Source organism: Carettochelys insculpta, chromosome 32 (genome assembly GCF_033958435.1).
Source record: "Carettochelys insculpta isolate YL-2023 chromosome 32, ASM3395843v1, whole genome shotgun sequence".
In the NCBI taxonomy this organism is placed as follows: Eukaryota; Metazoa; Chordata; order Testudines; family Carettochelyidae; genus Carettochelys; species Carettochelys insculpta.
This window is the reverse complement of record NC_134168.1, coordinates 8,124,404-8,262,826: the sequence shown is the minus strand read 5'-3', so window position 1 is coordinate 8,262,826 and position 138,423 is coordinate 8,124,404. Positions and strand designations below refer to the sequence as shown.

Here is a 138,423-nt window from a genome sequence, read left to right as displayed (position 1 = left end):
ATTGTTCCTTCCCAAGTGGAACACTTTGCATTTGTCCTTATTAAACCTCATCCTGTTTACCTCAGACCATTTCTCCAATTTGTCCAGATCACTTTGAATTTTGACCCTATCCTCCAAAGCAGTTGCAACCCCTCCCAGCTTGGTGTCATCTGCAAACTTAATAAGTGTACTTTCTATGCCAATATCTAAATCGTTGATGAAGACATTGAACAGAACCGGTCCTAACACAGACCCCTGCGGAACCCCACTTGTTATTCTTTTCATCAGGCCCTGGTGACTTGCAGACATCTAACTTTCCTAAGTGATTTTCAACTTGTTCTTTTTTTATTTCAACTTCTAACCCTACCCCTTTCCCACTAGCATTCGCTATGTTGTGCATTCCTTCATGAGACTTCTCAATGAAGACAGAAACAAAGAAGTCATTAAGCATCTCTGCCATTTCCAAGTTCCCTGTTACTGTTTCTCCTTCCTTACTGAGCAACGCCCTACCCTGTCCCTGGTCTTCCTCTTGTTTGTAATCTATTTGTAAAAAGCCTTCTTGTTTCCCTTTATGCCTGTGGCTAGTCTGAGCTCATTTTGTGCCTTAGCCCTTCTAATCTTGCTCCTGCATTCTCGTGCTGTTTGCCTATATTCGTCCTTTGTAATTTCTCCTGGTTTCCATTTCTTATACGATTCCTTTTTTAGTTTGAGATCATGCAGGATCTCCTGGTTAAGCCAAGGCAGTCTTTTGCCATGTTTTCTATCTTTCCTACGCGGTGGGATAGTTTGCTTTTGGGCCCTTAATAATGTCCCTTTGAAAAACTGCCAACTCTCCTCAGCTGTTTTTCCCCTCAGTTTTGCTTCCCGTGGGACCTTACCTACCAGTTCTCTGAGTTTACCAAAATCTGTCCTCCTGAAATCCATTGTCTCTATTTTGCTGTTTTCCGTTCTACCCTTCCTTAGAATTGTGAACTCTGTGATTCCATGATCACTTTCACCCAAGCTGCCTTCCACCTTCAAGTTCTCTACCAATTCCTCCTTATTTGTTAAAATCAAAACATGGTTCAAGATTCACATTCCAAAAAGGAAGGAAGGAAGAGTCCATTATTGATGGAAGAAAATATTTTTGATAAAACTAGAACCCCTTTTGCAGCTCTATTACTGGGATCAACGCCATTGTTCAGGTCCCCTTCTATTGTAAATCAGCTGCAATTCCAGTGGGTCATATCTGCAGATGCTCTAAATTGGAATGGCTTGGTTACCATGAGAACAGCTGACAGATTTTATGTCTGTTGACAGTTGGACCCAGTTACATATTTATATACAGAATTCCAGCTGGTTTTATTCTGAAGCATAACCCTCCCCTCCTCACCGAAACATCTGTTTGATGTTGTTGTCATTCACATTACCTTGTTTTGTACGCCCTAGACTCAGCCTCTTTCTTTGTCACCCCTACAGATGACCTATTCTCAGAGCAGCTCTGTTGGGAACCAGACCATCTCTGATGTGTTCATCCTGGTAGGGTTTTCGTTCCTTCACAAGCTGCAAATCCTTCTGTTTGTGGTGCTCCTGGTCATCTACCTACTCATCCTGATTGGGAACGTCCTCATTATCCTGCTGATAAAGCTGAACCCTTCACTCCACACCCCCATGTATTTCTTCCTGCTGAATCTGTCTGTCTTGGAAATCTGCTACACCACCAGTGTGATCCCTCAGCTGCTGGTTCACCTCCTGGTGGAAGAAAAGACCATCTCCATGGTGGGGTGCGCAGTCCAGCTGTTTGTCATCACCACCATGGGCCTCACAGAATGCTGTCTCCTTGCAGCCATGGCCTATGACCGCTACATGGCCATACGCAGCCCCTTACGCTACACAATCACCATGAGCGGCCGGGTGTGTGCTCTGCTTGCGGGGGCTTCATGGTTCATCGGAATCTCACTGGAAGTCGCTCAGACCACCTGGATCTTCAGCCTGCCCTTCTGCGGCTCCAACCACATCCACCACTTCCTCTGTGACATCCCACCAGTGCTGAATCTGGCATGTGCCGACACCTCCAAAAACGAGCTCATGATCTTGATCGCATCTGTGTTGTTCATCGTAGTCCCTTTTGTGTTGATAATCCTGTCCTACATCTGCATTATCTCCACCATCCTCAAGGTGCCATCAGCAGAGGGAAGGAGTAAAGCCTTCTCCACTTGCTCCTCCCACCTCATGGTGGTGACTTTCTTCTATGGGACATCGCTTTTGGCCTACGTGGTGCCCAAATCAAGCTCCACCAAGGAGAGGGATCTGCTGATTTCCCTCATGAACACAATACTTACTCCATTGTCCAACCCCATTATATACACTCTGAGGAACAAAGAGGTGAAGGAAGCCTTAAGAAAAATAGTAGAGAAAGGCTTCTTTGCACACAACTGGTGAAACTAGAGAATGAAAAGTAGAGTTAGTGGAAGACAACACAGTGAGGAAACACTTTTCTGAATTACCCACAGTGTTGCACTTTTGTAAATGAAAATTTTGCCATTTCAAAAGCTTTGTCCTGTTATAAACCTCATGAGAAAATTGGAGATGAGAATTTTATGACCAAAAATAACCTAGCTTGACATACCTAAACTGTCATGAACATTTGATAGATGCTGTTGGCCTGATTTAAACTTCATTGAGGATTATTAGTCCTGGTGATGTCCTCATTTTATATCATCAAACACAAGAAAGATAGCTCAAAATTGGAAACTTCATAAAATGTTCAGCTGGGTTTGTGTCAATTTCACAAATTTTGCCCACATTTTAATACTTGCAAAATTCCAACCAGCTCTACAAGAAAGGTCAATTAAGGCTTCTCCATTTTCAGCTTTGACAGCCCAATGCCTTGTTGTATATTTTGAGTCAGGTCGTGTTGGCTTATTTTTGTCTGTCTTTCGATGGCAGTTCCCACAGGCTCCCTCAAGCCTAATTTTAAATTATGTTCCTATGCACTGTTGAATAAACGGGAAACTGATAGGTCATCAAATCATAGAATCCTAGGGGTGGAAGGGACCTCAGGAAGTCACCGAGTCCAGCCCCCTGCTCAAAGCAGGATCAATCCCAACTAAATCATCCCAGCCAGGACTTTGTCAAGCCAGGACTTGAAAACCTCTAGGGATGGAGATTCCACCACCTCTCTAGGTAACGCATTCCAGTGCTTCACCTCCCTCCTGGGGAAATAGTTTTTTCCCAACATCCAACCTAGACCTTCATCCTTACAACTTGAGATAGTTGCTCCTTGTTCTACTATGTGTCACTACTGAGAACAGTCTCTCCCCTTCCTCTTTAGAGCCCCCCTTCAGGAAATTAAAGGCTGATATCAAATTGCCCCTCACTCTTCTCTTCTACAAACTAAATAAGATCAAATCTCTCATCCTCTCCTCATAGGTCATGTGCCCCAGCCCCTTAATCATTTTCATTGCCCTCTACTGGACCCTCTCCAATGGATATGCCCCCATCCTTTTTGTAATGGGGCGCCCAGAATTGGTAACAATATTTCAGATGTGGCCTCACCAGAGCTAAATAAGCTTTTTCAATGTGTACCCAGATTAGTCTGCTCAACTCTGAGAGGTGATTCTTGAGTTGTGTGAGCTTTTGCATGGGAGCTGAGAGCTATGGTAGGAGATAGGATTGTAACATTGTGGTGTACAGGATAGATTCTTTGATCACAAGTCCATAAGAGATGTTATTGTGATCCAGACTGACATAGTGCTAAGTGCAGGGCAGAGAGCTACAAGAGGGTAATCTCTCTCAATAAAAATATTCCACCAAACGCCTATGAAGGTCGTACATATTTGCATAACTATATGAGAAAAATATCTTCGCGTTCGTCCAATAAGCAAAACCGCTCTGTTTGCTTCTACGCAGCCGGTGCTCTCTGTGCACTGAGCTCTTGAGGGGCCATCCAGGAGAGATCCATGTGCCCACCCCGCTGGCTGGCAGAGCGCCCGCAGCTGGCAGCGTGTCCTTCTACTGGTGGTGGGGCATCCACACAGGCTCAGGGCACATAACAACATCTCTTCTGCCCTCAGAGGGAAAATCTCATCACCGCCTGTTATAACACACACCAGCTACATCTACACGTGAAGCCTACATCGATGTAGCTTATTTCGATGTAGCGACATCGGAATAGGCTATTTCGATGAATAATGTCTACACGTCCTCCAGGGCTGGCAACGTTGACATTCAACATCGACGTTGGGCAGCACCACATAGAAATAGGCGCTGCGAGGGAACGTCTACACACCAAAGTAGCACACATCGAAATAAGGGTGCCAGGAACAGCTGCAGACAGGGTCACAGGGTGGACTAGCGCTTCTGGGGCAACAGCTAGCTGCTCCCTTAAAGGGCCCCTCCCAGACACACGCAGCCTGCACAGCACGCGGTCTGCAGAGCCACAGGCACGCACACCTCGAGCGACGCTATCATGATGGACCCCCAGAAGCAGCAGCAGCAGCAGCCAGAGGTCCACACAGCCGCCCCTGCAGGAGCAGTGCTCGCCCTGCTCAATGCCATGCGGGAGGCAGCTGAGCACCTCCTTGCCACAGAGGAGGAGCTGCCCGCGGGGGAGGAGGACTCAACCCCCAACCCTGCAGCACCCCCACCCCCCCGCCGCACATGCCGCCGGCTGTGGAGCTACCCCACCAGCACCGACTGGTGGGAGCGGCTGGTGCTCAGAGAGTGGGATGACGACCGCTGGCTCAGGGACTTTCGGATGAGCCGGCAGACATTCCTGGAGCTCTGCCAGTGGCTCACCCCCGCACTGAGGCACCAGGACACCGCCATGCGGCGTGCCCTCAGCGTCGAGAAATGGGTCGGCATCGCTGTCTGGAAGCTGGCCACTCCAGACAGCTAACGATCAGTGGGCCAGCAGTTTGGCATCGGCAAGGCCACCGTCGGGGCTGTCCTCATGGAGGTAAGAGGACCTGGCGGGGGGGAGGCAGCCCGGGCAGGGGACGGGAGGGAAGGGAAGGGGAGGGGAGGGGAGGGAAGTGAGGCCCTGGCAGGGGAGGGCCACGCACACCCTCCTCACCCCTCATTGGTGCTCTCCCATGTGCTTCCCCTGCAGGTTGTGTGCGCCATCAACGCCCTGGTCCTCCACAGGCTCGTGAGGCCTGGGGACCCGGATGCCGCCATCACGGCCTTTGCCACCCTGGGCTTCCCCAATTGCTTCGGTGCTCTGGATGGGACTCACATCCCCATCCGTGCCCCGGAGCACAGTGGAGGATGGTACATCAACCAGAAGGGCTACCACTCAGTGGTCCTCCAGGCCTTGGTGGACAGCCGAGGACGTTTCCAGGACATTTATGTGGGCTGGCCTGGCAGCACCCACGACACCCAGGTATTCCGGAACTTGGGCCTGTGCCGCCGGCTGGAGGTGGGGACCTACATCCCCCAGCGGGAGATCCCTGTGGGGGACACCACTACGCCCCTCTGCGACATCGCAGATGCGGCATACCCCCTCCAGCCCTGGCTCATGCACCCGTACACGGGCCATCTCTCTGCCAGCCAGGAGCGCTTCAACATGCGCCTGAACCATGCGCGCCAGGTGGTGGAGCGCTCATTTGGCCGCCTCAAAGGGCTCTGGAGATGTCTCCTCACCCGCCTGGATGCGGGCCCCACCAACATCCCCCAGATTGTGGGTGCCTGCAGCGCCCTACACAATCTGGTGGAGAGCAAGGGGGAGGCCTTCTTTCAGGGCTGGGCTGTGGAGGCCGGCAGGGCCGATGTGCAGCCACCTGCTGCCCCCAGTCGCCAGGTGGACCCCGAAGGGACCCGGGTCCAGGAGGCCCTGCGGGCCCACTTCGATGATGAGGCTGCGGGGTGAACGCTGCCAGGCCCCCCACATCCTCCACAACACTCCCTGCCACTACGCCCACACCACAGAGCACCCAACAGCAACCCCCCACTTTTCCTGGACAAATAAAAGCAGACACTTGTTTGTAAAATCAAACTGGTTTACTTGGAACTCTGTTCTAACTAACACTAAATATATACAGGAACTTCCAAGTAACTGAATATTAAATATGTATGTATATATTAACAAAAAACAGGGATAACAAGGAAGGGGAGAACTATTTACATCGGGGGGGGGAAGGATCAGACTGTGCAAACATGGGTCACAAATAAATACAAACTATATACAAGCCCGGAAAACAAAACAGTGGGGGGAATATATACAAAGTGGGGGGGCCACGTCCTGGGCCCCACGCCCCTATAGTCCAGCACTGGGGGTGGGCGGCCGGGATCCCCGCCTCGGCTGCAGCCCTGGCCGGGGCTGGCTGGGGGCCGGGCAGACCGGAAGATACGGCTGGCGAGTGTCAGCTGGCCCCAGGTGTCCCTTGGCGGTCCGGTCCTCGGTGGCGGGTGGCGGGGCGAAGGCGGATGGGACGGCGACGAGCAGAGCAGCAGGTGGTGCAGTGGGTGGAGCAGGCAGGGCGGGCACAGCGGCGGCCGGCGCAGCATGGGGGGCCAGGTACTCCGCTATGCGGTTGAAGGTCTCCATGTAGGCCCCCCATGCCTCTTGGCGCCAGGCCAGCGCCCGCTCCTGCAGGTGGAGCCGGCATTGCACGACCCGCAACCGCTGCTCCGCGACCTCCACCTGCTGGCGGTGGAGAGCCAGCTGGTGGGGGGTCCACTGTCTTGCCCACCATGGGGCCGGTCGGTCCTCCGCCGAGGGGCTGGCCTGGAGCGATGGCCCCGGAGGGGATTCCGGAACCACTGACACCTCACCGGCGCTCTCCAGTCCTTCCGATGGTGCAGCTGTGGAACACAGGAGGGGGGGAAGAAGAGTGGAGACAGGCGTTAGTGTGGGCCCCGAGCCGTGGCCCTTGTCCCCCCACCCCTGTGCTGCAGGTTCCCCATCCCCGTCCCCGGGAGATGCTGCTGTGATGGGGTTCAAGGATCCCCCTTCACTGCACCCCATCCGCTGGCAGGAGTGACTCTCACTTCACTCAGCAGGTCTGACAGGAGAGGTTTCTTAGGCAACAGATGCCCAGTTTCTCCCAGAAGTGACAGTACAGCAGTCAGAGACAGTCCTTCCAACCCGTCCTGGGGAGAAGACCCCGAGGGGTGCCCCTCTGGGGTGTAGCTTTCCCCCTCCTCAGGCTGGCTGCCTTCCAGCTCTCCCTTCCCCTAGCCTCTACCTGTGCCCCCCCCTCCCCTGATTCAAAGCCAGCTCGGCTCCTCCCTCCTCTTTGTTCAGGGCAGAGGTGCAACCTGCCAGTTGTAGCCCCAGGATCATCCTTAGCCACTGGGAGCTATTCAGCTTGTTGCTCATATCTAGCCTGAGTCTCACATTTGCACTCCCCCCACTCCATCACATGCTGCTGCTGCTGGGTGTCCCACCCCCTCCTCCTGGGGGACCCTCGAGGTTCTGCTCCCCCCTGCCCCAGGGATGGGCCATGGCACTGTCGTGCTGGGGGGGGGGGCGGGCAGGGGCTGATGCACTCCTGTGAGGGACATGCCACTGCTGTCCTTGGGGCCATGGTCATCTGGGCATGTGGAGGGCCCTGGCCACATATCTATTACCCCCGCCCCTCAACCCCGGGCGTGTACACCGGGGGGGGAACAAACCTGTAGGTCCACTCCCGTGGTCGGGGGACACCCGGGGGGCAGACGACGGGCTGCTGCTCCTTGATGGCAGGAGGATCTGGAGCCCGGTGTCGGTGGAGGAGGAGTCCCCCTCCTCCTCCTCCTCCTGCTCCGGTGCCCCAGGGGTGGGCTCCGGGGGGGCCCCCAGGGTGCAGGGCTTACCTCCGGGGCGGGCTCCGCCTCCGGGGCCTGCTGGGGCTCCTCAGCCAAGGTGTCAAGCGTGGCCGGAGGGGAGGAGGTGTGCCGGCGGCCCAGGATGTCCCTGAGCTCCCTGTAAAAGGGGCAAGTGACGGGGGCGGCCCCAGATCGGCCAGCCACATCCTGGGCCCAGGCGTAACCCTGCTGCAGCTCCTTCACTTTACTCCGGACATGGTCCGGAGTGTGGGCAGGGTGACCCCGGGCAGCCAGGCCCTCGGCCAGCAAAGCGAATGCATCCGCGTTCCCCCTCTTGCTCCCCATTACCTGGAGCACCTCCTCCTCGCTCCAGAGCCCCAGCAGGTCCCGAAGCTCGGCCTCCGTCCAGGAGGCGCCCCGCTGCCGCTTCCCGGCCTGGCTCCTGCCCTGGAAACCCTGGCTCCCCTTCGGGGGGGCTCCCTGAGGGGGCTGGGGGGGCTGCCGGGCGGCCATAAGGTCCTTTGGGGGTTTGGGTGGCTGAAGATGAGCGTGCAGGCGAGCCGCGTGTTACTGCTGCTGCCTGCACACTCTCTCAGCTTCCTGCACAGAAAGGGAGGGGGTGGGGACCTTTAAGGGGCCGCTCCACGCGGCCACCATTGAGCTGAGGGGCTGGAGAGAGTGTCTCTCAACCCCCCAGCTGATCGCTGCCATGGAGGACCCCGCAATTTTGAAGTTGCGGGACCCGCAATGACTACACAGTCCCTATTTTGGTGTTGAACGTCGAAGATGGCGCTATTCCCATCCCCTCATGGGGTTAGCGGCTTCGACGTCCCGCCGCCTAACGTCGATGTTGACATCCAAATAGCGCCCAACACGTGTAGCCGCGACGGGCGCTATTTCGAAGTTAGTGCCGCTACTTCGAAGTCGCGTGCACGTGTAGACGCGGCTACCAAGTCAGAATTCTCTCTTCCTCCCTCAGCGTTTGCATGGCTATAGGCCTCCTTCCCTAAATACCCCTCCAGCAAGGTGGGTCTCTAACTTTTTGGCTGAGGCCCACCGTGCTCAACACAAACCTTTCGAAGGACCACCAGCCACCCATTCATAATGACAAACTAACTTCACTTATCTCTACGGGCACTAAATATCAATTCTGCTTATCTGGCTACTAGCAAGATAACATGGGGCAGATATAACGAGCAGGAAGGGAAATATCGTTCATCAAAAGCAAAGCAAGCAACACGACATAGTGCTTTCACTTGATCATGTTGGTTTACCAAAGCTCATTTTAAATACAGGAAAATATTAAGGAAGCGAAAGGTTTCAACGTTGCCTTTATTTACGGCCGGGACGGGGAAGCTTTTCTGGGTGAGGGGCCGCTGATCGACAGAAAAAATAAGCAGTGGGGGAGGGGGGCAACTAACGTGAGCAGCAGCCTCCTGTAAACAAATCCAACCCTCACGGATGTGGCCCCCGACTGAGATACCTCATTCCCTGCGGTACTCCAGCCTCAGGGGAGGGGTAAGGGAAGGCAGGGAAGACCGAGGTTCAGTGTTTCCAATCAGCCAGAATAATTCCCCTTCCCTGCCAGGCTCTGAGGTGAGGCCAAAAATAAGAGCTTCAGTGTGTGAGAGGGGAACAGGGATGAGGTTGAGGGTCTAAATGTTGCACTTAGGAAGGAACAATCAGTTGCACGTGAACCCAGTGGGAAGCAAGTGTCTATCAAGGAGCACCACTGGTAGGAATCTAGGGGTCAGAATGGACCACAAGCTACATATGAGTCAACAGTGTGACGCTGTTGCAAAAAAAAACAAAAGTAATTCTGGGCTGTGTTAACAGGAGTGTGGTGAGCAAGACATAAGCGTCATTCTTCTGCTTCAAAACAAAAAGCAGTCAAGTAGCACTTTAAAGACTAGCAAAATAGTTTATTAGGTGAGCTTTTGCGGGACAGACCCACTTCTTCAGACCAGAGCCAGACCAGAACAGACTCAATATTTAAGGCACAGGGAACCAAAAACAGTAAGCAAGGAGGACAAATCAGAAAAAGATAATCAAGGTGAGCAAATCAGAGAGTGGACGGGTGGGGGGGAGGTCAAGAATTAGATTAAGCCAAGTATGCAGATGAGCCCCTATAGTGACTCAGAAAGTTCCCATCCCGGTTTAAACCATGTGTTAATGTGCCGAATCTGAATATAAAAGCCAGCTCGGCTGTTTCCCTTTCCAGAACGGTGCAAAAATTCTTTTTCAGTAACACACATCCCTTTAGTTCATTGACAGAACGGCCCATTCCATTAAAATGTTGACTAAGTGGTTTGTGGATCTGGAGTGTTTTGATGTCTGTTTTGTGCCCATTAACCCTTTGTCTAAGGGAGTTAGAAGTCTGTCCAATATACAAAGCACCTGGGCTTTGTTGACACATGATGGCATACATGATGTTAGTAGAGGAGCATGAGAAAGTGCCCATGATTCTGTGAGTAACCTGGTTAGGTCTAGTGATGGTATTTGCAGAGAAGATATGTGGACAAAGCTGGCAGCGGGCTACTTGACTGCTTTCTGTTTTGATAGTGTATAGACTAGCACGGCTTCCTCTCTGTCACTATTCTTCTGCTTGACTCTGTGTTGACTGGGCCTCAACTGGAGTATTGTGTCCAGTTTTGGGCACCACATTTCACAAAACATGAGGAGAAACTGGAGAAGGTGCAGAGAAGAGCAAGAAGAATGATGAGAGGTCCAGAGAACATGAGCTGTGAGGGGAGAGTGAATGAACTGGGCTGGTTTAGTTAGGAAAGAGAAAACTGAGAGGGGACATGATAGTGGTTTTCAAGTACCTAAAGGAGGATTACAAGGAGGAGAGAGAAAAATTGCTCTCCTTGGCCTCCGAGGATAGAACAAGGGGCAATGGGCTTAAACTGCAGCAAGGGAGGTTTAGTTGGAAATTAGGAAAAACTTCCCACCTGTTAAACGCTGGAATAAGTTGCCAAGGAGGCTGTGGAATCTCCACCCCTGTCCTGGCTCTCAGCATTCTGTGCTGTTTCTTCGCTGCAATTTACCCCTAAATACCTCCCAAGAGGCCCGTAAGCAGGGAAGTGTTGATAAAGTGCTAGACAATATTGACCTCCCGTGGTCAGGCAAATTATCTCATCCGGTACCAGCCAGGTCCCAAGGGTGTGGGACAAGAGAGGTTCAACCTGGAGTGAGAGTCAGTACAAGTCCTAACGGCCTGCGTGGGCGCAGTCACCCAACGAGCGACCACAAGTAACTAATGGAACCTTCCATCACAAAACGCCACCGGGCTCTGTCTGAGGTCTGAGTACAGGCACGCCACGTGATGCAGTGAGCGACCTGCTCAGTTTAAGGCACAGGGATGAATAACGGATCAGGAAAGGCCTTCACGTTATTACTATGGTGATGAACTACAAGTCAAGCAAAGCAGTGGGCACCAATGATGAATAACGCTCAGACACATGAAGTAACACATGCTAAACTTGTACGCTGGCCTATGTGCCTTGGGAGATCCCAGTGGAGTGACCACTGGTGATCATAGAATCCTAGGGTTGGAAAAGACCTCAGGAGGTCATCGAGTTCAGCCCTCCGCCCAAAGCAGGACCATCCCCAACTAAATCATCCCAACCAGGGCTTGGTCAAGCCGGGATTTAAAAACCTCTAGGGATGGGGATTCCACCGCCTCCCCACGTAACCCCATTCCAGAGCTTCACCACACTCCTGCTGATGGTGAATGGGAAGAGAGGGCATTTAATAACTGATGCTTTGGGGTGGTTGGCTAGCAGTGGTGGAAGCTTATGGCTGTGTTGAATTGTTCTGAATTGTTGCTACCGGTCGCACTTGGTTAGCGTGGGGAGGGATAGCTCACTGGTTTGAGCACTGGCCTGCTAAACCAAGAGTTGCAAGTTTAATCCTTGAGAAGGCCATTTAGGGATTGGGGCAAATAGATGTCAGGGATGGTGCTTGGTCCTGTCAAGAGGACAGGGAACTGGACTAGATGACCTCCTGAGGTCCCTTCCAGCTCTAGGAGATGTGTATCTCCATTACATATAAGGGAAAAAAAGGTAGTGTGATTGTGAATTTTCAAACTGGGTTAATAAAACTGTAGCCCCCACAATCTCCTAAGTGGGACTGTTGCAAGCTTGCCCGGGGGTTCCCAACCGAGCATGGATTCTGATCATACCGGGCCTGACCTTGGCACAAGATCCTACCAAATGTCAGAGTGATAACTGAAGAAAGTTAATCGATAACACGTTCAGGGTATGAGGTGTGGGTTATCCCCTGCTCAAGGGAATGACCCACTCTCAGCAGATGGGTGTATGTGACACTGCTACCCCAGCCCTGATCCTGGTCCTGATGCGAACTGGCTGGAGCCAAAGGGAACCGCCCCACCGACAGCGTTGGGCCTCCATGGGGGAAATAGGCCCTGTGGTCTGGGAGTGAGGGCTCCTTGGTTCTGTTCTCATCTCTGGCAGGTGTAATGGTTAGAGCACGTGGGAGTGGGACTCAGAGCTCCTGGGTTCCCCTGAGACAAGAGTGGCGCCAGGGGTCTGAACATCAGGTACTAGAGTCAGGAGGTCTGAGCGTTGTTCCTGCCTCTGTGTTGTGTTGCCATTGGACAGATTATTTCTCCTTCTAAATTAAACAAGTCTCAAAATTTACTGGCGTTAGTACGTCCCGTGGTGATTTTCATCTGGAAAACGTGATGATGATGATGATGATAGAGCATCCCTATGAAATGATTGATGCAGTAAATTCTGTTTTGTTGCCCTTTCAGGCAGTGTTGTTCTTCCACCAAGCGGTGTGATGAGAGATTCCTCCTGGGACTTGGTCCCAGAAGCCACAGAATGAAATAAAAACACCTCTGTTTCCTTCCATACATACAGACCCTGCAGCTAGGAGTGATGGACCTATTCTTCTTAAACAAGGTAGGCTACAAATGAGTGACTCAGGCCCCCTGCTGTCCTTCCACTCATGCCCATCAACTTTGTGCCCTAGTCTGCAACTGGAGCAAAATCATGTCACTAGTTTCTTCATGTGAATTTTCTGTACTTATGTGGAGAACCTTCGTGTATGTCTGAGCCAATGGATTGTGTGCGTGTTCACATCTATCTATCTATCCCCATATACCGTATCTATGTATCTATCCCCATACACCGTTATCTATCTATCTATCTATCTATCTATCTATGTATCTATCTAATGTAGGTCAAGCAACCCGACAGTCCATTAATTGACCTCTTGGTCTTTGAATCTGTCATTCTGAATTCAAATGATTTTACTGTCATGGGTCCCATCCAGAGCTTGACTTCAGGGGTGTGACGCTAATTTGCAGTAGGTGACGTTCTGCTCCCAGCATTCCATCGTGCCCAGCAGAGTGACCGGTGAACAGCACACCCGCTCATCTCCATGCCATGGTTCTGTGTATGTTTGTGGTGGTGGTGTTATTTCTTGCTTCTGTCTTCTCCCCTCATTATTTCCATCTGGTCCCCACCTCAGCATCATCCATTCAGTCTGAGGGATGATGCTGTTTTCTCGGGGGCAGGGGAGGTCTTGTATTTGGAACACAGCCAGTTTGGTTGCCTCAGTCTGATCTCTTCTAGAATCATAGAATCATAGGGACCTCAAGAGGTCATCGACTCCAGTCCTCTGCCCACGCAGCACCATCCAGACCATCCCTACTAGGTTTCTATCTAACCTGCTCTTAGATATCTCGAGCAACGGAAAATTCCAAAGTCGCCCTAGGCAATTTATTTCAGTATTTAACCACCCTGACATGTGGGAAGTTTTTCTTAATGTCCAACTTGAACTTTCCTTGCTGCCATTTAAGCCCATTCGTTCATGTCCTATCCTCAGTGGCCCAGGAGAGCAATTTTTCTCCCTCTTCTTTGTAAAATACCTTTAGGTTCTTGAAAACTGCTATCATGTCCCCTCTCAGTCTTCCCTTCTCTGAACTAAGCAAGCCCAGTTCTTTCAGTCTTCCCTCGTAGCTCATGTTCTCTAGAACTTTCATCATGTTTGTTGCCCTTCTCCAATTTCTCCACATCTTTCTTGAAATCTGGGGCCCAGAAATGGAAACAAACTCCAACTGATGCTAATCAGCACAGAGTAGAATGGAAGAATGACTTCTCGTGTCTTGCTCTAATAAGAGAATCCACTCCAAGGATCTGACTGCCCATGGCACATGGTACCCAAGAGTCGAGTGTTGGTCTCTTTTAGCTAAATTTACCTTAACCTTCTCTCCAAATAATGTATGCTTCTTTCATTACTTTTGTGTTCTCCTTTGTATAAATGGAGTGTCCAGATTCCCCCAAGAGCTTGGAAAGTATCGCTCAAGTGCAGGCACAAAGAATCTATAAAAACCTTATTCCCCTTAGTTTATAAATTAATCCATTTATTTTCATAGAATCATAGAATGCTAGGACTGGAAGGGACCTTGCAAGGTCATCATGTCCAGCCCCCTGCCCTCATGGCAGGACCAAGTACTGTCTAGACCATTCCTGATAGACACTTATCTAACCTATTTTTAAATATCTCCACAGATGGAGATTCCAAAACCTCCCTTGGCAATTTATTCCAGTGTTTGACCACCCCAATTGATTCCAGTGTTTTGAACCAGAACATTTGTCAAACAAATAAAGAAATCTGAAGAAGTTGGTCTCATCCACCAAAGTTTATTACCTAATAAATACATTTGTTAGTGTTTAAGATTCTACGGGAATGCTTTATTTATTTGTTTGTCTGTTTTTGAGAAGCTGCAGACTAAAATGGCTACCCCTCTGAGAAATAAGTTAAAATCATTTCTGAAAAAAATTGCTTGAAAAAATGGTTCAGTCAACAGCAGTTTTAAATTTCCATTCGATTGCATATGGCATCTTCTGAAGTGACTTTTTCGTTTGTTTTACTATTTCAACTTTGCGTATTAATTCACAATGAAAACTGATATTTGTACAGGTTGAACCTGCCTAATCTGGAACTTTCTTGCCCAGCAAACTCCATCATCTGGCATGATTTTAGTTAGCCAGACAATCAAGTTTCCTGTGGTCCCAGAAAGTTTGTTCCAAGCCACCAGTCCTGGCTCTCGGTGTTCTGTGCTGTTATTTAGCTGTAATTTACCCCAAAATGTCTTCTAAGAGCTCAGTAAGCAGTGGAAGTGTTTGTATTGTGCTAGATGTTATTGACCTCCCATCATCGGGCAAATTCTCTCGTCAGGCATCGGTCAGGTCCTGAGGGTGCTGGAGAAGAGAGGTTCAAAGGGTATGTGGGAATTTGCCTTTATACAGAAATTCCATTTGCCAGCCTACTCTGAATTTACTGGACTGGTTGTACTGTGGAACGTCCTCAGAAACATCAATATAAAGTCACAAATGTGGCTCTTGAGAGAAGTTGAAGAAGTTGCTCATCTCCTCCAGGTTTCTTTGCTTGGAGAATAATATCCCGTTTGGTTTTAATTTCTTGTATGCGGTGCATTTGGCCTAATGCACTATGAGAGCATGCTGTCGTTGTTTGATTTAATTTTCTCTCTTATCCCCTTTAAGTCTGAGCGTGGGAGTGTGTTGAATTTTCAGGAGAATTCTTCTGCGGTTGTGCCAGACTTTCAGGTGTCAGGAGACCTCACGACTCTTCCTTCAGGAGTATTGACGTGCTATGTAAACCCAGTCCTGTCCAACAACGTTCCCAGTTTCTTGCTCCATAATGTTTAATGCATTGCTTTGAGATCCACATGCTGAGGTTGCTTTGGGAATACACAATACATATTTATTATTGCTCATTTTTCATTTCAACTCTGTGCCCATTCTTAGGAAGTCCCTTGCTAACAAATAACTTTGAAGGAAAACATCTCTGCCACTGTGGAATCTTCCTTTCTGTAAACACATGTATAGCCATGTCATGGAACGGGGGTCAGCTCTTCTCATCAGTGATGGATGGCAGAACAAGGAGCAATGGTCTCAAATTACAGAGCAGGAGGTGCAGGTTGGATATTAGGAAAAACTATTCCCCCAGGAGGCTGGTGAAGCTCCAGAACAGGTTACCCAGAGAGGTGGTGGAATCTCCATCTCAAGAAGTTTTTTATGTCCTGGCTTGACAAAGCCCTGGCTGGGGCGATTGAGTTGGGGTTCATCCTGCTTAAGGCAGGGGGCTGGACTTGATCACCTCCGACAGTATCACCCAGCCCGAGGATTCTAGGATTCTGTGAAACGCCAGCACAGGTGCCAGGAGCAACACTTGAGCTTATTCTCCTCATTGCTCAGAGCCGTGCCACCTGTGGATTAACATAAGACCAGCTCAGGCTGCCAACCACCACCTGAATGGCAGCGCTCTGCAGCTTCATCGGTGGATTAACGAAGTTGTTGTAAGTAGGACTGTTAGCGGCTCTAAAAGGTAACACCGGCTGTTGGACCATACGCACATGTCAAAAGGTCAGATTTCGGCACTCTGCATCGGAAAGGTTGCTTGCCCCAGCACAGAGCAAAGAGTGGTGCAAATCAGCTTTTCTCCTTTTGTGCCCACAGAGGTGTTAAAATTTACTCCAGCTAAGGAACTGGCCTGATGCCTTTTTCTCTCAATTGAGAGAAGCCAGCGCATTTAGGATGCTGCTATGAGTGAGGCCGGAAGGTTTAAAATTGTTCTCTAATATTGAGGGGAAAATAACATTTTATGATGCACAACGGGCCAAAATCCACTCCTGATTTTAGCATTCACCTGGCTTCTCATTCTTCAAAGGGCTTCAGATGTCTTGGGCTCCAAAGCAGCCATTTGCTCTTACCAACAGTCCTCACTTAGGTGAGTTCCAACTTAAGGGAGCAGAGGTGCATTAGTCTAACTGGTCTGGCCATTAAGATGTGAGAGAGATGAGAACTTAAGCTCATTTGAGAAGCCATGGCTGGTGAACGTGGCTGTAGAGGAACATTCCCAAAGGGGAAGAAAGAAAGAAAGAAAGAAAGAAAGAAAGAAACTGTGTTGAAGTTTCATGTGGATAGGAAAGAAAACGTGTAATGAGGAAGACTAGAAATCCTGTTACTGGAAACTTGTTTAGCTCAATTGCTGGGATAAACTCGTGCAACTCCATTGGAGTCAACAGATCTCCATGGTTAAGTCTACACTAGTGAGTTTCCTTTTCAAAAAAAACATGGAGCATCTAGGCACAAAATGAGTTCTTTCGATATTAAATTGGAAGAACACGGCACTTTGTCGGGCAGCCCTCTTCCACTCCCAGATGAGGAAGAGCGCCTTTTTCCAAAAGAGTCTTTTGGGAAAAAAATGTGGGTCGATTCCCCTCAGGCCCTTTTTCCAACAGATCACTGCCCATTGGTGCCAGATTTTTTTATCCCTGTCCTATTCTTTCAAAAGAGCAGGGCCTGTCGGGCTGCTCTCCATCGAAAGAGCAGATCAATTTTTTTCCATCTGCTTTCTTGTGTGCGGACATGCTTTTCTGAAAGGTTTTTCAGCAGAGGTCTTCTGGAAAAACTTAGGAAGGATTGCTGTAGTGTAGACACAGCCCATGTGTTGTAACTCAGTTATAGTTGCACTGGGGTCAACGTGGTCATAGCTCCATCTGATCTACCTTTCCATAGTTTGATTGGCATCCAAACAACTATGCCAGTTTACACTGGATGATGACTGACCGCAGTTACATATTTATATACAATATTGCAGCAGATTTCTGAGTGAGTCATAGAATCATAGAACAATAGAGCTGGAAGAGACCTAAAAAAGCCATCGAGTTCAGCCCCCTGCTCAAATCGGGACCAAACCCATCAGATCAGCCCCGCCAGGGCTTTGTAGAAGTGAGACTTAAACACCTCCAGGGATGGAGACTCCACTACTCCCCTGGGTAGACCATTCCAACGCTTCACCACCCTCCTGGTGAAAAAGTTTTTCCTAATGTTCAACCTGGACCTTCCCAACCACAACTTGAGACCATTGTTCCGTGTTCTGCCATCCGTGACCACTGTGAACAGCCTCTCTCCAGCCTCTTTGCAGCCTCCCTTCAGTAAGTTGAAAGCTGTTATCAAGTCCCCCCTCAGTCTTCTCTTCTGCTGACTAAACAGTCCCAATTCCCTCAAACTTTCTTCATAAGTCATATGTTCCAGCCCCCTAATTATTTTGGTCACCCTCTGCTGGACCCTCTCCAGTGTACCCACAACCTCCGTATAATTGGGGGCCCAGAACTGGACACAGTACTCCAGATGTGGCCTCACCAAAGCCGAATAAAGAGGAGCAATCACTTCTCTGGATCTACTGGCAATGCTCCTCTTGATGCAACCTAATATGCCATTAGTTTTCTTGGCTACAACGGCACACTGTTGACTCATGTCCAGCTTCTCGTCCACTACAACTCCCAGGTCCTTTTCTGCAGAACTTCTGCTGAGCCAGTCGGACCCCAGCCTGTAACAATGCTTGGGATTCTTCCAGCCCGAGTGCAGGACTCTGCACTTGTCCTTATTGAACCTCATCAGATTTCTTGCAGCCCAGTCTTCCAATTTGTCTTAGTCAGTCTGGACCATGTCCCTACCCTCCAGCGTATCTACCTCTCCCGCTAATCCTAACAGATTAGAAAACAGTATGATTCTTTTTATTCACAGCCACATGCTTAGAATTGGTCAGCTTCAGCTCCAGTGTATTTCTCTTCGTCGCCCCCACAGGTGATCTATTCTAAAAGAGGCCCTGATGAGAACCAGACCATCTCTGATGTCCTCATCCTGGTGGGGTTCTCGTACCTCAATAAGCTTCAAGTCCTTCTCTTTCTGGTGCTTCTGCTCATCTACCTGGTCACCCTAATGGGAAACTTTCTCGTTATCCTCCTGATAAAGCTGAACCCCTCCCTCCACACCCCCATGTATTTCTTCCTGCTAAACCTGTCTGCCTTGGAAATCTGCTTCACCAGCAGTGTGGTCCCTCAGCTGTTAGTTCATCTCCTGGTGGAGGAAAAGACCATCCCCATTGCTGGCTGTGCAGCCCAGATGTACGTCATCACCATCACGGGCCTGACGGAATGCTGCCTCCTCGCAGCCATGGCCTATGACCGCTACGTGGCCATATGTCACCCCCTGCACTACACAACCATCATGAGCAGCCGGGTGTGTGTGCAGCTTGCGGCGGCTTCGTGGTTCATTGGCATCTGGGTGGAAATAGCTCAGATCACCTGGATCTTCAGCCTACCCTTCTGTGGCTCCAACCACATCCACCACTTCTTCTGCGACATCCCACCTGTACTGAAGATGGCATGTGCCGACACCTCCAAAAATGAGATTATGGTTTTCATTGTGTCAGTTGTGTTCATCATGGGCCCTTTTTTGTTGATAATCCTGTCCTACGTCCGCATTATCTCCACCATCTTCAAGATGCCATCAGCGGAGGGAAGGCGTAAAGCCTTCTCCACCTGCTCCTCCCACCTCACCGTGGTGACTTTGTTCTATGGATTGGCCCTTATCACCTACCTCGGGGTGAAATCTAGCTCCACCTCGGAGAGTGATCAAATAATTGCCCTCATGAATATTATTGTGTCACCGGCTTTGAACCCCATAATATACACTCTGAGGAACAAAGAGGTGAAGGGAGCCTTGAGAAAAACAGTTGGGAAGACCAGCTTTTCACAGAGGCAGAGAAATTAGAGGGTTCAAAATAGACTGAGTCCAAAGGATGGAGAAGAAGGGAGTCAGAACCATATTGTTGAACTTTGCCAGAAGAGCCTCAGTTTTTTTTTGTGGATATTTTGCTAGTTGATAAAAATATGACGCATTGTAAACCACACAGGAAAATTAGAAGAGAAATTTTTAAAGGAATAAATGATGGTCTGACAAACTTCCAAAACTCTGACCCTTTTGATCATAAGTTGGGTTAGTAATTGAAAGAGCATGTCTAGTCAAAGAGGAATCCTTGCTTTGTATCTGCAAACCTTGAAATGTCAAAGAAAGAAAATGGCTGAAAATGGCTGTGTCTACACTACAAAAATAACTTTGAAGTAAGCAACTTCAAAGTAGAGCATCTACACACACCCTACTTCGAAGTTACACTTCAAAGTAGAGCACTATTCTATTCCTGGGAATGGTGTAAGGACTTCAAAGTTAGGCTCCCTACTCCAATGTTAACCTCGAAGTAAGGGAAAAAGTGTGTAGACTCTGTGCTGGCTACTTCGATGTAGGGCCTAACTTCAAAATTAACTTCAAAGTCAGTGCCTAGTGTAGATGCACCCAATGAGAAATATTACATAAAATGTTCATTTCCTTTTGTGCAATCAAAATGTCAATACTAGACAGATTCCAAAGAGCTCTGCAGAGAATCTATTAAGTTCTCTCCTTCCCTGCTATGTCTGTCCCATGCAGCATTTCAGCTTCTGGGAGGGGTTCCTTTGGGGTTTTTTAGCTGTCTCTTCAAGTGCATTTCCCCAGTGCTGCCTCTGGCCTAATGTTCATTAATATTCCACATCACTTACGAGCAGCTTCCTGTGTAAGAATCTCATCGATTGCTTGATGCCTAACCTAATCAGGTCCCACAAGTCCTCTGCAAGATGACTCTTGACCTCCATGTCATTTTGCCAGCGGCAGAGGTCAACGCTAGGAGGTTGGATATGAACACCAGCATGCATATCATCAATTTAGAGGTTCAGAGGGACCATTGTCGTAGAATTCCACCTGGTGATTTCTCAGTCAGAAAAGTGCTGTACATATTCTACGTTCCCTCTGTAAAATAGTAGCTGTGTTCATCACTCCTGGAACTGCAAGAAGGTTCAACTGATACTTAACAACGGCTTTTCCATGGGGTACATATTTGCATCATGCTTTCACCAAAGGCACTTTTTATAGTTTTACATTGAGAAATACTGATCAGTTTGCCTATGCGTGTGTATATTGCCACCTGCTTATACTAAACACCAAAATCACACCTGCATTTCCATGGCTGTTTGAGGCAGGAGTGAACATAAATTAATTTTTTACAGGTATTGCCCCATTGGGGTGAGGCATAGTTTAGGGTTCTGAGCATTAGCTTGCTAAAACCCAGGGTCATGGGCTCAGTCCTTGAGGAGGCCATGGAGGGATCCGTGGTAAATAGATTAAAAAAGGGACGGAGGTTGGTCCTTCCAATAGGGCAGTGGACTGGACTCGACCTCCCAAGGTCCCTTCTAGTTCCATGAGATGTGTAAACCACTCACTTTTGGGGGGCTTGGATGGTAGGGGGGATATAGTGGGGCATTAGTGACTCACAACACTTCCCAGGCATGGTGGGTTGCCAAAGGAGACATCAGCCTCCTCCGAGTAAGAAAAAGGAATAAGGAAAGATTGTTCCTCCTGGCCACGTACAATGCTGGAAAATGCACTAGAATGCTCTGTGGGGCCATGATTCCAGAGCACTTACCAGTGGCTGGGTGTGGTAAGGTGTCTAACCGTGGAAGCAGGAACAAGTCAGGTCTCTCCAAAAGTCTGGTAAGGAGAATCCAGAAGTGCCTGTCTCAGACCTTCAGAGATGTGTCCAAACAGGATCACTGCTCCGGCCCCAGAAATACTGACAAGCTGTTCTAAATGGGCATAGACCTTCCGCCCCATGATTGCAACATGCTGCTATCGGTAGAAGAATAGCGTATGCACCAGAAGTGCCCTCTCTAGCAGCCCGGTTTACCTCTGAAACCTCCTCCTGGGTTAAGGGAACGGGCTGCAAGTTGAGAAACATCCCCTAGCTTGCAGGATCCCCTTGTACACTGGACTGCACCTGACTGTTGTCCACCTCTTCCTCATTCACCACCTCAGACCCCGGTTCATTATCCTGCCAAGCAGCACATACCGAGGAGTCCAGGAGTTTTTTGGGGGGAAAGAGATTTGGTCTGTTCCCACAAAAACATGCAGCTCATCATGATAAGGGCAAATACAAAGTGCTCCACTTGGGAAGGAACAATCAGTGTCACACATACAGAATGGGGAGAGACTGTCTAGGAATGACTACAGCAGAAAGGGATCTAGGGGTTATAGTGGACCACAAGCTAAATATGGGTTAACAGTGTGATGCTCTTGCAAAAAAAGCAAACATGATTCTGGGCTGCATTAACAGATGTGTTGTGAACAAGACACGAGAAGTCATTCTTCCGTTCTGCTCTGCGCTGGTTAGGCCTCAGCTGGAGTATTGTGTCCAGTTCTGGGCACTGCATTTCAAGAAAGATGTGGGGAAATTAGAGAGGGTCCAGAGAAGAGCGACTAGAATGATTAAAGGTCTCGAAAATGTGACCTATGAAGAAAGGCTGAAAGAATTAGGCTTGTTTAGCTTGGAAAAAAGAAGATTGAGGGGGGACGTGACAGCGGTTTTCAGGTATCTAAAAGGGTGTCATAAGGAAGAGGGAGAAAACCTGTTTTTCTTGGCCTCTGAGGAAGAACAAGAGGCAATGGGCTTAAACTGCAGCAAGGGAGGTTTAGGTTGGACATTAGGAAAAAGTTCCTAACTGTCAGGGCGGTCAAACAGTGGAATAAATTGCCTAGGGAGGTTGTGGAATCTCCATTGCTGGAGATATTTAAGAACAGGTTAGATAGATGTCTATCAGGGATGGTTTAGACAGTACTTGGTCCTGCCATGAGGGCAGGGGTTGGATTTGATGATTTCTCGAGGTCCCTTCCAGACCGAGTATTCTATGATTCTATGATCATGATAGTGGCATTTCTGGGAGGTGACTCAGACCCACCATTAGCTTCTGTGGTCATTAGCTTCTGTAATTCTTCCTGAGCTCCTGTATCTCCTGATGGTTCCATGTGAACGCAGGGCTAGTCAGTGTGCTCCTGATGTCTGCTCACCACGCTGGACAGAGAATAAAGGAAATCTAATCAAAACTCCTGAGCTGATGACCCCTCTTCCTGTCACCTACTTCCTGCTGGAGCGCAGGGGAGATGAGGTGATGACCAGAAAGGACACCTCAAGGGGCATTGTGGGATATTTTCTGAGGGTAATAACACCAATTTTAATTACACTGCCTCTGCTCTTGCATAAGTGGACACTGAAAAGTCATTGTTTGACATTACTCCCGGTGAAATCGGAAGTACAAAAGTTGACCATAAGATCCCCTTAAAATCGACACATTGAGAGCTGTGGTGAGGACAGCTGGTTTATGGAATTGACCAAAGGCCCTGCAATTCGATTTAATCCCCTAGTGTAGACCATCCCCAAGTGTGGTCCCATGTGCCCCGCTGACCCCTCCTCTTGTGAAGAACCCCACAGTCTGTTGCATGACCACTTGAAGCTCATCCTCCCCATAGACCTGCCCCCATAAGCATCTCTCCCTTCCCCAGCAACAGGTCATTGTGGGTCAGCTCCAACCCAAGGGGAGATTGAGTCTGATGGAATAAGATCCTGAGTTCACCCCCCGACCACCAATGTTCCTTCCAGCACAGGGTGGATCACGTGGTGTCCTGCTGAGGCCTAGGGGTCAGCCTGGACTGCAAGGCTACATCTACACTAGAAGCATCTGACTGTGAGATGGGATTTCCCAGCAGAACTTCTGTTGACAGATCCACACACAGATGATATAACGCATGGAGATACACAACTCATAGAGCTGGAAGGGACCTCTGAAGGTCATCAACTCCCATCCCCTGTCCTCTTGGCAGGGCCAAGCACCATCCCTGCCAGATCTCTTTTTAAATCTATTTGCCCCACACTCCTAAATGGGCTCCTTAAGGATTCAACTCACAATCCCAGGTCTAACAGGCCAATGCTCAAACCACTGAGCTATCCCTGAATCAAAAATGCCCAAGAATCCCCTCTGTTGCAGAAAGTGGCCTTACGCTCTGGCCACTTTGTGGACAGAACTGGCCCCGAAACCCCAGAAGCCAGAAAATGTACAGCAAACCCTGCTGGGACCTCCAGCCAGGCTTGCCCTAAAGCGCCCCCCACCTATGTTCCGTGCCGTGCTGAGGCTTGCCTGCCTCCTTGAGGGAAAGTAAAGCTGCTCCAGGACTCCCTAGATGTCGGTGAGAGACCCTGTTCTTTCCCAGCTGCAAGCACATCAAAGCAGCCTGTGGTCTTGCCCTGGACTGATAGCCAGCTGCTGCAGACACTGCCAGTGGTTGTGCTGGCCATCTTCCACCACATCTGGGGTGGGGAGTTTGCCAGCTGGCCCAGGGAGCACATCTGTGGTGCCCCTGTGCCCCACCTGCCCTTGACCTCTTGGGGGGTTCAGGTGGGTCAAGGGGGTACCCCATCAGCTCTGACTGGTGGGACCGGCTGGTCATGGGGCAATGGGACAGCCAGTAGTGGCTCCAGAATTTCTGGATGCACAGAGACGTTTATGGAGCTCTGCACCTGGCTTACCCCTGCCCTCCAATAACAGGACAACCAGGCATGGCCCACCCTCCCCTTGAAAAGCAGGTCACCATCACCCTCTGGAAGCTGGTCACTCCTCACAGCTACTGCTCTGTGACCCACAAATTTGATGTTAGAAGGTTGTCGTCAGAGCTATCCTCATGCAGGTAAGGAGCTCCCGGGCCCCAGGCCCTGCATGCAGTGGGGTGAGGGGGAAGGATGGTGGGGTCCTGTCCACGGGGAAGCCTCAGAAGGTGGGGTTGGGACGGGGGGGCTGAGATGTTGGAGGGAAGCTCCGTCCCTGGGGGACCATGCTGCCCCACCCTCACAGAGCCCTGCGGCTGCCTCCCAGGGTGGGCCCCTGGAGAGCTGCAGGGGGAGAGGATGGGATGGAGTAGGGAAGGCTGCTGGGCCCAGGGGTGCCCTCTCCCCCGGTCTCTCATGTGCGTATCTGGTCTCCTCCATTTGCAGGTAGTGCAGGCCATTGATTCACTCCTGCTCTGGAGTCTCTTGCATATCACCGACCTGGATACGATTGTGACCGGCTTCAGCACCCTCAGCTTCCCCAGCTGTTTTGGGGCAATAGACGGGACCTACATCCCCATCCGGGCCCTGGACCACAGCGCAGAATGGTGCACCAATCAGAAGGTCTGTTACTCCATTGTGCTCCAGGCCCTGGTGGACCACCCCAGCCAGTTCCTGGACATCTGTATCAGGTGGTCGTAGTGGGCCTAAGACACCAAGGCGTTCTGCAACTCTGGCCTGTGCTGAAGGATGGAGGGGAGCCCCTAAATCCCTCACTGGGAGCTGGCCATCAGGGATGTGGACATGCCTTTGTGCATGGTGGGGGATGCGGCCTACCCATTCACACCTTGCCACATGAAGCTCTCCACGGGGCACCTGGACCCCACCCAGGAACAGTTCGACATCCGCCTCAAGCGGGCATTCTTCCCAGCTGAGTGCACCTTGGAGCACCTGAAGGCAAGGTTCTGTTGTCTCCTGACCCAGCTGGATGTGAGACACAATGTCCATCATGTTGAGGCCACCTGCTCTGCCCTCCACAATCTTGCAGAGGGAAAGGGGGAGGCCTTCCTCCTGGGATGGGGGGCAGACAACAGAGGTGACTGTGAGCACCAGGCGCAGCTCCAGCACACAGGGATGGGGTGCACATCTGGGAGGCCCTACAAGAAAGCTTTGCCCACAGCTGCCCAGTGACCCTCTCTGAGGACCCTCCTCTGGGGACCTCAGTTCCACGGCCCTATCCCATCCCTGCCACCACCTTTCCCTTCTGCCCCACAGCCCCCCAACCCCTCCCAAGTAAAGAGGGATGGGGAGTGGGGAAAACAGAACTAAACAGTGAAATAAATGATTGTTATGCAAAGGTTTTTTCAATAATGAACCATACTATTTGCATTTTTGTACTGTAGGGGTGCTTGAAATCGGGCGTGGGGGCATCTCAGCTTGGATAGGGGGGTGTGGGACTGAGGTTGGGGACATTAGTCTGGGGGGCAGGAGGGGCATGAGCCTGCAGGGGAGTGGAACCCCAAGTGGCATCGAACATGGGATCCCCTCTCACCATGAGTTCAGGGTCCCCATCTGGGCTGGGATAGGAAGAGAGTACAGGGAGTTATGGGTGGGGTGGGGCAGGGCCAGGACAGCATGAGGTAGGGCTCAGCAGGGGGAGCAGGGACACCTGGGGAGCCAGCATGGTGCGAGGGGGTCTGGAGAGCAGGAAGGGCATGGTGGGGCTAATGGGGAGCAAGGGGGGTGGGCAGGGCAGGAGGTCTAGGGAGCAGGGGCACTAGCCATGGCCATTGCCCATTGCGGGGCCTGCAGCACATGGCCCCCTGGCTCCCCTCTGCACCCACACAAAGTTCGTTCTAATGCTTCTGGGAGCTCGTCTTTTTCCTGGCCCTGTGCAAACTGACTGGAGCCAAAGGGAACTGTCCCACTGATTGCTCTGGGCTTTGGGTCTGAGCCTTCAGGAGGTCAATGGGCCCTGTGGTCTGGGCAGTGGGTTCTGGGAGTGAGGACTCCTGGGTTCTGGTCTCATCTCTGGCTGAGGAGTGGGGTGTAATGGTTAGAGCAGGTGGGAGTGGGAGTCAGAGCTCCTGGGTTCTTCTCGTGGCTCTGAGACAAGGGTGGATCCCAGAGTCTGAGAATCAGGCAGCTGGAGTCATGAGCCCTGGGGGATGTCCTAACCTGTGGCGCTCTGATGTCTTCATCATCATCATCAATAACCATGGTCTCAGCACCCTATTTCCTTCCATCTTTCCCTGTCTACTGCAGGTGGCTTAGTTTCTGTAGACGAGCTCCACACAAATCTACTATATCTACCCATTCTCCGTGGGGTCTGCCTCTCCTATTCAAACCATCCATTATGCCGAATACCAGGGTCTTGACTTTTCGTTCGTCCTTCCTTCTGCAACTATGTCCAAATAGTTGTAGCTTCTGTTTTATAACTTCTGCAGCAGGTTCTCTCTCAGCTGCATCTTCCTATATAATTCCTCATTGGTGACCTTCTGCATCCATCCTATTCTCAGACTCTTTCTGTAACAACTCCTTTCAAATGCCAATATTCTTCTTTTCGAATCTTTCATTATCACCCTTGTCTCACATCCGTACAACATGCTGCTGAATACACACGTTTTCAAGATGCCCAGTTTTGTTCTAAAGCTATTTGCTTTGCTTTTCCAGATCTTGTCCATTGCCTTCAAACTCGCTCCTGCTTTCCCTATTCTAGTCGCTATTTCCTTCTTACTGTCTAGATCATACGTTATGTTGCTCCCCAGAAATGTGAACTTCTCTGCTTTTTCTAGCTCAGTGCCATCCACACTGACCTTCCTCCCTATTTCTTTATCTCCGAATACTATTGTTTTTGTTTTATCAATGTTCATAGTCAGTTCATATCGCTTTCCTTCTTCGTTTAACACCCGCACCGTTTTCGCTAGCTTCTCCTTGTCTTCCTCAACGATAACTATATCATCCGCGAACCTCAAGTTGTTAATTTTTTTCCCTTGCACAGATATCCCTTCTACCTCTTCCTTGGTCTTGTCCATCGCTCTCTCCAGATGTGCCATGAAGATACTTGGCGATATCGGCTCTCTTTGTCTCGTATCTCTACTTGTTTTAAACCAACTTCCCAACTCCCTGCATGTTCTCACCGCTGCCTCCGCATTATCACTGATATCTTTCAACAGCCATATCAGTCTGCTATCCACTCTGTATGACTCCAACACTGCCCTAGTCACTTTCAGATCTATACTGTCAAATGCCTTTCAAAAATCGACGAAGCAAGTGGATATGATTTTGTTCCTTCATCGAGCTTTCTCCGCTATCAGTCTTAGTGCCAATATCTGCTGTATCTGAACCCTGCTTGCTCGTCTGCTATATGTTCTTCTATCTGCTATCTCAATCTCTCAGTCAGTATCATCATCAGCACCTTACCCAGATGACTCGTTAGGACAATCGTTCTGTAGTTCTTGCACTCCAATGTACTTCTCTTCTTGGGCATTGCCACCAGCACAGATTTTGTCCATTCCTTAGGTGTCTTTCCTTCTTTCCATACTATATTACGTAGTCAGTGTATTTCCTGAATCATGCTTTCTCCTCCATATTTGATCGTCTCTCCCATGATCTTTTCATTTCCAGGGCTCTTCTTGTTCTTTAGTCATGTCACTGCTTTTTCTGCTTCCTCCTTTGAGATATCAGTCTCGCTCTCGATCCACGGGGGAGATATCTCTTTCAGTTCTTCAATCTGTCTCTCCGAGATGTCTTGCCTGGGACAAATCTCTCCTCCTTCTCGACAAAAAAGTCACATAATTTACCGTTGATAGTAAATCCCAGGATGATTTTAATTTAGAGAATACACGTGATGATGATGATGATGATAGTTTCCGATACAATGATCACCTTAATGACTTTGTTTGTTGGAGGCTGAGGCAGCTGTGCTGTTCGTCCTTTGAGGAATATGACAAGAAATCTCCTTTGGGGACTCAGTCCCAGACGCCAGAGAATGAAATAAAAACTCTTCTGATTCCTTCAACTTGTACAGCCCCTGTAGCGAGCAGGTGGATCGACTCACTTTAAACAAGGTAAGCTACCAAGGAATGTGGTGCCCCATTCTGCAGCTGAAGCAAAATCATGTGCTTGTCTTCTTCTTCCCTGGATATGTGGAGAATCCTAGTATTTATCTATCTGTCTATCTCTCCATCTATCCCCATACCCTGTATCTATCTCTCTATCTCTCCATCTGTCCCCATACACCGTATCTATATACCTATCTCTCCATCTATCCCCATACACCATATCTATCTATCTATCTATCCCCATACCCCGTATCTATCTATCTATCTATCCAAACACACTGTATCCATCTATCTATCCATCTATCTATCCACATACCCTGTATCTATCTATCTATCTATCCCCATACACCATTGTAGCCAGACAAAATCTCCCCAATACAGACCACCTTTTGCTTCCCCTCTAAGGTACCTCAGAGCACACAGGGCACTGAACAGCAGTTAAACAGAACAGTCTTTGATGCCTTCCTAAAGGGGCCCAGATGTGCTGGCTCATCGTGACCCTGAGAAACAGAAAACACAGATAGAGGGCTAGCAGGCTAACCATTAACAAAGGGCCTCAGAGAACTGCCCTTGGCTGGCATTAATGGAGTGATGCACCCACACAGTTATCCCAGAAGAGAAATCTCTGCCCTTGTAAAAGAATGTCCCGTACTCCCAAATTCTTTATCTCCTGTCTTACAAGTGCAACTTAAGTAAGAATTGCCCTTGTAAAAACTGGTGTCACAAAAGTCAGACCAGTATGATCTGGCACCATAGATAAGAAAGAGGATACGTGACCCAAGGGGTATAAAGATGGGCCCAGCAGCACTCTGACTCTGAGTGCATTCCCACCAACTACCTGCTGGTTGGGTCAGGTGATTGCCTCCCGAGGTCCGCAACTGGGGACGCCCAACCTCGTATTCGTCTTTCCGTGGAATTGAGTGACCGATCCTGGCTTGGCTACGCTGGTATCGAGAGACGCAAGGAGGGTAAGACATACCCATATTAAGGAGAGTAAGATGTACCCACATTAAGGTCTCCTTTTTGTGCGCACAGTTAAAGAATTAGAGCTCTATAGATAGATGCTGTTGCATAAAGACGTCGTGGTATTGAATTGTAATGTAACCTGTTAACACCTGTACTCTGCAAGCATATAAGAAGTAGACAATAGCCTTTTGTAACTGCACGCTTATAACTGTAGCTTAATAAACGTGTAACTAGTTCAGATCTTAGCCTGAGTGCTGTAACTCTTTGTTACTGCAACACAGCTGGCACAATCAAAAGAACTTTAACCGTTTCGTTACCACAGCCTGGCCATAGGTGAGAGTGCTAAGAGCCTAGCGTAGAGTCGTGCCGCCTCCACAGGGCAGACTCTTGGGGTGCCCGTCAGCCAACCCTGGCTGCCTGCTGCGATGGGACAGTGCATCCTAGCAGTTGAAGTCTTGGGTGTGGAATTGGGGCACCCGTCAGCCAATCTTGGCTGCCCACTGCGCCAGAGCTCCCTGCTCTCGCAGTAAAAGGCTCGGGTGTTTAGGACCCTGGGGCATCCGTCTGTCTGGCCCAGACTGCCCGCTGCGAAGGAGCCCTGCGCTCTAGCAGTTAAAGACTCGGATGGTAACAAGGGCATAGCTGGTACCTCACTGCACATTACTCGGCCACCGGCTAACAACCATATCTATCTATCTATATATCCCCATACCCCGTACCTCTCTCTCTCTCTCTCTCTATCTATCCCCATATCCCGTACCTCTCTCTCTCTCTCTCTCTCTCTCTCTCTCTCTATCTGTCCCCATACACCGTATCTATCTATCTATCTCTTGATCTATCTATCCCCATACCCCATAACTGTCTGTCTATCTCTCTATCTATCTATCCCCATACCCCATATCTATCTATCTATCTATCTATGTATCTATCTATCGCCTACTCCACCTGTCAGTCTATCTATTAATATGTCAATGGATGTATTAGTCTCTGAATCCGTCATTCTGCATTTTGAAAAAATTATCAGTCCTGGGTGAGGCCAAGCACTGGCTTTCAGGGGCGTAGTGGTCATTTGCTTTAGGAGAATTTTGCTCCTGTGATTCCATTGTGCCCACCATAGTAACAGGTCAACACCACACAGAGGGGGAGGTCTAGGTTGGATATTAGAAGAAATTGTTTCCCCAGGAGAGTGGTAAAGTGTTATTGAGAGAAGTGGTGGAATCTCCATCCCTAGAGGTTGTTCAGTCCTGGCTTGACAAGTCCTGACTAACAACATAACAACAAAAAATGGCCAGAGCGGGTCAGACCAAAGGTCCATCCAGCCCAGGGCCCTGTCTGCTGCCAGTGGCCAGTGCCTGGTGCCTCAGAGGGAGTGAATAGAACAGGTAATGATCTCCCTCCTGCCATCCGTCTCCAGCCTCTGACAAACAGGCCAGAGGAACCATTTCTTACGCATCCTAACCAATAGCCATTGCTGGACCTAACCTCCTTGAGTGGATCGAGCTTTTTTAAATCGTGTTACAGTCCCAGCCTTCAGAGCCTCCTCTGGCGAGGAGTTCCACAGGTTGACTCTGCCCTGTGTGAAGAAGAACTTTTTCTTATTTGTGTTAAACCTGCTGCCCATTCATTTCATTTGGTGTCCCCTAGTTCCTATACTATGGGAATAAGTAAATAACTTTTCCTTGTTCACTTTCTCCACACTGCTCAGAATTTTATAGACGTCTCCTCTTTTCTAAGCTGAAAAATCCTGGTCTCCTTAATCTCTCTTCATAGGAGACTCGTTTCAAATCCCTTATCACTTTAGTTGCCCCTTTGTGAACTTTTTCTCGTGCCAATGTATCTTTTTTGAGATGAGGTGACCACATCTGCACACAGTACTCAAGATGTGGGCGTACCGTGGTTTTGTACAAGGCCAGAAAGATATTCTCCTTCTTATTCTCTATCCTTTGTTAATGATTCCTAACATCCTGTTTGCTTCTTTGACTGCCGCTGCGCACTGCGTGGAAGTTTTCAGAGAACGAGCCACGATGATTCCAGGATCTCTTTCCTGATGCGTTGTAGCTGAATTAGCCCCCCTCATACTGTATGTGTAGCTGGGGTTATTTTTCCAATGTGCATTACCTTACATTTATCCCCATTACATTTCCTTTGCCGTTTTGTTGCCCAGTCGCTCAGTTTTGTGAGATCCTTTTGAAGTTCTTCACAGTCTGCTTTGGTCTTAACTGTCTCGAGCAGTTTAGAGTCACCTGCAAACTCGGCCACCCACACAGTTCATCCCTTTCTCCAGATCATTTCTGAATAAGTTGAATAGGTTTGGTCCTAGGACTGACCCCTGGGGAACACCTGTAGTTACCCTCCTCCATTCTGGAAATTTATCATTTATTCCTAACTGGTTTCCTGTCATTTAACCAGTTCTCACTCCATGAAAGGATCTTTCCTCTCATCCCATGACAACTTAATTTACAGAAGAGCCTTTGGTGAGGGATCTTGGGATGATTTAGTTGGGATTGATCCTGTTTTGGGCAGGGGGCTGGACTTGATGACCTCCTGAGGTCTCTTCCAGACCGAGCATTCTACAATTCTGTGATTCACACGTCATCCTCTCCAGGCCTGATTCTTTTTGTTGTTGTACTGGAGTGTTTTTTCCTTCTACCATCGCTCATCTTTACTCCCCCCTTTTCCCCAGCCCCCCTCCTCCTACTCATCATCATCATCCACTGAATCCAAGGGGAAATGTCATTTCGTAAGGTGTGTGTTGTCTATGAATCTGACCATAGTCGACTGGGTGGGCTCCGTCTGATCTCTTCTCATGAGAATAGCCGCTCTGCTGTCTGACCTCGGCACAGTCTCTGCAGCTGAAGCCCACTAATTTAGAGACGGTTTCTCTCAGCTGAACCCTCTCTTTATTTCATGTTCTCTTGTTAATAAAGGGGCTGTATGGATGACATCAAGAGAACTGAAATCACTGAGCTTTCAATGACAAGAATCTTCACAGACTTTACTCTCAACTGTGAGTAAATCACAGAATCACAGACTCCTCGAGCTGGGCAGGACCTCAGGAGGTCATCAAGTCCAGCCCTCTGCCCAAAACAGGATCAACCTCAACTAAATCATCCCAGCCAGGACTTTGTCAAGTGGGGACTTAGAAACCTCTCAGGATGGAGATTCCACCACTTCTCTAGGCAACGCATTCCAGTGCTTCACCTCCCTCTTGGTGATGTAGTTTTTCCAACTATCCAACTGACACGTCCAACTCTGCAACTTGAGAGCATTGCTCTTTGTTGTGCCATCCATCACCACTGAGACCAGCCTCTCTCCAGCCTCTTTAGAGCCCCCCTTCAGGACATTGATGGCTGCTATCAAATCACCCCCCCACACACACGTTCTTCTTGTTGCAAACTAAATAAGCCCCAAAAATGAAATAATTCTCTTCATTTAGAGCCTGTCCACATGTCAGTCAAGAAATGAAGACATAAATCAAAATCCATTCTGGAAAAAAATAAATCTATTCTGATGTTTTCCCTGAGTAAACATGGCTCTTGTTGTCTGTTTTCTGATGTACAGTTGAGCTCATACAGACTCTTCTGAACTGAAATTTGGGTTTTTGCCATTTCAACTTTTCCTGTTGGTACAGGGTAAAAACACACACTGGCAGTTCGCATGAGATGGAATTCCATTGCCTGGCCAGCTCAGCAGTTACTGCCATGGTCGTACTGGGGAAAGTCCTTAGCAGTGCCATTGTAGGTTCCCCACAGGAGCTCACAAGAATTCTCACCACTTCTGTATATTTAGAAAGTATCATTCACAACTGATTTAAATGGTTCTGTGAAGTGCTCTGGGTTTAGCTCAGCACCTCTCTTTGCGTTGGTGGTTTGATTTCATTTTCTCCGTCTGATTCTCTTAGAGATTGAGCGTAACTTAGAATCAGGAGAACACAATTACGAGTCCATGTGTACAGCCAGTCTCTTTTCTCATTCCATTTCCCGCTTACTAGCTCGCTGTTATTTGCTGCGTTTCTGCGTTAGCCCCATAGTAGGGAATTTAAGGGAAGGAACAACATATTTGTTATGGCTCATTTTTAATTCCACTCCGTCACTCCACTGCCACGCCTGTTGTTATGGAGTTCCTTGCCAACAAATAGGCCTGAAGTAAAATATCGGTGGGAAACATCTCCTACATGAAAGGAGCTTTCTTCTTGTAAAATGCCTTATGTTACGCTCATAGGACAAATACCCACAACTGGTGCAAGTCATAGACTCATAGAATCATAAAACACAAGAACAGGAAGGGACCTTGAGAGGTCACCAAGTCCAGTCCCCTGCCCTCACAGAAGGACCAAGCACCATCTAGACCATCCCTGACAGTGTCTATCTAAGCTGCTCTTAAATATCTCCAGGGATGGAGATTCCACAACCTCCCTCGGCAATGACTGGAAGAGAGCTCATGTAACATCGATATTTAAAAAGGGCTCTCGAGGTGACCCTGGCAATTATAGACTGGTAAGTTTAGTCTCAGCTCTGGAGAAATTAGTTGAAACAATAGTAAATAATGGAGAACAACAAGAAGTCCTGTGGCACCTAACAGACTAACAGATATTTTGGAGCATAAGCTTTCATGGGCAAAGGCCCTTTTCATCCGATGCATGAGTGGGGGGGGGCAGTTTCAGAGGGGTATTTAAAGAGTGGGGTCCCAGTAAGAGGGAGGGCCAGAGCTGACAAGGTCTATTCAGCAAGGTGGAAATGGCCCAGTATCAACAGCACTTACCAAAAGTGGAAAAAACAAGTTAGATCAGACAGGGTGATGTGAGCCTTTGTCAGAGTCTAATGGGGAGAGCTTAACACCCAGGGCAGAGAAGCTGCTTTTGTAAAGTGCGAGCCACTGCCAGTCTCTGTTTCATCCTTGGTTAAAGGAGTCAAATTTGCAAATAAATTGCAGCTCAGAGATTTCTCTCTCCATTTGACTTTTGAAATTTCGTTGTTTCAGAACTGCCAGCCTTAAACCTGCCACTGAGTGTCCAGGGATATGGAAGTGTTCCCCCGCAGGCTTCTGTCCATTACCCTTCCTGATGTCTGAGCTGTATCCATTTATTCTTTTACGGAGAGACTGTCCAGTCTGGCCAGTGAAAATGGCAGTGGGGCATTGCTGGCACATGTTGGCATGTATTATATTAGATGTGCAGGTCAAGGAGCCCCTGATGGTACAGTTGGTGTTAGGTCCTGTGATGATGTCGCTGGTGTAGATATGTGAGCAGAGTTGGCAGCGAGGACCATTGCAAGGGCTGGTTCTAGGCCTAGAGTCACTGGTTTGTGATTTGTGGTGTCTGGTGAGGATTTGTTTAAGGTTGGCGGCTGTCTGTAGGTGAGGACAGACCTGCCTCCCAAGGGCTGTGAGAGTGAAAGATCATTGCTCAGGATGGGTTGCAGATCACTGATGATGCTCTGGAGAGGCCTTAGGTGGGGGCTGTATGTGATGGTCAGTGGTGTTCTCTTGTTTTCCTTGTGAGGCCTGTCTTGCAGCAGGTGGATTCTGGGTACCCGTCTGGCTCTGTCAGAGACTGAGGGGTGACATGATAGAGGTCTATAAAATTACGACTGGTGTGGAGAGGGCAAAAAAGGAGAAGTTATTTACTTGAGCCCGTAATACTAGAGGACACCAAATGAAATTAATGGGTAGCAGGTTTAAAACTAATAAAAGAAAGTTCTACTTCACTGAGCGTGCAGTTCACCTGTGGAACTCCTCGCCAGAGCAGACTGTGAAGGCTGGGACAGTAACAGAATGTCAGAAAGAGCGAGATAAATTCCTGGAGGTCAGGTCCATAAAAGGCTGTTAGCCAAGGGTGGGAATGGTGTCCCTGGCCTCTGATTGTCAGAGGCTGGAGATGGATGGCAGCAGACAAATCGCTTGATCGATGTCTTCGGTCCACCCGCTCTGGGACACCTGGCACTGGCCACTGTTGGCAGACAGGCTACTGGGATGGATGGACCCTTGGTCTGGCCCACTATGGCCGTTCTTATGTTCCTTATTTACTCCAGTGTTTAACCAACCTGACAGGTAGGAAGATTTTCCTAATGTCCAACGTAAACCTCCCTTGATGCAGTTTAAGCCCATTGCTCTTTGTCCTCAGTACAGCTCCTTTTACACCCCGGCGTTGTTATGATTTACACCACGTGAGGAGCTGGCCCTGGGTCTCGTCTCTGATGTGGACACAAACCAACGTATTGCAGAACTGGCTGTGAGGGAGGCAGGAATGATTTGGATCGTTCACTGACCCTGAAGGAAGAATAACGCTGTGCAGAGCAAAAAGGACAAAACCCCCCACTGCTTTCAGATTCCAGGGGGCTTCTCCATCTTAAAAAGGTTTCAGTCGTGTTTAGGCTGCACAGCAGCCAGTGACTCGTGTGGGGTTTAGCTGCGGTGGGAATCCGGACACTGGTGTAACTATTCTTGTGATTAACACGAGTGAGAGGAGAACGTGCCCTCACTTGCACAAACGTGTTCAGGGAACTGGCCTGCTGTGCCATCGGCACCCCCAGACTCTGCACCGACCTGCACCCCGTGCCTGCAGCCCGGTACCCTTCACCCCCTATCCTGAGCTACCCCAAAGCCCTGCTCTGACTTCTGCACCCCCATTCCCTGCCTGAGTCACCTCATACAACGAGCCCTCCCTCTGACTCCTTCCCTCACTGCATCACCCTCTGCCCCCGTCCTGATCCCCCGACCCTCCCAGCTCCCTGCTCTCCCTCCTCCTCCACCCACCTCTTCCCCTCCGCCCTCCCACACCCCAACGCTCCCTCCCCCCCAGCCTTCAGACACCCGCCTCCACCCCCACTGACATATCTTACGCAGCCCATAGGGAGCCCCCCAAGGGCCAGGGGTGCCCATACAAGAGTACTTGGAACACACAGCTGTTACCTTCACGCCTCGGCTGCGCCAGGCTGATCCACAACAACGGGCTCAACCCACCACACCGTTCCTTCTCACCACGCCTTTCAGACCAGCGAGACAGCAGAGACGCAGAGCAGGAAATGCACTTTCCCACTGGAAGTGACACAACTTACACAGCGCCACATTCACTGAGGGAATTAGACCCCCGTCAGGTCCAGCTCTGTCCCATTCACACAGAATGGCCCCATCGAGAGCTGTTGGAAATGCAACGAACAGACAACATGGACTGGAAACGCAGAGAAAAGCGGCTTTTCCATCAGATGAGAAAGGAGAACACAGAGGACGTCGTCCTCATACGGACAGAAGAAGACAATCAACAGCTCAACCCAGTGAAAATGAGGAGCCTGGAGAAACAACTTCAAAGAGACAGAAGAAGAACGTCAGCCCCTCGAGTACATGAACCAAATATCAATGACTCTGCTCCAAGCCCCAAGCAATGCTGGGTCCATCCTCTCTTATTTGTATCTCACACTGCAGCAGGTTTTGGGCAGAAGGGTCCCAACAGACAGGAAACCAGGATGAATGTTTTAATTCACAGGCATGTGTTCGATACGCCTTGTAGCGAGACGCCGTCGCAGCGTGGTGTCCAGGCACCTCTTCTGTGCTGATAACCTCTGGCTGCGGGTGCTCTCTGGAAAGCAGTGTCGGCTTTGCATTAGCCCGCACCGCAGTCTTCCAGAGCCCCCAGAACCCCAAATCAAGTGAGGTACCAAGGATCTGGAACCAGGTTTACTGTCAATAGCGCATGTGCTCTAAGGCCCTGGAGGCCTCATTTAGACCTGCCATTGGTACATGCACACATCATGACAATGACCTCGGCTTTATCCAGGGGGCAGGAGCGCCCCAGTCTGTCTGCTGAGCTGGCCAAGGCAGTCCTAATAACAGAGACTCTCATACCCAGGTCCAAACAAGTTATGCGTCTCTGATGCACTCCAGGGGCCTCCCCTAGTTGTAGTCAGGGGACGCCCCTTGACATAACTAGATACCGCCCAGTGCCTTGTACACCAGGGTTCACTCAAACACTCTCCCTGCTGCTGCCACCCTGACCCGGGGTGGGATGTGCCTGTCAATCCGAGGGCAGTGTGTGGTACCAGCTCGGACGTCCTGTTCCCCGAGTGAAATGTTGTTGTGCGTCACTGAGTGCTCGGCACCGAGAATCTCGTCCTTGTCGTCTCTGGCACCTTCCTCTGAGCACCACCTGCCGAGCTCACAGTTGGCGTTTCGTTCAGCGGAGTTAACCCTCTGCTGTCCAGGCTTGAGGTGCTCTCGCTGGGCGTTGGCCATTGTTTAGGCACTAGGCCCCTCATTACTGCATGTCCCAAATCAAGTCTCTGTCTCATCCCTACAGATGACCTCTTCCGAGAGCGACCCTGGAGGGAACCAGACCATCACCCATGTGTTCATCCTGGTGGGGTTCTCGTACCTTAACGAGCTGCAGATCCTTCTGTTTGTGGTGCTTCTGGTCATCTACCTGCTCACCCTGATGGGGAACCTGCTCGTTATTCTGCTGATAAAGCTGAGCCCCTCCCTCCACACCCCCATGTATTTCTTCCTGGTGAACCTGTCTGCCTCGGAAATCTGCTTCACCAGCAGTGTGGTCCCTCAGCTCCTGGCTCACCTCCTGGTGGAGGAAAAGACCATCTCCATTGCAGCTTGTGCAGCGGGGATGTATGTCAACGCCATCATGGGCCTGACGGAATGCTGCCTCCTCGCAGCCATGGCCTACGACCGCTACGTGGCCATATGTCACCCCCTGCACTACACAACCATCATGAGCGGCCGGGTGTGTGCTCTGCTCGCGGGGGTTTCCTGGTTCATTGGCATTTCGGTGGAAGCCGCTCAGGCCAGATGGCTCTTCAGCCTGCCCTTCTGCGGCTCCAACCGCATCCCCCACTTCTTCTGCGACATCCCACCCGTGATGCAGAAGGCCTGTGCTGACACCTCCAAAAACGAGTTGATGCTCCTTATTGTGTCATCTCTGTTCATCCTGGGCCCTTTCCTGTTGATACTCCTGTCCTATGTCCACATCATCTCCACCATCCTCAAGCTGCCATCGGCACAGGGAAGGCGTAAAGCCTTCTCCACCTGCTCCTCCCACCTCACGGTGGTGACTGTGTTCTATGGAACGGCCATTATCACCTACCTTGGGCCCAAGTCTGGCTCTAGCGCAGAGGGTAGCCTTATGATTTCTCTCTTGAACTCAATCATCTCACCAGCGTTGAACCCCATAATTTACACTCTGAGGAACAAAGAGGTCAAGGGAGCCTTCAAAAAAACAGTACAGAAAGTCGTCTTTTCCCACCATTGGAGAAATTAGAGAATAAAACTTCAAGTTAGTCCAGATTAGGTGGTGGTGCAGGGCAGGTGAAGGGAAATTCATAAACATTTTCTTGAACAGTTCTCTGGAAATACCATCACTGGACCTAACCAGGTTACTCACAGAATCACGGGCACTTTCTCATGCTCCTCTACTAACATCATATATGCCATCATGTGCCAGCAATGCCCAGATGCTTTGTATATTGGACAGACCTCCACCTCCACCTCCACCCCCTGCACCCACCTGTGCCCTCCACCTCCTCCTACATCCCAACCCCTCCCCAGGCACAGCCCAACCCCACCCCCACCCCCTGCACCCACCTGTGCCCTCCACCTCCTCCTACATCCCAACCCCTCCCCAGGCACAGCCCAACCCCACCCCCACCCCCTGCACCCACCTCTGTCCTCCACCTCCTCCTACATCCCCACCCCCTCCCCAGGCACAGCCCAACCCCACCCCCCACCCCTGCACCCACCTGTGCCCTCCACCTCCTCCTACATCCCCACCCCCTCCCCAGGCACAGCCCAACCCCACCCCCACCCCCACCCCCTGCACCCATCTGTGCCCTCCACCTCCTTCTATATCCCCACCCCCTCCCCAGGTACAGCCCAACCCCACCCCCACCCCCTGCACTCACCTGTGCCCTCCACCTCCTTCTACATCCCCACCTGTGATGGAGTGGGGGATACCTGTGTGTATGTGAGTGACTCACAGAGGGTGTGGGGTCCTGCTGAGGGTAACCTTGATGACCAGGTAACACCTTTGTACTGCAGACAAAGGAGGAGGTGGAGCCTGAGGGGTTTGAATTGGAACTGGGAGTTGGAAGCAGTTGGTCTGGGCTGAGGGAGAGAGAGACAAAGGAGGGGGCCAGGCCCCGGCTCTGGGGGCCCCTCGGGGCCTCCTCTCCCCAACATGGATGGGACTGGCTGTCTCTGCCGGCTGCACTGACTCCTCTGAACGACGCTGTGTCCTGTCGGCTAATAAACCTGCTGTTTTCCTGCTGAGTGAGAGACTCTCCTGCCTGCGGACGGGGTGCAGAGCTTGGGGGACCCCAGAACCCCATCACAGCCCCCCCTTCCCCAGGCACAGCCCAACCCCACCCCCCACCCCCTGCACCCACCTGCACCCTGCACCTCCTATATCCCAACCCCCTCTCTGGACACAGCCCAGAGCCCAAACGCCACCCACCCTCCAAGACCCCACCTGCACTTCCTCCTACCTCCCACCCCCCTGCCCAATGCAGCCTAGAGACACTCCCACACCCAACCCCCCCGGCTCAGGCTGCACTCTGCACCTCCTCCCACACCCAAACTCCCTCCCCGTCCTGGTGCTTTCCGACCGGGTGCTCGCGAACAGGGTGCCTGCTAACAGGAGGGAGTTTTGAGAGGGGAGTTTCGAGGGGGAGCTTGAGGAGTTATTAACAGTGGTTTGTAACCTATCCTTTAAATCCACTTTGGTACCAAATGACTGGAAGACGGCCAATATAACACCAATATTTAAAACAGGCTCTAGAGGAGACCCTGGCAATTATAGACCGATAAGTTTAACATCAGTACCAGGCAAATTAGTAGAAACGCTAGTAAAGAATAAAATTGCAAGGTACGTAGAAGAGCACGAATTGTTGGGCAAAAGTCAGCATGGCTTCTGCAGAGGGAAGTCGTGTCTAACTAATCTATTAGAATTCTTTGAAGGGGTTACTAAAGATGCGGACAACGGGCACCCAGTGGACATAATATACCTAGATTTCCAGAAAGCCTGTGACACGGTCCCACACCAAAGGCTTTTATGTAAATTAGGTGGTCATGGGATAGGAGGAAAGATCCTTTCATGGATCGGGAATTGGTTAAAAGACAGAAAACAAAGGGTGGGAATAAATGGTAAATTTTCACAATGGAGGAGGGTAACTAGTGGTGTTCCCCAGGGGTCAGTCCTGGGACCGATCCTGTTCAACTTGTTCATCAATGATCTAGAAAATGAGGTAAGCAGTGAGGTGGCAAAGTTTGCAGATGACACCAAAGCTGTGTCTACACGTGCACGCTACTTCGAAGTAGCGGCACCAACTTCGAAATAGCGCCCGTCACGGCTACACATGTTGGGCGCTATTTCGATGTTAACATCGACGTTAGGCGGCGAGACGTCGAAGCCGCTAACCCCATGAGGGGATGGGAATAGCGCCCTACTTCGACGTTCAACTTCGAAGTAGGGACCATGTAGTCGTTGCGCGTCCCGCAACATCGAAATTGTGGGGTCCTCCATGGCGGCCATCAGCTGGGGGGTTGAGAGACGCTGTCTCTCCAGCGCATGCAGGGCTCTATGGTCACCGTGTGCAGCAGCCCTTAGCCCAGGACTTCTGGCTGCTGCTGCTGCAGCGGGGGATTCATGCTGCATGCACAGGGTCTGCAACTCGTTGTCGGCTCTGTGTATCTTGTGCTGTTTCGTGCAAGTGTGTCTGGGAGGGTCCCTTTAAGGGAGCGGCTTGCTATTGAGTCCGCCCTGTGACCCTGTCTGCAGCTGTGCCTGGCACCCTTATTTCGATGTGTGCTACTGTGGCGTGTAGACGTTCCCTCGCTGCGCCTATTTCGATGTGGTGCTGTGCAACGTCGATGTTGAACATCGACGTTGCCAGCCCTGGAGGATGTGTAGACGTTATTCATCGAAATAGCCTATTTCGATGTCTCCACATCGAAATAGGCTACTTCGAAGTAGGCGTCACGTGTAGACGTAGCCCAAGTTGTTCAGGACAGTCAAAACCAAAAGGGATTGTGAAGAACTACAAAAAGATCTCAGCAAACTGAATGATTGGGCAGCAAAATGGCAAATGAAATTTAATGTGGGTAAGTGTAAGGTAATGCATGTTGGAAAAAATAACCCAAATTACACGTAGTACATGATGGGGTCAAATTTAGCTACGACAGATCAGGAAAGGGATCTTGGAGTTATAGTGGATAGTTCTCTGAAAACATCCACGCAGTGTGCAGCGGCAGTTAGTAAGGCAAATAGGATGTTAGGAATTATTAAAAAAGGGATCGATAATAAGACAAAAGATATCATACTTCCCCTATATAAAACTATGGTACGCCCACATCTTGAGTACTGCGTGCAGATGTGGTCTCCTCACCTCAAAAGAGATATATTGGCATTAGAAAAGGTTCAGAACAGGGCGACTAAGATGATTAGGGGCTTGGAATGGGTCCCATATGGGGAGAGGCTAGAGAGACTGGGACTTTTCAGTTTGGAAAAGAGGCAATTGAGGGGCGATATGATAGAAGTATATAAAATCATGAATGGTGTGGAGAAAGTAAATATAGAAAAATTATTTACCTTTTCCCATAATACAAGAACTAGGGGACACCAAATGAAATTGATGGGTAGTAGGTTCAAAACTAATAAAAGGAAATTTTTCTTCACACAGCGCACAGTCAACCTGTGGAACTCCTTGCCCGAGGAGGCTGTGAAGGCCAGGACTCTATTAGGGTTTAAAAAAGAGCTTGATAAATTTTTGCAGGTTAGGTCCATAAATGGCTATTAGCCAGGGATAAAGTATGGTGCCCTAGCCTTCAGAACAAGGGCAGGAGCTGGATGGCAGGAGATAAATCACTTGATCATTGTCTTCTGTTCTCCTCCTCGGGGGCACCTGGCATTGGCCACCGTCGGCAGATGGGATGCTGGGCTGGATGGACCTTTGGTCTGACCCAGTATGGCCATTCTTATGTTCTTATGTTCTTATGGTGCATGTGAGTGAGGAGGGAGGGGGATGGAGTGAGTGGGGGGGGGCATAGAAGGGTCGTGGCCTTGTGGAAGTGGGGGTGAGATGAGGCTATTTGGCTTTTCCGGGATAAGGCCCTTGGTGACTCCCCTGGGGGAGCAAGCGGAGGCCCTGGCAGTGCCAGGAACGCGCTCCCAGCACCGCAGCCGGCCACTCACTGGGCACCAGGGCAGCCCCTCCAGGCTGTCATGGCAATGGGCTGTGCAGGCCTGGGCCCCCAGCGCTTCTACCTAGCAGCCTGGAATTGCTCTCCTGCCCTCCGGCCCTGGGCATCTTCTCTGAGGCAGCCTTGGCTTGTGGGGAGGCCGCAAGGTTCCATCCGTCCGGCTGAATGCGCCCCCCGGCTCCCCACACGCTGTACACGCCACAGCCTGACTTCAGCCTGGCCCTAAGGGACCCCCGCCCCAGCCCCGGCGACCGCGGCCCCCGGGAGGGGTGGGGACACCGGGAGGATCGCCCACGTGCGTGGCCGTAGCTGCGTAGGGCAGGGCACCCAACCGCGGCACTGTGTTCCACAGGCAGCAGTGACGGTGAGATTTCACTGGTGGCCGGACAGACACGCGTGTGCCACCAGGGCCCAGAGGCCGCCGCCCATGGTGCCTGCTGAAGAGATCGCCGAGCGGCAAGGGAAGATGTCATACCATGGAGCAAGCCCTCAGGCAGCCCTCCCTTGGAGCCTCCAGCCACCAGCTGCAGACCACTTCCTGGACAATCCCACCCAGCTCTCCGCAGAGGCTTCAGGGGACAGCCTGGTGCACATACACCCACTGCTCAGGGTGACTCCCCCAGCTAACGCTGGTGGGGAATGAAAAGCAAGGGCAAGTCCTGCCCGACCAGCCTCGTTAGCTTCTATGACGCGGTAACAGGCTCTGTGGACATGGGGACGTCAAGGGATGTGATATTCCTTGATTTCAGCAAAGCTTTTGTTACAGTCTCCATTCAAATACTTGTCTGCCAGTTAAGGGCGTATGGGTTGGACACATGGACTGGAAGAGGGACAGAAAACTGGCTAGAAAGTTGGGCCCAACGAGTCATGGTCAATGGTTCAATGTCTAGTTAGTGACTGGTTTGAAGTGGGGGGCCCATGTATTGGTTCTAGGGACAATATTGTTCAACATCTTTATTAATGACCTGGATGAGGGGATGTGTGGCACCCTCAACAAATTTGCAGAGAGCAGGGAGGTAGGGGGACAGGTGGATATGTTGCAAGGCAGGGACAGGGTCCAGGGTAAGCTGGATAAATTGGAGGATTGGGCCAAAGAAATCTGATGAGGTTCAACAAGGAGAAGTGCAGAGTCCTGCAGGTGGGGTGGAAGAATCCCAACCATTGCTGGAGGCTGGGGACCGACTGGCTGAGTAGCAGTGAAGGAGAAAAGGACCTCGGGAATTCAGAGGACGAGAGGCTGGATAAGAGCCAACAGTGTGTCCTTGAAGCCACGAAGGCTAAAGTCACATTGGGGTGCAGGAGGAGGAGCATTTCCAGCAGATCAGGAGCAGTTACTATCCCCCCTGTTCGGCATTGCTCAGGCCACATCTGGAGTATAGCGCCCACTTCTGGGTCCCCCGGTACAGAAAGGATGTGGATGCGCTGGAGAGGACCCAGTGGAGGGCAACAAAAATGATGAAGGGGCTGGAGCAGGCGACCTGTGAGGAGAGGCTGAGGCGTTTGGGCTCATTTAGTTGCAGAATAAAAGAGGGAGGGTCGATTTCATAGCATTCTTCACCTTCCTGAAGGGGGCTCTAAAGAGGCTGGAGAGAGGCTGGTCTCGGTGTTTACGGATGGCAGAACAAGGAGCAATGGTCTGAAGATACAGAGGGGGAGGTGTATTATTGGGTATTAGGAAAAACTCTTTTCCCAGGAGGATGGTGAAGCACTGGGATGTGTTACCTAAAGAGATGGGGGAATCTCCACCCCTAGAGGTTTTTAAGTCCCGGCTCAAAAAAGCCCTGGCTGGGATGATTTAGTTGGGGTTGATCCTGCGTTGGGCAGGGGCTGGACTCCATGACCTCCTGAGGTCCCCTCCAGCCCTGGGATTGTATGACTTGTCTGTCCCATCTTAGACTTAGCTCTGCGTCTACTCAGGTAGGTTTCCAGAACCGTGACTCACTTTTACTGAATTGTGTTAACCCTGAAGTAGTTGTACTTTTCCTGCTGGAACTCCTGGGTAGTTTCCCCACCTCCGTAAGGGGGCAAGTCATCCCTCGCGTGCTCAGTGTGTGGGGTGCTGGCCTATTGTCCCCACTGGAGTGATCACAGCCTGCGCCCATGTGCCCCGGCTGCCCCCTCCTCTTGTGAAGAGCCCCAGAGTCTTCCTCACGACCACTTAAAGCTCGTCCACCCCATAGACCTGCCCCCACAAGCAGCGCCCCCTTAACCCGCAATGGGCCTTGGCTCAGCACCAGCGCAAGGGTACAGCGCCCCCAGCTGAGCCGCCCTGCGCGGAGCCGTGCTGGGCCCTGGGCGAAGCAGTGATTCTCGTGGGAGCAGGTCCACAGCCAAGCCCCCCACCCTGCTCCATGCAGCACACGGGGCCTGTGGTGCCCTGCTGAGCCCCAGGGGTCAGCCTGGACCAGAGAGTGCAGGAACCCCAAGGGAGACCCCACCCAGCTCAGTGCAGCCTGTCACCCCGTGGGGCTGGGCTGCAGCACTGGGGGTAGCGGTGACCCACCGAGGAGAACGTCTCTGAAGGAGCCTCCCCTGTTCCCGCACTGCAGTGACCCCACAGCTGCGCCAGGCGCTGGGATCCATCCACCTGAGACCACCCACAGAGCCCCCCAGGCCCGTCCCTGTAGCTCAGCACCCTAGTGCCACGCGGGGCATTGCCACAACACTGACTGAGGGGGAAGGTGCCCCACACGGAGCGCCCCACCCCACTGCCTGGAGCACAGGCCCCCATGGCCCTGCTGGAGTGATGGGGTCAGTGCCCCCTCCCTGCAGCACACGGCCCCCTGGCTCCCCTCTGCTCTGCTACAGATTTCATTGTGATGCTGCTGGGAGCTCGTCCTGATCCTGGTCCTGTAGAAACTGACTGGAGCCAAAGGGAACCGTCCCACCGACTGCTCTGGGCTTTGGGTCTGGGCCTCCAGGTGGGAAATGGGCCCTATGGTCTGGGCAGTGGGGTCTGGGGGTGAGAACTGCTGGGGTCTGTCCCCATCTCTGGCAGAGGAGTGGGGTGTAATGGTTAGAGCAAGTGGGACTCAGAGCTCCTGGGCTCTCATCGTGGCTCTGAGCCAAGGGTGGGGCCCAGACTCTGAACATCAGGCAGCTGGAGTCATGAGCCCTGGGGTTGGCCCTGCATCCACTCTGTGGTGTCAGCGAGGCAAAAAATGGCAACGAACGGACCCCGAGAGTGAACCTCAGACCGGGTTTAATTTAGCAAATGAACCATGACCACAATGACGATGATGATGATGCAACTTCCTACAAACCGATTCTCTCAGTGACTTTTGTTTGTTGCAGCCTGAGGCAGTGTTGTTTTCCTCTGGGGAATACGGCAAGAAATTTGGCCTGAGGGACTTGGTCCCAGAAGCCAGTGAATGTAATAAACACACCTGTTTCCTTCAGCACGTCCAGCACCAGCAGCAGCTGGGAGATGGAACCGCCCATCCTGAACAAGGTACGAAAAAGGAGCCTTCAGCCCCCTACCATCGTCCCACTGCAATCCTCAGCGTTGTGCCCCACTCTGCAATGGGAGCCAAATCACCTCACTTTTTTCTTTATTTGAAATTACCTCAAATGTGGAGAACCTTGATATTGATCTATCTATCCCCATACACCGTATCTACCTATCTATCTATCTATCCCCATACACCGTATCTACCTATCTATCTATCTACCCCCATACACGGTATCTACCTATCTATCTATCTATCCCCACACACTGCATCTCTCTATCCCCATACACCGTATCTATCTACCTATCTATCCCCATACACTGCATCTATCTATCCCCATACACCGTATCTACCTATCTATCTATCCCCATACACTGCATCTATCTATCCCCATACACTGCATCTATCTATCCCCATACACCGTATCTACCTATCTGTCTATCCCCACACACTGCATCTATCTATCCCCATACACTGCATCTATCTATCCCCATACACCATATCTATCTATCTAATTATCCCCATACACTGCATCTATCTATCCCCACACACTGCATCTATCTATCCCCATACACTGCATCTATCTATCTATCTATCCCCATACACTGCATCTATCTATCCCCACACACTGCATCTATCTATCCCCATACACTGCATCTATCTATCCCCACACACTGTATCTATCTATCTATCCCCATACACCATATCTATCTATCTATCCCCACACACTGCATCTATCTATCCCCATACACTGCATCTATCTATCCCCATACACCGTATCTATCTATCTATTTATCCCCATACACTGCATCTATCTATCCCCACACACTGCATCTATCTATCCCCATACACTGCATCTATCTATCTATCTATCCCCATACACTGCATCTATCTATCCCCACACACTGCATCTATCTATCCCCATACACTGCATCTATCTATCCCCACACACTGTATCTATCTATCTATCCCCATACACCATATCTATCTATCTATCCCCACACACTGCATCTATCTATCCCCATACACTGCATCTATCTATCCCCATACACCGTATCTATCTATCTATTTATCCCCATACACTGCATCTATCTATCCCCACACACTGCATCTATCTATCCCCATACACTGCATCTATCTATCTATCTATCCCCATACACTGCATCTATCTATCCCCACACACTGCATCTATCTATCCCCATACACTGCATCTATCTATCCCCACACACTGTATCTATCTATCTATCCCCATACACCATATCTATCTATCTATCCCCACACACTGCATCTATCTATCCCCATACACTGTATCTATCTATCTATCCCCATACACCGTATCCATCTATCAAGCTTTCTATCTATCCCCATACACCGTATCTACCTATCTATCTCTCCCCACACACTGCATCTATCTATCTATCTACCCCACACACCATCCCTATCTATCTATCCCCACATACTGCATCTATCTATCCCCATACACCGTATCCATCTATCTAGCTTTCTATTTATCCCTATTCACCGTATCTATCTGTCTATCCCCATACACCGTATCTATCTATCTATCTATCCTAATCCACCCAGCAGCAGTCTGTCTATCAGTATTTCAATTGATGTGTTTGTCACTGTTATCTGTCATTCTGGATTTAACTAATTTAACAAACTTGGGTGGGGCCAAGCGCTGGATTTCAGGCCGTGGTGCTCATTGGCACTAGGGGAAGGTCTGGCCCCCTCATTCCATAGTGCCCAGCAGAGTGACAGGTCAGCCCCACACCTGCTCCTCTCCAGGTCTTTTTGTTGTGGTGGTGTTGGTGATTTTTCTTCTCCTGTCTCTTGTCTTCACTCCCCTTTGTTCCCAGCCTTTCTCCTCCTCCTTCTCCTCCTCCTCCTCCTCATCTATTGAATTGAGTGGAAACGTCATTTCATAAGCTATGTGCTGTCTGCGACTCTGAGGGCAGTCGGCTGGGTGGGCTACGTCTGATCTCTTCTCATGAGAACATCCACTCTCAAAAATGACCCTGGCACTTGCATTGTGGCTGAAGCCCACTAATTTAGAGATGGGCTCCCTTAGCTGAGCCCTCTTGTGACGTAATGTGTGCCTCGTTCATTTATTCCACCGTCTCCCATTTCTAGAGGGACTGTCTGGGTGACTGGAAGAACACTGAAATTATCACCAAACTTTCAATGACAAGATTCTCCCTGGAATTTATTGTCAGCGGTGAGTAAATCACAGGATCATAGAATCCCGGGGCTGGAAGGGACCTCAGGAGGTCATTGAATCCAACCCCCGGCTTCCAGCATGAGCAACCCCAACTAAATCATCCCAGGCAAGACCTTGTTAAGCCAGGACTTAAAAACCTATAGGGATGGAGATTCCACCACCTCTCTAGGTAACACATCCCAGTACTTCAACACCCTTCTGATGAAATAGTTTTTCCTAATATCCAGCTTACATCTCTCCTGTAAATTCAGACCATTGCTCCTTGTTCTGCCATCTGTAACCACTGAGAACAGCCTCTCCCCAGCCTTTTTGAACCCTCCTTCAGGAAGTTGAAGGCTGCTATTAAGTAACCCCTCACTCTCCTCTTCTGCAAACTAAATAAGCCCAAATAACTAAATAATTCCATTCATTTAGAGCCTGTGCAAATGTCAGCCAAGTAATAAAGACATATAGCAAAATTCATTCTGGAAAAATAATAAATAGACACAGATGCTTCCTATGAGTAAACATTGATGTTGATGGTCCATTTCTGATGCACATTTGAGTTCACACTGACTCTGCTGCACTGAAACCTGAGAGTTCCCTGTTTCACCTTTTCATGTTGATTCTGGGTGAAAACAAATATTGGACTTTCCCAAGAGATGGAACTTCCATTTTCCAGCCAGCTCTGCATTTACCACCATGATCGTGCTGGGGAAAGTCAGTGGAGGTTCCCAAAGGAGCTCTTATGAGAGACACAGGAATTCTCACCATCTCGGGATATTTATCATTCACACCTGACTTAAATGGGTCTGTGGAGTTCACTGAGCCTGGCATTTCCCCACGCTTTCCTGTGGTTGTTTGATATAATTTTCTGTCTCTGAATGGTTTCCTAGGTTTTAAGGAAGAATGATATTTTATAGGACATAAAGGGCCAAAATCCACCCACTGCTTTCAACTTCCACAGGGCTTTTCAGTCTTAGAAAGATTTCAAATGTGCTTAGAGGCCACAGCAGTCTTGACTCATGTAAGATGTGACTGCAGTGGGAATCTGTGCGTTGGTCGGAGGCCAGGTCAGTGGGATGATATGTACAAATAAAACTGCATCAGGGTTTAGTTGGAAGGGTCCCAACAGGAAGCAAAGCCATATGAAAGTTTTAATTCACAGTCACATGTTTAATTTGCCTCAGACCCAGTCTCCTTCTAACCCCTACAGATGACCTCTTCTGACAGCGACCTTGGAGGGAACCAGACCATCTCCCACGTGTTCATCCTGGTGGGGTTCTCATACCTTAATGAGATGCAAATCGCTCTTTTTTTGGTACTTCTGATTATCTACCTGGTTGCTCTGGTGGGGAACCTGCTCGTTATCCTCCTGATAAAGCTGAACTCCTCCCTCCACACCCCCATGTATTTCTTCCTGGTGAACTTGTCTACCTTGGATATCTGCTTCACCAGCAGTGTGGTCCCTCAGCTACTGGTTCATCTCCTGGTGGAGGAAAAGACCATCTCCATTGAAGGCTGTGCAGCCCAGTTGTATGTTTTCGCCATCATGGGCCTCACGCAATGCTGCCTCCTTGCGGCCATGGCCTACGACCGCTACGTGGCCATATGTCACCCCCTGCGCTACACAACCATCATGACTGGCCGGGTGTGTGCTCTGCTTGTGGGGGCTTCATGGGCCATCGGCATCTCCATGGAAGCAACTGAAGTCACCTTGATCTTCAGCCTGCCCTTCTGCGGCTCCAACCGCATCCACCACTTCTTCTGCGACATCATACCACTGATGAACATGGCATGTGCCGACACATCGAAGAATAGGGTTATAGGCCTCACAGTGACAGTTTTATTCACCCTGGGCCCTTTCTTGTTGATAGTCCTATCCTACGTTCTCATTGTCTCCACCATCCTTAGGCTGCCGTCAGCGGCGGGAAGGCGTAAAGCCTTCTCCACCTGCTCCTCCCACCTCACGGTGGTGACTGTGTTCTATGGAACGGCCCTTATCACCTATCTTGGGGTACAGTCCAGCTCCAACTCAGAGAGTGATCAAATAGTTGCCCTTGTGAGCAATATTGTATCACCAGCACTGAACCCCATAATTTATACTCTGAGGAACAACGAGGTGAACACAGCCTTCAGAAAAACTGTCCAGAAGAGCAGCGTTCCTCGCCACTGGAGAAATTAGAGATTGGAAAGTTGAGTTCGTCAAAATGGGGTGGTGGTGCAGGGAGGGTGAAGGGAAATCCATAAACGTTTTCTTCGATTTCTCACAACTCTTGATTTTGTTGTTCATTTGAAAGACTTTCTCCTCTTCTCAACCTGTCGGGAAAATGGAAAGAGAAATGCTTGTTGGCAAATTGGTCCCCTAAAAATTAAATTTCCAAATTTTGAGGGGAAATAGGAAAGGCAGAACCGTTTGCCCAGGTTTAATTCACTTAAAAAAAACGTCAGAGGAATAGGTTTAGTCCATGTATTGCCCTGATTCGTGACCTTCCCAGTTGGAATGTCAAAGAACAATAAAAGTTCCAGGAGGAAATGTTTCCTTCCAGGTTCACCTACACTTGCCTTGTGCTTCCCAGGTCACAGTACCTGCAGCTGTTTTCCTTACCACCCCGCTTGCTCCTGATGCTCTGTGGGATGCTGACAGGGAGAGGTGTGGGGCCTGTATGGAACTAATCATGCCAGACCAATCTGACAGATTTCTTCCACACGTAACAAGCCTCGTGGAGAAGGGAGAGGTGGTGGATGTGGTATATCCAGACTTCAGTCAGGCATTTGACACGGCCTCGCAGGATCTTCTAATCAATAAATTAAGCCAATACAACTCAGATGTTGCTACTACAAGGCTGGCTGGATAAGTGGCTGGATAACAGTTCCCAGGGGGTGTGATAGGACAGGGTTGTAGTCGGGCATCTCCACTGGAACAGTGCTCGGACGTCCATTCTGCTCCCTTTGATGTTAGTCACTTTGGCTGGGTCTACGGGATCTCTTTGGGTAAGAGCGCAGACCCTGCAGTTAGCCGACACTGCAGACCTCCGAGAGCCCCCAAGAACTACAAACCAAGCGAGGTACGAAGGCCCTGGAGCCAGGTTTATTGTCGTTGACGTCTGGTCTCCAACACCCTTATGAGTCTCCAATATGACTCAACAGTTTACATTGGTACATGCACACGCCGTGACAATGGGCGCGACTCAGTTGACAGCAAGGGGGCTCCGTCCGTCATCCCCTAGGTCACGCGACACAGCCTCTGTTACACACACTGTTACACACAGGTATAAACAAGGCACGTATCCAGGTACAGCTCCTTCATTGTAACACAGCGACACCCCTTAATGTAACTAGATCTAACCGTTACCTTGGGGGATAATGGTGGTATCAGCAAAACACGCTCCATCCTGCTGCCATTACGACCTGGTCCTGAGCGTGGGTGGGACCGAACCTGGTGCTGAGCTGTGATCTACGGGGAGGGGATGGGGAGTGCAGGGTCCCAGGCAGGATGTGTTTATGTGTATCACTCAGTGCCTGGCTCTGGGCGCTTTTAGGCCCTGTGACTGATCAGCTCGGACTCTTGCTCGTTCCCGTGGGCAGAATCTTCCCAGCACAGTTTTTGCTTTAACCCACTGGAGTTTGGGCTTGAGGCCTTTAGCTTTGCTGGATGTTAACACAGCACTGACTGTGGTTCTCGGCCTTTTGCCTTACACCGAGCCTCTCGCAACTGCAGGGGCTTCTGGGCACAGCCAGAGAAATCAACCCAGGGTACCTTGGCTTAAAAGCTGGGTGACTCACAGCTCCGGGCTGGGATTTCCTTCTCCCTACGGCAAATCCAACCAGCCTCCACAGCACCTCTGCCAGCCCCTCTGGCCACCAGCAGCCACATGAGCAAACCACAGACTGCTCAGCAGCTCTACCAGCTGAGAGCAACAACCCCAAACCCCGATGAGAGGCTCATCATCCTGGTTCACCGGACACCACACAGGTTCTTCCAGACCCCAAAGGGCCCAGCCCTGGACCCTGGTTCCCATACACATGGATCTTACCCAAACAACCACGCAAACCCCAGAGCCTGACGTCTGCTATCGAAGGGTTTAGTAATAGAAAAGGAAAGAACAGGGCTAGAGAGAAGAATGGCTAAAGCAAAACTTCACACGCCTCCGTCGTAACTCCTGACACAGCCAGCGACGTTATCCGCTGATTCTTGAGAGTCTCCGAACCTTCATTCCAGGTCACCTAGATTCAGTCATTGGAGCCTTGTAGATCCAGCCCCCTGGGGTCCCCACGCTGGGACATGGACCCTTGGAGACCGCAAGAAGAAAGATCCAAGATGGACGCTGTTAAATCCACCTCATCCCTCTGAGGGCTGGACCCCCAGTCCAGACAGGCTGAACTCCTGAGGACGGAAGAACCAAGAAACTCCCTGCCAGGGCCCATCTTACAGCTGTTCATACGTGGTGGGAAAATTCCAGCCTTCTCCACAGGTCCTGGCCCACCACCTGACCAGGCGGGTCTCTGTGCGGAGTTTCCATCCCTTGCAGTCCCAGGAGGAAAACCTCCCACCACAAGATGGGTGTTGGCCCTCTGGGACTTTACTCACTCCATTGTCCTGGCTGGGGTGGAGCCCCACTTCCCCTTGCGACCTCAGCACCGAATCATTTCTCACACCGCCGCAGAGCTGAACCTCTCTAACTTTGCCTACGTCCATGATACAGACACTCAGGAAGCAAACATAGATTCAGGGCATCCCCAGCTTTCATTTGACACCTCACACAATATTTGGGGGCCAATAGCCGCACCGGGCATATAAACGGTTACCAGACCCAATCCACAAGTCCAGCCACGTGACAGGGGCCATTATAAACGCTTCCCAGCCAGGCTGGAAGGGAATAAGAAATGGGGTTTCACAGGAGCCAGCCAGGGGCAGCAATTCCTTCCCCCAGCTCTGCGCTGAGCAGCCTCCGTGGGGCTGGTGCCCAGGGCTGGCCCCACACTTTAGGGAAGATGGGGAGAAGCTGAAGGGGGGCTGGAGAAGAGCCCAAGGCTGAGGAAAGGTGCAGAGAACATGAGCTGTGAGGGAAGGGGGAAGAACTGGGCTGGTTGAGGCTGGGAAGGAGAAGACAGAGGGACGTGACAGCCGTTTTCAAGTATTTAAGGGTGTTTTAAGGAGGAGGGAAAAACGTTGCTCTCCTGGGCCTCTGAGGACCAGGACAAGGAGCAATGGGCTGAACCTGCCCCAAGGGAGGTTTAGGTTGGAGATGAGGAAAACTCCCCACCTGGCCGGGTGGTTGAACACTGGAATAAATTGCCCAGGGGCCGTGGAGTCTCCATCCCTGGAGATGTCTCAGAGCAGGTCACACAGATGTCTGGCGGGGGAGGCTCTGGACGGCGCTGGGCTCTGCCGTGAGGACCAGGGACTGGACTTGGTGACCCCTCGAGGTCCCTTCCAGCTCTCGAGGTCTGTGGCTCTGTGATTTCGCCCTAGAAGCCGAGCTGGGCCCCGTGGCAGAGGGCTCTGCTGCTGCCTGGCTCAGGACGCAGGAGAGAGCTGAAGAAGGACCACACGGGGCGCGTGGGTGACCCCGGGGGCTGGAAGGGGCTGAAGATGGGAGGGGGGCTTGGTGCAGACAGGAGCTGGCGTGTGGGGGTTCCCCTGGGCATTGCGGGTGGCAGACAGGCCCTGGGGGAGCAGGGATGGGCCGGGGTGAAGTCAGAGGGAGCTGGGGCAGGACACGGTGTGAGGGGTTGGGGCAGGGGGCGGTTTGAGGAGCCGGGTTACTGGGGAGCAGGGCTGGGAGCAGTGGTGGGAGGTTGGCAGGCGGCTGGAGGCAGAAGAAGGTGCTGGGACGTGACTCCCCGAGGCTGGGAGCTGCAGTCTGGGTGGCGGAAAGGCCATGGTAGGTGCTGAGTGAATCTGGGGGTCACAGGAGGGGTGTTTACTTGGGGCTGTGCTGACGGGGGGGGAGCCAAAGTGAGAGCTGGGGGGGGGTTTATGTGTGCACTGGGGGGTAGGGGGGAGGTGTGGGGCTGGGGTGGGGCTGGGGCTGGGGGGAGGCATAATGGGGTTGCACTCCTGGGGTTGAAGGGGTGGAGTGGGGCAGTAGGGCACTGGGTGGTGCTGGGGGAGGGATAATGGGGTGCACTCCTGGGGGTGAAGGGGCAGAGGGGGCAGTGGGGCACTGGGTGGGGCTGGGGGAGGCGTAATGGGGTGCACTGCCGGTGGCTGGAGGGGGCAGTGGGGCATTGGGTGGGGTTGGGGGAGGGGAGCGAACAATAAACGGGTTATCAGAGAAGGTGCAGGGCCATTACTGGATGAGGGAGGTAACCTAGTGACAGATGATGGAGGAAAAGCTGAAGCACTCAATGCTTTCTCTGCCTCAGTCTTCGTGGACAAAGTCAACTTCCCCATGACGGTCCTAGACGATGCAGTATGGGAAGGTGGAGGGCAGCCATCTGTGGGGAAGGAACATGTTCTGAGCTATCTAGAAAAAACGAGATGTGCACAAGTCCATGGGTCTGGATTTAATGCACCCCAGGGGACTGAGGGAATTGGCAGAGGTCATTGCTGAACCTTTGGCCATTATCCTTGAAGACTCTTGGAGATCGGGGGAGACACTGGATGGCTGGAAGAAGGCAAACATATTGCTCATCTTTAAAAAAGGAAAGAAGGACAATGCAGGGAATTATAGACCTGTCAGCCTTACCTCAATCCCTGGGAAAATAATGGAGGGAATCCTTAAGACCTCCATTCTGGAGCACTTGGAAGAGGGGAAAGTGATCAAAAGTAGCCAACAGCGATTCACCAGGGGCAAGTCCTGCCTCACCAATCTGATTAGCTTCTATGACGAAGGAACAAGCTCTGTGGACATGGGGAAGTCAGTGAATGTGATATACTTTAACTTCAGCAAGGCTTTTGAAACGGTCTCCCACAACATTCTTGTCCATAAGTTAAGGAAATATGGATTGGATCCTTGGACTATAAGATGGATAGAAAGCTGGCTTGATGGTCAGGCCCAACAGGTAGTGGTCAATGGCTCAATGTCTGGATGGTAGTCTGTTTCAAGCGGAGTGCCGCAAGGCTCGGTTCTGGGGCCAGTGTTATTCAACATCTTTATTAATGACCCAGATGAGGGGCTGGGTTGCACCCTCAGCAAGTTTGCGGATGACACAAAACTAGGGGGAGAGGTAGATACGTTGGAGGGTGGAGAGAAAATTCAGAGGGACCTGGATAAATTGGAGGACTGGGACAAAAGAAACCTGATGCGGTTCAATATGGAGAAGTGTAGAGTCCTGCACCTGGGGCGGAAGAATCTCAAACCTTGTTCCAGGCTGGGGACCGACTGGCTCAGCAGCAGCACGATGGAAAGGGACCTAGGGATGATGGTGGATGAAAGGCTGGATATAAGTAAACAGTGAGCCCTTGTAGCCAAGAAAACTAACGGCAGACTGGGGTGCATTAGGAGGAGCATTTGGAGCAGATCTAGAGAAGTGGTTGTTCCCCTCTATTGGGCACTAGTGAGGTCACATCTGGAATATTGTGTCCAGTTTTGGGCCCCCCAGTATAAAAAGGATGTGGATTTGCTGGAGAAGGTTCAGCGAAGGGTAACAAAAATGATTAAGGGTCTGGAGCACAAGACCTATGAGGAGAGGCTGAGGGATCTGGGCTTGTTTAGCTTACAGAAGAGGAGACTTAGAGGTGATTTAATAGCAGCCTTCAACTTCCTGAAGGGGAGCTCTAAAAAGGAGGGTGAGAAACTGTTTTCAGTGGTGTCAGGTGGCAGAACAAGGAGCAATGGTCAGATGTTGAAGAGGGAGAGGTGTAGGTTGGATATTAGGAAAAACTACTTCCCCAGGCGGGTGGTGAAGCACTGGAATGTGTTGCCTAGAGAGGTGGTGGATTCTCCATCCCTTGAGGTTTTTAAGTCCCGGCTGGACAAGGTGCTGGCTGGGATGACTTGGGGTGTTGATCCTGCTTGAAGCAGGGGGCTGGACTAGATGACCTCCTGAGGTCCCTTCCAGCCCTGGGATTCTGTGAAGGGTAATTGGGTGCACTGCTGGGGGCTGGAGGGGGTAGTGGGGCACTGGGTGTGGCTGGCAGACGGGTAATGGGGTGCACTGCTGGGGGCAGAGGGGTGCCATGTGGGGCTGGGTGAGGGGTAATGGGGTGCACTGCCAGGGGCAGAGGGGGCAGTGGGGTACTGTGTGGGTCTGGGGGAGGGGTAATGGGGTGCACTGCTGGGGGCTGGAGGGGAGGAGGGGGTAGTGGGGCACTGGGTGGGGCTAGGGGAGGGGTAATGGGGTGCACTGCTGGGGGCTGGAGGGGCGGAGGGGGTAGTGGGGCACTGGGTGGGGCTGGGGGAGGGGTAATGGGGTGCACTGCCAGGGGCAGAGGGGGCAGTGGGGTGATGGGGTGCACTGCTAGGGGCAGAGGGGGCAGTGGGGTGCCATGTGTGGCTGGCGGAGGGGTAATGGGGTGCACTGCTGGGGGCTGGAGGGGTGGAGGGGGTAGTGGGGCACTGGGTGGGGCTGGGGGAGGGGTAATGGGGTGCACTGCCAGGGGCAGAGGGGGCAGAGGGGTAATGGGGTGCACTGCTAGGGGTGGAGGGGGTAGTGGGGTGCCATATGGGGCTGGGGGAGGGGTAATGGGGTGCACTGCCAGGGGCTGGAGGGCGGAGGGGGGTAGTGGGGGGCCTGGGACAACACCAGCAGTCACAGCTGTGTCCAGCTCCCTCCGGAGCCCCGTTCCCCTTCCTCCCCCGCTGGCCCCACCCCGCCCCTGGCAGGAGGGGTCCCAGCCCCACACGCCGCTCCCCTGCCCCACTGCTGGCCAGCCGGGGGGCAGCGCGTGCCGGACAATGACTTCCATGCCTTGGCCAGGGAGTGGTGTGAGCCCGAGCGGCCTGGAGCTCCCTGGCTCCCCCTTCTCCAACGCCGGGCGCCCCATGACCCGGGAGCAGCGCACGTGCTGACGGCCGTCTCGGCCGCCGCAGGGGCTCCGGGCACCCGCAGGGGCAGCTCGCCGCGGCCTTTGGCAAAGCAGCAGAACAGTCAGGGGTCGGTCCCGCTCCCGGGGACGTGGCTCAGCCGGGAGCCAGACAGGCGAGCGGGTGATGAGCAGGGCAGGGCGCACCCCGGCCCGAGCAATGGGCGGAGCCCGGCTGTGCCGACACAGCGCCAGCCCGGGGAGAACAACGGCAGTGCCCCGCCCAGCCTTGGCTGCTGCGCACCGGCCCTGGCCTCCTGCATGTCACTCCCCCGCGTGCCTGGGTTCTCCTGGAGAGGGGCCGGGGCAGGGCCGGGAGGAGCCGGACGCCTGGGTTCTCCGGGGGCAGGGGCGGGGCTGGACGCCTGGGTTCTCCCTGGAACGGGGCGGGAGCGGGGCCGGGGGGAGCCGGACGCCTGGGTTTTCCAAGGGCGGGGCCGGACGCCTGGGTTCTCCCAGGGTGGGGGCAGGGGCGGGGGCGGGGGCAGCCGGACGCCTGGGTGTTCTCTCTGGCCGCGTCTACACGTGCACGCGACTTCGAAGTAGCGGCGCCAACTTCGAAATAGCGCCCGTCACGGCTACACGTGTTGGGCGCTATTTCGATGTTAACATCGACGTTAGGCGGCGAGACGTCGAAGCCGCTAACCCCATGAGGGGATCGGAATAGTGCCCTACTTCGAAGTTCAACGTTGAAGTAGGGCACATGTAGACGATCCGCGTCCCGCAACATCGAAATAGCGGGGTCCTCCATGGCGGCCATCAGCTGGGGGGTTGAGAGATGCTCTCTCTCCAGCCCCTGCGGGGCTCTATGGTCACCGTGGGCAGCAGCCCTTAGCCCAGGGCTTCTGGCTGCTGCTGCGGCAGCTGGGGATCCATGCTGCAGGCACAGGGTCTGCAACCAGTTGTCGGCTCTGTGGATCTTGTGTTGTTTAGTGCAAGTGTGTCTGGGAGGGGCCCTTTAAGGGAGCGACTTGCTGTTGAGTCCGCCCTGTGACCCTGTCTGCAGCTGTGCCTGGCACCCTGATTTCGATGTGTGCTACTGTGGCGTGTAGATGGTCCCTCGCAGCGTCGATGCTGCACATCAATGTTACCAGCCCTGGAGGACGTGGAGACGCTATTCATTGAAATAGCCTATTTCAATGTCTCTACGTCGAAATAAGCTACTTCGATGTTGGCTTCAGGTGTAGACGAGCTTCTGTGCGGCCATTGCAAGGTTGAGGCCGTCGGTCGCTCTCCCGTCGCGCTGAGTGCCCGGGAGGCGCCGGGCCCAGCCGCCCAGGCTGCTGCTGAGCTTTGCCGCCCGGGCGGGGGGAGCGCAGCGCCTTGGCCCGGTGCTCCGGCTCTGTCCCTGCGGCGCCGCGGCTCTTCCCAGCCCCCTCCCCCGCCTTCCAGCGAGGGCCGGGCTGTCCGCACGCGGGGCGGGGCGGGGGAGGAGTTTGCAGACGGTCTCTGGGGGGCGGGGCGGTCCGGGGCGGAGGTTGCAGACGGTCGCTGGGGGGGCGGGGCGGTCCGGGGCGGAGTTTGCAGACGGTCTCTGGAGGGCGGGGCGGTCCGGGGCGGAGTTTGCAGACGGTCCCTGGGGGGGCGGGGCGGGGGCGGAGTTTGCAGACGGTCCCTGGGGGGGCGGGGCGGGGGGCGGAGTTTGCAGACGGTCTCTGGGGGGCGGGGCGGTCTGGGGCGGAGTTTGCAGACGGTCTCTGGGGGGCGGGGCGGTCCGGGGCGGAGTTTGCAGACGGTCCCTGGGGGGGCGGGGCGGGGGCGGAGTTTGAAGACGGTCCCTGGGGGGGCGGGGCGGGGGGCGGAGTTAGCAGACGGTCACTGGGGGGCGGGGCGGGGGGCGGAGTTTGCAGACGGGCACTGGGGGGGCGGGGCGGGGGGCGGAGTTTGCAGACGGGCACTGGGGGGGCGGGGCGGGGCGGGGCGGAGGGCGGAGTTTGCAGACGGTCCCTATGTGGAATATCACTTTCGTTTTTTCCCAGGGCGGCTCCGGCTGGCGCAGGTAGCGGGGCCCGATTCCCCCCGCCCCCGGGAGAGGACCCAGGCGTCCGGCTCCCCCCGGGCTGTGGGTCCCGCCCCGGACACACCGGGCCCGAGTCTCCTGCAGCGGCGGCTGGTTCGAGCCCCCGGGCGGGTTCCCCGGCTCTGCCCCCGCGGGGGGCCCCGGCCGCGCCGCCCCGAGTCCCGGGCGATGGGCCCCACCCGGCGGCGCTGCCCCCCCCCCCCACCGCGGAGCCTGCGGGACTCCCTGCCGCGGGGCGGGGCGGGGCGGGGGGCTGGGGAGAGGTGGGGGAGGAGGAGCTGGGGGCACCGTGAGCCCGGGCCTGTCCACGACCCCCCGTTTCCCCCCACACAGACCCCCGACCCCAGAGCCGAGATGAGGCGCTGCGGCCTCCTGACCGCCAAGGAGCCGGGTGAGTCGGGGCGGGGGGAGGGTTCCCAGGGGTGCGTGTGCCCAGGCGGCTCTCGCCCCCTCGGCCGGCATCCCCGGGGCCTGGGGGCTCCCTTGGGCTCTCGCCCCCTCGGCCGGCGACCCTGGGGGTCTGGGGGCTCCCTAGGGCTCTCGCCCCCTCGCCCGACATCCCCGGGGGTCTGGGGGCTCCCTAGGGCTCTCGCCCCCTCGCCCGGTGCCCCTGGGGGTCTGGGGGCTCCCTAGGGCTCTCGCCCCCCCTCCCCTGGCATCCCGGGGGTCTGGTGACTCATTTCCGTTTCCTGATTCCCACGGGAGCCCCCCAGGGTGACGCTCGGTGGTTTATTCACTGCCCCTGTTGGATGAAAGGACGAAGGGGAACTTGCTGTTGCCCCCCCCCCAACACAGGCTCATCCCCCCCTCGTGCACTCACACGCCCGCAGGCTCATCCCCCCTCGTGCACTCACACGCCTGCAGGCTCATCCCCCCTCGTGCACTCACACCCGTGCACTCACACCGGGGAGGAGTTGCACCAGGACGGCGGAGGAAGCTGTGGCCCAGTCAGAAATGTGGGGCAGGGGGCTGGTCCTCCGGAGCAGTCGGCACCATCCGTCCTTGGGAGATGGGGAGAGGCCCAGGGCCGGGCTCTGATCCTACGTCCCCAGCCCCTGAGAGTCACCCCTGCCCGGTGCTGATGGCAGAACCCCCACCCCACGGCGCTGCACTGCACCCCTCTGGGGATGTTTCACTGCTCCTGGGTGACCCCGAGCCGTCCCCTCCCCCTCGCCAGCCCCAGAGCTCTGTGGGGCCCCGAGTTACCCCCCACCTCACCCCACCCCAGAGCTCTGTAAGGCCATGAGTCACTTCCACTGCCCCAGAGCTCTGTGTGACCCTGAGTCACAGCTAACAGCAGATGGGCCTTGGCTCTTTCTGCTGCCCCATTGCATTCTGGGTTTCTGAGCCAGTGTGTTATGGGAAAAACGGATGGTTCTGGTTGTGTGATGATGTCATCCCAGAGTGCGTTGCCCTCGCTTCCCTCTGCCGTGGAAAACAAACAGCCCAAGGAATTTCCCCGCCCCTTCCCACATGCCGTGACACGGGGCTCGCATGGAGACACGGCGCTTAGAGCTGTTGCGCTGCTTGTTCTGGGGACTTCGAGAAGTCTCCTGCAGCGTCGTATTACCACGGCGAGTAGCAGGAGGCTGCAGACCTGGATGGAGCACACGGAAGGGCTGGAGGCCGGGAATTCAGAGCCGCTGGCCGCCCTGGCTGCAGTGCTGAGAGTGGCGCTGGTTCTGGAGCTGTGAAACCAGCCCGCGCTGGTGGGACCGCACCGGTTTGGAGGTCTGGGACCACCAGCCGTGGCTGCAGAATTCCGCACGTGCAAGGCCACGTTCATGGGACTTTGGGACTTGCTGCCCCCCCTCCTCCAATGCCCACTGGGGTCTGTGGGGTCCCCGTGGCTAATTTCCCCACCCCCCAGGGTTCCCAGGAGCCTGTGACAGACCCCTCCCTCCCCCAGTGCTCATGGGCGCTAGGGGCTGACCCCCGCTCCTCCGGGGCCTGCGGCTGACCGCCAGAGCCCAGGGCTGACGTTGCTTTTCCCCAGTGCCCCTGCGCAGTGCGTCGGTGGTGATGCTGGTCAATGGCTTCGTGGCCGACGTGGCCTGTGAGCTGCTCTACAAGAATGAGGAGCCGCAGCCGGTGGAGGCCGTGTTCGTGTTCCCTGTGGACGCCGAGGCGGCCGTCTACGCCTTCCAGGCCAACCTGGGAGGCCGTTGCATCCAGGCCCAACTCCGCGAGAAGAGACAGGTATGGGGGGGCAGGTGGTGGGGGTGGTGCAGGGGCTGTTGGGGGACCCATCTCTCTGTGAGCTTCAGGAGCCGTACTGGGATGCACTGGCTGCGGGGGCAGGGCAGGGGACCTGGGTGGGGGCCATCGGGATGCAGGGGAGGCTCGGGGAGACCCGTGTGTGCAGGTGCTGTGCGGGGATGTGCTGAGTGGGGTCAGAGGAGTGTGGGCGTAGGGCAGGGCTGCCAGGGAGCAGGGCAGGGCACTTTGCGGGACTAGCTGGGGCCGTGGGGAGGATGGGGTAGATGGAGCTTGGGATGACTCTCTCTTGTAGGGCCCAGTAGCAGTACGGGGATGCACTGGGGGGAGGGCAGAGGGACGTGAGGGCCGGGCAGGTGGCTCTGGGGTGACCCACGTCTGCGACAGACACAGGAGCCGTATGGGGAGGCGCTGATGGGAGACAGAGGGGGTTGGGGAGCCAGGCAGGCGGCTCTGGGTGACCCACGTCTGCGACAGACACAGGAGCCGTATGGGGAGGCGCTGGTGGGAGACAGAGGGGGTTGGGGAGCCAGGCAGGTGGCTCTGGGTGACCCACGTCTGCGACAGGCACAGGAGCCGTATGGGGAGGCGCTGATGGGAGACAGAGGGGGTTGGGGAGCCAGGCAGGCGGCTCTGGGTGACCCACGTCTGCGACAGACACAGGAGCCGTATGGGGAGGCGCTGATGGGAGACAGAGGGGGTTGGGGAGCCAGGCAGGTGGCTCTGGGTGACCCACGTCTGCGACAGGCACAGGAGCCGTATGGGGAGGCGCTGATGGGAGACAGAGGGGGTTGGGGAGCCAGGCAGGCGGCTCTGGGTGACCCATGTCTCCGACAGGCGCAGGAGGAGTACGGGGACGCGCTGGCAGCCGGACACACCACCTGGCTGCTGGAGCAGGAGGCGGCCGCACCCGACGTGTTCAGCTGTTCGCTGGGGAACCTGCCCCCCGGGGCGGAGGCGGCGCTGACCCTGCGCTACGTCTGCGAGCTGCCGGCAGAGCCCGACGGGGCCGCCCGCTGTGTGCTGCCGGCCGTGCTGCGCCCCCGCTACGCCCCCCACGGTGAGCCCCACGGCGCCCTGCCCCCCAGTGACCCCCTCCCCTGCTACTCATCCCCCGGTGAGCCCCACGGCGCCCTGCCCCCCAGTGACCCCCTCCCCCGCCACGCCTTCCCGTGAGCCCCACGGCGCCCTGCCCCCCAGTGACCCCCTCCCCTGCTACTCATCCCCCGGTGAACCCCATGGCGCCCTGCCCCCCAGTGACCCCCTCCCCCGCCACGCCTTCCCGTGAGCCCCACGGCGCCCTGCCCCCCAGTGACCCCCTCCCCTGCTACTCATCCCCCGGTGAACCCCATGGCGCCCTGCCCCCCAGTGACCCCCTCCCCCGCCACGCCTTCCCGTGAGCCCCACGGCGCCCTGCCCCCCAGTGACCCCCTCCCCCGCCACGCCTTCCCGTGAGCCCCACGGCGCCCTGCCCCCCAGTGACCCCCTCCCCTGCTACTCGTCCCCCGGTGAACCCCATGGCGCCCTGCCCCCCAGTGACCCCCTCCCCCGCCACGCCTTCCCGTGAGCCCCACGGCGCCCTGCCCCCCAGTGACCCCCTCCCCTGCTACTCGTCCCCCGGTGAACCCCATGGCGCCCTGCCCCCCAGTGACCCCCTCCCCCGCCACGCCTTCCCGTGAGCCCCACGGCGCCCTGCCCCCCAGTGACCCCCTCCCCTGCTACTCGTCCCCTGGTGAGCCCCACGGCGCCCTGCCCCCCAGTGACCCCCTCCGCCGCCACGCCTTCCCGTGAGCCCCACGGCGCCCTGCCCCCCAGTGATCCCCTCCCCTGCTACTTGTCCCCTGGTGAGCCCCACGGCGCCTTACCCCCCAGTGACCCCCTCCCCCGCCACGCCTTCCCGTGAGCCCCACGGCACCCTGCCCCCCAGTGACCCCCTCCCCCGCCACGCCTTCCCGTGAGCCCCACGGCGCCCTGCCCCCCAGTGACCTCCTCCCCTGCTACTCGTCCCCCGGTGAACCCCATGGCGCCCTGCCCCCCAGTGACCCCCTCCCCCGCCACGCCTTCCCGTGAGCCCCACGGCGCCCTGCCCCCCAGTGACCCCCTCCCCTGCTACTCGTCCCCCGGTGAACCCCATGGCGCCCTGCCCCCCAGTGACCCCCTCCCCCGCCACGCCTTCCCGTGAGCCCCACGGCGCCCTGCCCCCCAGTGACCCCCTCCCCTGCTACTCGTCCCCTGGTGAGCCCCACGGCGCCCTGCCCCCCAGTGACCCCCTCCGCCGCCACGCCTTCCCGTGAGCCCCACGGCGCCCTGCCCCCCAGTGATCCCCTCCCCTGCTACTTGTCCCCTGGTGAGCCCCACGGCGCCTTACCCCCCAGTGACCCCATCCCCCGCCACGCCTTCCCGTGAGCCCCACGGCGCCCTGCCCCCCAGTGACCCCCTCCCCCGCCACGCCTTCCCGTGAGCCCCACGGCGCCCTGCCCCCCAGTGACCCCCTCCCCTGCTACTCGTCCCCCGGTGAACCCCATGGCGCCCTGCCCCCCAGTGACCCCCTCCCCCGCCACGCCTTCCCGTGAGCCCCACGGCGCCCTGCCCCCCAGTGACCCCCTCCCCTGCTACTCGTCCCCCGGTGAACCCCATGGCGCCCTGCCCCCCAGTGACCCCCTCCCCCGCCACGCCTTCCCGTGAGCCCCACGGCGCCCTGCCCCCCAGTGACCCCCTCCCCTGCTACTCGTCCCCTGGTGAGCCCCACGGCGCCCTGCCCCCCAGTGACCCCCTCCGCCGCCACGCCTTCCCGTGAGCCCCACGGCGCCCTGCCCCCCAGTGATCCCCTCCCCTGCTACTTGTCCCCTGGTGAGCCCCACGGCGCCTTACCCCCCAGTGACCCCCTCCCCCGCCACGCCTTCCCGTGAGCCCCACGGCACCCTGCCCCCCAGTGACCCCCTCCCCCGCCACGCCTTCCCGTGAGCCCCACGGCGCCCTGCCCCCCAGTGACCTCCTCCCCTGCTACTCGTCCCCCGGTGAACCCCATGGCGCCCTGCCCCCCAGTGACCCCCTCCCCCGCCACGCCTTCCCGTGAGCCCCACGGCGCCCTGCCCCCCAGTGACCCCCTCCCCTGCTACTCGTCCCCCGGTGAACCCCATGGCGCCCTGCCCCCCAGTGACCCCCTCCCCCGCCACGCCTTCCCGTGAGCCCCACGGCGCCCTGCCCCCCAGTGACCCCCTCCCCTGCTACTCGTCCCCTGGTGAGCCCCACGGCGCCCTGCCCCCCAGTGACCCCCTCCGCCGCCACGCCTTCCCGTGAGCCCCACGGCGCCCTGCCCCCCAGTGATCCCCTCCCCTGCTACTTGTCCCCTGGTGAGCCCCACGGCGCCTTACCCCCCAGTGACCCCATCCCCCGCCACGCCTTCCCGTGAGCCCCACGGCACCTTACCCCCCAGTGATCCCATCCCCCGCCATGTGCTCCGTGGCACCCAGCCCCCCAGTGACCCCCTACCCTGCTGCTCATCCCCCGGTGAGCCCCACGGCACCCTGTCCCCCAGCAACTCCTCCACTGCTACTTGTCCCCCGGTGAGCCCCACGGCACCCTGTCCCCCAGCAACTCCTCCACTGCTACTTGTCCCCTGGTGAGCCCCATGGCACCCTGCCCCCCAGTGACCTCATCCCCCGCCATGTGCCCCACGGCGCCCTGTCACCCAGCGACCCCCTCCCCCGCTATGCCCCCCTTGGTGAGCCCCCTGGAGCCCCCCCCCAGCAACTCCCTCCCCTTCTATGCCCCCCAGTGAGCCCCACAGCCCCCTGCTCCCCAAGGACCCGCAACACACCCACCAGTGAGCCCATCCCCTGCCGCAACCCCCGTGGTGAGCCCCACAGCCCTCTGCCCCCCTGTCCTGCTCTGTACCCCATGGTGAGCCACACATGCCCTCTTCCTTCTAGTTAGCTCCATGCCCCCGCCTCCCTGCTGTGTGTCCCTGGTGAGCCCCACAGCCTCCCGCATGCCCCACTCTGACCCCCAGAGATGTTAATGGCCCCACTCTGTGCCCCTGGGAAGCTCATAGCTCTTCCACAGACCCTCCCCCTGCTCCCCTGTGCCCCAGGTGTGCCCTGAAGCCTTTCTACACACCCCATAGCTCCCCACCCCCCGGTCCCTGCTGGGACTCCCTGGAGAGCCTGAGTCCCCCATAACCCGGGCTCAGTGCCCCACGGTGAGACCCACAGCTCCAGATGCACCCGAGTACAACCTGTAACTTCCCCCAGCCACACTTTGCTCTGCGTAGGGAGACCCAGATCCCTGCTCCCCACAGCCTGCCCCCCCAGTGAATCACCTCACAGCCCACAATCCCCAGAGACCCCCAGCCCTGTCACCAGATCCACAGGGACAGAGCCCCCACAATGCTCCATGGGCCTCTCCTGTGTGTGTCAAGGTAAGGGCCTCTCCCAGTCCAGCAGTCTCTGCTCCAGGGGGTGTGATCCCCCCAATCCCCCTCGAATCCCTGAGCCTGTCCCCGCACTCCCAGCCCCCCGTCCCCAGTATCTTGTCCTCTCCACAAGCCAGCGTCCCCTGAGCCCCCAGTATCGTGTCCTAGTCCCACTCCCCTGCAGCCCTGTGCCCCCCAATATTCTGCCCTCCCCCACTCTCCCAGCCCCGCCCTTCACCCCGTGTCTCTCCCCACAGGCTGGGCTGGGGAGAACGTCACGGCTGGAGTCCCCCGGGCCCCCCCCGGGGAGCTGCCCTACACCCTGAGCCTGAGCGCCACGCTGCAGTCCCCCCACGGCGTCGACCGCGTGCTCTCCAACTGCGCCCTCACCCCCCTGAGCCACCCCGCCGGGAGCCGGACCAGCGCCCAGGTGGGGGCTCCCTCGGGGCAGGGGGATCCAGGCTGGGGCGCCTGGCTGTGCGTGGGGGGTACCCCGGGCCCTGTCACTCGCCAGCCTGGGCCGTCTGTCCGGGCCCAGACCCCAGCGGCGCTGGGGCCGAGGTCAAGGGACCCTCCCAGCTGCGGGGGATTTGGGGGTGTCTGGGGCAGGTTTCGCCGGACTGGGGGAAACCCTGACCCGCCAGGGCCTCTTGGGTGTCTCGCCGTGAGCCGTGGGGAGGTGACCACCGGCCCCCTCGGAGCCGCCAGGAGGTGACTCTCCGCTGCCCCCAGGTGTCGCTGGCCCAGGCCCCCCCGTGGGACCGGGACGTGGAGCTGCTGGTGCACTACGCCGAGCCGCACACACCCAGCGCGGTGCTGGAGGCCGGGCTGCCCGGCGCGGAGCCAGGTGTGTGTGAGATGTGCACCTCCACTGGGGGGCTATGGGATGGGGGTGAGGGGGTGGGGCCATGGGGGGGCTGGGAGGGTCATGGGAGGGGCCGATCTAGGGTGCGGGGGAGGTAGGAGGGAGGGGGTCTGTGCTGCAGGTGTAAGGGAGGTGGGCGTGGGGGGCAGGGGGCGTCGGGGGCAGAGAGGTGGGCGGGGGAGGGGGGCGTCGGGGCAGAGATGTGGGCACTGGGCAGTGGTGGGAACTGGGCGATCCTGGGGAAACAGGTAGGGGGGCAGAGGAGTGGGCTTGGGGGATGCTGGGGGCATTGGGGGCTGGCAGCGGTGGGGGATACAGGACGGAGCTGGGGGAGAGCAGTGGGGTTCAGGTCCCGAGGCCTTTCCCAGGCTCACCCCCTGCCCCCTGGGCACCCCTCTCCCAGGCTCACTGATGGGCGACCCGGCCGTGATGGTGACTCTGCTCCCCAGCCTGCCGGAGGCGGCGCCAGGCCAGAGCTCAGCCGGGGAGTTCCTCTTCCTGCTGGACCGCTCCGGCAGCATGGGCTGCGCCATGAGCTCCGACGCTGGCTCCCCCTCGCGCATCGCCAGCGCCAAGGTACGGCCGGGCAGGAGGGGCCGCTGGGGCGCCCGGGGAGCAGCCCCGGCCGGGTGGGCCTGGGGGTGACTCCAGCCGTCCGTGTGTCCCTCCCTAGGAGACCCTGGTCCTGCTCCTGAAGAGTTTGCCCCTGGGCTGTTACTTCAACATCTACGGCTTCGGGTCGTCCTTTGAGTCCTTCTACCCGTGAGTCGGGGGTTGGGGGGCGGGGCTGGGATGGGAGGCGGGTCTGGAGGAGGCGGGGATATCCCTGGGCTGAGGGGCGGGGCTGGGCGAGGCAGGGGTGTCCCCAGGGAAGCGGGAGGGGCTGGGACAGGTGGGCGTGCCCTCAGGCCAGGGGCAGGGCTCTGACGGTCCCCGCCTCTACCCCCTGGGCGCCCCCTGCAGGCAGAGCGTGGAGTACACCCAGCAGACCATGGCCGAGTCCCTGCAGCGCGTCCAGCAGCTCCAGGCCAACCTGGGGGGCACTGAGATCTTGGCGCCGCTCCAGACCATTTACCGCACCCTGTGCCGGGACGGGCACCCGCGCCAGGTACTGGGGAAGCTGCGCCGTGGGCGGGGCCGTGGGGAGAGGCTGGTGCCAGTGGGGAGCTGGGGGGGATGGGGACCTGGGCAGGTGGGGGCTGGTGCCCAGGGGTAGGAGCCAGGGGAGCCGTAGGTTGGCACAGGTAGATGGGCATCTCCAGGGCTGGAAAGACGTGACAGGTGTGGCTGGGGGACCTGATCTCATCTCTGGTCTCTAATTGTGACCCCGTCTGTGCACCCCCTCCCCCCCCAGGGATCTCTGGGCCAGGAGGGGTTCGGTGACAGGGCCCCCTTGGGACTGGCCCCTGGGTGCCATGGACTCCGTCTTCCTGCTCCTGGGGGCTCCCCACACCCCCCATCCTACTGGGCCAGCTCCTCTGGGCTCCCCAGCCCAGGCACAGAGCTGGGGTTACCCGCCCCCCGGTAGAGCAACACAGACACTGAACCCCTGCAGCTCTGTGGAGGCTCAGCGGAAAGGGCTCGGTGCATGGGAGCCAGCCCCCGAAAGGCACTGAACCCTGAAGAAATCTGTCTCATCCCGGGTAAAGATGTTATACAGCAAACTTCTAAGTTGCCCTCTTTGTAGGTGACAGAGAAGGGTAGAGAGAGATTGTGTCCCTCTCTCCCTCCCCCCCCCCCATGAAACAGTCAGTGACATGGGGCCTGGGAAGGAACGAAGAGGTGTCAAGGGCTTAGGAGAAGTGGGATCGAAGTGGTTAAAAGAGAAAACAGGCAGATCAGAGTTCGCACCCAAGTTGAAATAAAAGGGTCACTTGTTCTAGTGTTGTTAAGAAACGTGTTACAGCCAAATTCTCCCTCTGACAGGTGGGTCTAAACGAGATCTTTCACGAGCTCAGCCAGCACCTAGCTGGGCCTGATCCTTCCCCGTGTGCAGCCCTTGAGATTTCTAACAGGCACCTTAGGTGGGGGGCGTCTCCTGACGTCCGGCGGCTGCCCCAGTGTTGGATTTCACTTCTTATACCCCTTTTGCCCCTGTCGGGAGTTCTTTGTGCTCCGGTCAGTCCTTGCTGTGGGCCGTTCCCAGGTCCAAAGTAGCTCTGGGCCAGGTCTGACCCAGCCACACGTCTGTCTAGGAGCAGCCGTGGTTTGGGCCGACGGGACAAACAGGTCCTTGGTGTGAATCCTGAGCCGTTATGAGCAAGGTGTCCGTAGCAGCCCCCTTTAGCGCGTTGGGAGTTACAGCCGGATCCGCCCTGCAGAGTTCTCGCTCCGCATACGAGACCGATCCGGGCCCCCTCCAATGGGCCGTTCCCCTTTGGGAGCTGGGACGGTCACATCCGTGTGTTACGGTCCCGGCGGGATGGGGTGTCTGTGGGGGGCGCAGGGCCCCCGGCTCTGACTGAATCTGTCTACCCCACCAGCTGTTCGTGTTCACCGACGGGGAGGTGTATAACACCCAGGAGGTCATCGGCGAGGTGCAGCGTCACCGGGGCTCCCACAGGTAAAGCCCCCTGTGATGGGGTTCTGGGGTCCCCCAAGCTCTGCACCCGTCCGCAGGCAGGAGAGTCTCTCACTCAGCAGGAAAACAGGGGGTTTATTAGCCGACAGGACACAGCGTCGTACAGAGGAGTCAGTGCAGCCGGCAGAGACAGCCAGTCCCATCCATGTTGAGGAGAGGAGGCCCCGAGGGGCCTCCAGAGCCGGGGCCTGGCCCCCTCCTTTGTCTCTCTCTCCCTCAGCCCAGACTAACTGCTTCCAACTCCCAGTTCCAATTCAAACCCCTCAGGCTCCACCTCCTCCTTTGTCTGCAGTACAAAGGTGTTACCTGGTGGTCAGGGTTACTCTCAGCAGGAGCCTCACACCCTCTGTGAGCCCCACACTCCATCACACCCCCCAACCCCCCGGCTCCTCAGCTGCCCCCTCCTTTGTCCGAAGGGGCTCACCACTGCCAGTGCCCGTCTCAAGGCAGATGCCCCAAGCTGCTGGCAGGGCCGGCCCCAGGGGACTGCAGGGCCTGGGCCAGACCCCCAGCCCAGCTCTGCCAGTCAGCCGGGTGGCCCCTGAATGTCTCCTGGGCGGCTGCCCCAGCACTGAGCCTACAGGGAACCCCTTTCCTCAGGCGTGACCAGGCCTGGGTCTCCTGGGGACCCTCCAGCCCCCACCCCCACTGTCCCCCCAGCCCAGGCCCCCACACTCTATCTCCCCAGTCCAGCCAGCCTAGGGACTCCCTGGCCTCCCAGCATTTGTTCCACCGCTGCTTACCAACCTGCTTGCCCCGGTCTGTCCCCGCAGCTCTGCTGGCCTGGGGGCACCTGAACCCCATCATCTGTGCACTCAGCCTTGCTGGCCTGCCTCCTGCAGTCCCCCAGTACCTTGTCCTCCCCGCAGTGCTGTCCTGGGGACCCCCGAGCCCCCCACATGCCCCCCTCACCCTGCCAGCCTGTCCCCCAGGCACCCCATACTCTGTCCTCCCAGCAGTGCTGTCCTGGGGACCCCCGAGCCCCCCACACGCCCCCCACACTGCCAGCCTGTCCCCCAGGCACCCCATACTCTGTGCTCCCCGCAGTGCTGTCCTGGGGACCCCCGAGCCCCCCACACGCCCCCCACACTGCCAGGCTGTCCCCCAGTCACCCCATACTCTGTCCTCCCAGTAGTGCTGTCCTGGGGACCCCCGAGCCCCCCCCACACCCCCCTCACCCTGCCAGGCTGTCCCCCAGTCACCCCATACTCTGTGCTCCCAGCAGTGCTGTCCTGGGGACCCCCGAGCCCCCCACAGGCCCCACCCACCCTGCCAGCCTGTCCCCCAGGCACCCCATACTCTGCGGTCCCAGCAGTGCTGTCCTGGGGACCCCCGAGCCCCCCCCATGCCCCCCAACCTGCCAGCCTGCCCCCAGGCACCCCATACACTGTCCTCCCCGCAGTGCTGTCCTGGGGACCCCCGAGCTCCCCACACATACCCCCACCCTGCCAGCCTGCCCCCAGGCACCCCATACTCTGTCCTCCGAGCAGTGCTGTCCTGGGGACCCCCGAGCTCCCCACATGCCCCCCATCCTGCCAGCCTGCCCCCAGGCACCCCATACTCTGTGCTCCCCGCAGTGCTGTCCTGGGGACCCCCGAGCCCCCCACACGCCCCCCACCCTGCCGGCCTGTCCCCCAGGCACCCCATACTCTGTCCCCCCAGCAGTGCTGTCCTGGGGACCCCCGAGCCCCCCACACGCCCCCCACCCTGCCGGCCTGTCCCCCAGCCACCCCATACTCTGTCCTCCCTGCAGTGCTGTCCTGGGGACCCCCGAGCCCCCCACACGTCCCCCCAACCTGCCAGCCTGTCCCCCAGGCACCCCATACTCTGTGCTCCCAGCAGTGCTCTCCTGGGGACCCCCGAGCCCCCCACACGTCCCCCCAACCTGCCAGCCTGTCCCCCAGGCACCCCATACTCTGTGCTCACAGTAGTGCTGTCCTGGGGACCCCCGAGCCCCCCACACGCCCCCCCACCCTGCCAGCCTGTCCCCCAGGCACCCCATACTCTGCGTTCCCAGCAGTGCTCTCCTGGGGACCCCCGAGCTCCCCACATGTCCCCCCACCCTGCCAGCCTGCCCCCAGGAACCCCATACTCTGTCCTCCTAGCAGTGCTGTCCTGGGGACCCCTGAGCGCCCCACATGTCCCCCACCCTGCCAGCCTGTCCCCCAGGCACCCCATACACTGTCCTCCCCGCAGTGCTGTCCTGGGGACCCCCGAGCTCCCCACACATCCCCCCACCCTGTCAGCCTGTCCCCCAGGCACCCCACACTCTGTGCTCCCCGCAGTGCTGTCCTGGGGACCCCCGAGCTCCCCACATGCCCCCCATCTTGCCAGCCTGCCCCCAGGCAACCCATACTCTGTCCTCCCTGCAGTGCTGTCCTGGGGACCCCCGAGCCCCCCACACGCCCCCCACCCTGCCGGCCTGTCCCCCAGGCACCCCATACTCTGTCCTCCCAGCAGTGCTGTCCTGGGGACCCCCGAGCTCCCCACACGTCCCCCCACCCTGCCAGGCTGTCCCCCAGGCACCCCATACTCTGTCCTCCCAGCAGTGCTGTCCTGGGGACCCCCGAGCCCCCCACACGCCCCCCAACCTGCCAGCCTGTCCCCCAGCCACCTCGTACTCTGTGCTCCCCGCAGTGGTGTCCTGGGGACCCCCGAGCCCCCCACACCCCCCCCACCCTGCCGGCCTGTCCCCCAGGCACCCCATACTCCGTCCTCCCTGCAGTGCTGTCCTGGGGACCCCCGAGCCCCCCACACGTCCCCCCAACCTGCCAGCCTGTCCCCCAGGCAGCCCATACTCTGTCCTCCCTGCAGTGCTATCCTGGGGACCCCCGAGCCCCCCACACGTCCCCGCAACCTGCCAGCCTGTCCCCCAGGCACCCCATACTCTGTGCTCCCAGCAGTGCTGTCCTGGGGACCCCCGAGCTCCCCACATGCCCCCCATCCTGCCAGCCTGTCCCCCAGGCACCCCATACTCTGTCCTCCCCGCAGTGGTGTCCTGGGGACCCCCGAGCCCCCCACACGCCCCCCAACCTGCCAGCCTGTCCCCCAGCCACCTCGTACTCTGTGCTCCCCGCAGTGGTGTCCTGGGGACCCCCGAGCCCCCCACACGCCCCCCCACCCTGCCAGCCTGTCCCCCAGGCACCCCATACTCTGTGCTCCCCGCAGTGCTGTCCTGCGTACCCCCGAGCCCCCCACACCCCCCCCACCCTGCCAGCCTGTCCCCCAGGCACCCCATACTCTGTCCTCCCTGCAGTGCTAACCTGGGGACCCACAAGCCCCCCACACGTCCCCCCAACCTGCCAGCCTGTCCCCCAGCCACCTCGTACTCTGTGCTCCCCGCAGTGTTGTCCTGGGGACCCCCGAGCCCCCCACACGCCCCCCAACCTGCCAGCCTGTCCCCCAGCCACCCCATACTCTGTCCTCCCAGCAGTGCTGTCCTGGGGACCCCCGAGCCCCCCACACACCCCCCAACATGCCAGCCTGTCCCCCAGGCACCCCATACTCTGTCCTCCCAGCAGTGCTGTCCTGGGGACCCCCGAGCCCCCCACACGTCCCCCCAACCTGCCAGCCTGTCCCCCAGGCACCCCATACTCTGTGCTCCCAGCAGTGCTCTCCTGGGGACCCCCGAGCCCCCCACACGTCCCCCCAACCTGCCAGCCTGTCCCCCAGGCACCCCATACTCTGTGCTCACAGTAGTGCTGTCCTGGGGACCCCCGAGCCCCCCATACGCCCCCCCACCCTGCCAGCCTGTCCCCCAGGCACCCCATACTCTGCGTTCCCAGCAGTGCTGTCCTGGGGACCCCCGAGCTCCCCACATGTCCCCCCACCCTGCCAGCCTGCCCCCAGGCACCCCATACTCTGTCCTCCGAGCAGTGCTGTCCTGGGGACCCCTGAGCGCCCCACATGTCCCCCACCCTGCCAGCCTGTCCCCCAGGCACCCCATACACTGTCCTCCCCGCAGTGCTGTCCTGGGGACCCCCGAGCTCCCCACACATCCCCCCACCCTGTCAGCCTGTCCCCCAGGCACCCCACACTCTGTGCTCCCCGCAGTGCTGTCCTGGGGACCCCCGAGCTCCCCACATGCCCCCCATCCTGCCAGCCTGCCCCCAGGCACCCCATACTCTGTCCTCCCTGCAGTGCTGTCCTGGGGACCCCCGAGCCCCCCACACGCCCCCCACCCTGCCGGCCTGTCCCCCAGGCACCCCATACTCTGTCCTCCCAGCAGTGCTGTCCTGGGGACCCCCGAGCTCCCCACACGTCCCCCCACCCTGCCGGCCTGTCCCCCAGGCACCCCATACTCTGTCCTCCCAGCAGTGCTGTCCTGGGGACCCCCGAGCTCCCCACACGTCCCCCCACCCTGCCGGCCTGTCCCCCAGGCACCCCATACTCTGTCCTCCCAGCAGTGCTGTCCTGGGGACCCCCGAGCCCCCCACACGTCCCCCCAACCTGCCAGCCTGTCCCCCAGGCACCCCATACTCTGTCCTCCCAGCAGTGCTGTCCTGGGGACCCCCGAGCCCCCCACACGCCCCCCCACCCTGCCAGCCTGTCCCCCAGGCACCCCATACTCTGTGCTCCCAGCAGTGCTGTCCTGGGGACCCCCGAGCCCCCCACACGCCCCCCCACCCTGCCAGCCTGTCCCCCAGGCACCCCGTACTCTGTGCTCCCAGCAGTGCTGTCCTGGGGACCCCCGAGCCCCCCACACGCCCCCCCACCCTGCCAGCCTGTCCCCCAGGCACCCCATACTCTGTGCTCCCAGCAGTGCTGTCCTGGGGACCCCTGAGCCCCCCACACGCCCCCCACCCTGCCAGCCTGTCCCCCAGGCACCCCATACTCTGTCCTCCCAGCAGTGCTGTCCTGGGGACCCCCGAGCCCCCCACACGCCCCCCCATCCTGCCAGCCTGTCCCCCAGGCACCCCATACTCTGTCCTCCCTGCAGTGCTGTCCTGGGGACCCCCGAGCTCCCCACACGTCCCCCCACCCTGCCAGCCTGTCCCCCAGGCACCCTGTACTCTGCCCATGCAGCTGTGTCAATCAGCCCGGGGCCCAGGGTGGGTGGTGTCGGCCGACTCCCCGAGGACACGTCTCAGCCCATCCTGACCTGCGGGTCGCCTTCTCTTTGGGCCGTCCCTTCGGCCAGCCCCGGGCCCAGGGTGGGCGGCCGCCCCCCCCACCGCACCCACCCTCTTCAGGCTGCTTGGTGCTCCGCCCCCTCCCGCCTCTGACCCAGACTCCGCCCCCGGCAGGTGCTTCTCCTTCGGCATAGGGGAAGGGGCGTCCACGGCTCTGATCAAAGGCATCGCCCGGGCCGGTGGGGGCAGCGCCGAGTTCATCACCGGCCAGGAGCGCCTGCAGCCCAAGGTGAGAACCCAGGCGTCCGGGCGCCCGCCTCAGCCCAGCCCCCTCCTCCACCCCAGATACCTCCTCCCCTCCCTGAGCCGGGATGGACCCAGGCGTCCGGGCGCCCGCTTCAGCCCAGCCCCCTCCTCCACCCCGGACACCTCCTCCCCTCCCTGAGCCGGGATGGACCCAGGCGTCCGGGCGCCCGCTTCAGCCCAGCCCCCTCCTCCACCCCAGACACCTCCTCCCCTCCCTGAGCCGGGATGGACCCAGGCGTCCGGGCGCCCGCTTCAGCCCAGCCCCCTCCTACACCCCAGACACCTCCCTCCCCTCCCTGAGCCGGGATGGACCCAGGCGTCCGGGCGCCCGCCTTGGCCCAGCAGCCCTCCCTCACCAGCACTGGATGGGAGGGACTCAAGAGACTTGGCTCCCAGTTCCCCCTGCTCCTCCCCAAGCCAGGAGGGGACCCAGGCGTCCGGGCCCCACCCCGTGTGTTGCTCTCCCCCAGGTGCTGCAGTCTCTGAAGCGGGCCCTGCAGCCAGCTGTCAGCGGCGTCTCGCTGAGCTGGGATCTGCCCCCCGGGATGGAGGCGGCGCTCCTGGGCCGGGGCCCCGAGGTGATCTTCCCTGGGCAGCGATGCCTCATCTACGCCCAGCTACGCGGGCAGCCGCAGGTGAGAGCGAGGGTCGTCCTGGTGCCCCCAGGGCTTGGGGACAGGGACTGAGCCAGAACCCCCCATCTGGGGCAGCAACTCTGGCCCCAGTGATGGACATCAGGATGGGGTGGGTTAGTCTCTGTGCTGTCCTGGCCCCACTGCTGTCAATGGGGACTGTTAACTCTGAACCCTAATGGTGGTGTTTGGTGGTAGAGCTGTGCTCTATCCTGCCCCCATTGGTGTCAAAGGGGACTGTTAACTCTTAACCCTAATGGTGGTGTTTGGTGGTAGAGCTGTGCTCTATCCTGGTCCCATTGATGTCAATGGGGACTGTTAACTCTGAACCCTAATGGTGGTGTTTGGGTGGCAGAGTTATGCTCTATCCCATTGCTGTCAGTGGGGACTGTTAACTCTGAATCCTAATGGTGGTGTTTGGGTGGCAGAGTTATGCTCTATCCCATTGCTGTCAGTGGGGATTGTTCACTCTGACCCCAAAGGTGGTGGTTGAGGGGTTGGTCTCTCTGCTGTAGGTGTGATATACCTGCACTTCAGCAAAGTTTTTCATACAGTTTTGCACGCTGTTCTCGCCCATTAGTTAAGGAAATATGGATTGGATCCATGGGCTATAGGAGGGATAGAAAGCTGGCTTGATGGTCAGGCCCAACGGGTAGTGGTCAGTGGCTCAATGTCTGGATGGTGGATCTGTTCCAAGCGGAGTGCCGCAAGGCTCGGTTCTGGGGCCGGTGTTATTCAATTTCTTTATTAATGGCCTGGACGAGGGACTAGGTTGCACCCTCAGCAAGTTTGCGGATGACACAAAACTAGGGGGAGAGGTAGATACGTTGGAGGCAAGAGAGAGAATCCAGAGGGACCTGGATAAATCAGAGGACTGGGACAAAATAAATCTCATGCAGCTCAGGAAGGAGAAGTGCAGAGTCCTGCACCTGGGGAGGAAGAATCCCAAACCTTGTTACAGGCTGGGGACCGACTGGCTCAGCAGCAGTACGATGGAAAGGGACCTAGGGATGATGGTGGATGAAAGGCTGGATATGAGTAAACAATGTGCCCTTGTAGCCAAGAAAGCTAACAGCAGACTGGGGTGCATTAGGAGGAGCATTTCGAGCAGGTCTAGAGAAGTGGTTGTTCCCCTCTCTTTGGTGCTGGTGAGGCCACATCTGGAATATTGTGTCCAGTTTTGGGCCCCCCAGTATAAAAAGGATTTGGATTTACTGGAGCAGGTTCAGTGAAAGGCAAGAAAAATTATTCGGGGTCTGGAGCACAAGACCTATGAGGAGAGGCTGAGGGATTTGGGCTTGATTAGTTTACAGAAGACAAGAGTGAGGGGGGATTTGATAGCAGCCTTCAGCTTCCTGAAGGGGAGCTCTAAAGAGGCTGGAGAGCAGCTGTGCTCGGTGGTGGCAGATGACAGAAGAAGGAGCAATAGGCTGAAGTTACAGAGGGGGAGGTGTAGGCTGGATATTACAAAAATCTCTTTCCCCAGGGGGAGGTGCAGCACTGGGGTGTGTTACCTGGAGAGGTGCTGGAATCTCCATCCCTTGAGGTGTTTATGTCCCGGCTTGACAAAGCCCTGGCTGGGATGCTTTAGTTGGGGTTGATCCTGCCTGGGGCAGGGGGCTGGACTCAGTGACCTCTTGAAGTCCCTTCCAGCCCTGGGATTCTATGATTCTGTCCCTGCCAGGTTGATGTCAATAAGGATTGTTAACTCTGACCCCTAATGGTGGGCATTGGCCAGAGGGTGGGCTCAGTTCTGTGCTATCCTGGCCCCATTGCTGTCTATGGAAACTGATAACTCTGGCCCCTAAGGCTGCGTCTACACGTGCACGCTACTTCGAAGTAGCGGCAGTAACTTCGAAATAGCGCCCGTCACGTCTACACGTGTTGGGCGCTATTTCGAAGTTGAAATCGACGTTAGGCGGCGAGACGTCGAAGTCGCTAACCCCATGAGCGGATGGGAATAGCGCCCTACTTCGACGTTCAACATCGAAGTAGGGACGTGTAGACGATCCGCGTCCCGCAACATCGAAATAGCGGGGTCCTCCATGGCGGCCATCAGCTGGGGGGTTGAGAGATACTCTCTCTCCAGCCCTTGCGGGGCTCTGTGGTCACCGTGGGCAGCAGCCCTTAGCCCAGGGCTTCTGGCTGCTGCTGCTGCAGCTGGGGGTCCGTGCTGCATATACAGGGTCTGCAACTAGTTGTTGGCTCTGTGTATCTTGCACTGTTTAATGAAAGTGTGTCTGGGAGGGGCCCTTTAAGGGAGCGGCTTGCTGTTGAGTCCGCCCCGTGACCCTGTCTGCAGCTGTGCCTGGCACCCTTATTTCGATGTGTGCTACTTTGCCGTGTAGACGTTCCCTCGCTGTGCCTATTTCGATGTTGGGCTGAGCAACGTCGAAGTTGAACATCGACGTTGCCAGCCCTGGAGGACGTGTAGACGTTATTCATCGAAATAGCCTATTTCGATGTCGCAACATCGAAATAAGCTATTTCGAAGTTGGGTGCACGTGTAGACGTAGCCTAAGAGTGACAACTGTGCGAGGGGTGGGGGGTGTTTTTGTTTCCAGCCATGGCCCTACCAGCGCAGAGCAGAGGGGTGATTTCCTTCTCGGCTCTGGCTTCCAGCTCTCCTCTGAAGGTGGCTGTTGGGCGGCAGGTCTCTGTCCCAGCCCGGTGGCCGTGATCCTAGGGCAGGGCGGCTCCACCAGCTACCGTTGTCGTGGCCGTGCCGGAGCGAAGTTCTCAGCTGGGCGGGGAAGCTCTGCTGCCGCCCTGGCGCTGTGGGGTGTGGTGACGTCTCTTTGGGGCGGGGAGTTCTCACACCCTGAGCGACGTAGTTACGCTGCAGTGCGCAGAGTGGAGGAGATGTGAGTGGGGACCGATAACTCAGACCCCTAACGATGGCCATCGGGCCGGAGGGGTCTTTGCCACATGAGCCCCATTGTCTTCAGTCTGGATGTTGACTCTGAACCCTACTGATGGGCATGGGGCTGCCTGGCTCACCCCAGCTTATTTATCCCTTTGCTCTGTGAGTTGGGTTTGGGGGGGTCCATGGGCATCTTCTCCCCTTGGCACCCAGCCTCTGACCCCCTTTCCCTGCCTGCAGCCCCCCGACACCGCCATGGGGAGCGTCACGCTGCAGTACCGCCTCCAGGGCCAGACCTACAAGGAGACGCTGCGGTTCCCTCTGCAGGCACAGGATGGAGACAGGTCACTGGGGGTCCCCTGATCTCCCCGCGTGGAACAGAGTTGGGGTGGGACCGGCCACAGGCCAGAGAGACTAGCAGGAGTCCTGGCCCCCAGCCCCCTTCTGCGACCACCGACCCCCACTCCCCTCCCAGAGTTGGGGTACGACCTAGGATCGTGGCCCCCAGCCCCCTTCTGTGACCCACTCCCCTCCCAGAGTTGGGGCACGACCCAGGGGTCCTGGCCCCCAGCCCCCTTCTGTGACCCACTCCCCTCCCAGAGTTGGGGTACGACCTGGGGTCCTGGCCCTCAGCACCTTCTCTGAGCTCTGCTCCCCACCCCCCTCCCAGCGCAGGGCCAGACCCCAGGGTCCCTGTGACCTGAGCACTGGGGCGGCTGTGCAGAAGAGGCTCAGGGTCCACCCAGCTGAGCAGCAAAGCGCCCACAGCCTGTCTCTCCTGGGGGTGCGCATCCCCGTGTGCCCCAGTGCACCCCACAAAATTTATCCTGCCCCGGATGGCGAAAGTTGGTGGGAACTCTGGAGAGACCCCAGGAGTCCTGGCTCCCAGCCGCTCCCCCCATGGGCTGGGACCTAGGCATCCGGGGCTCACCCTGGCTCTGTCCCCGGCACAGGCTGCCCGTTCACCGGCTGGCGGCCAAGGCGCTGCTGCTGGAGCTGGACGATGCCGGGGGCAGTGGGTCGGAGAAGCGGCCCCGGGCGCTGGAGGCCAGTCTGAGCTCGGGGGTCGTCTGCTCCCTCACAGCCTTCGTGGGGGTGGACCCAGAGCGGGGCGAGGCGGTGCAGGGCCCGCTGGTGAGACGGGACATCCCGCTGGCAGGTACCCCGGGCGTGGGGCTCGGGAGGCCCTGGCAGGGGGGTGGTCTCTGCTGTGAGCTAACGAGCGTTGCCAGGTTCCGTCACAGGGACCGAATGTGTCGGCTGTAGGTAAACGAGTTTCTCGGCAGGGGCGCAGGGCGGGGCTGGGGGTACGGGGCTGGGGTAAGTGGCAAGGGGGGTGAGGGGTAGGGCTGGAGGCGCGGTGGCCGTGCGGCGTCGGGTGTGGGGCAGGGTCGGGGGTTCGGGGGCCAGGCAGTGTTGGGGGTGCAGGGCAGGGCTATGGGCAGTGGGGTGGGGGCTCAGGGCCAGGAGCTGGCGTGCGAAGGTGTCTGGGCAGGAGGTTGGATTGGGGGCACAGGGCAGGGGTGTTGGTGTCTGTGGGGCAGCTCAGGGCTGGGGTTGGGGGGTGGATGAGTCGTGGCTGGTGTTGGGGGCGCAGGGCAGGGTTGGGGTGGCAGAGTGAGGGCAGTGGGTGGGGGCGCAGGGCAGTGGTTTCAGTGTGGCTGGGAGGTGGATGAGTCTGGGCCGGCGTGAGGGGGTTCAGACCAGGGGATCAGGGCAGCGGGCTGAGGGTCTCTGGGGGTATTAGCTGCTCTGGCCAGAGGTGAAGGGGGCCCTCCCCCACCCCAGCCCCAGTTGTGGGGAGGGGTGGGGCTCGCTGGTGTCCTGAGCCCAGCAGTTCCCCCCCAGGGAGTGGTGCACTGGGGCCAGGCCTGGTGGGGCTCCCCCGTTCGGCACTGGGGGGCTGCAGCAGGGCATTAACCCTCTCCCCCTTCCCAGGTTTCCGTCCTGCGCTTTCCTTCCTTGGTTTCTCTGGCCGACAAGCCCTCAGTCTGTGCTCTGCCCCCATGGGTGAGTCCCACGACTGCTGCCCCTCCCCTCCCCCGGCTGGACAACGGTGGGATTCCAGGCCCTTCCCACGTCCCTGCCGCGGTCGCCCCCCGCCGGGTCTCAGCGCGGGGGGGAGGGAGCTGTCCCGTGTGTCCCGGTCATTGCGCTCACCTGGGGGGGAGAGTTCCTGCACCCGTGGGGCACCAACAGACCCTCTGTATAGATGCCCTTTAGTCCCTCCCCTCCCCCACCCCAGCAGCAGGGGGAGAGCAGTCGGGACGGGTGGGGGTGGGGGTTGGGGAGTAGCCCCTGGCACTAGGCTGCCCACCCCAACAGACCACCCCAGATGGGGAGACGCTGCCACAGAAGGAGGGATAGACGGGAGACTCAGGCCGGGGCGGGGAGAGAAGGACAGACGGACGGACCCAAGTGGGGATGCGGCGAGACGGGGAGAGGCTGGCAGACGGGTGGACCCAAGCGGGGATGCGGCGGGAGAGGGAGAGACGGACAGACAGACGGACCCAAGTGGGGACGCGGTGGGGGAGGGAGAGACGGACAGACAGACGGACCCAAGCGGGGAGACGGCTGGAGGGGGACAGACGGACTCAAGCGGGGGACACGGACGGAGGGGGACGAACGGACGGACAGATGGACCCAAGCAGGGGACGTGGCGGGAGGGGGAGATACGGGTGGACGAACAGACCCGGGGTAGACACACAGCTGGATGGCCCCAGGCAGGGAGGTGCTGCCTGAGGAGGAGGTACAGACGGACGAGCCCAGAGAGGGAGACCCAGACAGACAGACGGCCCCCCATGGCTGCCGGGCTCAGCCGGTGGAGGCCCTGAGTCTCCCAGCCCGGCCTGGCGAACAGCAGCCTCTCCCCTGCCAGCGTCCTGTGCGTACCCGTGGGGCACCGCGCCCACCCCGGCCCCGACCCCTGGGGCTGGGAGAGGAGCCCTGGCCGGGGGAGCCGACTGAGGCTGTGGGGAGGGGCTCTGGGGTCCCCCGCGTGGGGGAGAGGAGGAGGGGGTGGGTGTGGCAGTTGGGGGGAGGCCCTGGGGCAGGAGGATGTCCCCTCCCTCCCTCATCTTGTCGTCGGCGTCTGTGTCTCTGTCTGTCCGTCTTCCCCGCAGGTTTCGGGTGTGCCGCCTCCCCGCCAGACAGGAATGCGATGCGCATGTTCAAGTTGACCAGTTACGCAGGCATCGGTGGGCTGCGGAAACGCTGTGGGGGAGTTGCCATGAATTGTGCCGTGGACAGCGGCTCTGGGGAGAGCTCTGACGGGGAAGGTGAGAGCTGCTGTGATGAAGTTGGGGGGTGCATGTGTGAGTCAGGCTGGATGTCCGAGGCAAGCAGCAGCTCCCAGTGGCTAAGGATGACCCTGGGGCTACAACTGGCAGATAACACCTCTGCCTGAACAAAGAGCAGGGAGGAGCTGAGCTGGGTTTTGAATCGGGGGTGGCAGTTAGAGGGAGGAAAAGGGAGAGCTGGAAGGCAGCCAGCCGGAGGAGGGGGAAAGCTACACCCCAGAGGGGCACCCCTCGGGGTCTTCCCCCCAGGACGGGTTGGAAGGACTGTCTCTGGCTGCTGTACTGTCGCTTCTGTGAGAAACTGGGCTTCTGTTGCCTAATAAACCTGCTGTTGTACCTGCTGAGTGAGAGTCTCTCCTGCCAGCGGACGGGGTGCAGTGCAGGGGGACCCCTGAACCCCATCACAGCTGCCTCCTGCCCCAGAGCTCCCCCCAGCACCATCTGCTGGCCCCTCTGCATCCCAGAGCCCCAACACGAGGGGAAGAGCCAGCCGTGAGCACAACCGAGGAGGGGGGCAGAGCCGGGACGGCGCAGGAGGGCAGCTGTCAGGACAGGGCTTCCTCGGGTCGGGGCGGAGATGCCCTCAAGGTCACAGAGCCAGGCACAATGTTCTCAACTGACTGGAAAAGAAAGGAAGTTTCTGGGGGTGAGAAGAGAGCTACTTTAGCTCAGATACCCTTAACTCTGCCCCATAAGCCTGACTGCCTAGAAGATTATCTGCACTGTGTAACGTGCCATCTTCCCGACTACCTTAGATACTTGGGCCTCTCCCTGGAGGGTGGGGTCCTTTGCAGGGTGCAGTGGAGGGTGGTCCCCAGCTCAGATTGTGTATGAAGTGAGCCTGAGGCCATGGGTTTGATGGCTGGGGCTAGGACATTTGTGGGCTCAAAGGACTTGGTTGCTGAACTCAAAATATCGTCACCCAGTGTGAAGAGGAAGAGCGGAGTTGAGGACCCAGGGGTGCAGAGAACCAGGGAAAGGGTGCCCATGCATGGGGCATTAAAGACTCAGACGAGCAGGTAAAGGATGCCCAGAAATGGGGCAGCGTTAAGGACGCCCATGGAGGGGCAGAGTTAAGGAGACACAGGTCACAGTTAAGGTTGTAGACTGTCCCCCATCACTGCTTTGTGACAGGGCCACGTCACTGCTGTGTGATCGTGTCCCCACCCCGATGTGTCCCCAGGTCTCTTCTCAGACCCGGCCCCGGAGCCGTCTACCCTGCTGGGCCTGGTGTCCCTGCAGAACGCCGACGGCTCGTGGGAGCTGGGCCCCCAGCTGGCCGCCGCGCTGGGGGTGAAGGAGGCCGACGCCAGGGGGCGGATGCCCAGTGAGGTGAGTGCGGGGGAGGGAGATGGGGGCAGGTGCCACGAGCTGGGCCTGTTCTCTGCCCCCAGGTGGGACTGGGGTAACCCGGCTGCGGGAGGAGGTCTCGGGCCACATGGAGCCCAGTGGGGTGGACTGGGAGTCCCCTAACAGGGGTCAAAGCATTGGCTGGGGGGAGCTGAGGGCGTCTGTCTCCCAACGGCCGGGCCTGGCTCGGTGCCACGGTGCTGGGGGAGGGGCGAGAGGAGCAGTGACTGGGGCCCCCAGGCGGGGGACGGGGACAGCGCTGGGGGGCTCAGGGGTCCCCAGGCCGGGCACAGAGCGGGGCTGTCTCTCCCCCTCCCCCCGGCAGGATGTGGCCCCCGGCGTCTGGGCCACGGTGCTGGCGGTGGTGTGGCTGCACGGCCGGGCCGCGGGGCAGCGGGACGAGTGGGAGCTGCTGGAGTCCAAGGCCGTGGGGTGGCTGCGGGGCCGAGCAGGTGAGAGCAGCTGGGGGTGGCCTGGACCGGCCAGTCCCTGGAGTCCCCCCCCTGCCGCCCCCCACAGCGCCAGCCCTGTCCAACGGGGGTGCGGAGTCCCACCCGCCCAGCTGTCCCTGCCCCACGGCCGAGGGAGCCTCTGCCCCACGGGTCCGGGACCCCCAGCCCTGAGTGCTCCAGCCCCCCGGTGCCCGCCCCAGCCCCAGCCCCAGCGCCTCCAGTGCCTCCAGTGCCAGGGCCCTGCCCCATCCCGACCCAGTTCCTGTCTGGGCACCTCCCTGTGCCCCCAGCCCTGCTGGTCCCCTCCCCCACATCAGCCCCCCCCCGCCCCGGCTGGGAGCTCTCTGCCCTGTGCCCCAACCCCCTCAGTACCCCCAGCTGTTCTGGTTTTCCCCCCGCATATCAGCTGCCCCTGCTGGGATCTCTCTGCCCTGTGTCCCAGCTCTCCCTGGTCCCTGGCTGGCGCCTACCCCCAACTCTCTTCTCTTCTTGCAGAGCCCCGGCTGAGCAAGTGCCTGGAAGCCGCGAACAACCTGTTGGGCTGCGCTGTGGGGCCGGCCGTCTTTGGGCTCTGAGTTCCCCAGCACCTCCATGCCCCCCACCTCCAAAGTGAGCCTGGGCCTCCAACCAGGAGCCCCAGGGCCACTTGGGGGCACTGGGTGGAGACCTTCCTCCTTCACATGTGGGTGGCTCTCAGCTCACCCCCAGCTGGGATCCCACCGCTCACACCAATGATTGTGCTTCTGCCTCCCGCTGACTGAAGCAGCCCCAGGGCTGCTCCCCGACTCCACTGCGCTCAGGCTGTGGCCTTTCTTTTTACGGAGCGTGGGCAGTGGTGTTACTTCACACTGCCGCAGGTTTGGCTCTGGACTTTCTGCCTCTGCAGAATACCCCTCCCCTCTGCTGCTGCGTCTTCCGGCTGTGCAGCCTCTGCGGGTATTGTGGTCCCTGACTCACAGCATCACCTGGGGCCTCATGTGTCTCCTGAGCTCTTCCCATGGGGTCACTCTGGGGTCACTTATCAGTCCAGCATTTCTTACGGCTGGGGTGACTAAGCGAACCCCTCCAGGCCGTGGTCTGTGGGCCTGGCCTGTGAGCCCTGCTCCGACACTGTCTGCGTCATTGCCCTTTGTCACTGCTCATCACCTCGGCTGCAATGCTGCAATTTAACAGTATTAATTACACGTAACGAACTGGCTCAGTTAATGCCAATATCCCACGGTGTCTCACTGCCCCCCCCCGGTGCTGTAGCCCTAGTGCCGCTCCCAGCCACAGCCGCCTCCTCTCTGCATTCTGGGGTGTTCACACAAGCGATGGCACCGATCCCTCAAGTTTCTTCACCTTGTGATGGGGTTCAGGGGTTCCCAAGCTCTGCGCCCTGTCCGCATGCAGGAATCACTCAGGCTCCCCCTCCTCCTTTGTCTCCAGTACAAAGGTGTTACCTGGTCCCCCAGGTTACCCTCAGCAGGATCCCCACACCCTCTGTGAGCCACTCATGTCCACCCAGGTATCCTCCACTCCATCACATCTCTCCCCACTTCCAGACCGTACTGAGCCAATGACGCGGGGAAGTTGGGGGCCCTCCCCGAATGACAGGGTATCGGCTGCACCCCCTCCGCGTCAGCATCCTGCTGGGGGAGGCTCCAAGTCAGGAGCTTGGTCTTGGCCCCTTTCATGCGATGCAGCCAGGCAAGTCCCTTTAGTTCCCTCAGGGTGGTGGCTCTCCCTGCTTCGGTCTCCGGTCCCTGAGCCACGCTCTCAAGTCGGGCAGGCAGAGCCCCTACGGCTGCTGCAGCACCAACCGCTCAAACACTTCTTCCCTGGTCTGGGCCCGTCTGCCCACCAGTCCAAACAGCTGCTCCAGCAAATGTTTGGAATTGAGTTAGAGCCCAGTGAAGGAAAGTTAAAATGCTCCCCCCCGCCCCCCGGGCATTTAGCCAGACCACCACAATGGTTACAAAGAGGGAGCTGTGCTCGTCTATTGACTATCAACTACCTGACTGGCTGTGTGCCTCAGTTTCCCCTTGCGTGACACACAATAGGTTTGGAATGTCCCTTCTCCAGTGAGAGGTTGCCAGACAAGTTACAGGGAACAACGGTGACGTTCAGAGTTACACACTCCTTCAACGTACGATTCATGTTTGTACATCCACGTCATCCCGCTACACGGCTCTTTCCAAACATGCAGTGTGGGGGACAATTCTACAGCTCCTGCTAGCAGCACCCACTGGGTACAGCAGCCAGGAGTGACTCTCACGCAGCAGCAGAACAGCGGGTTTATGAGCCCACAGGACGCGGTGTCGTACAGAGGGGTCAGTGCAGCCGGCAGAGACAGCCCGTCCCATCCATGTTGGGAAGAGGAGGCCCCGAGGGGCCCCCGGAGCCGGGGCCCGGCCCTCTCCTTTGTCTCTTTCTCTCAGCCCAGACTCGCTGCTTCCAACTCCCAATTCAACCCCTCACGCTCCACCTCCCCCTTTGTCTGCAGCCCAGGGGTGTCACCTGCTTGCCCTGGTTACCCTCAGCAGGAGCCCCACACCCCCTGTGAGACACATATCCCCCACTCCATCACACACCTTTCCCCCCAAATGATGGCAGGATCCCTGTCTGACCCCCCTGCAAAGGCCACATCTGGCACCCGGGGGAGGGCTCCCTGTACAACCTGTCCCCATGGCCCACCCCAGAGGTAGCTGCATTTCAGTGCCAGGCGAGGGGGTCCTGTGTTGCTGGTCCCCACGCTCCACCCCAGAGGTAGATGCATTTCAGTGCTGCGGGGGGGGGGGGGGTCCCTGTGTTGCTGGTCCCCATGGCCCACCCCAGAGGTGGCTGCATTTCAGTGCCAGGCAATGTTCCTCGAATTCCTTCCATCCAGGGGCAGAATGAATTTTATTGTGTGACCAGGAGGTCTGTGTACCACCAGTAGGGACACACACAGCCCATTGTGAATGGCCATAGGTGCTCTGGGGTGGGGAGGGCAGCATCCCCACAGCTTCCATGACCTCCCCGGTGCCCTAAACTGGCTCCCCCAGTGCCCACCCCAGCTGCGGCTGCCCCCCCCCCCCCCGTGGTGGTGACCAATGGGAATGGCGCCCCGCCCCCGCACCACCCACTGAGCCAATCAGAATGTGCGGAGGCGGCGGCAGGAGGTCCTGAGCTGCGGAGAAGGGCAGCTGGTATGTTCCTACCTGCCCCCCTCGCCGGCTGTTCCATGTGTGTGGGGTGGGGGGGGGGTCCCCCAGCTCCCTGCCCCACAGCTGCACTAGTTCTGCAGCTGGGGCAATGCCTTTGGGGGCAGGGCAGATGAGTCCCCTGCCTGCCCCCCAAAATAAAAGCCCCACCCATGCCCCTCCCCTTGGGGCCCCCGTTGAGTCAATCACCTCCTGAGGGCTCTTCCAGCCTGCGATTGGTCCTGAAACGCGGCTGGGACCCCAGGTGACCCGCTCACCCTGGGGCTGGGCCAGGGCCCTTGCGCCACAAAACTAAACCAGGCGTTTCCAGCCGCTTCTGCCCACTGGCACCTTCAGCTCTGTAGGGAAACGAACCCCAACCCAAGACCGACTTTCGGGGGCCAAGCGCTGGGACCCGCTTGCCCCTGAAATGCTCCTGGCGCTGCTCCGGGGAGGGGGTGCTGGGTCTTCAAGTCGCCGTTCCCGGCTGTAGCCCCCACCTTCCTCCCAGGGCTGGGGCCCAGAATGGAAACACCTGGAGTCCAGCGGAGGGCCATGAAATGATTCAGGGCTGGAGCACATGGCCTGTGAGGAGCGGCTGAGGGATTTGGGCTTGTTGAGTTTGCAGAAGAGAAGAGGGAGGGGGGGCTCGAGAGAGGCTGTTCTCAGTGGTGATGGACGGTGGCCCAAGGAGCCATGGGCTGAAGTTTGTTCTGCCACCCGTCACCACTGAGACGAGCCTCTTCAGAGCTCCCCTTCAGGAAGTTGAAGGCCGCTATCAAATCACCTCTAGGTCTTCTCTTCTGCAAAGGAAACAAGTCCAAATCCAAGGGCTGAAGTTACGCTGGGGGAAGTCGAGGTTGGCTGTTAGGAAACGCTCTTTCCCCAGGAGGGTGGTGACGCACTGGGGTGTGTTACCTAGAGAGGTGGTGGATTCTCCATCCCTAGAGGTTGTTCAGTCCCGGCTGGACACAGCCCTGGCTGGGCTGACTTAGTTGGGTTTGGTCCTGCTTGAAGCCCAGGGCTGGACTTGGCCTCCTGAGGTCCCTTCCAGGCCTCAGACTCTATGACGAGGTGGCTCCGGAAGACAAGCGTTTGTTGGCGAAGGCGGGTGACTTTGGTGATGCGCAATACCTGGCAGTGGGCGTGGGGCGCGTGTCAGAGCCGGGAGACGTTACCCTTTGCGCTGAGCAGGAGCCCTCTGAAGCTGGGACCTGGGAAGTGTTTGATACCAGAAAGCACCATCCCAAGCAGCCCCCCAAGGCGGTGGGGCCGAAGGGAGCTCTGAGCGCGCCCCTGCAGTCCCTGGGAATCGTTCTGGGCCATCCCCCCCTCGGCGCGCTGCAGAGCCAGAAAAGCACCCACAGCACGAAGCCTCGTTAAAAGGGGACGGAGACGAAGCAGCCACGATCCAGCTGCCGCCGTAGACGGCCCCGGCCCGGCCACATCTGGAATATCGCGCACAGCTGGGGCGAGCTCAGCTCGAAAACTTACCCTGGCGTAGCAAAGAGTTCAGAAAGGGCGTGAGCTGGCCGAGGGGGGCCTGGGGCGCCGGCTGCTTTCAAAGAGCACGGGGGGTGGGATGGGGGCATGGGGGGGGGTTCCAGCCAGCCCCAGTGGTCTTGCCAATGAAGTTGCCGCCTCAGAGGATGGGGGGAGTGGGAGCAAACCGATCGGGCCCCACGTTTCACCCCTGCGTGAGCAGCTCCCCAGAGGGAGGGCCTGGGGGGCAGGGTTGCCCCGAAGGGCTGGACTCGATGGCCTCTCAAGGGCCCTGCCAGTTCTAGCCTTCTATGAAGACTGAAGAGCAATTTAATAGCCGCCTTTAAGTCCCTGAAGGGCTCTAAGAGGCTGGAGAGCGGCTGTTCTCAGTGGTGCCGGACGGCAGAACAAGGAGCGATGGGCTGAAGTTGCAGAGGGGGAGGTGTACGTTGGGTCCTAGGAAAATCTCTTTCCCCAGGCGGGAGGTGCAGCACTGGGCTGGGTTACCTGGAGAGGTGGTGGAACCTCCATCCCCAGAGGTTTGAAGTCCCAGCTTGACAAAGTCCTGCTTGGGGTGACTTAGCTGGGGTTGGTCCTGCTTGGGGCAGGGGCTGGACGCGGTGACTCCTGAGGTCCCTGCCAGCCCTGGCCGCCTGCGGTACGCTGGACAGCTGTTGCTCACCCAGGCAGTCCAACCCGCAGCTGCCAGCTCCGTCCCCAACCTCCTCCCCAGCCACATCCAATGCCCAGCGCCACAAGGCCCAGGGTCACCCTGGTGGTCCCAGGCACCACCCCAAGAATTGTCAGCCCAGGGTCCAGCCCATCACCGCGCAGAGCAGGCGGCCCTGCGTCTGAGCGAGAGCGTCCACACGGGTGCAGCGCCGTCACCCCGCCAGCGAACGCACAGCGCTCCCACGGCCAGGGCCCAGCACCAGAACGCTCCTCCGGAGCCGGAGCCGGAGCCGGAGCCGGAGCCGGAGCTGGTCACAAGGACAAGCCCCCGGGTCTCAGCCCGAGTGTGAGACGTGACTTACCCCTGCCCCGGGAGGTCGGGCTGCGGGGGGGGCGGATGAGGAGCAGCTGGTACCCGCTGGAGCTAAGTTTAAAACAGGGTCGATGGCCCCGCTCAGGAAGCCCCCAGACCCGTTTCCCCTGTCGCTCTCGGGGGTGCTTTCCGGATGGCGCCCCACACGGCCGGGCCAGGATGTTCTACGGCCGGGGAAGCCCTCGGGCGTGTCCGGGGTACCCGCGTGGGAGGTGTCTCAGGAAGGCTGAGGCCGCGTGAGAAACGGTTCCGTGCCCAGGGCCACAATGGGAGGTGCGGCCCCACCCCAGCCAGGACAAGAGGCTGCGCAAAGGCCCAGATGGGCCATACACATTCGTGCGGGCGGGACATCCCGTCCGGGGCTGCAGCGAAGGGCAGCGAGCCCGGGGACCCCCAGGCAGGCCGTCAGCCAAGGCCTAGGGGAGCACCCAACCGGCCCGCCGCATAGAAAAACCTCTAAGCTGGGCCCTGGCAGGGCTGGTCTTTGCTCCTCAGGCCTGCTGAGTTAAGCCCGTCCGGACCGGGCCCGTCCCACCAAAGGAGGGTTGCAGAGACTTTCAGCCCCCGCAGAGAGCTGGGCCGGCTGCCCCCGCTGCTGCGATTGACAGGTTAAAGTGTCACTTCCCAGTCCTGCTCTCTGGCTTTGCGCGTGAATCTGCAGCTGTTTCCAGCAAAAGGCTCTGGCCAAGCGTGTTCCGGGGAAGATCCCAGCGCCCGGTGGCCAGGGCTGGGGCTGGACCCTGGGGGGCCTGGAGGAACCTGTGCGGGGCTGGGAAAGGGGTTTACCAGCCTCTCGCCGGAGCTGGGGTTCTTGCTCTGGGCTGGTAGAGCAGCCGAGAAGGCTGCAGGGTGCTGGCGTGGCTGCCGGCGGAGGCTGGTGGGATTTGCCGTAGGGAGAAGGAAATCCCAGCCTGGGGCTGCGAGTGGCTCGGCGGTGAGCAAAGCTCCCCTGGAGCGATTTCTCCAGCGGTGCTCAGAAACCCCGGCCCACCACAGCACCTGCCCCTAATGCTGGACCGGGCCCCACTGCCGAGGGGCGCACCTGCCGGCAGCGTTTCCAAGGGGGTCGGGAACGGGCTCGAGCCTCTTCTGGGAACCCCCCCAGGAGGCTCCAGCCCGGCCCCAGCCCCAGGAGAGAGGCGCACCCAGCTGCTGTCAGTACCTCCCGCTGCCGGCAGGCGGGGCTGGGGCGGTTCAGGGTCGCTCCCCCAGGGACCCAGCCCCTCCCCACAGCCCGAGCCGGCCACCCTGGGGCACCGGGACTGCAGGGGGGACACGCTGATGCCAGAATGAAACCCCATCCCCGTGCGCCCGGCCCACAAAGCTCCATTGCTGCTCGTGTACTCGCCCGGGGTAGAGGTCGAAATGACAGAGGCTGCTCCAGCTGGCAGCGAGATGCGGCTACTTCTGGGGTGGGGCGTGTGGTGGTTATACAGGGACCCCTCACCTGGACCAGAAATGTAGCTACCTCTGGGATGAGGTGTGTTTATACAGGGGTCCAGTCACCTGGGCTGCAAATGCGGCAACCTCTGGGGTGGCGTGTGGTTATACAGAGGTCCACTCACCTGGACTGGAAACGTAGCTACCTCTGGGGTGGGATGTGGTTATACAGGGGTCCACTCACCTGGGTTGGAAATGCAGCTACCTCTGGGGTGGGATGTGGTTATACAGAGGTCCACTCACCTGGGTTGGAAATGCAGCTACCTCTGGGGTGGGATGTGGTTATACAGAGGTCCACTCACCTGGGTTGGAAATGCAGCTACCTCTGGGGTGGGATGTGGTTATACAGAGGTCCACTCACCTGGGTTGGAAATGCAGCTACCTCTGGGGTGGGATGTGGTTATACAGGGGTCCACTCACCTGGACTGGAAATGCGGCTACCTCTGGGGTGGGATGTGGTTATACAGGGTCTCCACATCTGGTAGCCAGACGCAGTCATCGCAGGGCGGGCCACACAGGGACCTTGCCGTCACTCGGGGGGAAAAAGTGAAGGAATTTGAGGCGGTGGTACCATTGTGCACATGAACACCCCAGAGAGGAGGCGGCCGTGGCTGGGAGCGGCACAAGGGCTACAGCACAGGGGGGCAGTGAGACACCGTGTGATAGCGGGATGAACGCAACTGCTCCATTACGTGTAATTAATAGCGTTAAATTGCAGGATTCCAGCCATGGTGATGAGTAATGACAAAGGACAATGATGCAGGCAGTGTCGGAGCAGGGCTCACAGGCCAGGCCCACAGACCACGGCCTGGAAGGGTTTGCTTAGTCACACCAGGCCCCAGACGTAAGAAATGCTGGACTGATAAGTGACCCCAGAGTGACCCCATGCGAAGGGTTCAGGAGAAAGATGAGCCCCCAGGTGATGCTGTGAGTCAAGGATCCTAATACCCGCAGAGGCTGCACAGCCAGAAGATGCAGCAGCAGAGGGGAGGGGTATTCTGCAGAGGCAGAAAGTCCAGAGCCAAACCTGCGGCAGTGTTAACTAACACCACTGCCTACACTCAGTAAAAAGAAAGGCCACAGCCTGTGCGCAGTGGAGTCGGGGAGCAGCCCTGGGGCCGCTTCAGTCAGTGGGAGGCAGAAGCACGATAATTGGTGTGAGCGGTGGGATCCCAGCTGCCTGTGAGCTGTGAGCCAGGCACGGGTGGAGGAAGTGGATCTACACCCACTGCCCCCTGTTGGCCCTGGGGTTCCTGGTTGGAGGCTGTCAAGGTTAGACTCGAGACTCACAATTTGTCAGACCACTCTGTTCATTAGCAAATTTGCTCTGCTAATACATTCAGAAAAAGGTGAGCCCCCACCTAGGGCTCAGGTCTCTCAATTATACAGACAAGTTAATAAACAAAGAAAAACCAGACACACGCACAGCCCCTGAGACCAGCCACTTATCTTCATTTCCATATCACCTTCAGCAATCGCCTGTTAATGACTCTCTGGTTACCTTCATTAATTACCGTCTAGCACCTACTGCTCTGGTTCCTGCATTCCCAGGCACACCTGGCTCCATCCAAACCCACCCGACATTCCTACACAGCACCAACAGAGCTTCCCCTTCTGCAGCTCAGAAGCAGCAGTGTATCAGAACTGAAAGCAGTCAAGTAGCACTTTAAAGACTAGCAAAACAGTTTATTAGGTGAGCTTTCGTGGGCCAGACCCACTTCTTCAGCCCAGAGCCAGATCATCACAGTGTGATTTTTCTAACGTAACTTATATTTCCACAAGGCCCAGGCTCACTTTGGAGGTGGGGGGCATGGAGGTGCTGGGGAGCTCAGAGCCCAAAGACGGCCGGCCCCACAGCGCAGCCCAACAGGTTGTTCGCGGCTTCCAGGCACTTGCTCAGCCGGGGCTCTGCAAGAAGAGTAGAGAGTCGGGGGCAGGTGCTAGCCAGGGACCAGGGAGAGCTGGGACGCGGGGGAAAGAGCTCCCCTTGGGGGCAATGACAGGGGAGGGGAACCGGCAGGGCTGGGGGCACGGGGGGGTTGGGGCACAGGGCAGACAGCTCCCAGTGGGGGGGCTGACGGGGGAGGGGACCGGCAGGGCTGGGGGCAGAGGGAGGTGCCCAGACAGGAACTGGGTCGGGATGGGGCAGGGCCCTGGCACTGGAGGCTCTGGGGCTGGGGCTGGGGCGGGCATCGGGGGGCTGGAGCACTCAGGGCTGGGGGTCCCAGACCCGTGGGGCAGAGGCTCCCTCGGCCGTGGGGCAGGGACAGCTGGGCGGGTGGGACTCTGCACCCCCGTTGGACAGGGCTGGCGCTGTGGGGCGGCAGGGGGGGGACTCCAGGGACTGGCCGGTCCAGGCCACCCCCTGCTGCTCTCACCTGCTCGGCCCCGCAGCCACCCCACGGCCTTGGACTCCAGCAGCTCCCACTCGTCCCGCTGCCCCGCGGCCCGGCCGTGCAGCCACACCACCGCCAGCACCGTGGCCCAGACGCCGGGGGCCACATCCTGCCGGGGGGAGGGGGAGAGACAGCCCCGCTCTGTGCCCAGCCTGGGGACCCCTGAGCCCCCCAGCGCTGTCCCCGTCCCCCGCCTGGGGGCCCCAGTCACTGCTCCTCTCGCCCCTCCCCCAGCACCGTGGCCCCGAGCCAGGCCCGGCCGTTGGGAGACAGACGCCCTCAGCTCCCCGCAGCCAATGCTTTGACCCCTGTTAGGGGACTCCCAGTCCACCCCACTGGGCTCCATGTGGCCCGAGACCTCCTCCCGCAGCCGGGTTACCCCAGTCCCACCTGGGGGCAGAGAACAGGCCCAGCTCGTGGCACCTGCCCCCATCTCCCTCCCCCGCACTCACCTCACTGGGCATCCGCCCCCTGGCATCGGCCTCGCTCACCCCCAGCGCGGCGGCCAGCTGGGGGCCCAGCTCCCACGAGCCGTCGGCGTTCTGCAGGGACACCAGGCCCAGCAGGGGAGACGGCTCCGGGGCCTGCTCTGAGGAGAGACCTGGGGACACATCGGGTTGGGGACACGATCACACAGCAGTGACGTGGCCCTGTCACAAAGCAGTGATGGGGGACAGTCTACAACCTTAACTGTGACCTGTGTCTCCTTAACTCTGCCCCTCCATGGGCGTCCTTAACGCTGCCCCATTTCTGGGCATCCTTTACCTGCTCGTCTGAGTCTTTAATGCCCCATGCATGGGCACCCTTTCCCTGGTTCTCTGCACCCCTGGGTTCTCAACTCCGCTCTTCCTCTTCACACTGGATGACGATATTTTGAGTTCAGCAACCAATTCCTTTGAGCCCACAAATGTCCTAGCCCCACCCATCAAACCCATGGCCTCAGGCTCATTTCAAACACAATCTGAGCTGGGGACCACCCTCCACTGCACCCTGCAAAGCACTCCACCCTCCAGGGAGAGGCCCAAGTATCTAAGGTAGTCGGGAAGATGTCACGTTACACAGTGCAGATAATCTTCTAGGCAGTCAGGCTTATGGGGCAGAGTTAAGGGTATCTGAGCTAAAGTAGCTTTCTTCCCACCCCCAGAAACTTCCTTTCTTTTCCAGTCAGTTGAGAACATTGTGCCTGGCTCTGTGACCTTGAGGGCATCTCCGCCCCGACCCGAGGAAGCCCTGTCCTGACAGCTGCCCTCCTGCGCCGTCCCGGCTCTCCCCCGCTCCTCGGTTGTGCTCACGGCTGGCTCTTCCCCTCGTGTTGGGGCTCTGGGATGCAGAGGGGCCAGCAGGTGGTGCTGGGGGGAGCTCTGGGGCAGGGGGCGGCTCTCACCTTCCCCGTCAGAGCTCTCCCCAGAGCCGCTGTCCACGGCACAATTCATGGCAACTCCCCCACAGCGTTTCCGCAGCCCACCGATGCCTGCGTAAGCGGTCAAGCTTAACATGCGCATCGCATTCCTGTCTGGCGGGGAGGCGGCACACCCGAAACCTGCGGGGAAGACGGACAGACAGAGACACAGACGCTGACAAGATGAGGGAGGGAGGGGACATCCTCCTGCCCCAGGGCCTCCCCCCAACTGCCACACCCACCCCCTCCTCCTCTCCCCCACGCGGGGGACCCCAGAGCCCCTCCCCACAGCCTCAGTCGGCTGCCCCGGCCAGGGCTCCTCTCCCAGCCCCAGGGGTCGGGGCCGGGGTGGGCGCGGTGCCCCACGGGTACGCACAGGACGCTGGCAGGGGAGGGGCTGCTGTTCGCCAGGCCGGGCTGGGAGACTCAGGGCCTCCACCGGCTGAGCCCGGCAGCCATGGGGGGCCGTCTGTCTGTCTGGGTCTCCCTCTCTGGGCTCGTCCGTCTGTACCTCCTCCTCAGGCAGCACCTCCCTGTCTGGGGCCATCTAGCTGTGTGTCTAACCCGGGTCTGTTCGTCCACCCGTATCTTCCCCTCCCGCCACGTCCCCGCATGGTCCGTCGGTCCATCTCTCCCCCGCCCTCCGTGTCCCCTGCTTGAGTCCGTCTGTCCTGCTCCCGCCGTGTCCTCGCTTGGGTCCATCCGCCCGTCTCTGCCCCTCCAGCCGTCTCCCCGCTTGGGTCCCTCTGTCCATCTCTGCCCCTCCCGCCGTGTCCCCCACTGGGTCTGTCTGTCCATCTCTCCCTCTCAAGCCGCGTCCCTGCTTGGGTCCGTCTGTCTGTCCATCTCTCCCTCTCCAGCCGCGTCCCCGCTTGGGTCCACCCGTCTGTCCGTCTCTCCCCGTCTCACCGCGTCCCCGCTTGGGTCCGTCCGTCTGTCCTTCCCTCTCCAACCCCGGCCTGAGTCTCCCGTCTATCCCTCCTTCTGCGGCAGCATCTCCCCATCTGGGGTGGTCTGTTGGGGTGGGCAGCCTAGTGCCCTGGGCTACTCCCCAACCCCATCCCACCAGCCCCGACTGCTGTCCCCCTGCTGCTGGGGTGGGCGAGGGGAGGGACTAAAGGGCATCTATACAGAGTGTCTGTCGGTGCCCCATGGGTGCAGGAACTGCCCCGCCCCCCCCGGTGAGCGCAACGACCGGGACACACGGGACAGCTCCCTCCCCCCTGCACTGAGACCCGGCGGGGGGCGGCTGCGGCAGGGACGTGGGAAGGGCCTGGAATCCCGCCGTTGTCCAGCCGGGGGAGGGGAGGGGCAGCAGGGGTGGGACTCACCCATGGGGGCAGAGCACAGACTCATGGCTTGCGGGGCACAGAAACCAATCAAGGAAGCGGCAGCAGGGCCAGCTGGGAAGGGGGAGAGGGTTAATGCCCTGCTGCAGCCCCCCAGTGCCGAACGGGGGAGCCCCACCAGGCCTGGCCCCAGTGCACCACTCCCTGGGGGGGAACTGCTGGGCTCAGGACACCAGCGAGCCCCACCCCTCCCCACAACTGGGGCTGGGGTGGGGGAGGGCCCCCTTCACCTGTGGCCAGAGCAGCTAATCCCCCCAGAGACTCCCAGCCCCCTACCCTGATCCCCTGGTCTGAACCCCCTCACGCCGGCCCAGACTCATCCACCTCCCAGCCACACTGAAACCACTGCCCTGCGCCCCAACCCACTGCCCTCACTCTGCCACCCTAACCCTGCCCTGCGCCCCCCAACACCAGCCCCGACTCATCCACCCCCCAGCCCCAGCCCTGAGCTGCCCCACAGACACCAACACCCCTGCCCTGCGCCCCCACCCCGACCTCCTGCCCAGACACCTTCGCACGCCAGCTCCTGGCCCTGAGCCCCCACCCCACTGCCCATAGCCCTGCTCTGCACCCCCCACACTGCCTGGCCCCCGAACCTCCGGCCCTGCCCCACACCCCTGACGCCGCACGGCCACCGCGCCTCCGGCCTACCCCTCACCCCCCTTGCCACTTACCCCAGCCCCGTACCCCCGCCCCGCCCTGCGCCCCTGCTGAGAAACTCGTTTACCTACAGCCGACACATTCGGTCCCTGTGACGGAACCTGGCAACGCTCGTTAGCTCAGAGCAGAGACCACCCCCCCGCCAGGCTGTCCCGAGCCCCACGCCCGGGGTACCTGCCAGCGGGATGTCCCGTCTCACCAGCGGGCCGTGCACCACCTCGCCCCGCTCCGGGTCCACCCCCACGAAGGCCGTGAGGGAGCAGATGACCCCCGAGCTCAGACTGGCCTCCAGCACCCGGGGCCGCTTCTCCTCCGACCCAGCATTGTCCAGCTCCAGCAGCAGCGCCTTGGCTGCCAGCCGGTGAACGGGCAGCCTGTGCCGGGGACAGAGCCGGGGTGAGCCCTGGACGCCTGGGTCCCAGCCCACGGGGGGAGCGGCTGGGAGCCAGGACTCCTGAGGTCTCTCCAGGGTTCCCACCAACGTTCGCCATCCGTGGCGGGATAAGTTTTGTGGGGTGCACTGGGGCACATGGGGACGCGCACCCCCAGGAGAGACAGGCTGTGGGCGCTTTGCTGCTCAGCTGGGTGGACCCTGAGCCTCTTCCACACAGACGCCCCAGTGCTCAGGTCACAGGGAGCCTGGGGTCTGGCCCTGCGCTGGGAGGGGGGTGGGGAGCAGAGCTCAGAGAAGGTGCTGAGGGCCAGGACCCCTGGGTCGTACCCCAACTCTGGGAGGGGAGTGGGGGCCAGTGGTCACAGAAGGGGGCTGGGGGCCAGGACTCCTGCTAGTCTCTCTGGCCTGTGGCAGGTCCCACCACAACTCTGTTCCACGCGGGGAGATCAGGGGACCCCCAGTGACCTGTCTCCATCCTGTGCCTGCAGAGAGAACCGCAGCGTCTCCTTGTAGGTCTGGCCCTGGAGGCGGTACTGCAGCGTGACGCTCCCCATGGCGGTGTCGGGGGGCTGCAGGCAGGGAAAGGGGGTCAGAGGCTGGGTGCCAAGGGGAGAAGATGCCCATGGACCCCCCCAAACCCAACTCACAGAGCAAAGGGATAAAAAAGCTGGGGTTAGCCAGGCAGCCCCATGCCCATCAGTAGGGTTCAGAGTCAACATCCCCACTGAAGTCAATGGGGCTCATGTGGCAAAGACCCCTCCGGCCAGATGGCCATCGTTAGGGGTCTGAGTTATCGGTCCCCACTCACATCTCCTCCACTCTGCGCACTGCAGCGTAACTACGTCGCTCAGGGTGTGAGAACTCCCCGCCCCAAAGAGACGTCACCACACCCCACAGCGCCAGGGCGGCAGCAGAGCTTCCCCGCCCAGCTGAGAACTTCGCTCCGGCACGGCCACGACAACGGCAGCTGGTGGAGCCGCCCTGCCCTGGGATCACGGCCACCGGGCTGGGACAGAGACCTGCCGCCCAACAGCCACCTTCAGAGGAGAGCTGGAAGCCAGAGCCGAGAAGGAAATCACCCCTCTGCTCTGCGCTGGTAGGGCCATGGCTGGAAACAAAAACACCCCCCACCCCTCGCACAGTTGTCACTCTTAGGGGCCAGAGTTATCAGTTTCCATAGACAGCAATGGGGCCAGGATAGCACAGAACTGAGCCCACCCTCTGGCCAATGCCCACCATTAGGGGTCAGAGTTAACAATCCTTATTGACATCAACCTGGCAGGGACAGAATCATAGAATCCCAGGGCTGGAAGGGACTTCAAGAGGTCACTGAGTCCAGCCCCCTGCCCCAGGCAGGATCAACCCCAACTAAAGCATCCCAGCCAGGGCTTTGTCAAGCCGGGACATAAACACCTCAAGGGATGGAGATTCCAGCACCTCTCCAGGTAACACACCCCAGTGCTGCACCTCCCCCTGGGGAAAGAGATTTTCCTAATATCCAGCCTACACCTCCCCCTCTGTAACTTCAGCCCATTGCTCCTTGTTGTGTCATCTGCCACCACCGAGCACAGCTGCTCTCCAGCCTCTTTAGAGCTCCCCTTCAGGAAGCTGAAGGCTGCTATCAAATCCCCCCTCACTCTTCTCTTCTGTAAACTAAACAAGCCCAAATCCCTCAGCCTCTCCTCATAGGTCTTGTGCTCCAGACCCCGAATCATTTTTCTTGCCTTTCACTGAACCTGCTCCAGCAAATCCACATCCTTTTTATACTGGGGGGCCCAAAACTGGACACAATATTCCAGATGTGGCCTCACCAGTGCCGAATAGAGGGGAACAACCACTTCTCTAGACCTGCTCGAAATGCTCCTCCTAATGCACCCCAGTCTGCTGTTAGCTTTCTTGGCTACAAGGGCACATTGTTTACTCATATCCAGCCTTTCATCCACCATAACCCCTACGTCCCTTTCCATCGTACTGCTGCTGAGCCAGTCGGTCCCCAGCCTGTAAAAAGGTTTGGGATTCTTCCTCCCCAGGTGCAGGAATCTGCACTTCTCCTTCCTGAGCTGCATGAGATTTATTTTGTCCCAGTCCTCTGATTTATCCAGCTCCCTCTGGATTCTCTCTCTTGCCTCCAACGAATCTACCTCTCCCCCTAGTTTTGTGTCATCCGCAAACTTGCTGAGGATGCAACCTAGTCCCTCGTCCAGGCCATTAATAAAGAAATTGAATAACACCGGCCCCAGAACCGAGCCTTTCGGTACTCCGCTTGGAACAGATCCACCATCCAGACATTGAGCCACTGACCACGACCCGTTGGGCCTAACCATCAAGCCAGCTTTCTATCCCTCCTATAGCCCATGGATCCAATCCATATTTCCTTAACTAATGGGCGAGAACAGCGTGCAAAACTGTATGAAAAACTTTGCTGAAGTGCAGGTATATCACACCTACAGCAGAGAGACCAACCCCTCAACCACCACCTTTGGGGTCAGAGTGAACAATCCCCACTGACAGCAATGGGATAGAGCATAACTCTGCCACCCAAACACCACCATTAGGGTTCAGAGTTAACAGTCCCCACTGACAGCAATGGGATAGAGAATAACTCTGCCACCCAAACACCACCATTAGGGTTCAGAGTTAACAGTCCCCATTGACATCAATGGGACCAGGATAGAGCACAGCTCTACCACCAAACACCACCATTAGGGTTAAGAGTTAACAGTCCCCTTTGACACCAATGGGGCCAGGATAGAGCACAGCTCTACCACCAAACACCACCATTAGGGTTCAGAGTTAACAGTCCCCATTGAGAGCAGTGGGGCCAGGACAGCACAGAGACTAACCCACCCCATCCTGATGTCCATCACTGGGGCCAGAGTTGCCGCCCCAGATGGGGGGTTCTGGCTCAGTCCCTGTCCCCAAGCCCTGGGGGCACCAGGACGACCCTCGCTCTCACCTGCGGCTGCCCGCGTAGCTGGGCGTAGATGAGGCATCGCTGCCCAGGGAAGATCACCTCGGGGCCCCGGCCCAGGAGCGCCGCCTCCATCCCGGGGGGCAGATCCCAGCTCAGCGAGACGCCGCTGACAGCTGGCTGCAGGGCCCGCTTCAGAGACTGCAGCACCTGGGGGAGAGCAACACACGGGGTGGGGCCCGGACGCCTGGATCCCCTCCTGGCTTGGGGAGGAGCAGGGGGAACTGGGAGCCAAGTCTCTTGAGTCCCTCCCATCCAGTGCTGGTGAGGGAGGGCTGCTGGGCCAAGGCGGGCGCCCGGACGCCTGGGTCCGTCCCGGCTCAGAGAGAGGAAGGAGGCATCTGAGGTGGAGGAGGGGGCTGGGCTGAGGCGGGCGCCCGGACGCCTGGGTCCATCCCGGCTCAGGGAGGGGAGGGAGGTGTCTGGGGTGTAGGAGGGGGCTGGGCTGAAGCGGGCGCCCGGACGCCTGGGTCCATCCCGGCTCAGGGAGGGGAGGAGGTGTCTGGGGTGTAGGAGGGGGCTGGGCCAAGGCGGGCGCCCGGACGCCTGGGTCCATCCCGGCTCAGGGAGGGGAGGAGGCATCTGAGGTGGAGGAGGGGGCTGGGCTGAAGCGGGCGCCCGGACGCCTGGGTCCATCCCGGCTCAGGGAGGGGAGGAGGCATCTGAGGTGGAGGAGGGGGCTGGGCTGAAGCGGGCGCCCGGACGCCTGGGTCCATCCCGGCTCAGGGAGGGGAGGAGGCATCTGAGGTGGAGGAGGGGGCTGGGCTGAAGCGGGCGCCCGGACGCCTGGGTCCATCCCGGCTCAGGGAGGGAAGGAGGTGTCTGGGGTGGAGGAGGGGGCTGGGCTGAGGCGGGCGCCCGGACGCCTGGGTCCATCCCGGCTCAGGGAGGGGAGGAGGTGTCTGGGGTGTAGGAGGGGGCTGGGCTGAAGCGGGCGCCCGGACGCCTGGGTCCATCCTGGCTCAGGGAGGGGAGGAGGTGTGTGGGGTGGAGGAGGGGGCTGGGCTGAAGCGGGCGCCCGGACGCCTGGGTTCTCACCTTGGGCTGCAGGCGCTCCTGGCCGGTGATGAACTCGGCGCTGCCCCCAGCGGCCCGGGCGATGCCTTTGATCAGAGCCGTGGACGCCCCTTCCCCTATGCCGAAGGAGAAGCACCTGCCGGGGGCGGAGTCTGGGTCAGAGGCGGGAGGGGGCGGAGCACCAAGCAGCCTGAAGAGGGTGGGTGGGGTGGGGGGGGGCGGCCGCCCACCCTGGGCCCGGGGCTGGCCGAAGGGACGGCCCAAAGAGACGGCGACCCGCAGGTCAGGATGGGCTGAGACGTGTCCTCGGGGAGTCGGCCGACACCACCCACCCTGGGCCCCGGGCTGATTGACACAGCTGCATGGGCAGAGTACAGGGTGCCTGGGGGACAGGCTGGCAGGTTGGGGGACGTGTGGGGAGCTCGGGGGTCCCCAGGACAGCACTGCAGGGAGGACAGAGTATGGGGTGCCTGGGGGACAGGCTGGCAGGTTGGGGGGACGTGTGGGGAGCTCGGGGGTCCCCAGGACAGCACTGCAGGGAGGACAGAGTATGGGGTGCCTGGGGGACAGGCTGGCAGGTTGGGGGGACGTGTGGGGGGTCGGGGGTCCCCAGGACAGCACTGCTGGGAGGACAGAGTATGGGGTGCCTGGGGGACAGGCCGGCAGGGTGGGGGGGTGTGGGGAGCTCGGGGGTCCCCAGGACAGCACTGCTGGGAGGACAGAGTATGGGGTGCCTGGGGGACAGGCTGGCAGGTTGGGGGGCGTGGGGGGGGCTCGGGGGTCCCCAGGACAGCACTGGCAGGGAGGACAGAGTATGGGGTGCCTGGGGGACAGGCTGGCAGGGTGGGGGGCGTGTGGGGAGCTCGGGGGTCCCCAGGACAGCACTGGCAGGGAGGACAGAGTATGGGGTGCCTGGGGGACAGGCCGGCAGGGTGGGGGGGGTGTGGGGAGCTCGGGGGTACGCAGGACAGCACTGCGGGGAGCACAGAGTACGGGGTGCCTGGGGGACAGACTGGCAGGGTGGGGGGGCGTGTGGGGTGCTCGGGGGTCCCCAGGACACCACTGCGGGGAGCACAGAGTACGAGGTGGCTGGGGGACAGGCTGGCAGGGTGGGGGGCGTGTGGGGGGCTCGGGGGTCCCCAGGACAGCACTGCTGGGAGGACAGAGTATGGGGTGCCTGGGGGACAGGCTGGCAGGGTGGGGGACGTGTGGGGGGCTCGGGGGTCCCCAGGACAGCACTGCGGGGAGAACAGAGTATGGGGTACCTGGGGGACAGGCTGGCAGGGTGGGGGGCGTGTGGGGGGCTCGGGGGTCCCCAGAACAGCACTGCTGGGGGGACAGAGTATGGGGTGCCTGGGGGACAGGCTGGCAGGGTGGGGGGACGTGTGGGGAGCTCGGGGGTCCCCAGGACAGCACTGCTGGGACCACAGAGTATGGGGTGCCTGGGGGACAGGCTGGCAGGGTGGGGGGCGTGGGGGGGGCTCGGGGGTCCCCAGGACAGCACTGCTGGGAGGACAGAGTATGGGGTGCCTGGGGGACAGGCTGGCAGGATGGGGGGCGTGTGCGGAGCTCGGGGGTTCCCAGGACAGCACTGCGGGGAGCACAGAGTATGGGGTGCCTGGGGGACAGGCTGGCAGGGTGGGGGACGTGTGGGGGGCTCGGGGGTCCCCAGGACAGCACTGCTGGGAGGACGGCTTATGGGGTGCCTGGGGGACAGGCTGGTAGGGTGGGGGGCGTGTGGGGGGCTCGGGGGTCCCCAGGACAGCACTGCGGGGAGCACAGAGTATGGGTGCATGGGGGACAGGCTGGCAGGGTGAGGGGGGCGTGTGGGGGGCTCGGGGGTCCCCAGGACAGGACTGCGGGGAGGACAGAGTGTGGGGTGCATGGGAGACAGGCTGGCAGGGTGAGGGGGGCGTGTGGGGGGCTCGGGGGTCCCCAGGACAACTCTGCTGGGAGGACAGAGTATGGGGTGCCTGGGGGACAGCCTGGCAGGGTGAGGGGGGCATGTGGGGGGCTCGGGGGTCCCCAGGACAGCACTGCGGGGAGGACAAGGTACTGGGGGACTGCAGGAGGCAGGCCAGCAAGGCTGAGTGCACAGATTATGGGGTTCAGGTACGCCCAGGCCAGCAGAGCTGGGGGGACAGACCGGGGCAAGCAGGTTGCTAAGCAGCGGTGGAACAAATGCTGGGAGGCCAGGGAGTCCCCAGGCTGGCTGGACTGGGGAGACAGAGTGTGGGGGCCTGGGCTGGGGGGACAGTGGGGGTGGGGGCTGGAGGGTCCCCAGGAGACCCAGGCCTGGTCACGCCTGAGGAAAGGGGTTCCCTGTAGGCTCAGTGCTGGGGCAGCCGCCCAGGAGACATTCAGGGGCCACCCGGCTGACTGGCAGAGCTGGGCTGGGGGTCTGGCCCAGGCCCTGCAGTCCCCTGGGGCCGGCCCTGCCAGCAGCTTGGGGCATCTGCCCTGAGACGGGCACTGGCAGTGGTGAGCCCCTTCGGACAAAGGAGGGGGCAGCTGAGGAGCCGGGGGGTTGGGGGGTGTGATGGAGTGGGGGATACCTGTGTGTGTGTGTGTGAGTGGCTCACAGAGGGTGTGGGGCTCCTGCTGAGGGTAACCCTGACCACCAGGTAACACCTTTGTACTGCAGACAAAGGAGGAGGTGGAGCCTGAGGGGTTTGAATTGGAACTGGGAGTTGGAAGCAGGTAGTCTGGGCTGAGGGAGAGAGAGGCTAAGGAGGGGGCCAGGCCCCGGCTCTGGGGGCCCCTCGGGGCCTCCTCTCCTCAACATGGATTGGACTGGCTGTCTCTGCCGGCTGCACTGACTCCTCTGTACGATACTGTGTCCCGTCGGCTAATAAACCCCCTGTTTTCCTGCTGAGTGAGAGACTCTCCTGCCTGCGGACAGGGTGCAGAGCTTAGGGGACCCCAGAACACCATCCATCACTGGTGTCAGAAGTGGGATGTTCTGCACCCGGAGGATGGAGCATCCAGTCGTAAGTGACGGGCGCCACGGAAGAAGAAGATGGGCCTGTGAGACCCAGGTGTGCTGATGGGCAGTGAGGTGCAGTTTCCCAAGGCGCAGGGGCCTGCGGCCGAACCCAAGCAACTGCGTTCGTGGTTCTCGAAAGGGGGTGCCACACCCGAGCAGGGGTTACTCCTGGGAATCTGTTGGAGTCGGTCCCAGAAGGTGGAGGGGCCGAGGGCCCAACCCCCAGAAACAAGTGACCCACAAGGAGGCTGACGCTGAATGAGTTCTTCCCAAGACAGTGTGGTCGTGGTCCTTGACAGCGGGTATCACACTGAAGAAGGGGTTCCTCTGAGAGTGTGTTGGAGTCGGTCCCAGAGGGCAGAGGGGCCTACGGCCTAACCCCCAGGGAGCTTGTGACACGCAAGGAGCCTGGCACACTGAAGGGATTCTTCCAGGAATCGTGGGGTGCAGAGGGTATCAGCCTGAGAGCCTGCAACCACGCTGAGCAACTCCGCTGTGAAGTGGCAGCACCTGGAAACTGAATCGAGATTAAAGAAGCTGGACAAGGCAGCGTGGATGTGCAGTGGCAGAGCTGAGGGTTAAGGAAAATCCTGCAGAGGTGAGCCCGGATCGGGGCAGGGAACCCTGGACTGCCTGGAGCTCTGAACCGAGTGGCCTGCCACAGCTCAAGGAGGGAAGGAGCGATTCCAACCCATCATCTACTAGTGGCCAAGACAGACCTGCGAAGAGTTTTCCAGGCCTGGGCCGAGGAGGGTGCCTGTGTGTCTGTGCAGGAAAGCAGCTGATCCACTTGTAATGGCAAGTTGTCTCTGAGAGAAGCTGCTCCACCTTCTGTGTGTGTGTGGAGACCAGCCGGGAGGCTGGGACAAAGGAGAGAGTGTCTCCCATTGTCTGTCTGTGCTGAACAGCAGCAGCAGCCTGGGGAGAGAGCAGAGCCTGCGTTTGGAAAAGGTGCCAATGAGGAAACTGGCCCATTGTCTGAGGAAGATTCACCAGCCTGGGGTGGCTGGAGAAGGATCCACCAGAAAAGAGCATTCCAGGTGTGCCTAAACCCAGCCATGGGGGCTGGAGCAGAGGGAATGGCTCTGGGATGGGCAGTGGTATCCCTGCTAAGGACCCTGGTCCTTGGTGCAAGAAAAGTGCTTCTGCTTCTGGGGAAGTGAATCCTTTGCCTGAGCCTGTGGGGGCTCGAGATGGAGCCAAGATCCCAGAGCTGGATCTGAGGGCAGCTGAAGCCCAGATGGGAAGTGGGCCTACCTCTGTGTCTCTCAGGGGGGATGATGCTTTAACTTGGTCTGATCCAGTTAGTATCATCAGGGAATCCCAGAGACCAGACGATTCTGGTACTTGTTCTTTGCCTGATGCTGAGGTGTTACTGGGAGGGGGTGAGAGGACTCTGTCCTACCAGAGTCATCCTCTCGCCAGGACACAAGAACAGATGGGCAATGGAGTTATGCTGAGTGATGAAGATAAAGGAGCTGGTAGCAGAAGGGAGGAAAGGGATCCTAACCTTCTGTCCGGTGGTACTGGCTGTCTGCCTGGAGGGGGATTACGTGGGAATCTGCCTGATGGGCCAGAAGTGATGCTGGGTGTAGGTGAAACCCAGGAGCTGGTTGTGGCTCAAGGGAGCAGTGCCCCTGTGGAGCCAGACGGGTGAGTTATTGTTTGGGGGAGCTCTTGAGGAAAAGAATTTCCCTGAAACTTTTCCTGACCCATCTGTGGGGACTGCAGAAAATGGGAGTGAGGTGAAGGAGAGTGAACAGGAAAGGTGCTTGTCTGTAAGAGCCAGAACAGCCCTTTGTCTCGGGAGAAGTTTGTTTCAGCTCCTGATGGCCAGGACCTGCCTGAGTGTGAAACCACTGGCTGTGCTCTGGAAGGGTCCAAAGCAGGCAGGGTAAAAGTTTCTCAGGAATTGGAAGTTGGTGCAAGTAAAGTGAAAACTATCAGGGAATGTGAGCAGCCCTGTGAGAACCAAGTAAAACAGCTGCACAGTCAGTCTCTGTAGGATGCAGGAGAGCGCCAGCAATTCCCCATCTCCAGATGGTGGAAACACTTATATTCTCATACTGGATTCAACTTCTGATTCCATGGGGAGGCAGTAGTTGGAGGTGGAAGGACGAAGGAGCTTTGGGCCTGGTGGGCCAATAAGGGATAAACAGGGATTCCTCCATGTGGATTCTGCGTCTGGGACTCGCAAAACAACTCTCAGAAAGCAGTTTGGTTTGCAAATTTCCAGACTGGCAGGGAGGGGGCCGTCTCCCTGAGATCATCAATGGCCCAGCTCTTGTTAGAAGAGAGGGCACAGCCAGAGAGATCAAATTTCCACCCCAGGGGGCAAGAGAGAAGATTAGAACTTGATGGTGCTAAGAAAGGCCTCAGCCATTTATCCCCAAAATACCAGATTCTCAAGGATGTTGCACAAAGGTTGCGGTCTACCAAAGAGCAACGTAAATGTGCAGTTGCAATGGGTTTGTTCTGTTACTCACGCTGACTGCTGTAACCAAGGGGTGCTGCGACCAAAAGCTGTAGAATTGTACCATGTACTGAATGTTTGGAAAGAGCCATGTGACATGATGACATGGATGTAGAAGCATGAATTGTATGTTGAAGGAGTCTGTAACTCTGAAATGTCACCATTGTTCCCTGTAACTAGTCTTGCAACCTCTCACATGAGGAGGAACATTCCAAACCTATTGTGTGGCATGGAAGGGGAAACTGAGGCACACAACCATTGTGGTGGTCTGGCTAAATGCCAAGGGTGGAAGCATTTGTACCTTCTTTTACTGGACTGTAACTGAATTCCAAACATTGGCTGGAGCAGCTGTATGGGCTGGTGGTCAGACAGGGCACGGCCAGACCAGAAAAGAACTATTTGATCTGTTGGTGCTGCAGCATCTGTATGGGCTCTGCCTGCCCGACTTGAGAACGTGGCTGACGGACCGGGGCCGAAGCAGCGAGACCAACCAACCCAAGGGAACTAAAGGGGCTTGTCCGGCTGCATCACATGAAAAGGGCCAATACCAAGCTCCTGAGTTGGAGCCTCCCCCAGCAGGATTATGAGATGCAGGTGGTGCACATCAAGGGGAGCACTAAGGGTACAGCTGATGCCCTGTCACAAGGGGAGGGCCCCGAACTTCCCCAGGTCACTGGCTGAGTGACCCCGCTCAGCTCGGTCTGGAAGTGGGGAGAGATGTGATGAAGTGGGGGATACCTGTGTGTGTGTGTGTGTGTGTGTGTGGCTCACAGAGGGTGTGAGGCTCCTGCTGAGGGTAACCCTGACAACCAGGTAACACCTTTGTACTGCAGACAAAGGAGGAGGTGGAGCCTGAGGGGTTTGAATTGGAACTGGGAGTTGGAAGCAGTTAGTCTGGGCTGAGGGAGAGAGAGACAAAGGAGGGGGCCAGGCCCCAGCTCTGGGGGCCCCTCGGGGCCTCCTCTCCTCAACATGGATGGGACTGGCTGTCTCTGCCTGCTGCACTGACTCCTCTGTACGATGCTGTGTCCCGTCGGCTAATAAACCCCCTGTTTTCCTGCTGAGTGAGAGACTCTCCTGCCTGCGGACAGGGTGCAGAGCTTGGGGGACCCCAGAACCCCATCACAGGGGGCTTTACCTGTGGGAGCCCCGGTGACGCTGCACCTCGCCGATGACCTCCTGGGTGTTACACACCTCCCCGTCGGTGAACACGAACAGCTGGCAGGGGAGAGAGATTCAGTCAGAGCCGGGGGCCCTGCGCCCCCACAGACACCCCGTCCCGCCGGGACCCTAACACACGGATGTCACCGTCCCAGCTCCCGAAGGGGAACGGCCCATTGGAGGGGGCCCGGATCGGTCTCGTACGTGGAGCGAGAACTCTGCAGGGCGGATCCGGCTGTAACTCCCAACGCGCTAAAGGGGGCTGCTACGGACACCTTGCTCATAACGGTTCAGGATTCACACCAAGGACCTGTTTGTCCCGTCGGCCCAAACCACGGCTGCTCCTAGACAGACGTGTGGCTGGGTCAGACCTGGCCCAGAGCTAGTCTGGACCTGGGAACGGCCCACAGCAAGGACTGACGGGAGCACAAAGAACTCCCGACAGGGGCAAAAGGGGTATAAAAAGTGAAATCCAACACTGGGGCAGCCACCGGATGTCAGGAGAGGCCCCCCCACCTAAGGTGCCTGTTAGAAATCTCAAGGGCTGCACACGGGGAAGGATCAGGCCCAGCTAGGTGCTGGCTGAGCTCGTGAAAGATCTCGTTTAGACCCACCTGTCAGAGGGAGAATTTGGCTGTAACACGTTTCTTACAACACTAGAACAAGTGACCCTTTTATTTCAACTTGGGTGCGAACTCTGATCTGCCTGTTTTCTCTTTTAACCACTTCGATCCCACTTCTCCTACGCCCTTGACACCTCTTCGTTCCTTCCCAGGCCCCATGTCACTGACTGTTTCATGGGGGGGGGGAGGGAGAGAGGGACACAATCTCTCTCTACCCTTCTCTGTCACCTACAAAGAGGGCAACTTAGAAGTTTGCTGTATAACATCTTTACCCGGGATGAGACAGATTTCTTCAGGGTTCAGTGCCTTTCGGGGGCTGGCTCCCACACACCGAGCCCTTTCCGCTGAGCCTCCACACAGCTGCAGGGGTTCAGTGTCTGTGTTGCTCTACCGGGGGGCGGGTAACCCCAGCTCTGTGCCTGGGCTGGGGAGCCCAGAGGAGCTGGCCCAGTAGGATGGGGGGTGTGGGGAGCCCCCAGGAGCAGGAAGACGGAGTCCATGGCACCCAGGGGCCAGTCCCAAGGGGGCCCTGTCACCGAACCCCTCCCGGCCCAGAGATCCCTGGGGGGGGAGGGGGTGCACAGACGGGGTCACAATTAGAGACCAGAGATGAGATCAGGTCCCCCAGCCACACCTGTCACGTCTTCCCAGCCCTGGAGATGCCCATCTACCCAACTGCCTGTGCCAACCTACGGCTCCCCTGGCTCCTACCCCTGGGCACCAGCCCCCACCTGCCCAGGTCCCCATCCCCCCCAGCTCCCCACTGGCACCAGCCTCTCCCCACGGCCCCGCCCACGGCGCAGCTTCCCCGGTACCTGGCGTGGGTGCCCGTCCCGGCACAGGGTGCGGTAAATGGCCTGGAGTGGCGCCAAGATCTCGGTGCCCCCCAGGTCGGCCTGGAGCTGCTGGACGCGCTGCAGGGACTCGGCCATGGTCTGCTGGGTGTACTCCACGCTCTGCCTGCAGGGGGCGGCCAGGGGGTAGGGGCGGGGACGGTCAGAGCCCTGCCCCTGGCCTGAGGGCACGCCCACCTGTCCCAGCCCCTCCCCCTTCCCTGGGGACACCCCTGCCTCGCCCAGCCCCGCCCCTCAGCCCAGGGATATCCCCGCCTCCTCCAGACCCGCCTCCCATCCCAGCCCCGCCCCCCAACCCCCGACTCACGGGTAGAAGGACTCGAAGGACGACCCGAAGCCGTAGATGTTGAAGTAACAGCCCAGGGGCAAACTCTTCAGGAGCAGGACCAGGGTCTCCTGGGGAGGGACACACGGACGGCTGGAGTCACCCCCAGGCCCACCCGGCCGGGGCTGCTCCCCGGGCGCCCCAGCGGCCCCTTCTGCCCGGCCGTACCTTGGCGCTGGCGATGCGCGAGGGGGAGTTGGCGTCGGAGCTCACAGCGCAGTCCATGCTGCCGGAGCGGTCCAGCAGGAAGAGGAACTCCCCGGCTGAGCTCTGGCCTGGCGCCGCCTCTGGCAGGCTGGGTAGCAGGGTCACCATCACGGCCGGGTCGCCCATCAGTGAGCCTGGGAGAGGGGCGCCCACGGGGCGGGGGGTGAGCCTGGGAAAGGCCTCGGGACCTGAACCCCACTGCTCTCCCCCAGCTCCGTCCTGTGTCCCCCACCGCTGCCAGCCTCCAATGCCCCCAGCATCCCCCAAGCCCACTCCTCTGCCCCCCTACCTGTTTCCCCAGGATCGCCCAGTTCCCACCACTGCCCAGTGCCCGCCTCTCTGCCCCGACGCCCCCCTCCCCCACCCACCTCTCTGCCCCCGACGCCCCCCGGCCCCAGCGCCCACCTCTTTGCCCCCGACACCCCCCTGCCCCCCACGCCCACCTCCCGTACACTTGCAGCACAGACCCCCTCCCTCCTACCTCCCCCGCACCCTAGATCGGCCCCTCCCATGACCCTCCCAGCCCCCCCTATGGCCCCACCCCCTCACCCCCATCCCACAGCCCCCCAGTGGAGGTGCACATCTCACACACACCTAGCTCCGCGCTGGGCAGCCCGGCCTCCAGCACCGCGCTGGGTGTGTGCAGCTCGGCGTAGTACACCAGCAGCTCCACGTCCCGGTCCCACGGGGGGGCCTGGGCCAGCGACACCTGGGGGCAGCGGAGAGGCACCTCCTGGAGGCTCCGGGGGGGCCGGTGGTCACCTCCCCACGGCTCACGGCGAGACACCCAAGAGGCCCTGGCGGGTCAGGGTTTCCCCCAGTCCGGCGAAACCTGCCCCAGACACCCCCAAATCCCCCGCAGCTGGGAGGGTCCCTTGACCTCGGCCCCAGCGCCGCTGGGGTCTGGGCCCGGACAGACGGCCCAGGCTGGCGAGTGACAGGGCCCGGGGTACCCCCCACGCACAGCCAGGCGCCCCAGCCTGGATCCCCCTGCCCCGAGGGAGCCCCCACCTGGGCGCTGGTCCGGCTCCCGGCGGGGTGGCTCAGGGGGGTGAGGGCGCAGTTGGAGAGCACGCGGTCGACGCCGTGGGGGGACTGCAGCGTGGCGCTCAGGCTCAGGGTGTAGGGCAGCTCCCCGGGGGGGGCCCGGGGGACTCCAGCCGTGACGTTCTCCCCAGCCCAGCCTGTGGGGAGAGACACGGGGTGAAGGGCGGGGCTGGGAGTGCGGGGACAGGCTCAGGGATTCGAGGGGGATTGGGGGGATCACACCCCCTGGAGCAGAGACTGCTGGACCGGGAGAGGCCCTTACCTTGACACACACAGGAGAGGCCCATGGAGCATTGTGGGGGCTCTGAGGGCTGGGAGGGATTTGTCCCGATGGGGTGTGTAGAAAGGCTTCAGGGCACACCTGGGGCACAGGGGAGCAGGGGGAGGGTCTGTGGAAGAGCTACGAGCTTCCCAGGGGCACAGAGTGGGGCCATTAACATCTCTGGGGGTCAGAGTGGGGCATGCGGGAGGCTGTGGAGCTCACCAGGGACACACAGCAGGGACGGGGGGCATGGAGCTAACTAGAAGGGAGAGGGCATGTGTGGCTCACCATGGGGTACAGAGCAGGGCAGGGGCACACAGGGCTGTGGGGTTCACCACGGGGGCTGTGGCAGGGGATGGGCTCACTGGGGGGGAGGGTGCCGAGGGGCTCACTAGGGGGTGCGTTGCGGGTCCTTGGGGAGCAGGGGGCTGTGGGGCTCACTGGGGGGCATAGAGGGGGAGGGGGTTGCTGGGGGGGGGGAGGGCTCCAGGGGGCTCACCAAGGGGGGGCATAGCGGGGGAGGGGGTCGCTGGGTGACAGGGCGCCGTGGGGCACATGGCGGGGGATGAGGTCACTTGGGGGGTAGGGTGCCGTGGGGCTCACCAGGGGACAAGTAGCAGTGGAGGGGTCGCTGGGGGACAGGGTGCCATGGGGCTCACGGAAAGGCATGGCAGGGGATGGGGTCACTGGGGGGCAGGGCGCCGTGGGGCTCACCGTGGGGGGCGTAGCGGGGGCGCAGCACGGCCGGCAGCACACAGCGGGCGGCCCCGTCGGGCTCTGCCGGCAGCTCGCAGACGTAGCGCAGGGTCAGCGCCGCCTCCGCCCCGGGGGGCAGGTTCCCCAGCGAACAGCTGAACACGTCGGGTGCGGCCGCCTCCTGCTCCAGCAGCCAGGTGGTGTGTCCGGCTGCCAGCGCGTCCCCGTACTCCTCCTGCGCCTGTCGGAGACGTGGGTCACCCAGAGCCGCCTGCCTGGCTCCCCAACCCCCCCGTCTCCCATCAGCGCCTCCCCATACGGCTCCCGTGCCTATCAGAGACGTGGGTCACCCCAGAGCCACCTGCCCGGCCCTCACGTCCCTCTGCCCTCCCCCCAGTGCATCCCCATACTGCTCCTGGGCCCTACAAGAGAGAGTCACCCCAAGCTCCATCTACCCCATCCTCCCCACGGCCCCAGCTAGTCCCCCAAAGTGCCCTGCCCTGCTCCCTGGCAGGCCCTGCCCTACGCCCACACTCCTCTGACCCCACTCAGCACATCCCCACACAGCACCTGCACACGAGTCTCCCCGAGGCTCCCCTGCATCCCGATGGCCCCCACCCAGGTCCCCTGCCCTGCCCCCGCAGCCAGTGCATCCCAGTACGGCTACTGAAGCTCACAGAGAGATGGGTCCCCCAACAGCCCCTGCACCACCCCCACCACCTGCCCCCCCCATACCTGTCTCTTCTCGCGGAGTTGGGCCTGGATGCAACGGCCTCCCATGTTGGCCTGGAAGGCGTAGACGGCCGCCTCGGCGTCCACAGGGAACACGAACACGGCCTCCACCGGCTGCGGCTCCTCATTCTTGTAGAGCAGCTCACAGGCCACGTCGGCCACGAAGCCATTGACCAGCATCACCACCGACGCACTGCGCAGGGGCACTGGGGAAAAGCAACGTCAGCCCTGGGCTCTGGCGGTCAGCCGCAGGCCCCGGAGGAGCGGGGGTCAGCCCCTAGCGCCCATGAGCACTGGGGGAGGGAGGGGTCAGTCACAGGCTCCTGGGAACCCTGGGGGGTGGGGAAATTAGCCACGGGGACCCCACAGACCCCAATGGGCATTGGAGGAGGGGGGGCAGCAAGTCCCAAAGTCCCATGAACGTGGCCTTGCACGTGCGGAATTCTGCAGCCACGGCTGGTGGTCCCAGACCTCCAAACCGGTGCGGTCCCACCAGCGCGGGCTGGTTTCACAGCTCCAGAACCAGCGCCACTCTCAGCACTGCAGCCAGGGCCGCCAGCGGCTCTGAATTCCCGGCCTCCAGCCCTTCCGTGTGCTCCATCCAGGTCTGCAGCCTCCTGCTACTCGCCGTGGTAATACGACGCTGCAGGAGACTTCTGGAAGTCCCCAGAACAAGCAGCGCAACAGCTCTAAGCGCCGTGTCTCCATGCGAGCCCCGTGTCACGGCATGTGGGAAGGGGCGGGGAAATTCCTTGGGCTGTTTGTTTTCCACGGCAGAGGGAAGCGAGGGCAACGCACTCTGGGATGACATCATCACACAACCAGAACCATCCGTTTTTCCCATAACACACTGGCTCAGAAACCCAGAATGCAATGGGGCAGCAGAAAGAGCCAAGGCCCATCTGCTGTTAGCTGTGACTCAGGGTCACACAGAGCTCTGGGGCAGTGGAAGTGACTCATGGCCTTACAGAGCTCTGGGGTGGGGTGAGGTGGGGGGTAACTCGGGGCCCCACAGAGCTCTGGGGCTGGCGAGGGGGAGGGGACGGCTCGGGGTCACCCAGGAGCAGTGAAACATCCCCAGAGGGGTGCAGTGCAGCGCCGTGGGGTGGGGGTTCTGCCATCAGCACCGGGCAGGGGTGACTCTCAGGGGCTGGGGACGTAGGATCAGAGCCCGGCCCTGGGCCTCTCCCCATCTCCCCAGGACGGATGGTGCCGACTGCTCCGGAGGACCAGCCCCCTGCCCCACATTTCTGACTGGGCCACAGCTTCCTCCGCCGTCCTGGTGCAACTCCTCCCCGGTGTGAGTGCACGGGTGTGAGTGCACGAGGGGGGATGAGCCTGCGGGCGTGTGAGTGCACGAGGGGGAATGAGCCTGCGGGCGTGTGAGTGCACGAGGGGGGATGAGCCTGCGGGCGTGTGAGTGCACGAGGGGGAATGAGCCTGCGGGCGTGTGAGTGCACGAGGGGGGATGAGCCTGCGGGCGTGTGAGTGCACGAGGGGGGATGAGCCTGCGTTGGGGGGGGGGCAACAGCAAGTTCCCCTTCGTCCTTTCATCCAACAGGGGCAGTGAATAAACCACCGAGCGTCACCCTGGGGGGCTCCCGTGGGAATCAGGAAACGGAAATGAGTCACCAGACCCCCGGGATGCCAGGGGAGGGGGGGCGACAGCCCTAGGGAGCCCCCAGACCTCCGGGGGCACCGGGCGAGGGGGCGAGAGCCCAAGGGAGCCCCCAGGCCCCGGGGATGCCGGGCGAGGGGGCGAGAGCCGCCTGGGCACACGCACCCCTGGGAACCCTCCCCCCGCCCCGACTCACCCGGCTCCTTGGCGGTCAGGAGGCCGCAGCGCCTCATCTCGGCTCTGGGGTCGGGGGTCTGTGGGGGGGGAAACGGGGGGTCGTGGACAGGCCCGGGCTCACGGTGCCCCCAGCTCCTCCTCCCCCACCACTCCCCAGCCCCCCGCCCCGCCCCGCCCCGCCCCGCCCCGCGGCAGGGAGTCCCGCAGGCTCCGCGGTGGGGGGGGGGGGGGCAGCGCCGCCGGCTGGGGCCCATCGCCCGGGACTCGGGGCGGTGCGGCCGGGGCCCCCCCGCGGGGGCAGAGCCGGGGAACCCGCCCGGGGGCTCGAACCAGCCGCCGCTGCAGGAGACTCGGGCCCGGTGTGTCCGGGGCGGGACCCACAGCCCGGGGGGAGCCGGACGCCTGGGTCCTCTCCCGGGGGCGGGGGGAATCGGGCCCCGCTACCTGCGCCAGCCGGAGCCGCCCTGGGAAAAAACGAAAGTGATATTCCACTTAGGGACCGTCTGCAAACTCCGCCCTCCGCCCCGCCCCCCCAGTGCCCGTCAGCAAACTCCGCCCCCGCCCCGCCCCCCCAGAGACACTCTGCAAACTCCGCCCCCGCCCCGCCCCCCCAGTGCCCGTCTGCAAACTCCGCCCCCCGCCCCGCCCCCCAGTGACCGTCTGCAAACTCCGCCACCCGCCCCCCCCCCCCCCCCAGTGCCCTTCTGCAAACTCCGCCCCCGCCCCGCCCCGCCCCGCCCTTCCAGGGACCGTCTGCAAACTCCGCCCCCCGCCCCGCCCCCCTAGCGACCGTCTGCAACCTCCGCGCCCCACCCCGCCCCCCAGGGACCGTCTGCAAACTCCTCCCCCGCCCCGCCCCGCGTGCGGACAGCCCGGCCCTCGCTGGAAGGCGGGGGAGGGGGCTGGGAAGAGCCGCGGCGCCGCAGGGACAGAGCCGGAGCACCGGGCCAAGGCGCTGCGCTCCCCCCGCCCGGGCGGCAAAGCTCAGCAGCAGCCTGGGCGGCTGGGCCCGGCGCCTCCCGGGCACTCAGCGCGACGGGAGAGCGACCGACGGCCTCAACCTTGCAATGGCCGCACAGAGGCTCGTCTACACATGAAGCCAACATCGAAGTAGCTTATTTCGACGTAGAGACATTGAAATAGGCTATTTCAATGAATAACGTCTCCACGTCCTCCAGGGCTGGCAATGCCGACGTTCAGCACCGACGCTGCGAGGGAACGTCTACACGCCACAGTAGCACACATCGAAATCAGGGTGCCAGGCACAGCTGCAGACAGGGTCACAGGGCGGACTCAACAGCCAGCCGCTCCCTTAAAGGGACCCTCCCAGACACACTTGCACTAAACAACACAAGATCCACAGAGCCGACAACTGGTTGCAGACCCTGTGCCTGCAGCATGGATCCCCAGCTGCCGCAGCAGCAGCCAGAAGCCCTGGGCTAAGGGCTGCTGCCCACGGTGACCATAGAGCCCCGCAGGGGCTGGAGAGAGAGCGTCTCTCAACCCCCCAGCTGATGGCCGCCATGGAGGACCCGGCAATTTCGACGTTGCTGGACGCGGATCATCTACACAGTCCCTACTTCGACGTTGAACGTCGAATTAGGGCGCTATTCCGATCCCCTCATGGGGTTAGCGGCTTCGACGTCTCGCCGCCTAACGTCGAAGTTAACTTCGAAATAGCGCCCGACGCGTGTAGCCGTGACGGGCGCTATTTCGAAGTTGGCGCCGCTACTTCAAAGTCGCGTGCACGTGTAGACGCGGCCAGAGAGAACACCCAGGCGTCCGGCTGCCCCTGCCCCCACCCCGGGAGAAGACCCAGGCATCTGGCTGCCCCTGGCCCCGGCCCCGCCCCCGCCCCGGGAGAAACAGGCATCCGGCTGCCCTGCCTCCGCCCCCAGCCCCGCCCCCACCCTGGGAGAACCCAGGCGTCCGGCCCCGCCCCTGGAAAACCCAGGCGTCCGGCTCCCTCCAGCCCCGCTCCCGCCCCGTTCCAGGGAGAACCCAGGCGTCCAGCCCCGCCCCTGCCCCCGCAGAACCCAGGCGTCCGGCTCCTCCCGGCCCTGCCCCGGCCCCTCTCCAGGAGAACCCAGGCACGCGGGGGAGTGACATGCAGGAGGCCAGGGCCGGTGCGCAGCAGCCAAGGCCGGGCGGGGCACTGCCGTTGTTCTCCCCGGGCTGGCGCTGTGTCGGCACAGCCGGGCTCCGCCCATTGCTCGGGCCGGGGTGCGCCCTGCCCTGCTCATCACCCGCTCGCCTGTCTGGCTCCCGGCTGAGCCACGTCCCCGGGAGCGGGACCGACCCCTGACTGTTCTGCTGCTTTGCCAAAGGCCGCGGCGAGCTGCCCCTGCGGGTGCCCGGAGCCCCTGCGGCGGCCGAGACGGCCGTCAGCACGTGCGCTGCTCCCGGGTCATGGGGCGCTCGGCGTTGGAGAAGGGGGAGCCAGGGAGCTCCAGGCCGCTCGGGCTCACACCACTCCCTGGCCAAGGCATGGAAGTCATTGTCCGGCACGCGCTGCCCCCCGGCTGGCCAGCAGTGGGGCAGGGGAGCGGCGTGTGGGGCTGGGACCCCTCCTGCCCGGGGCGGGGTGGGGCCAGCGGGGGAGGAAGGGGAGCGGGGCTCCGGAGGGAGGTGGACACAGCTGTGACTGCTGGTGTTGTCCCAGGCCCCCCACTTCCCCCCTCCGCCCTCCAGCCCCTGGCAGTGCACCCCATTACCCCTCCTCCAGCCCCACATGGCACCCCACTGCCCCCTCTGCCCCTAGCAGTGCACCCCATCACCCCACTGCCCCCTCTGCCCCTGGCAGTGCACCCCATTACCCCTCCCCCAGCCCCACATGGCACCCCACTACCCCCTCGGCCCCTAGCAGTGCACCCCTTTACCCCTCTGCCAGCCCCACCCAGTGCCCCACTACCCCCTCCACCCCTCCAGCCCCCAGCAGTGCACCCCATTACCCCTCCGCCAGCCACACATGGCACCCCACTGCCCCCTCTGCCCCTAGCAGTGTACCCCATCACCCCACTACCCCCTCCAGCCCCCAGCAGTGCACCCCTTTACCCCTCTGCCAGCCCCACCCAGTGCCCCACTACCCCCTCCACCCCTCCAGCCCCCAGCAGTGCACCCCATTACCCCTCCGCCAGCCACACATGGCACCCCACTGCCCCCTCTGCCCCTGGCAGTGCACCCCATTACCCCTCCCCCAGCCCCACATGGCACCCCACTACCCCCTCGGCCCCTAGCAGTGTACCCCATCACCCCACTACCCCCTCCAGCCCCCAGCAGTGCACCCCTTTACCCCTCTGCCAGCCCCACCCAGTGCCCCACTACCCCCTCCGCCCCTCCAGCCCCCAGCAGTGCACCCCATTTCCCCTCCACCAGCCCCACCCAGTGCCCCACTACCCCCTCCGCCCCTCCAGCCCCCAGCAGTGCACCCCATTACCCCTCCCCCAGCCCCACACGGCACCCCACTACCCCCTCCAGCCCCCAGCAGTGCACCCCATTACCCTTCACAGAATCCCAGGGCTGGAAGGGACCTCAGGAGGTCATCTAGTCCAGCCCCCTGCTTCAAGCAGGATCAACCCCAACTAAGTCATCCCAGCCAGGACATTGTCCAGCCGGGACTTAAAAACCTCAAGGGATGGAGAATCCACCAACCTCTCTAGGCAACACATTCCAATGCTTCACCACCCGCCTGGTGAAGTAGTTTTTCCTAATATCTAACCTACACCTGTTCCTCTTCAACTTCAGACCATTGCTCCTTGTTCTGCCACCTGACACCACTCAGAACAGTTTCTCACCCTCCTTTTTAGAGCTCCCCTTCAGGAAGTTGAAGGCTGCTATTAAATCACCTCTAAGTCTCCTCTTCTGTAAGCTAAACAAGCCCAGATCCCTCAGCCTCTCCTCATAGGTCTTGTGCTCCAGACCCTTAATCATTTTTGTTACCCTCTGCTGAACCTTCTCCAGCAAATCCACATCCTTTTTATACAGGGGGGCCCAAAACTGGACCCAATATTCCAGATGTGACCTCACTAGTGCCCAATAGAGAGGAACAACCACTTCTCTAGATCTGCTCCAAATGCTCCTCCTAATGCATCCCAGTATGCCGTTGGTTTTCTTGGTTACAAGGGCTCACTGTTTACTCATATCCAGCCTTTCATCCACCATCATCCCTAGGTCCCTTTCCATCGTACTGCTGCTGAGCCAGTCGGTCCCCAGCCTGTAACAAGGTTTGGGATTCTTCCACCCCAGCTGCAGGACTCTACACTTCTCCATATTGAACCGCATCAGATTTCTTTTGTCCCAGTCCTCCAATTTATCCAGGTCCCTCTGAATTTTCTCTCCACCCTCCAACGTATCTACCTCTCCCCCTAGTTTTGTGTCATCCGCAAACTTGCTGAGGGTGCAACCCAGCCCCTCATCTGGGTCATTAATAAAGATGTTGAATAACACTGGCCCCAGAACCGAGCCTTGCGGCACTCCGCTTGGAACAGACCACCATCCAGACATTGAGCCATTGACCACTACCTGTTGGGCCCAACCATCAAGCCAGCTTTCTATCCATCTTATAGTCCAAGGATCCAATCCATATTTCCTTAACTTATGGACAAGAATGTTGTGGGAGACTGTTTCAAAAGCCTTGCTGAAGTTAAAGTATATCACATCCACTGACTTCCCCATGTCCACAGAGCTTGTTCCTTCGTCATAGAAGCTAATCAGATTGGTGAGGCAGGACTTGCCCCTGGTGAATCCCTGTTGGCTACTTTTGATCACTTTCCCCTCTTCCAAGTGCTCCAGAATGGAGGTCTTAAGGATTCCCTCCATTATTTTCCCAGGGATTGAGGTAAGGCTGACGGGTCTATAGTTCCCTGGATTGTCCTTCTTTCCTTTTTTAAAGATGAGCAATATGTTTGCCTTCTTCCAGCCATCCAGTGTCTCCCCCGATCTCCAAGAGTCTTCAAGGATAATGGCCAAAGGTTCAGCAATGACCTCTGCCAATTCCCTCAGTCCCCTGGGGTGCATTAAATCCAGACCCATGGACTTGTGCACATCTCGTTTTTTCTAGATAGCTCAGAACATGTTCCTTCCCCACAGATGGCTGCCCTCCACCTTCCCGTACTGCATCGTCTAGGACCGTCATGGGGAAGTTGACTTTGTCCACGAAGACTGAGGCAGAGAAAGCATTGAGTGCTTCAGCTTTTCCTGCATCATCTGTCACTAGGTTACCTCCCTCATCCAGTAACGGCCCCACACCTTCTCTGATAACCTGTTTATTGTTCACTCCCCTCCCCCAACCCCACCCAGTGCCCCACAGCCCCCTCCAGCCACCGGCAGTGCACCCCATTACGCCTCCCCCAGCCCCACCCAGTGCCCCACTGCCCCCTCTGCCCCTTCAACCACAGGAGTGCACCCCATTATCCCTCCCCCAGCACCACCCAGTGCCCTACTGCCCCACTCCACCCCTTCAACCCCAGGAGTGCACCCCATTACGCCTCCCCCAGCCCCACCCAGTGCCCCCTCTGCCCCTTCACCCCTAGGAGTGCACCCCATAATGCCTCCCCCCAGCCCCAGCCCCACCCCAGACCCACACCTTCCCCCTCCCCCCCCAGTGCCCACATAAACCGCCCCCAGCTCTCACTTTGGCTCCCCCCCCGTGAGCACAGCCCCAAGTAAACACCCCTCCTGTGACCCCCAGATTCACTCAGCACCTACCATGGCCTCTCCCCCACCCAAACTGCAGCTCCCAGCCTCGGGGAGTCACGTCCCAGCACCTTCTTCTGCCTCCAGCCGCCTGCCCCACTCCCTCCACTGCTCCCAGCCCTGCTCCCCAGTAACCCGGCTCCTCAAACCGCCCTCTGCCCCAACCCCTCACACCGTGTCCTGCCCCAGCTCCCTCTGACTTCACCCCGGCCCATCCCTGCTCCCCCAGGGCCTGTCTGCCACCCGCAATGCCCAGGGGAACCCCCACACGCCAGCTCCTGTCTGCACCAAGCCCCCCTCCCATCTTCAGCCTTTCCCAGCCCCTGGGGTCACCCCTGCGCCCCGTGTGGTCCTTCTGCAGCTCTCTCCTGTGTCCTGAGCCAGGCAGCAGCAGAGCCCTCTGCCACGGGGCCCAGCTCGGCTTCTAGGGCGAAATCACAGAGCCACAGACCTCGAGAGCTGGAAGGGACCTCGAGGGGTCACCAAGTCCAGTCCCTGGTCCTCACGGCAGGGCCCAGCGCCGTCCAGAGCCTCCCCCGCCAGACATCTGTGTGACCTGCTCTGAGACATCTCCAGGGATGGAGACTCCACGGCCCCTGGGCAATTTATTCCCGTGTTCAACCACCCGGCCAGGTGGGGAGTTTTCCTCACATCCGACCTAAACCTCCCTTGGGGCAGGTTCAGCCCATTGCTCCTTGTCCTGCCCTCAGAGGCCCAGGAGAACAATGTTTTTCCCTCCTCCTTAAAACACTCTTAAATGCTTTAAAACATCTGTCAGGTCCCTCTGTCTTCTCCTTCCCAGCCTCACCCAGCCCAGTTCTTCCCCTCCCCTCACAGCTCATGTTCTCTGCACCTTTCCTCAGCCTTGGGCTCTTCTCCAGCCCCCCTTCAGCTTCTCCCCATCTTCCCTAAAGTGTGGGGCCAGCCCTGGGCACCAGCCCCACGGAGGCTGCTCAGCGCAGAGCGGGGGGAAGGAATTGCTGCCCCTGGCTGGCTCCTGTGAAACCCCATTTCTTATTCCCTTCCGGCCTGGCTGGGAAGCGTTTATAATGGCCCCTGTCACGTGGCTGGACTTGTGGATTGGGTCTGGTAACCGTTTATATGCCCGGTGCGGCTATTGGCCCCCAAATATTGTGTGAGGTGTCAAATGAAAGCTGGGGATGCCCTGAATCTATGTTTGCTTCCTGAGTGTCTGTATCATGGACGTAGGCAAAGTTAGAGAGGTTCAGCTCTGCGGCGGTGTGAGAAATGATTCGGTGCTGAGGTCGCAAGGGGAAGTGGGGCTCCACCCCAGCCAGGACAATGGAGTGAGTAAAGTTCCAGAGGGCCAACACCCATCTTGTGATGGGAGGTTTTCCTCCTGGGACTGCAAGGGATGGAAACTCTGCACAGAGACCCGCCTGGTCAGGTGGTGGGCCAGGACCTGTGGAGAAGACTGGAATTTTCCCACCACGTATGAACAGCTGTCAGATGGGCCCTGGCAGGGAGTTTCTTGGTTCTTCCGTCCTCAGGAGTTCAGCCTGTCTGGACTGGGGGTCCAGCCCTCAGAGGGATGAGGTGGATTTAACAGCGTCCATCTTGGATCTTTCTTCTTGCGGTCTCCAAGGGTCCATGTCCCAGCGTGGGGACCCCAGGGGGCTGGATCTACAAGGCTCCAATGACTGAATCTAGGTGACCTGGAATGAAGGTTCGGAGACTCTCAAGAATCAGCGGATAACGTCACTGGCTGCAACAGGAGTTACGATGGAGGCGTGTGAAGTTTTGCTTTAACCATTCTTCTCTCTAGCCCTGTTCTTTCCTTTTCTATTACTAAACCCTTCGATAGCAGACGTCAGGCTCTGGGGTTTGCGTGGTTGTTTGGGTAAGATCCATGTGTATGGGAACCAGGGTCCAGGGCTGGGACCTTTGGGGTCTGGAAGAACCTGTGTGGTGTCCGGTGAACCAGGATGATGAGCCTCTCATCGGGGTTTGGGGTTGTTGCTCTCAGCTGGTAGAGCTGCTGAGCAGTCTGTGGTTTGCTCATGTGGCTGCTGGCGGCCAGAGGGGCTGGCAGAGGTGCTGTGGAGGCTGGTTGGATTTGCCGTAGGGAGAAGGAAATCCCAGCCCGGAGCTGTGAGTCACCCAGCTTTTAAGCCAAGGTACCCTGGGTTGATTTCTCTGGCTGTGCCCAGAAGCCCCTGCAGTTGCGAGAGGCTCGGTGTAAGGCGAAAGGCTGAGAACCACAGTCAGTGCTGTGTTAACATCCAGGAAAGCTAAAGGCCTCAAGCCCAAACTACGGTGGGTTAAAGCAAAAACTGTGCTGGGAAGATTCTGCCCACGGAAACGAGCAAGAGTCCGAGCAGATCAGTCACAGGGCCTAAAAGCGCCCAGAGCCGGGCACTGAGTGATACACGTAAACACATCCTGCCTGGGACCCTGCACTCCCCATCCCCTCCCCGTAGATCACAGCTCAGCACCAGGTTCGGTCCCACCCACGCTCAGGACCAGGTCGTAATGGCAGCAGGATGGAGCGTGTTTTGCTGGTACCACCATTATCCCCCAAGGTAACGGTTAGATCTAGTTACATTAGGGGGTGTCGCTGTGTTACAATGAGGGGGCTGTACCTGGATATGTAACTTGTTTATACCTGTGTGTAACAGTGTGTGTAACAGGGGCTGTGTCGAGCGACCTTGGGGATGACAGACGGAGCCCCCTTGCTGTCAACTGAGTCGCGCCCATTGTCACGGCTTGTGCATGTACCAATGTAAACTGTTGAGTCATATTGGAGACTCATAAAGGTGTTGGAGACCAGATGTCAACAACAATAAACCTGGCTCCAGGGCCTTCGTACCTCGCTTGGTTTGTGGTTCTTGGGGGCTCTCGGAGGTCTGCAGTGTTGGCTAACTGCAGGGTCTACGCTCTTATCCAAAGAGATCCCATAGACCCGTCCAAAGTGACTAACATCAAAGGGAGCAGAATGGACGTCCGAGCACTGTTCCGGTGGAGATGCCTGACTACAACCCTGTCCTATCACACCCCCTGGGAACTGTTATCCAGCCACTTATCCAGCCAACCTTGTAGTAGCCCCATCTGAGTTGTATTGGCTTAGTTTATTGATTAGAAGATCCTGCAAGGCCGTGTCAAATGCCTGACTGAAGTCTGGATATACCACATCCACCGCCTCTCCCTTCTCCACGAGACTTGTTATGTGTGGAAGAAAGCTGTCAGATTGGTCTGGCATGATTAGTTCCATACAGGCCCCACACCTCTCCCTGTCAGCATCCCACAGAGCATCAGGAGCAAGCGGGGTGGTAAGGAAAACAGCTGCAGGTACTGTGACCTGGGAAGCACAAGGTAAGTGTAGGTGAACCTGGAAGGAAACATTTCCTCCTGGAACTTCTATTGTTCTTTGACATTCCAACTGTGAAGGTCACGAATCAGGGCAATACATGGACTAAACCTATTCCTCTGAGGCTTTTTTAAGTGAATTAAACCTGGGCAAACGGTTCTGCCTTTCCTATTTCCCCTCAAAATTTGGAAATTTAATTTTTAGGGGGCCGATTTGCCAACAAGAATTTCTCTTTCCATTTTTACGACAGGTTGAGAAGAGGAGAAAGTCTTTCAAATGAACAACAAAATCAAGAGTTGTAAGAAATTGAAGAAAACGTTTATGGATTTCCCTTCACCCTCCCCACACCACCACCTCATTTTGACGAACTCAACTTTCCAATCTCTAATTTCTCCAGTGGCGAGGAACGCTGCTCTTCTGGACAGTTTTTCTGAAGGCTGTGTTCACCTCGTTGTTCCTCAGAGTGTAAATTATGGGGTTCAGTGCTGGTGATACAATATTGCTCACAAGGGCAACTATTTGATCACTGTCTGAGTTGGAGCTGGCCAGTACCCCAAGATAGGTGATAAGGGCCGTTCCATAGAACACAGTCACCACAGTGACGTGGGAGGAGCAGGTGGAGAAGGCTTTACGCCTTCCCGCTGCTGATGGCAGCCTAAGGATGGTGCAGACAATGAGAACGTAGGACAGGACTATCAACAAGAAAGGGCCCAGGACGAATAAAACTGTCACTGTGAGGCCTATAACCCTATTCTTCGATGTGTCGGCACATGCCATGTTCATCAGCGGTATGATGTCGCAGAAGAAGTGGTGGATGCAGTTGGAGCCGCATAAGGGCAGGCTGAAGATCAAGGTGACTTCAGTTGCTTCCATGGAGATGCCGATGGCCCACGAAGCCCCCCCAAGCAGAGCACACACCCGGCTGCTCATGATGGTTGTGTAGTGCAGGGGGTGACATATGGCCACGTAGCGGTCATAGGCCATGGCCACGAGGAGGCAGCATTGCGTGAGGCACATGATGGCGAAAACGTACAACTGGGCTGGACAGCCGGCAATGGAGATGGTCTTTTCCTCCACCAGGAGATGAACCAGTAGCCGAGGGACCACACTGCTGGTGAAGCAGATATCCAAGGTAGACAGGTTCACCAGGAAGAAATACATGGGGGTGTGGAGGGAGGAGTTCAGCTTTATCAGGAGGATAACGAGCAGGTTCCCCACCAGAGCAACCAGGTAGATGATCAGAAGCACCAAAAAAAGAGCGATTTGCATCTCGTTAAGGTATGAGAACCCCACCAGGATGAACACGTGGGAGATGGTCTGGTTCCCTCCAAGGTCGCTGTCAGAAGAGGTCATCTGTAGGTGTTAGAAGGAGACTGGGTCTGAGCCAAATTAAACATGTGACTGTGAATTAAAACGTTCGTACGGCTTTGCTCTACTGTTGGGACCCTTCCAACTACACCCTGATGCAGTTTTATTTGTACATATCATCCCACTGACCTGGCCTCCAACCAACGCACAGATTCCCACTGCAGTCACATCTTACATGAGTCAAGACTGCTGTGGCCTCTGAGCACGTTTGAAATCTTTCTAAGACTGAAAAGCTCCATGGAAGTTGGAAGCAGTGGGTGGATTTTGGCCCTTTATGTCCTATAAAATATTCTTCCTTAAAACCTCGGAAACCATTCAGAGAGAGAAAATTACATCAAACAACCACAGGAAAGCGTGGGGAAATGCCAGGCCCAGTGAACTCCACAGACCCATTTAAGAGAGGTGTGAGTGATAAATATCCCGAGGTGGTGAGAATTCCTGTGTCTCTCATAAGAGCTCCTTTGGGAACCTCCACTGACTTTCCCCAGCACGGTCGTGGTGGTAAATGCAGAGCTGGCTGGAAAATGGAAGTTCCATCTCTTGGGAAAGTCCAATATTTGTTTTCACCCAGAATCAATATGAAAAGCTGAAACAGGGAACTCTCAGGTTTCAGTGCAGCAGAGTCAGTGTGAACTCAAATGGGCATCAGAAATGGACTATCAACATCAATGTTTACTCATAGGAAACATCAGTGTCGATTAATTAGTTTTCCACAATGAATTTTGCTACATGTCTTTATTACTTTACTGACATTTGCACAGGCTCTAAATGAATTTAATTATTTAGTTATTTGGGCATATTTAGTTTGCAGAAGAGAAGAGTGAGGGGTGACTTAATAGCAGCCTTCAACTTCCTGAAGGAGGGTTCAAAAATGCTGGAGAGAGTCTGTTCTCAGTGGTTACAGATGGCAGAACAAGGAGCAATGGTCTGAATTTACAGGAGAGGAGATGTAAGCTGGATATTAAGAAAAACTATTTCATCAGAAGGGTGTTGAAGTACTGGGATGTGTTACCTAGAGAGGTGGTGGAATCTCCATCCCTATAGGTTTTTAAGTCCTGGCTTAACAAGGTCTTGCCTGGGATGATTTAGTTGGGGTTGCTCATGCTGGAAGCCGGGGGTTGGATTCAATGACCTCCTGAGGTCCCTTCCAGCCCCGGGATTCTATGATCCTGTGATTTACTCACCGCTGACAATAAATTCCAGGGAGAATCTTGTCATTGAAAGTTTGGTGATAATTTCAGTGTTCTTCCAGTCACCCAGACAGTCCCTCTAGAAATGGGAGACGGTGGAATAAATGAACGAGGCACACATTACGTAACAAGAGGGCTCAGCTAAGGGAGCCCATCTCTAAATTAGTGGGCTTCAGCCACAATGCAAGCGCCAGGGTCATTTTTGAGAGTGGATGTTCTCATGAGAAGAGATCAGACGTAGCCCACCCAGCCGACTGCCCTCAGAGTCGCAGACAGCACACAGCTTATGAAATGACGTTTCCACTCAATGCAATAGATGAGGAGGAGGAGGAGGAGAAGGAGGAGGAGGAAGGCTGGGAACAAAGGGGGAGTGAAGACAAGAGACAGGAGAAGAAAAATCACCAACAACAGCACAACAAAAAGACCTGGAGAGGAGCAGGTGTGGGGCTGACCTGTCACTCTGCTGGGCGCTATGGAATGAGGGGGCCAGACCTTCCCCTAGTGCCAATGAGCACCACGGCCTGAAATCCAGCGCTTGGCCCCACCCAAGTTTGTTAAATTAGTTAAATCCAGAATGACAGATAACAGTGACAAACACATCAATTGAAATACTGATAGACAGACTGCTGCTGGGTGGATTAGGATAGATAGATAGATAGATACGGTGGATGGGGTTACATAGATAGATAGATATGTTGTATGGGGTAGATAGATAGATGGATGCGGTGTATGGGGATAGATAGATAGGTAGGTACGGTGTATGGGGATAGATAGATAGATGGATGCGGTGTATGGGGATAGATAGATAGATGCAGTGTATGGGGATAGATAGATGCAGTGTGTGGGGATAGATAAATAGATAGGTAGATACGGTGTATGGGGATAGATAGAAAGATATGGTGTATGGGGATAGATAGATAGATGCAGTGTATGGGGATAGATAGATGCAGTGTGTGGGGATAGATAGATAGATAGATGCAGTGTATGGGGACACATAGATAGGTAGATACGGTGTATGGGGATAGATAGATAGATAGGTAGATACGGTGTATGGGGATAGATAGATCGATATCAAGGTTCTCCACATTTGAGGTAATTTCAAATAAAGAAAAAAGTGACATGATTTTGCTCCCATTGCAGAGTGGGGCACAACACTGAGGGTTGCAGTGGGAGGATGGCTGGGGGCTGAAGGCTCCTTTTCCCGACCTTGCTCAGGATGGGTAGTTCCACCTCCCAGCTGCTGCTGGTGCTGGACGTGCTGAAGGAAACAGGTGTGTTTATTACATTCACTGGCTTCTGGGACCAAGTCCCTCAGGCCAAATTTCTTGCCGTATTCCCCAGAGGAAAACAACACTGCCTCAGGCTGCAACAAACAAACGTCACTGAGAGAATCGGTTTGTAGGAAGTTGCATCATCATCATCCTCATCATCATCGTCATTGTGGTCATGGTTCATTTGCTAAATTAAACCCGGTCTGAGGTTCACTCTCGGGGTCCGTTCGTCGCCATTTTTTGCCTCGCTGACACCACAGAGTAGATGCAGGGCCAACCCCCAGGGCTCATGACTCCAGCTGCCTGATGTTCAGAGTCTGGACCCCACCCTTGGCTCAGAGCCACGATGAGAGCCCAGGAGCTCTGAGTCCCACTTGCTCTAACCATTACACCCCACTCCTCTGCCAGAGATGGGGACAGACCCCAGCAGTTCTCACCCCCAGACCCCACTGCCCAGACCATAGGGCCCATTTCCCACCTGGAGGCCCAGACCCAAAGCCCAGAGCAGTCGGTGGGACGGTTCCCTTTGGCTCCAGTCAGTTTCTACAGGACCAGGATCAGGACGAGCTCCCAGCAGCATCACAATGAAATCTGTAGCAGAGCAGAGGGGAGCCAGGGGGCCGTGTGCTGCAGGGAGGGGGCACTGACCCCATCACTCCAGCAGGGCCATGGGGGGCTGTGCTCCAGGCAGTGGGGTGGGGCGCTCCGTGTGGGGCACCTTCCCCCTCAGTCAGTGCTGTGGCAATGCCCCGCGTGGCACTAGGGTGCTGAGCTACAGGGACGGGCCTGGGGGGCTCTGTGGGTGGTCTCAGGTGGATGGAGCCCAGCGCCCGGCACAGCTGTGGGGTCACTGCAGTGCGGGAACAGGGGAGGCTCCTTCAGAGACGTTCTCCTCGGTGGGTCAGCGCTACCCCCAGTGCTGCAGCCCAGCCCCACGGGGTGACAGGCTGCACTGAGCTGGGTGGGGTCTCCCTTGGGGTTCCTGCACTCTCTGGTCCAGGCTGACCCCTGGGGCTCAGCAGGGCACCACAGGCCCCGTGTGCTGCATGGAGCAGGGTGGGGGGCTTGGCTGTGGACCTGCTCCCATGAGAATCACTGCTTCGCCCAGGGCCCAGCACGGCTCCGCGCAGGGCGGCTCAGCTGGGGGCGCTGTCCACTTGCGCTGGTGCTGAGCCAAGGCCCATTGCGGGTTAAGGGGGCGCTGCTTGTGGGGGCAGGTCTATGGGGTGGACGAGCTTTAAGTGGTCGTGAGGAAGACTCTGGGGCTCTTCACAAGAGGAGGGGGCAGCCGGGACACATGGGCGCAGGCTGTGATCACTCCAGTGGGGACAATAGGCCAGTACCCCACACACTGAGCACACGAGGGATGACTTGCCCCCTTACGGAGGTGGGGAAACTACCCAGGAGTTCCAGCAGGAAAAGTACAACTACTTCAGGGTTAACACAATTCAGTAAAAGTGAGTCACGGTTCTGGAAACCTACCTGAGTAGACGCAGAGCTAAGTCTAAGATGGGACAGACAAGTCATACAATCCCAGGGCTGGAGGGGACCTCAGGAGGTCATGGAGTCCAGCCCCTGCCCAACGCAGGATCAACCCCAACTAAATCATCCCAGCCAGGGCTTTTCTGAGCCAGGACTTAAAAACCTCTAGCGATGGAGATTCCCCCATCTCTTTAGGTAACACATCCCAGTGCTTCACCATCCTCCTGGGGAAAGAGTTTTTCCTAATACCCAATAATACACCTCCCCCTCTGTAACTTCAGACCATTGCTCCTTGTTCTGCCGTCCGTAACACTGAGACCAGCCTCTCTCCAGCCTCTTCAGAGCCCCCTTCAGGAAGGTGAAGAATGCTATGAAATCGACCCTCCCTCTTTTATTCTGCAACTAAATGAGCCCAAACGCCTCAGCCTCTCCTCATAGGTCGCCTGCTCCAGCCCCTTCATCATTTTGATTGCCCTGCACTGGGACCTCTCCAGCGCATCCGCATCCTTTCTGCACCGGGGGACCCAGAAGTGGTCGCAACACTCCAGATGTGGCCTGAGCAATGCCGAATAGGGGGGATAGTAACTGCTCTTGTGCTGCTGGAAATGCTTCTCCTCATGCACCCCAATGTGACTTTAGCCTTCGTGGCTTCAAGGACACACTGTTGGCTCTTATCCAGCCTCTCGTCCTCTGAATTCCCAAGGTCCTTTTCTCCTTCACTGCTACTCAGCCAGTCGGTCCCCAACCTACAGCAACGGTTGGGATTCTTCCACCCCACCTGCAGGACTCTGCACTTCTCCTTGTTGAACCTCGTCAGATTTCTTTTGGCCCAATCTTCCAATTTATCCAGCTTACCCTGGACCCTGTCCCTGCCTTGCAACATATCCACCTGTCCCCCTACCTTCGTGTTATCTTCATATTTGTTGAGGGTGCGACACATCCCCTCATCCAGGTCATTAATAAAGATGTTGAACAATATTGGCCCTAGAACCAATACTTGGGCCCCCCACTTCAAACCAGTCACCAACTAGACATTGAACCATTGACCATGACTCGTTGGGCCCAACTTTCTAGCCAGCTTTCTGTCCCTCTTCCAGTCCATGTGTCCAGCCCACACGTCCTTAAGTTGCAGAGAAGTATTTGAATGGAGACTGTAACAAAAGCTTTGTTGAAATCAAGGAATATCACATCCCTTGACGTCCCCATGTGCACAGAGCCTGTTACCTCGTCATAGAAGCTAATGAGGCTGGTCGGGCAGGACTTGCCCTTGCTTTTCATTCCCCACCAGCGTTAGCTGGGGGAGTCACCCTGAGCAGTGGGTGTATGTGCACCAGGCTCTCCCCTGAAGCCTCTGCGGAGAGCTGGGTGGGATTGTCCTGGAAGTGGTCTGCAGCTGGTGGCTGGAGGCTCCAAGGGAGGGCTGCCTGAGGGCTTGCTCCATGGTATGACATCTTCCCTTGCCGCTCGGCGATCTCTTCAGCAAGCACCATGGGCGGCGGCCTCTGGGCCCCGGTGGCACACGCGTGTCTGTCCGGCCACCAGTGAAATCTCACCGTCACTGCTGCCTGTGGAACACAGTGCCGCTGTTGGGTGCCCTGCCCTACGCAGCTACGGCCACGCACGTGGGCGATCCCCCTGGTGTCCCCACCCCTCCCGGGGGCCGCTGTCGCCGGGGCTGGTGCTGGGGTCCCTCAGGGCCAGGGTGAAGTCAGGCTGTGGCGTGTACAGCGTGTGGGGAGCCGGGGGGTGCATTCAGCCGGATGGATGGAACCTTGCGGCCTCCCCACAAGCCAAGGCTGCCTCAGAGAAGACGCCCAGGGCCGGAGGGCAGGAGAGCAATTCCAGGTTGCTAGGTAGAAGCGCTGGGGGCCCAGGCCTGCACAGCCCATTGCCATGACAGCCTGAAGGGGCTGCACCAGTGCCCAGTGAGTGGCCGGCTGCGGTGCTGGGTGCGCGTTCCTGGCACTGCCAGGGCCTCCGCTTGCTCCCCCAGGGGAGTCACCAAGGGCCTTATCCCGGAAAAGCCAAATAGCCTCATCTCACCCCCACTTCCACAAGGCCACGACCCTTCTATGCCCCCCCCACTCGCTCCATCCCCCTCCCTCCTCACTCACATGCACCAGGACGGGGAGGGAGTTTGGGTGTGGGAGGAGGTGCGGAGTGCAGCCTGGGGAGGGGTGGGGGTTGGGTGTGGGAGTGTCTCTAGGCTGCATTGGGGTAAGGGGGTGGGAGGTAGGAGGAAGTGCAGGTGGGGTCTTGGAGCGTGGGTGGCGTTTGGGCTCTGGGCTGTGTCCAGAGAGGGGGTTGGGATATAGGAGGTGCAGGGTGCAGGTGGGTGCAAGGGGTGGGGTTGGGCTGTGCCTGGGGAAGGGGGTTGGGATGTAGGAGGAGGTGGAGGACACAGGTGGGTGCAGTGGTGGGGGTGGGGTTGGGCTGTGCCTGGGGAGGGGGTTGGGATGTAGGAGGAGGTGGAGGACACAGGTGGGTGCAGGGGTGGGGGTGGGGTTGGGCTGTGTCTGGGAAGGGGGTGGGGATGTCAGAGGGGGTGGAGGACACAGGTGGGTGCAGGGGGTGGGGGTGGGGTTGGGCTGTGCCTGGGGAGGGGGTGGGGAGGTAGGAGGAGATGGAGGACACAGGTGGGTGCAGGGGGTGGGGGTGGGGTTGGGCTGTGCCTGGGGAGGGGGTGGGGATGTAGGGGGAGGAGGAGGGCACAGGTGGGTGCAGGGGTGGGGGTGGCGTTGGGCTGTGCCTGGGGAGGGGGAGGGGATGTAGGAGGAGGTGGAGAACACAGGTGGGGGTGGGGTTGGGCTGTGCCTGGGGAGGGGGTTGGGATGTAGGAGGAGGTGGAGGACACAGGTGGGTGCAGGGGTGGGGGTGGGGTTGGGCTGTGCCTGGGGAGGGGGAGGGGATGTAGGAGAAGGTGGAGAACACAGGTGGAGGTGGGGTTGGGCTGTGCCTGGGGAGGGGGTTGGGAGGTAGGAGGAGGTGGAGGGCACAGGTGGGCACAGGGGGTGGGGGTGGGGTTGGGCTGTGCCTGGGGAGGGGGTGGGGATGTAGGAGGAGGTGGAGGACACAGGAGGGTGCAGGGGTGGGGCTGGGCTGTGCCCTGGGAGGGGGTGGGGATGTAGGAGGAGGTGGAGGGAGCAGGTGGGTGCAGGGGTGGGGGTGTGGTTGGGCTGTGCCTAGGGATGGGGAGGGGAGGTAGGAGGAGGTGGAGGACACAGGTGGGTGCAGGGGTGGGGGGTGGGGTTGGGCTGTGCCTGGGGAGCAGGTGGGGATGACAGAGGAGGTGGAGGGCGCAGGTGGGTGCAGGGGATGGGGATGGGGTTGGGCTGTGCCTGGGGAGGGGGAGGGGATGTAGGAGGAGGTGGAGGACACAGGTTGGGGTGGGGTTGGGCTGTGCCTGGGGAGGGGTTGGGATGTAGGAGGAGGTGGAGGACAGAGGTGGGTGCAGGGGGTGGGGGTGGGGTTGGGCTGTGCCTGGGGAGGGGGTGGGGATGTAGGAGGAGGTGGAGGACACAGGTGGGTGCAGGGGTGGGGGTGGGGTTGGGCTGTGCCTGGGGAGCAGGTGGGGATGTAGGAGGAGGTGGAGGACACAGGTGGGTGCAGGGGTGGGGGTGGGGTTGGGCTGTGCCTGGGGAGCAGGTGGGGATGTAGGAGGAGGTGGAGGACACAGGTGGGTGCAGGGGGTGGGGGTGGGGTTGGGCTGTGCCTGGGGAGCAGGTGGGGATGTAGGAGGAGGTGGAGGACACAGGTGGGTGCAGGGGGTGGGGGTGGGGTTGAGCTGTGCCTGGGGAGCAGGTGGGGATGTCAGAGGAGGTGGAGGGAGCAGGTGGGTGCAGGGGATGGGGATGGGGTTGGGCTGTGCCTGGGGAGGGGGAGGGGATGTAGGAGGAGGTGGAGGACACAGGTGGGTGCAGGGGTGGGGGGTGGGGTTGGGCTGTGCCTGGGGAGGGGGTGGGGATGTAGGAGGAGGTGGAGGGCGCAGGTGGGTGCAGGGGGTGGGGGTGAGCTTGGGCTGTGCCTGGGGAGGGGGTGGGGATGTAGGGGGAGGTGGAGGGCACAGGTGGGTGAAGGGGGTGGAGGTGGGGCTGGGCTGTGCCTGGGGAGGGGTTGGGATGTAGGAGGAGGTGGAGGACACAGGTGGGGTACAGGGGGTGGGGGGTGGGGTTGGGCTGTGCCTGGGGAGGTGGTGGGGTTGTAGGAGGAGGTGGAGGGAACAGGTGGGGTGCGGGGGTGTGGGTGGGGTTGGGCTATGCCTGGGGAGGGGGTGGGGATGTAAGAGGAGGTGGAGGGCACAGGTGGGGTGCAGGGGTAGGGGTGGGGTTGGGCTGTGCCTGGGGAAACGTCTCTCCTTGGAAGCTTTATTTCTCTTTGACTTTTCCAATGTTGAAGATTGAAAATCCGGACAAGACTTTGACTAAAACTGTTCCTTTAACTTTTTTTTCAATGAATTTTTAACCCGGGGAAACTGTTCTGCCTTTCATACCTGCTAAAATATTAGAAATTTAAAAGGTAGGACTAATTTGGCAGCAAGAGTTTCTCTTCCCATTTCCCTGACAGGTTTAGAACAGGACCAACTCTTTCAAATGAACAAATACATTGAGCGTTATTGTGACATGCTCAAGAAAATCAAAACAAAAAGCAGTCAAGTAGCAATTTAAAGACAAGCAAAATAGTTTATTAGGTGAGCTTTCGTGGGACAGACCCACTTCTTCAGACCAGAGCCAGACCAGAACAGACTCAATATTGAAGGCACAGAGAACCAAAAACAGTAAACAAGGAGGACAAATCAGAAAAAGATAATCAAGGTGAGGAAATCAGAGAGTGGAGGGGTGGGGGGAAGGTCAAGAATTAGACTGAGCCAAGTACGCAGACGAGCCCCTATAGTGACTCAGAAAGTTCCCATCATGATTTAAACCATGTGTTAATGTGCCGAATTTGAATATAAAAGCCAGCTCGGCTGTTTCCCTTTCCAGAATGGTGCGATAATTCTTCTTCAGTAACACATATACCTTTAGTTCATTGAGAGAATGGCCCATTCCATTAAAATGTTGACTAACTGGTTGGTGGATCTAGAGTGTTTTGATGTCTGTTTTGTGCCCATTGACCCTTTGTCTAAGGGAGTTTGAAGTCTGTCCAATATACAAAGCATCTGGGCATTGCTGGCACATGATGGCATATATGATGTTAGCAGAGGAGCATGAGAAAGTGCCCATGATTCTGTGAGTAACCTGGTTAGGTCCAGTGATGGTACTTCCAGAGAACTGTTCAAGAAAATGTTTATGAATTTCCCTTCACCTGCCCTGCACCACCACCTAATCTGGACTAACTTGAAGTTTTATTCTCTAATTTCTCCAAAGGTGGGAAAAGATGACTTTCTGTACTGTTTTTTTGAAGGCTCCCTTGACCTCTTTGTTCCTCAGAGTGTAAATTATGGGGTTCAACGCTGGTGAGACGATTGAGTTCAAGAGAGAAATCATAAGGTTACCCTCTGCGCTAGAGCCAGACTTGGGCCCAAGGTAGGTGATAATGGCCGTTCCATAGAACACAGTCACCACCGTGAGGTGGGAGGAGCAGGTGGAGAAGGCTTTACGCCTTCCCTGTGCTGACGGCAGCTTGAGGATGGTGGAGATGATGTGGACGTAGGACAGGAGTATCAGCAGGAAAGGGCCCAGGATGAACAGAGATGACACAATAAGGAGCATCAACTCGTTTTTGGAGGTGTCAGCACAGGCCTTCTGCATCACGGGTGGGATGTCGCAGAAGAAGTGGGGGATGCGGTTGGAGCCGCAGAAGGGCAGGCTGAAGAGCCACCTGGCCTGAGCGGCTTCCACCGAAATGCCAATGAACCAGGAAACCCCCGCGAGCAGAGCACACACCCGGCCGCTCATGATGGTTGTGTAGTGCAGGGGGTGACATATGGCCACGTAGCGGTCGTAGGCCATGGCTGCGAGGAGGCAGCCTTCCGTGAGGCCCATGATGGCGTTGACATACATCCCCGCTGCACAAGCTGCAATGGAGATGGTCTTTTCCTCCACCAGGAGGTGAGCCAGGAGCTGAGGGACCACACTGCTGGTGAAGCAGATTTCCGAGGCAGACAGGTTCACCAGGAAGAAATACATGGGGGTGTGGAGGGAGGGGCTCAGCTTTATCAGCAGGATAACGAGCAGGTTCCCCATCAGGGTGAGCAGGTAGATGACCAGAAGCACCACAAACAGAAGGATCTGCAGCTCGTTAAGGTACGAGAACCCCACCAGGATGAACACATGGGTGATGGTCTGGTTCCCTCCAGGGTCGCTCTCGGAAGAGGTCATCTGTAGGGATGAGACAGAGACTTGATTTGGGACATGCAGTAATGAGGGGCCTAGTGCCTAAACAATGGCCAACGCCCAGCGAGAGCACCTCAAGCCTGGACAGCAGAGGGTTAACTCCACTGAACGAAACGCCAGACTGTGAGCTCGGCAGGTGCTGCTCAGAGGAAGGTGACAGAGACGACAAGGACGAGATTCTCGGTGCCGAGCACTCAGTGACGCACAACAACATTTCACTCGGGGAACAGGATGTCCGAGCTGGTACCACACACTGCCCTCGGATTGACAGGCACATCCCACCCCGGGTCAGGGTGGCAGCAGCAGGGAGAGTGTTTGAGTGAACCCTGGTGTACAAGGCACTGGGCGGTATCTAGTTATGTCAAGGGGCGTCCACTGACTACAACTAGGGGAGGCCCCTGGAGTGCATCAGAGACGCATAACTTGTTTGGACCTGGGTATGAGAGTCTCTGTTATTAGGACTGCCTTGGCCAGCTCAGCAGACAGACTGGGGCGCTCCTGCCCCCTGGATAAAGCCGAGGTCATTGTCATGATGTGTGCATGTACCAATGGCAGGTCTAAATGAGGCCTCCAGGGCCTTAGAGCACATGCGCTATTGACAGTAAACCTGGTTCCAGATCCTTGGTACCTCACTTGATTTGGGGTTCTGGGGGCTCTGGAAGACTGCGGTGCGGGCTAATGCAAAGCCGACACTGCTTTCCAGAGAGCACCCGCAGCCAGAGGTTATCAGCACAGAAGAGGTGCCTGGACACCACGGTGGTGACGGCGTCTCGCGACAAGGCGTATCGAACACATGACCGTGAATTAGAACATTCGTCCTGGTTTCCTGTCTGTTGGGACCCTTCTGCCCAAAACCTGCTGCAGTGTGAGATACAAATAAGAGAGGATGGACCCAGCATTGCTTGGGGCTTGGAGCAGAGTCATTGATATTTGGTTCGTGTACTCGAGGGGCTGACGTTCTTGTCCTGTCTCTTTGAAGTCATTTCTCCAGGCTCCTCATTTTCACTGGGTTGAGCTGTTGATTGTCTTCTTCTGTCCGTATGAGGACGACGTCCTCTGTGTTCTCCTTTCTCATCTGATGGAAAAGCCGCTTTTCTCTGCGTTTCCAGTCCATGTTGTCTGTTCGTTGCATTTCCAACAGCTCTCGATGGGGCCGTTCTGTGTGAATGGGAGGGAGCTGGACCTGACGGGGGTCTAATTCCCTCAGTGAATGTGGCGCTGTGTAAGTTGTGTCACTTCCAGTGGGAAAGTGCATTTCCTGCTCTGCGTCTCTGCTGTCTCGCTGGTCTGAAAGGCGTGGTGAGAAGGAACGGTGTGGTGGGTTGAGCCCGTTGTTGTGGATCAGCCTGGCACAGCCCAGGGGTGAAGGTAACAGCTGTGTGTTTGAGGTACTCTTGTATGGACACCCCTAGCCCTTGGGGGGCTCCCCATGGGCTGCGTAAGATATGTCAGTGGGGGTGGAGGCGGGTGTCTGAAGGCTGGAGGGGAGGGAGCGTTGGGGTGTGGGAGGGCGGAGGGGAAGAGGTGGGTGGAGGAGGAGGGAGAGCAGGGAGCTGGGAGGGTCGGGGGATCAGGACGGGGGCAGAGGGTGATGCAGTGAGGGAAGGAGTCAGAGGGAGGGCTCGTTGTATGAGGTGACTCAGGCAGGGAATGGGGGTGCAGAAGTCAGAGCAGGGCTTTGGGGTAGCTCAGGATAGGGGGTGAAGGGTACCGGGCTGCAGGCACGGGGTGCAGGTCGGTGCAGAGTCTGGGGGTGCCGATGGCACAGCAGGCCAGTTCCCTGAACACGTTTGTGCAAGTGAGGGCACGTTCTCCTCTCACTCGTGTTAATCACAAGAATAGTTACACTATTGCCCGGATTCCCACCGCAGCTAAACCCTACACGAGTCACTGGCTGCTGTGCAGCCTAAATACGGCTGAAACCTTTTTAAGATGGAGAAGCCCCCTGGAATCTGAAAGCAGTGGGGGGTTTTGTCCTTTTTGCTCTGCACAGCGTTATTCTTCCTTCAGGGTCAGTGAACGATCCAAATCATTCCTGCCTCCCTCACAGCCAGTTCTGCAATACATTGGTTTGTGTCCACATCAGAGACGAGACCCAGGGCCAGCTCCTCACGTGGTGTAAATCGTAACAACGCCGGGGTGTAAAAGGAGCTGTACTGAGGACAAAGAGCAATGGGCTTAAACTGCAGCAAGGGAGGTTTACGTTGGACATTAGGAAAATCTTCTTACCTGTCAGGTTGGTTAAACACTGGAGTAAATAAGGAACATGAGAACGGCCATAGTGGGCCAGACCAAGGGTCCATCCAGCCCAGGAGCCTGTCTGCCAACAGTGGCCAGTGCCAGGTGCCCCAGAGGGGGTGGACCGAAGACATCGATCAAGCGATTTGTCTGCTGCCATCCATCTCCAGCCTCTGACAATCAGAGGCCAGGGACACCATTCCCACCCTTGGCTAACAGCCTTTTATGGACCTGACCTCCAGGAATTTATCTCGCTCTTTCTGACATTCTGTTACAGTCCCAGCCTTCACAGTCTGCTCTGGCGAGGAGTTCCACAGGTGAACTGTGCGCTGAGTAAAGAAGAACTTTCTTTTATTAGTTTTAAACCTGCTACCCATTAATTTCATTTGGTGTCCTCTAGTTCTTGTATTACGGGCTCAAGTAAATAACTTCTCCTTATTTGTCCTCTCCACACCTGTCGTAATTTTATAGACCTCTATCATGTCACCCCTCAGTCTCTGACAGAGCCAGACGGGTACCCAGAATGCACCTGCTGCAAGACAGGCCTCGCAAGGAAAACAAGAGAACACCACTGACCATCACATACAGCCCCCACCTAATGCCTCTCCAGCTCATCATCAGTGATCTGCAACCCATCCTGAGCAATGATCTTTCACTCTCACAGCCCTTGGGAGGCAGGTCTGTCCTCGCCTACAGACAGCCGCCAACCTGAAACAAATCCTCACCAGCCACCACAAATCACAAACCAGTGACTCTAGGCCTGGAACCAGCCCCTGCAATGGTCCTCACTGCCAACTCTGCTCACATATCTACACCAGTGACATCATCACAGAACCTAACATCAACCACACCATCAGGGGCTCCTTTACCTGCACATCTAATATAATACATGCCATCATGTGCCAGCAATGCCCCACTGCCATTTTCACTGGCCAGACTGGACAGTCTCTCCGTAAAAGAATAAATGGACACAGCTCAGACATCAGGAAGGGTAATGGACAGAAGCCTGTGGGGGAACACGTCCATCTCCCTGGACACTCAGTGGCAGGTTTAACGGTGACAGTCCTGAAACAAAGAAATTTCAAAAGTCAAATGGAGAGAGAAATCTCTGAGCTGCAATTTATTTGCAAATTTGACTCCTTTAACCAAGGATGAAACAGAGACTGGCAGTGGCTCGCACTTTACAAAAGCAGCTTCTCTGCCCTGGGTGTTAAGCTCTCCCCATTAGACTCTGACAAAGGCTCACATCCCCCTGTCTGATCTGACTTGTTTTTCCACTTTTGGTAAGTGCTCTGGATACTGGGCCATTTCCACCTTGCTGAATAGACCTTGTCAGCTCTGGCCCTCCCTCTTACTGGGACCCCACTCTTTAAATACCCCTCTAAAACCCGCCCCCAACTCATGCATCGCATGAAGAGGGCCTTTGCCCATGAAAGCTTATGCTCCAAAATATCTGTTAGTCTGTTTGGTGCCACAGGACTTCTTGTTGTTCTCCATTATTTACTATTGTTTCAACTAATGTGCCCAGAGCTGATATTAAACTTACCAGTCTGTAATTTCCAGGGTCACCTCGAGAGCCCTTTTTAAATATCGGTGTTACATGAGCTCTCTTCCAGTCATTGCCGAGGGAGGTTGTGGAATCTCCATCCCTGGAGATATTTAAGAGCAGCTTAGATAGACACTGTCAGGGATGGTCTAGATGGTGCTTGGTCCTTCTGTGAGGGCAGGGTACTGGACTTGGTGACCTCTCAAGGTCCCTTCCTGTTCTTGTGTTTTATGATTCTATGAGTCTATGACTTGCACCAGTTGTGGGTATTTGTCCTATGAGCGTAACATAAGGCATTTTACAAGAAGAAAGCTCCTTTCATGTAGGAGATGTTTCCCACCGATATTTTACTTCAGGCCTATTTGTTGGCAAGGAACTTCATAACAACAGGCGTGGCAGTGGAGTGACGGAGTGGAATTAAAAATGAGACATAACAAATATGTTGTTACTTCCCTTAAATTCCCTACTATGTGGCTAACGCAGAAACGCAGCAAATAACAGTGAGCTAGTAAGCGGGAAATGGAATGAGAAAAGAGACTGGCTGTACACATGGACTCATAATTGTG

At 58.0% G+C, this 138,423-nt stretch overlaps 8 protein-coding genes across 13 annotated transcripts; 5 read left to right on the top strand and 3 right to left on the bottom strand.

Annotated features, from left to right (window-relative positions):
• The first annotated feature begins 1,437 nt into the window (after window positions 1-1,437).
• LOC142004905 (olfactory receptor 10A4-like) lies at window positions 1,438-2,400 on the top strand. The gene has a single exon (XM_074982585.1). It carries the CDS (start codon window positions 1,438-1,440, stop codon window positions 2,398-2,400), a length of 963 nt encoding a protein of 320 aa, XP_074838686.1.
• A 10,018-nt stretch (window positions 2,401-12,418) lies between these two features.
• On the top strand, window positions 12,419-19,325 carry LOC142004904 (olfactory receptor 10A4-like). Its single transcript, XM_074982584.1, has 2 exons — window positions 12,419-12,460; window positions 18,357-19,325. Exons 1-2 carry the CDS (start codon window positions 12,419-12,421, stop codon window positions 19,323-19,325), a joined length of 1,011 nt encoding a protein of 336 aa, XP_074838685.1.
• An 18,007-nt stretch (window positions 19,326-37,332) lies between these two features.
• On the top strand, window positions 37,333-38,301 carry LOC142005039 (olfactory receptor 10A4-like). Its single transcript, XM_074982718.1, has one exon. The coding sequence runs from the start codon at window positions 37,333-37,335 to the stop codon at window positions 38,299-38,301; it is 969 nt and encodes a 322-aa protein (XP_074838819.1).
• Window positions 38,302-49,101: 10,800 nt separating this feature from the next.
• LOC142004903 (olfactory receptor 10A4-like) lies at window positions 49,102-50,070 on the top strand. The gene has a single exon (XM_074982582.1). The coding sequence runs from the start codon at window positions 49,102-49,104 to the stop codon at window positions 50,068-50,070; it is 969 nt and encodes a 322-aa protein (XP_074838683.1).
• Window positions 50,071-58,794: 8,724 nt separating this feature from the next.
• Window positions 58,795-84,159, top strand: LOC142005007 (von Willebrand factor A domain-containing protein 5A-like). 3 transcript variants are annotated; one of them, XM_074982682.1, is made up of 19 exons: window positions 58,795-58,858; window positions 59,213-59,270; window positions 60,876-61,078; window positions 61,934-62,156; window positions 65,768-65,940; window positions 66,243-66,357; window positions 66,779-66,951; window positions 67,049-67,137; window positions 67,339-67,483; window positions 68,859-68,938; window positions 74,203-74,317; window positions 74,805-74,969; window positions 78,070-78,173; window positions 78,783-78,988; window positions 79,768-79,839; window positions 80,952-81,107; window positions 82,312-82,460; window positions 82,804-82,930; window positions 83,426-84,159. In XM_074982682.1, the coding sequence occupies exons 2-19, from the start codon at window positions 59,234-59,236 to the stop codon at window positions 83,503-83,505; spliced, it is 2,412 nt and encodes an 803-aa protein (XP_074838783.1). In that variant the 5' UTR covers window positions 58,795-58,858; window positions 59,213-59,233; the 3' UTR covers window positions 83,506-84,159. The 3 variants fall into 3 exon arrangements, with proteins under 3 accessions (XP_074838783.1, XP_074838785.1, XP_074838784.1); XM_074982683.1 differs by lacking the exon at window positions 58,795-58,858 and adding an exon at window positions 58,952-58,972; XM_074982684.1 differs by lacking the exons at window positions 74,203-74,317; window positions 74,805-74,969; window positions 78,070-78,173; ... (4 more) ...; window positions 82,804-82,930; window positions 83,426-84,159 and having other exon boundaries at window positions 68,859-68,942.
• A 7,194-nt stretch (window positions 84,160-91,353) lies between these two features.
• Window positions 91,354-113,912, bottom strand: LOC142004997 (von Willebrand factor A domain-containing protein 5A-like). Of its 4 annotated transcripts, none has more exons than XM_074982670.1 (19): window positions 113,853-113,912; window positions 113,428-113,485; window positions 111,617-111,819; window positions 110,900-111,122; window positions 109,888-110,060; window positions 109,471-109,585; window positions 108,838-109,010; window positions 108,652-108,740; window positions 108,306-108,450; window positions 106,845-106,924; window positions 100,269-100,383; window positions 99,216-99,380; window positions 96,725-96,828; window positions 96,040-96,239; window positions 95,188-95,259; window positions 93,842-93,997; window positions 92,910-93,058; window positions 92,440-92,566; window positions 91,354-91,969 (listed from the first exon to the last, which is right to left on the bottom strand). In XM_074982670.1, the coding sequence occupies exons 2-19, from the start codon at window positions 113,462-113,464 to the stop codon at window positions 91,890-91,892; spliced, it is 2,406 nt and encodes an 801-aa protein (XP_074838771.1). In that variant the 5' UTR covers window positions 113,465-113,485; window positions 113,853-113,912; the 3' UTR covers window positions 91,354-91,889. The 4 variants fall into 4 exon arrangements, with proteins under 4 accessions (XP_074838771.1, XP_074838772.1, XP_074838773.1 ...); XM_074982671.1 differs by lacking the exon at window positions 113,853-113,912 and adding an exon at window positions 113,739-113,758; XM_074982672.1 differs by lacking the exon at window positions 95,188-95,259.
• An 8,902-nt stretch (window positions 113,913-122,814) lies between these two features.
• On the bottom strand, window positions 122,815-123,783 carry LOC142004902 (olfactory receptor 10A4-like). Its single transcript, XM_074982581.1, has one exon. It carries the CDS (start codon window positions 123,781-123,783, stop codon window positions 122,815-122,817), a length of 969 nt encoding a protein of 322 aa, XP_074838682.1.
• A 9,306-nt stretch (window positions 123,784-133,089) lies between these two features.
• LOC142005084 (olfactory receptor 10A4-like) lies at window positions 133,090-134,058 on the bottom strand. The gene has a single exon (XM_074982777.1). The coding sequence runs from the start codon at window positions 134,056-134,058 to the stop codon at window positions 133,090-133,092; it is 969 nt and encodes a 322-aa protein (XP_074838878.1).
• Window positions 134,059-138,423: the final 4,365 nt, after the last annotated feature.

Excerpts from the sequence above, each read along its gene's own strand:
- LOC142004905 (XM_074982585.1), top strand. The coding sequence starts at position 1,438 with ATGACCTATTCTCAGAGCAGCTCTGTTGGGAACCAGACCATCTCTGAT.
- LOC142004902 (XM_074982581.1), bottom strand. The coding sequence starts at position 123,783 with ATGACCTCTTCTGACAGCGACCTTGGAGGGAACCAGACCATCTCCCAC.
- LOC142004903 (XM_074982582.1), top strand. The coding sequence starts at position 49,102 with ATGACCTCTTCTGACAGCGACCTTGGAGGGAACCAGACCATCTCCCAC.
- LOC142005039 (XM_074982718.1), top strand. The coding sequence starts at position 37,333 with ATGACCTCTTCCGAGAGCGACCCTGGAGGGAACCAGACCATCACCCAT.
- LOC142005084 (XM_074982777.1), bottom strand. The coding sequence starts at position 134,058 with ATGACCTCTTCCGAGAGCGACCCTGGAGGGAACCAGACCATCACCCAT.
- LOC142004904 (XM_074982584.1), top strand. The coding sequence starts at position 12,419 with ATGATGATGATGATAGAGCATCCCTATGAAATGATTGATGCA. Across the intron at positions 12,461-18,356 it reads CCTATGAAATGATTGATGCA|GTGATCTATTCTAAAAGAGG; the intron begins GTAAATTCTGTT and ends TCGCCCCCACAG.
- LOC142004997 (XM_074982670.1), bottom strand. The coding sequence starts at position 113,464 with ATGAGGCGCTGCGGCCTCCTGACCGCCAAGGAGCCGG. Across the intron at positions 99,381-100,268 it reads AGGAGCGCCTGCAGCCCAAG|GTGCTGCAGTCTCTGAAGCG; the intron begins GTGAGAACCCAG and ends GCTCTCCCCCAG. Across the intron at positions 91,970-92,439 it reads GTGGCTGCGGGGCCGAGCAG|AGCCCCGGCTGAGCAAGTGC; the intron begins GTGAGAGCAGCA and ends CTCTTCTTGCAG.
- LOC142005007 (XM_074982682.1), top strand. The coding sequence starts at position 59,234 with ATGAGGCGCTGCGGCCTCCTGACCGCCAAGGAGCCGG. Across the intron at positions 61,079-61,933 it reads AACTCCGCGAGAAGAGACAG|GCGCAGGAGGAGTACGGGGA; the intron begins GTATGGGGGGGC and ends TGTCTCCGACAG. Across the intron at positions 62,157-65,767 it reads CCCCCGCTACGCCCCCCACG|GCTGGGCTGGGGAGAACGTC; the intron begins GTGAGCCCCACG and ends CTCTCCCCACAG.